Source organism: Drosophila ananassae, chromosome 3R (genome assembly GCF_017639315.1).
Source record: "Drosophila ananassae strain 14024-0371.13 chromosome 3R, ASM1763931v2, whole genome shotgun sequence".
In the NCBI taxonomy this organism is placed as follows: domain Eukaryota; kingdom Metazoa; phylum Arthropoda; class Insecta; order Diptera; family Drosophilidae; genus Drosophila; species Drosophila ananassae.
This window is the reverse complement of record NC_057930.1, coordinates 4,744,469-4,876,188: the sequence shown is the minus strand read 5'-3', so window position 1 is coordinate 4,876,188 and position 131,720 is coordinate 4,744,469. Positions and strand designations below refer to the sequence as shown.

At 40.4% G+C, this 131,720-nt stretch overlaps 3 protein-coding genes and 1 long non-coding RNA gene across 11 annotated transcripts; 2 read left to right on the top strand and 2 right to left on the bottom strand.

The window, feature by feature from the left end:
* Positions 1-8,856: 8,856 nt before the first annotated feature.
* On the bottom strand, positions 8,857-9,906 carry LOC116655396. Its single transcript, XR_004310494.2, has 2 exons — positions 9,226-9,906; positions 8,857-9,145 (listed from the first exon to the last, which is right to left on the bottom strand). It is a non-coding gene; the product is annotated as an uncharacterized LOC116655396 (long non-coding RNA).
* A 61,173-nt stretch (positions 9,907-71,079) lies between these two features.
* LOC123257367 lies at positions 71,080-72,106 on the top strand. The gene is made up of 2 exons (XM_044716184.1): positions 71,080-71,170; positions 71,262-72,106. The coding sequence occupies exons 1-2, from the start codon at positions 71,080-71,082 to the stop codon at positions 72,104-72,106; spliced, it is 936 nt and encodes a 311-aa protein (XP_044572119.1).
* Positions 72,107-72,694: 588 nt separating this feature from the next.
* Positions 72,695-81,519, top strand: LOC26514318 (protein FAM210B, mitochondrial). Of its 7 annotated transcripts, none has more exons than XM_032453234.1 (5): positions 72,695-72,734; positions 75,409-75,555; positions 75,838-76,281; positions 80,872-81,094; positions 81,210-81,519. In XM_032453234.1, the coding sequence occupies exons 1-5, from the start codon at positions 72,710-72,712 to the stop codon at positions 81,421-81,423; spliced, it is 1,053 nt and encodes a 350-aa protein (XP_032309125.1). In that variant the 5' UTR covers positions 72,695-72,709; the 3' UTR covers positions 81,424-81,519. The 7 variants fall into 7 exon arrangements, with proteins under 7 accessions (XP_032309125.1, XP_032309127.2, XP_032309124.1 ...); XM_032453233.2 differs by lacking the exon at positions 72,695-72,734 and adding an exon at positions 74,310-74,486 and having other exon boundaries at positions 75,412-75,555; XM_032453232.2 differs by lacking the exon at positions 72,695-72,734 and adding an exon at positions 74,310-74,486.
* Positions 81,520-81,564: 45 nt separating this feature from the next.
* Positions 81,565-117,236, bottom strand: LOC6505386 (monocarboxylate transporter 13). Of its 2 annotated transcripts, XM_032453231.2 has the most exons (6): positions 116,813-117,236; positions 109,729-109,856; positions 92,102-92,204; positions 83,577-83,801; positions 83,390-83,516; positions 81,565-83,328 (listed from the first exon to the last, which is right to left on the bottom strand). In XM_032453231.2, the coding sequence occupies exons 3-6, from the start codon at positions 92,199-92,201 to the stop codon at positions 81,807-81,809; spliced, it is 1,974 nt and encodes a 657-aa protein (XP_032309122.1). In that variant the 5' UTR covers positions 92,202-92,204; positions 109,729-109,856; positions 116,813-117,236; the 3' UTR covers positions 81,565-81,806. The 2 variants fall into 2 exon arrangements, with proteins under 2 accessions (XP_032309122.1, XP_014759538.1); XM_014904052.3 differs by lacking the exon at positions 109,729-109,856.
* Positions 117,237-131,720: the final 14,484 nt, after the last annotated feature.

The window sequence follows — 131,720 nt, the reverse complement described above, 5'->3', positions numbered from 1 at the left end:
TTTAACGTTGGAATAGCAGTCAAAGACATTGCCAATGAGTATAATGTGTCGCGTCAAACTGTGCACTACCAAATCAAAAAGTTTAAAAAGCATAATGACATGCGTAATTTAAGAAGATCAGGCGCTAATCGTAAAACAGATCTCAGTGAAGACCGAGTCCTCTTACGGGAATTAAAAAAAATGTTTTACTAAAGCCCCAATCCGCGGCAGATCAATTTAATTTGTCAGCTAAGACACCAATTAGTGAGCGCACAGTCCGTCGACGATTAAAAGAATATGATTTTAAGACTTATAAAGTCAAGGAAGTACCATATATAACAAAAGCAAATAAGTTCAAAAGACTATCATTTGCCAAGGAATATGTCAATAAGCCAAAGGAGTTTTGGAGGAGCGTTCTATGGACAGATGAAAGCTCCTTTGAGAATAATTCAAAAAAATTGTTGTAAGATTTCCAAGGGCACAAAGGCAGAAAATGCGGCCGGTTTGCCAAAAAGTAAGCCATGGTGGAGGCTCTGTGATGTTCTGGGGATGTGTTGCGTATAATGGACTGGGTGACTTCGTACCTGTCACTGTCTCGATGAACCAAGGCCAATATTTACGGGTTTTAAATGATAATGCATTTACTTCTGGAGACAGGCTAATTGGACAATCGTTCATTCTGCAGCAGGATAATGCCCCATGCCACAAAGCCAAGATGATTACACAATTTTTGAAGGATGTTGGTGTTACCATTTTGGACTGGCCACCTCAAAGTCCAGATTTAAATATAATTGAAAACGTCTGGTCTCTTATAAAACGTAAAAGAAGAGTATCGTTAAATAAAACCAGAGAGGAGACAATTTCTGAGGTCACTTCCCTTTGGGAAGAAATATCTCCAGAGATCATCCAAAATTTAATTGATTCAGTACCGGAACGGCTGCAAAAAGTTATTGAAACTAAAGGAAAATATATATTTTACTAAATTCCTTTTTTCGTTTAGTTTTGTTTAAGTTTAAACTTTGCTATTCGTATTAAAATAAACTTGTCAAAATACTTATGCCACCACTTGAAAATTACATAAGCCTATATTTTTTTAAGTTAATATGATAAAATGTTGAATTCATTATTTTTAAGTTTGTATTAGCACTAAGTAAAACAGCAAAAAAATTCATTAAGTTATATTAAACCATTGCAAAGTAATTTAAAAACTTGAACCATTTGTATTTCGTCAAAATAATTATGCCGACTAGTGTATTACATACATTCATTTCCATGTGGTACATGGAAAGAATAAACTGTCAACATGGAAAGAATAACTCGTCAAAAATTTTTTTACGAGTACTAGGGTGTTTAAAAAAACAAATTCCATCTAATATATAAAATTCTCGTGTCACAGTTTTCGTTACCATACTCTTCCGAAACGTCTTGACCGATTTTGATGAAATTTTTTGTACTTATCCGGTATCTATGAGAATCGGCCAACATCTATTTTTCATCCCCCTAAATGTTAGGGGTAGTCCACCCCTAAATTTTTATTTTTATTTTTTGGACAAAATTTTTAATTTCTCTTTTTTCTACAATAATAGTAGGCGCAGGTATGTGATACATTGTTTGACAGCTACTCATTGTTCTCTGCTCAGTTAATTTTATGTGAAAAACCGATATTATGTTCACTGAAAAATTGTGAAAAAAATTGAAAAAAAATTTTATTTGAAATTTTATTACTTCTCAAATTTCGCGGGAAATTTTCTCAATTTGATTAATTACAATTTACGATGCCGAGGAGAAGACTTAGGTCGTCGTAGTCAATTAAATGTGCGAAGAGCTACCTCACGTGCTAGCCGCGCTGATGACCAGAGACAGACAGAAGAAAATAGTCGTATTGCTATGTCAGAACTGCGTTCTTTAGTGAGTGACAATGTACGAGATATGCTTAGAATGCAACGAGTTCGTGTACATCAAACACAACAACAGCAAGCTAGACATAATGAAAATGAGCGAATCCGCAGACGCAGTGCTTCTGTGATTCTTGAACGAGCTGCATTCCACTATGATCCGGCAATTGATTATTGTGCCGACAAAACAGTAACAATTGCGGAAATGAAAACACTTTGTAAATATTGTAAGGCGTTAAAGTACACTGGTGAATTTACTGGATTATGTTGTGCTAAAGGCAAAATAAAATTGCCACAAATGGTCCCACCACCAGCTCCTTTACGCTCTTTAGTTTCTGGGATTAAAAATGATTATTATTTATCTATTGCTATTCAATACAGTTCATATTAAATTATAATCAGTCAATGTGATTATAATTTAAAGCAATTTAGGTGTGTTTCTAACGAAAAAGGGTCAATTTTAAATTTTTTCCCGCTCCACAAAGTTCAAATCCAATCAGATTATTCGCGTCGCGTGCGCTTTGGGGGATCTAATGTCGCGTTTCGAAATTAAACAAAAGTGAATCGCGATCGCGAAAAAATTTCAGACTCACAAATTGTAATTAGTACTGTATTTTAATTTATTTGGTCAGCTCCATGAAACTTTACTTTAGCTATCTTCAGTTCTTACTGTATCAGATAATATTTTTAAGTTTGAAAAATTTTAAATTTTATCACAAAAGAAGTTTCAAGAAAAAGTCACAAAAGAAGTTTTGTTAAGAAAAGAAGAAACAAACAACAGCTGGCAGTGCGAAGTCTGCCGGGTCAGCTAGTAATCTCTATAAAATACTCTACAATAATCTTTAATAACACAGGCCGACACCAAAAAATCTCGACTCATAATTTCACCTGCTCCAAAACCAGGCTCTCCTGAACCGAAGTTTTCGCGGAACACCTAAGAGAAGAAATTAACCAAATTTTACCATATATTGAATTATGTAAGCCGTGTCTATCATTGTTGTTAGTACATATCGTTTGTTGTAACCCATTTGCAACAATTTCAATATATGGAAAAACGATATTCATCCGCATTGAACTGCTTGATCCTGCAGTTTATGACCCGGACGTACTAAATTGCCGCACTAAGTTGGCGCAACGAGACCACGCCAACAATAATGATTTCATGCGTGAACACACTTTTTGGCAGTGGCACAATGTAAATAAAAGACATTAATATATAAGTGTGGCATTTTTATGGAGCATTTTTAATAAAATTTCAACCGCATGACCTACAATCAAAAACCATGAAATGTTTCAACGTATTCTTGCAGGGCTCTATTAAATTTGTTTAACTTCAATTTTATTGTTTTACATTTTTTCATAGTGGATACTAAAATGTTAAAGTTCAATGTCAAACAGGTACAAAAGTTTTCCTATAAACATTTCAATTTCGCAGGTTCATTAATTTTGATTTGTTCATCAACAGCAAAAGCATCCAGAACTGCATATTCTATTATATTGGATTCTATATGGAAACAAAATTTTCCACCTTTATAATTATATCAAATAAACAAAGCTCTTGATGTGGTAAAATACCGAGGACGAAGCGGCATCCAATCCGGAAAGTGTTTTGTTTTTTAAACCCTGTCATGGGCTTGCAGAGGTTAGTGTAGTTTTGGTCAAAAGTGTGCAACGCAGTGAAGCAGACATCTCCCACCCTATAAAGATTATATATACAAGTCCATCAGTTTTAATGCTATCGACTTGAAACTTTGTACACATCCTTCTTTTATTTGCAGGCAGTATATATGTATATATATAGCTTCCATATAACTGATTGATCGGAAATGCTATAACTTTGATATTTTTATCTACAATATGGCCGACTTACCATATAGCTTCCTCGATTGGAAATGGCGTAAATTTGCTATTTTTTAAGATACTTGGCTGTTTCCAACGTATGTATGTACATATTTGGTATACAAATTTTTTTTGGTGAAATTCTTATAAGGATCGGCCAACTATTTACGATCCGATATATATATTTAATATAAGTTGCTTTTTTTTGGTGTGACGAAAATATGCTATATTGCTAAAATTGATATCAGATATTTTGGGTTTCGCATGCAGGTTCGTCACCGGTACTTTACCTCGTCAAGAGGTTTTTTTATATGATATCAGTTGTTTTTTTGTATATATTGATCTTCAATTATTTAAAATAGAACGCATAACATATAGAATATATATACATATATGGAAGTAACCTCTGGACAGGCGATTTACAAAGTTAGCAATACTTTAATTGTAAGGAAAAACCTCAAAACTGTTTTTTTTTTTAACTCTATAGATTTTGACATTTAAGAAGGTGGAATAATTAAAAACCTTTCCAAAGGCGTAAAGAATTTTTCGATAGCTTCAGTGGCTCTGAATTATTTTTAATTTACAAAGGTTTTGGAATTTGGTTAGTTTAAAAATTTTAATTAAAAATTTGCCTAAAAATGTATTTAAAATCCAAAATTGTTTCGTAGTTGTGGGAAACCAAATTGTTTTAACAAATTAATAGATGAGAGGCCTATTCTTATGAGAGTTCCACTATATAATTAATTATAAAAAAAAAAACAAGAAAGGAAAGCTAACTTCAAGCGGAGCCGAAGTTGATATACCCTTGCAGTTTAGCAGAAGCTTATATTATTATTATATATATCGGATCCTATATAGTTGTCCGATCCTTATGAGAATTTCACCATCAACAAAATTTCTAATAAAAATATTGGAAACAGCCCCAAGCATCTTTAAAAATAGAAAGGTTGTGCCATTTCTGATCGTTCAGTTATATGGCAAGTATAGGATATAGTTGGCCGATTCTTATGAAACATAGGATTAGATTGCCCGAAACGGAAACCATAGATAGTCCCATCCTTCTAACTTGAAAAGCAACAAAATTACGTTAGTCGACCACGCAACGGAAATTACGTTTTTCCAGTTTTTCTAGTTAAACCAATGTGACAATTTATTTTGGGTGTGCGATATAAAATAATAAATATTAGAAAAGTATTGGCGGAATTGGTTTGCCTGGTTTTTTTTAACTTTTAATCCATGATTTGGCCCAAAACGGTGGTGACTGCATTTATTTATATGCATTATATGCTCAGTGGGGGCATATGCATATAAAGCGTTCTACTCATAAAATTTTGCATTCTTCTCATCAAGACATGAGACACTGAAACACAAAGCAGAATTACATCAAAATTTGGCATCAAGCAACAAAGTTCGAGATTAGCAGAGTGGAGAGCGTTGTGGTTTCTAACACGGGAGGGGCCTGAGTTCTAATCCTAGTTGAGTCAATGTTTATGTTTTACTTTTTAAGCCCTTTTTTATTTGGATTTTATTTTTGAAATATTTGAAAATATCTTATGTACAAACTTCAATAAGGATGGGCCGACTATATCCTATAGCTGTCATAGAACGATCGGAATTGGCATAACTTTGGTGTTTTTTAAGTTAGAAAGATTGGACTTGGTACAGATTCCATAATCTTATTGGCCAAATTTCATAGGGATCGGCCAACTATATCCAATAGCCGCCATATAACTGAACGATCGGAAATGGCACAACTGCAAGGGTATATCAACTTCGGTTTCGCCCGAAGTTAGCTTTCTTTTCCTGTTTTTCTTTGGGACCTCAAGATTGGTACCTCAACCGACCCGTCCGACATTTCTTTCAGAAGTTATTCAAGAAATTAGATTTTTACAGCTTTTTCAAAAAGTTGTAGAACAATAATTGCTCATATGACAATAACAAAAATCTCCAATTTTATTCAGTATTGCAAAGAAAAAAATATAGACAAACAGACCCACTGGCTTCATTTTGAAAAAACTGTAAAAATCGAATTTCATGAATAACTTCCGAAAGAAATGTCGGACCGGTTGAAGTACCAATCTTCTGAGTCTTCTCATTAAGACATGAGACACTGAAACACAAAGCAGAATTACATCAAAAGTTTCCATCAAGCAACAAAGTTCGAGGTTAGCCGAGTTGAGAGCGTCGTGGTTGTTAACACGGAGGGCCTGGGTTCGAGTCCAAGTTGATTTTATTTTTAAATAAATAAACTAAAATCTGAAAAGATATACTCCATATTTCTTAGGGTATTGACCAAATATATGCATACTTCAAAAAGCAAAGTTGCCAATCAAATACACACACATGTATAAGTAAATGCAAGCTTCACAGGAGGCTGCACAAAATGGGTAGCTGCACTTACAGAACTATATCTTGAGTTAACGGATTTTGCCAGATATGAGCGATATATCAAAAGTTGCGTCATCTCAAAAGCTATCTCCACGTGCAATATAAAAAGGATCAGTCGACCAAATTTTGAATTATAATTTTTTTCTTAAAAAAAGTTTATTTTCAGTGTATTTTTTTTGTGTACTATATAGACGTTTGGTCTCAAAGAAAGTGAAATTGATATTTAAAAAACCATTTCAACGGTGTAAAGCTCTTTTTAATATCTTTCTTAATTATAAGGTATTTCAAAAAGTTGAGAACAATAGTTGCTCATATGATAGTAACAAACATTTTCCAATTTTTTTCAGGATTTTTAAGAAAAAAATAGTGCAAACAGACAAACCGACGCAAACTGGCTTCATTTTGAAGAAGAAGAAAAAATCGAATTTTTCGAATAACTTCTGAATGAAATGTCGGATCGGGTCGACCAATCGACGCGTATTTAGCTCTAGAATGCGAATATATATTCTATCTGCGGACTAAAATGTGTCCTCCAGCCCCACTTTAGTTTCGATAAAAATTATCTAATTGAAACAATACCTTTCGATTGGTATATCATTCATTTAAATCGGTTACCTACAGAAAATTTAAATTTCTTCGGCTATATACAGTCAGCGCCACAAAAAAAGCCGCACTTTGAAGGCTTACGAATTTTTATCTTTCAGGTCCCGAGGTTTCATTATATGATTGCGGATTCGCCCAATTTTTTTTAACAAGTTAACTGATGGTATGTTAATAAAAGTGCATACCAATTTTTATTTTAAATTTGTTTTTAATATTAAAAAAATTTTGTTTTTTGGGTTGACCCTAGTTTTAACGACTTATCACTGTTATGGCAAACTTAAGAAAAAAATCATAAAAGTTATAATAATGAAAAAATTCAACGAAAACTATTTTTTTCAATTGAACACCTTATTAACTATAAAAAAAAATTTAAATCTAGGCAATTTAACAATAGACATATTTTTTAATTTAGCTTAATACTTAGTAACGCCGCCTTTGGCCTTAATTACAGCTTTTACCCTCTCGGCCATAGAATCGTAAATGAAACACAAATATTCCTTCGTTATATCGTGTATCCATACATTTTCTATAATTTGTTTTAGCTCTTTCATAGTTTTGGGCTTTCGCTTTCTTATTTTGGCACCCATATAGGCCCAAACATTCTCGATTGGATTAAGGTCTGGGCTGTTTCCTGGCCAATCTAAGGACTTAATGCCCAATTTTTCCTTCAAATGTATTATCTTTAGATAGAAAAATGTTAAATTTAACTGAATAAGTTATTTTGATAACAATCGGACACTGAATAACTCAGAGATCGCGCTCAATAGCATGGTGCAGTATCATCCTGAAAAATGGGTTTTTCTTCTTCTTCACTTATGGACTCAATGCTAGGCCCAACTCTACTTAAAATTATTTTTTTTATTTTTCTGCATTGACCATACCCTGAACCATTAAAATTGATTCAGTTTTATATTTGGATATGCATCCCCATACCATAAAATACGGTGAGTGCTTTACTGTGGCTATGCAGCAATTTCCAGAATAACGTTCCCCACGTTTACGGATCACCTTGAGGATTCCATCAGATCCAATGAGATTAAATTTGGACTCATCTGAAAATAGTACTCTTGACCAATCAGAAGCAGTCCAATTTTCCTTGTCCTTGGCCCAGTTTAGACGATTTTTTTCATTCGCGGATTCAAAAGTTCAAAAGTATTTGCCGGTTTGACACATTTTGTTCAGCCAATAAAATAATTTTTTCTTTATCGCGATCAGTGAACTGCTTTTGCTTCGGCATGATTTTATAGGTGTCTTTACAAAAAAAATTCTACCAAAAGCAACTTAAGCAACAGCGCTCTTCAAATGACGAAATTATTTCGAAAATAGTCAAGGGATACCCCCTAAAAAAATAAGGCCCAGGCCAAATTTTTTTTAAGTGCGGCTTTTTTGTGGCGCTGACTGTATAGAGTTTCCTCGCGCACGCCTAGGCATGCATGTCGTCACCTCGTGGACTTCCGTCCACAGTGATATGCGTGTATATATATATGTACTAGCTGTCCCGGCAGACTTCGTACTGCCAGCTGTTGTTTTTTTTGTTGCGTTCAGAATCTTCTTTTGTGACAAAACTTAAAAGTTTTCAAACTTAAAAAAATTATCTAATACAGTAAGAACTGAAGATAGCTAAAATTAAGTTTCGCGGAGCTATCATTTTAATCATTTTCAATCCCAAAAATTAAAGAGTACCCTCTTATTTTATTCAACTTCATTTATTGAATAAAACCATAAAGTTTTATAATTATTTTCGATACATCATGTTGCTTACTTATAAAGAGTTTTCCTGAAATACTGGCTATTTATAAAATTTAAATTTGATATTCACAGACACACACTGTTAAAATACAGTGTGTTAATAAATTAAAAGCTTTCTCATAAACTATATTTTTTGTTTTATTTTGTGGTGCGTAAATAAACAAAGAAGACGGTTTTCCGACGCCCGAACACGCGACGTCTAATTGTCCATGCGCGAAATAGGGAAACTCCAAGTTGATTCCACAAACTTCTAACGATTGTCCTTCCGATTTATTTATAGTCATCGCAAAATCCAGACGTACTGGAAATTGTAAGCGTTTAAAATCGAATGGTGTGTCCGTTGGAATCATTGGTATCCGCGGGATCAAGACATCCTCTCCTTTGTATTTTCCTTTTATGATTGTTGTCTCAATGACGTTATTCATCAGTCTTTTCACAGCCAGTCTTCCAGTATTATGGCTATCAGATGGCATCCGATCCAATGCTATTTTGATCATGTTTACTAAATTGTTATTCTGATGAAGAAACATTTGTAATTGTTGGACAATGGTTCTCTTTACTGTTGGTTTGTGAGCACAACGAATATTAATTTCCGCATCTGAATTGCCCATAAAATAAATTTGTAAAAATTGATGATCTGCATCAGGTAGTGGTATCAGAGCTCCCAGTAAGTGATAAAATTGTCCATGTATCTGTGATTTTTCAAAATTTGGCCATTAATTATTTCCTATATATATATTTGAATACAAACTTGAATATTTTTATATAATACCTTAAAAGTGGGCATGAAATTGGCTTGTATAATATGTGTAGCACCAAATGATGGCATCTGAACACAGTTGTTATATTTCTGAATGTTGGTCAAGAAGTGCTTCGAATCATTTCCAATCCCAGAAACTAAGGAGCGTAAAGGATCTGGTGGTGGGACCAATTGTGGCAATTTTACTTTGCCTTCAGCGCAACATAATCCAGTAGATTTACCAGTGTACTTTAACGCCTTACAATATTTACAAATTGTTTTCATATCCCCAATTTTTACTGATTTGTCGGCACAATAATCAATTGCCGGATCATAGTGGAATGCAGCTCGTTCAAGAATCACAGGAGCACTGCGTCTGCGGATTCGCTTAGTTTCATTATGTCTAGCTTGCTGTTGATGTGTTTAATGTGCACGAACTCGTTGCATTCTAAGCCTATCTCCTACATTGCCACTCACTAAAGAACGCAATTCTGACATAGCAATACGATTATTTTCTTGATCTGTGCGGTTAGCACTTGAGGTAGCTCTTCGCACATTTAATTGACTACGACGACCTAAGTCAGGCTCGTCGGTTCTCCTCGGCATCGTAAATTGTAATTAATCAAAGTGAGAAAATTTCCAGCAAAATTTGAGAAGTGAGAAAATTTCAAATTAACATTTTTTCCAATTTTTTTCACAATTTTTCAGTAAACACAATATCGGTTTGTCACATAAAATTAACTGAGCAGAGAACAATGAGTAGCTGTCAAACAATGTATCACGTACCGGCGCCTACTATTATTGTAGAAAAAAGAGAAATTAAAAATTTTGTCTAAAAAATAAAAATAAAAATTTAGGGGTGGACTACCACTAACATTTAGGGGGATGAAAAATAGATGTTGGCCGATTCTCATAGATACCGGATAAGCTCAAAAAATTTCATCAAAATCGGTCAAGCCGTTTCGGAGGAGTATGGTAACGAAAACTGTTATCCTAACGCGGGCTCTTCTGACCATCCGTTCCAGCAAAGGTCTCCTCCACGACGCCTTTCCGCCAGTCTCGATGCGGAACGGCTGGGTCGCAAACGAAGGCGATGTCTTCCAACCAACACCACTACCAACACCGGATGCTTCGTTTAATACAGATCCCCTTTATTGTGTTAAATTTACAAAAAGGTTAATCTCACCGGCTGCTTGGCTCAGCCGACCAACCGCTCGTCCTCCCGCTCCGGGTTGGTGCCAATATAAACGCCCTCCCAAAGCTTGCGCCCAGCAGGTCGTGTGGTCTTGCTGCCTGGCGCCGAAACGGCTCACGGTTCCCTTCGTTTGGACTCACGAACCCAGGTTGCGGGGCCTGTGTTGTTGCTGTTGTCTTCTTCCCTGCTCTTCTGCTGCCGCTGCTCCCTCGTAGTTGCTGCTCTTCTGAAGTCGCTGCTCTTCTGACGTCGCTGCTCCCTCGTAGTCGCTGTTCCCTCTGTTGCTGCTTCCTTCGCTGATCTTGTCGCTGCTTCTTCTTTGTGGGTGCCGTGTACCTTCGGTATCCTTGGCTCACTGGGAATGCCCTTTCGCCGTGGCCGGCACCTCATCCGTGTTAGCATACCGATAGGCTCACCTTCCAGGCATACGCCAGGCAGGATGCGCTTCTCGGTGCCTGGCGGCCGGATCAGGGCACGAAGGGCCTACCTACCCCGCAGGACACACCCCCGGTCGCGGTCGTCACTCGCCTCCAAACACCTGCGTGCATACGCTCCACAGGATTTATGGCAGACCAGAGGTTTTGGCGTCGCGTCTCCTTTAACTCCAGGTGATACGCTGTGCATACGCCCCAGCGCCTGGATCAGGATTCTAATGACTTTCCCGGGGTGTCCCTGCTTGGTTTCAATTTTGGGCTTGAGTTCCCGAGCTGGCTATCCCTTGCTTTACAGGATCACACCTGGTCTTAATGGTCAGAAACCGATAAGGCGTTCGCCAGGCCGATCCGTCGCTATCGCCAGGATACCTGTCGTGTCCGGGAATAACCTAACCCGACTCGTTTTACCCTTGGGCTTAAGTTCCGCCGAGGATTCCGGATCCTTTTCCCTCTTGCTCCTGACTTCTACTAGGCTGATCGCGTACCTCCGCCGGACTTACACACAGGGGGTCCTTAAGCTACTGATCGCAGATACTTGCGCACTCGCTCTAAATCCCGCACTTGAGACTGTCGGACTTACCCACAGGGGGTCCTTCAGCCTATACTCCTAATTCCTCCAAGGAAACTTTCTCGCTTGAATGTTAGACTTACCCACTTCCCTAGAAGACTCGGTTCCGATTTTCTCCAGAGGCCCTCCTTATATAGTGCCTGAGGCGCCCGTTACTTCTTGCAACTCTCGCTTCCTGCCGTTAATCCTTTTTTCCTCCGTTTCTCGACGTTAACTTTCTCCAATCCCGCCGCCTTTCTATCGGCGGGTTTTCTTTCTTCCCCCCGTTTGTCCCGCTTGGGCCACGGATCCGCATTGTTATTGTGCCGGTCATTGGACTTTGTCCAGATACCCCCGCGCCCCCTCCTGGCCATTTCCTGCTGTCTGCCTCAAAAATGCGGGACCGCTTAGCCACCGGGATTCCGGGCTAAGGTCCACCTTGCTCTGCGACCGTGTCGCATCATCCGCTGCATTGTCAGCTGTAGGCACCCATCTCCACTGGGAAACCTTTGACCGCTCCAAAATATCCGCCACTCGGTTGCCAACAAACTGCTTGTACCGGCGGTGGGTGCTGCCGATCCATTTCAGCACCGTTTTTAAGTCCGTCCATAACACCGTCTTACTGATGTCCACACTGTGTTCGTCCTTGGCCTGCAGCTCCAGCCGTGGGATCGACATCGTTCTCATCGGCGCACACTTCGTCTTTGCGCACACGAAGCTAACCAACACGTTGCCATCCTCGTACGTGGCCCTCCAATAGGCCACGAACAAGTGCTACTCGATATTCCGAACTGCTCCACGCCTAAAATAGTGGCGCCAGGCTCTTCCTATCTCCTCCGGCAGTGGTCCCACTGGATCTTCTGCCTCCAGATCTCCCGCAGTAACAGCTTCGCTGTAATCATCAGGCAGCACAGGAACCCCAATGGGTCGAACGTTGACATCAGCAGGCTCAAATACTCCCTCTTGGTAGGGACTCGATCTCCACTTAGAACGCTTTTTGGCACTCGATGATACTCCACGTTGAATCTGAAGTCATCCGTTGCTACCTGCTAACGCATTTCAAGGATCTTCTGCTTAGCTTCACCCCATCCGACGCTCTTGACTTGTCCAGGTGGTTCCAACGCCGCTTCCACGATGGGTGAGCTGGATGCAAACTGGCATAATCCGAATCCGGCCTCCGCATGTATCTCCTTCACTCGGGTAAATACCTCAATAGCTTCGCTCTCCGTAGCGAAACTGTCAACTTAGTCATAGACGCAATGGTGGTCGATGATGGCCTTGACTGCCCTCGCATCTGAATCGCGAAACTTCAGGGCATTTAGTCGGCGAGCAAGCTGCTCCAAACGTCACTACGTTCATCTCGTACACATCCGGATCTCGATCGTCGTTACCATTTCTCCAAAGGAATCGTTGAGAACATCGATCCTCGGGTCGGATCAGCACTTGGTGGAACATGATGTCACCGCATACTTCGACTGCTCCTTCCTTGAAGTGGAAGAGCACGGCTGGCAAGGGCTTGTAGTGCTGAGTCCTAGTGCTGAATCCTAAAAGCCCATGGTCCAATCCAATAAGCAGGCACTGCATTTTCGTAGGGCTTCATTGGTAATCAAGCGTCCTTGTTCACGCTCCTAACATCTCTTCTTCTCCTAACATCTCTTCAGGCTCTGCATCGAATTCGAAATGGCATACACATTTCTCAGCACATGTCGGGAAGACTTGCCTGCTCCACTAATCGTACCACGTTAGTAGGCTCTCTTGTGGCCCTTCCTCCCAACCATTGAATATTCAGCTGAAGACTTACTCCTTGTACCCCTAGCTCTATAACCAGTTCGTTTTCGACCATCGTCACCAAAGAACCTTCATCCAAGAGGGCGTTAGTATCCACCTGCTTCCCACCCCGTATAGCGTCACCGGCAATACACGGAACAGAAGTCATTCTCGATCCTCGTCGACACAGCTCAAATTCCTATCCGGCGTCGCAGGCGCATCTACGGATGACGCTGCTCCATCATTTAATCGGACGCCTTCCCTCAGTCCGACTGCCTGTCGGACCCGGTTGCAGCTTCTCCAATTGCCGCCTCGCTGTGGCGGTCTCCTGAAGCCTTTATTGCTTGCCTCATGAAGAAGACACTTCCTCCTGCATCCATGCACGGGGCACTCTCTTGACGCAGCACAGGATCCAGTCATGAGCCCGCTTTGCAAGCACACAAAGCATAAGCGATGTCTTTTTGCGAGCCTCCACCTCTCTGTAGGTGTGGCTCCAATAAATCGTTGGCAGTCCCAAACCGCATGTTGTCCAAGACCTCCACATATTGGACAATTTCTGAGGCAGCTCTCCTGTTGCTCGTCCTGCTCACGGTCCGTCAACCACGAACCCTCTCCACTCGTTTACTTATCGGGAGCTTGGCCACAAGGTCTTCCATCAGGGTAAGGTTTCCCAGATGCTGCTCTTCATTCGCTGACTGCAAGAAGGCCTTGAGGTTACTCACATGTGTGGCGAATGCGACGAGCTTTCCAAGATTGTGTTTCGTGATTGCGGGCACATCTCGAACGCTGTTGAGCTGGCTGCGTATTAGTTTCTCCTGTCGGCCATATCTGAAACGCAGCTGCTCCATCACTGCATTCGCATTGCTGGGGTGAATCAACAACGACTTCACCGTCTCACGCGCGTCATCCTTTAACGCCTTCAGTAACCTTTGGTTGTTCTCCAAGTCCGTACAACCATACGCTTGCGTTGTTTCCGTAACCGCGAAATAGAAGATGGGCCAATCCTCAGGCTTCCCACCGAACGTAGGCAGCTCAGGAAGCTTTCGTGGCGCCCAGCTTGTAGTTCCTTCAATACTCGTCGCCCAAGAGCCGTCTCCAGGAGAAGGCTCTCGTACCGATGTTCCGCCGGCCACTTCATTGCGTAGCCCGAAACCATGCGCTGGAACCGTAGTGCCGGTAGCGCAAAATGGCGATGCGTGAGTATTCCTCGTGGTACAGTTCTGCGAAACTGTATACAGTACCGTTTGAGATCCGCTCCAAGGTGGCAGTCTCCCTCACGCCGCATGACACACACTTGTTGAGTTAGGTACGGTCAGGCCGATTGCAAATGGCGGTTGACCTACCCCAACCTCACTCGACATAACGGGGTAAGTGCGCTCCATGTTAGCGCTGCGAGCGCATTCCAAATCCTTCTTCAGCTCGGCGATCCTCTCCAAGAAGTCAGCCACCTTCGGTTTCTTGGCGGCTTCGGATGCTGCCGGCTGAGCAGATGACACCGGGGCTTCACTGCTTCGGCCGCCGTCTTACGACGTCCCTGCAATACGCTGCCATCTACTTGCGTCACAATATTCTGTCCCTCGTTTAGCCGAAGAATTCTTCTAGGCGAATGCAGCATCAAGTCATCCAGGCACTTTGTGCTGCCTGCATAAGATCGACCCTCTCACCAGTGTGCAATTCCAAATCAATATCGCCAGTCGCCTGACTGCGAATAAAAGCTTCTGTCGTCACTCGAGTGGGAGTTGCCTTTAACATACGGCGGCAATGGGGCGACCCGCCTCTAGTACACAAGCAAAAAGTGTATATGCGTGTATATATGTATGTTTTATTCTGGTGGGAGTACAAATTAGAGACAAAAGGGAGATCCTAATAAAGATATCTTAACGCAGTATAACCTTCCACACTCCATGGTATTCGACGAAAAACTCACCACGAGCGCGCCATAATTATCTAGTGTGCCCAATCTCTTCATGAGGCACATTACCAAATTCCAATATCAAATACTAAATACTAAACTATCGATAATCGATTCGCGACCAAGACCTTCCAACAAAGAAAAGCATGTTTAACAGCTTCATTGGGTTTGAAATAATGAATTATTTAATTTACTGTTTTAAAAATTTGTTTTTTCTTTTTCGACGTAAACATTAGGTATTTTAAAAAATTTTTAGAACAAGTTAAAGTTGCGAACGCCTTGAAAATGTTTCTTCTTATAATTAGTTTCTTCTAATTATCTCAAATTGCCCATAATCAACCCTAGCACCAATAACAGTGCTAATCAAATAATGCTAATCAAAAGCTGAAGGATTCGGAACTAATTTCTAATCCAATTTCTAATTTCTTCCAATTAGTAAGAGCAAATCTAAAAATGCATAAGAAGCCAAACACGGCCTCAACAGTTAGTACAACATACCAAAATTATCAAATTATAGTGCAAGTAACACAACTCGACTGCATTCGTTTTTTTGTAAAAGATTAATTTCATTATCAAATTATAGAACAGGCAAAAATCCAAGTTAAAAAGACCACTCCTTAATACACGTCCATCGCCAAACTCAATAGCTTCAGACATCAGGTCTATCGCCAATCGCATGACTTCGCGCATATCTTCCATCGCCAAACTCACGCTTCACGCTTTCCATTAAACATATTAATCAAGTAAAATTTTTTCATCGCCAAACATGCATTCACATGATTCAAGAGACATCTTGTGACAAACTTAATACTTCATTTACAATAAGCTGTTGTGCTATTGCATATAAGTGCTATTATTCTGTGTAGACTTTAAAAGATATCGGCCTTCTTTCAATACCTCAGTAACCATGAAAGGCTCTCTAAACTCTGTGTCCAATTTTGTTTGTTGTCTTATAACGTTTTTAAGAAAAACAACAAGTCCACCCACACAGAACCTAATCTCGAGAGATTTTACAGAGGGATTCCTAGCAGTACAAAAAATTAACTTTGCTCCATTCCATTTTGCAATTGGAATGCCCAAAGGGGGAGCGCCGGCATATCCAGACAAAGTCCGGTGACCTGCATAATAACAAAATGAATTGGAGGCCCAAGCTAGGCAAAAGGAGGGTGCAACAAAGAGAGCCTGCCAATAGAAATGCGACGGGAATTGGAGAAAGTTAACGGCGAGAACAGAGGAACGAAGGATTAACGGCAGGAAGCGAAATTTGCAAGGATTAACGGGCGCCTCAGGCGCTATATAAGAAGGGCCCCTGGAGCAAATCCAGACCGAGTCTTCTAGGAAAGCTGGAAGAGTTGAGCGAAAGACCCCCGTGGGTAAGTCTGACATTCAAGCGAGAAAGTTTCCTTGGAGCAATTAGGAGTATAGGCTGAAGGACCCCCGGTGGATAAGTCCGACAGTCTCAAGAGCGAGATTTAGAGCGAGGGCGCAAGGATCTGTGATCCGTGGCTCAAGGACCCCCTGTGGGTAAGTCGGGCGGCTGTACGTGAGTCTTCGAACAAGGAGAAATCAAGGAGCAAGTGGGAAAAGGATTAAGGATCCGCGGCGGAACTGAAGCCCAAGGGTAAATCGAGTCGGGTTGGGTTATTCCCGGACACGAAATGTATCCTGCTGTCATAGCGATAGCGACGGATCGGCCAGACGTTCGCCATCAATTCGCGACCGTTAAAACCAGGTGTGATCCTGTAAAGCGAGGGGTAGCTAGCTCGGGAATTTACGCCCAACAGTAAAACCTAGCAGGGACCCCCCGGTGAAGTCAATAGAATCCTGATCCAGGCGCTGGGGCGTACGCACATCGCATCACCTGGAGTTTAAGGAGATGCGACGCCAAAACCTGCCATAGATCCTGCGGAGCGTAGGTGTTTGGAGGCGAGTGGCAAACGCAACCGAAGGAGTGTCTTGTGGGGTAGGTAGGTCCTTCGTGCCGTGATCCGACCGTCAGGTACCAAAAAGCGTATCCTATTGGTTTGCTAACACGGATTAGGTGCCGGCCACGGCGAAAGGGCATTCTCAGTGAGGCAAGGATACCGAAAATCCACGGCGCCTACAGAAGAGGAGCAGCGACGATGACAGGATCAGCGACAGGAGCAGCGAAAGGAGCAGCGACATGAGCAGCAACACGAGCAGCGACAGGATCAGTGACAGGAGCAGCGACAGGAGCAGCGACGGGAGCAGCGACAGGATCAGCGATAGGAGGGAGAAACGACAGGATCAGCAACAGGATTAGCGACGACGACATGAGCAGCGGCGACAGGGAGCAGCGACAGGATTAGCGACAGGAGGGAGAAACGACAGGATCAGCGACGACGACATGAGCAGCGGCGACGACAGGAGGGCAGCGACGACAAAACCAGCGACAGCGGCAGGACAGGGTCAGCACAGGCCCCGCAACTGCAGCACGTGAGTCCAAACGGAGGGAACCGTGAGCCGAACCGGCAACAGGCATCAAGACCACTCGTCCTATTGAGCGCAAGGTTTTAGAGAGCGGAACGGTGATCGGGGAAGGACGAGCGGTCGATCGGCTGAGCCGAGCAGCGGGTGAGATTCACCATTTTGTATCATTGTCAAAATAAAGGGAATATTTATAAAACGAAGCACCCTGTGTTATTTCTGGGCTCGAGCAATCACGTCGAATATATAAATTCGGTGGAACGATCCTTCAAACTCTGTGAGCTAGCCTTGGCATTTGTTGCGAGCAACATTTAGCAAAAACAGTTCGTTACACCTGGCGCCCAACGTGCGTGATTGACTTCGAGTCTAGAAGTAACTCAGTTTCAAGATGGGGAGAAAGAATTGGATATACGCGCTTCGCAAGGAGGAGTCGAGCGAAGTTTGCAGAGAGCTCGCAGAAGGAACAGTAGAAAACATGAGGGCGCTTGTTGCAAGGTGGGTCGGCGAGACAAAGGACAATGAAGTGATCCTTCCGGTCACGCTTGGATTTGAGGAAAATTACACACAGAGATCCACGCCAAGACAAAGAGCGGTGAGTGAAAGTCTGACGGTACCAGAAATGAAGAGCATAAGGAGCATGGAGCAACAAGAGCGGAAGCCAGTCCCGGTGCAGGTTGACTATGCAAAAGTGTCCAAACAAGTCCGGGAGTGGTCATTCCGATTCGACGGAACGGGAGATCCTCTAGAGTTCCAAAAGGGTATTTCGAAAAATTGGCAGACCAGGTTCGGCAGCGGAAACAGCAACGAGGAGAACTATTCAAGGAATATATGGTGGACCTTCAGACGCTAATGAAGCCACTAGGATAATCCACGAAGGTGGTAATTGAAAGGCTGGTGGAGAACTGCATGCCGCGCATAAAAATGTTTATGAGGCCATACGCATGCGCATCGCTCGAAGAAGTGATGGGTCTAGCCGAGGAATTTGAGGATCTAGTCTTGAAGGAAGAGATCTTTAATAGGCAAGCCTCCGCGGTAGACAGGAGGTGACCGAAAGAGGAACTGCACCAGAACCCACCAGAGCAACAGGGGCCCCCAAGACAGGGATGGAGGCAGAGATGGCAGCTGAGGATCGACGCCAAATGCGGCAGCAACATCCGAACCAAAATTGGGTCCATGGCACGGATGGAGGATAGGCTGCTCATTGCTGTAACTGGATCCTCGGAGGAATGGGAGAGCGAGCGGTACAAAAGGTTTATCGAGGAGGAGCTAGTGGCGTTCACAAACCAGAAGGGTTGTTCGAACGTAACGCAGCATAGGATCACGATAAATGACGACATCCCAATAAAGCAAAGATTTTATCCAAAGAACCCCAAAATACAGGGGGCAAAAGTGAAAGAGCTGCTGGAAAAGGGATGCATTGAGCCTTCAAATAACGCCTGTCTCACCCATCGTCATGGTAAAGAAAAAGACGGAGACGGAAAGAATGGAGAATGTGCGTGGACTTCCGACAAATAAATGCAAAGTCAGTAAAGGATGCGTACCCGATGCCACGGATAAACTTTATACTGGAACAGTTGAGGGAGGCAAAATTTTTTAGCAGCCTCGATCTTAAAGACGGCTATTGGCAAATCCCACTGGAGGAAGGTAGCAGAAAATACTCGGCCTTTACGGTACCAGGGAAAGGTCTGTATCAGTGGAAGGTGATGCCATTCGGGTTGCACTCAGCCTTGGCAACGTTCCAAAGGGCTTTAGACCAGGTCATAGCCACACTCCGCACGCATTTACATTTCAGGATGACATCATCGTGATCGGACGCACTAGGGAGGAGCATATGGCGAATTTGAAGGGTGTATTTCGTAAACTGAAGGCGGTAAACTTAAGGATAAACACAGAAAAGTGTCATTTCTTCAGTTAAGAGCCATTGTACCTGGGCCACCGGATAACGAATCAGGGAATTGGTATGGATCCCGAAAAGATTGCAGAGATTACTGAATTCCAACCCCCAACAAACGTGAAGAGGGTACGTGAGTTCATTGAGATGGCGTCGTGGTATCGGCGATTCGTCCTAGACTTCGCAGGGGTCGCAAAACCATAAAACGATATCCTACGAAAAGGAACAAAGTACGACGGGCCGTACACGGTGGTGAACTTTGTGTTGCCAGTGATTGCTGTGCTACGTCACGCTGGCACAAAGAAGGAAAAGAGGGACCACCTGAGTGAGCTAAAAGCCCAAGCACAGGAGTCGGTGTAGGTATAAACCATAATTAATAAACATAAACAAAACAAAAAATATTTGAAATCAAAGGTTAAAAAAAATATGTAAACAAGAAACACACTGGAAAAAAAGAGAGAAAATATGGGAAAAAAAATACAACGAAAAAATATAAAGGAAACAAAACTAATGTCACCCGAAGAAGGGGGAGGTGGATAGGGATATCCACACAGAAAAGAAAGGAAAAAAGAGGAAGAGAAAAAAAATAAGAAAAAAAAAAACAAGAAGCTGAAACCTTGACGCTTCTGTCGTTCCCGAAGAATGGAGGAAGTGTGAGGAGATTAGATCTCCCACACGCCAAGACAGGTGGCAAGGGGAGCAACAGCGGGGGGACAGGCAAGCTTGCACGGCTGCGCGCACGGAAGAGGGAGAAAGAGGAATCACCGTGGAACGTAACGGTTCCGGGCGGGTCTCTGCGGCCGCGCTCGAATGTCATAGGAGGAAGCGGGGACGGCGGGGAACGAAGCGGCCCACTGCACCGCAGCTGTGTTTAGAAAATGCAATTGGAATGCCCAAAGGGGGAGGGCGGGCATATCCAGACAAAGTCTGGTGACCTGCATAATAACAATATGAATTGGAGCCGCAAGCGAGCCAAAAGGAGGGGGCAACAAAGAGATCCCGTCAATAGAAATGCGAAGGGAATTGGAGAAAGTTAACGGCGAGAACAGAGGAACGAAGAATTAACGGCAGGACTCAAGATTTGCAAGGATTAACGGGCGCCTCAGGCGCTATATAAGGAGGGCCACTGGAGCAAATCGAGGCCGAATCTTCTAGGGAAGCTGGAAGAGTTGAGTGAAACACCCCACGTGGGTAAGTCTAACATTCAAGCGAGAAAGTTTCCTTGAAGGAATTAGAAGTACACGCTGAAGGACCTCCCGTGGTTAAGTCTGACAGTCTCAAGTGCCAAAACCTCTGGTCTGCCATAGATCCTGCGGAGCGTAGGCACGAAGGTGTTTGGAGGCGAGTGGCGAACGCAACCGAGGCGTGTCCTGTGAAGTAGGTAGGCCCTTCGTGCCCTGATCCGGCCGCCAGCCACCTAGAAGCACATCCTGCCCGGCGTATGCCTGGGAGGTGAGTCTATCGGTCTTCTAACACGGATTCGGTGCCGGCCACGACGAAAGTGCATTTCCAGTGAGCCAAGGATACCGAAGAGGGACCCAGAGAGGGACCGCAACAGCATTATGATGGGTTTGTTTTCAAGCCGACGAGACACGCCATCACCGAGGTCTTATCTGCTAGCCACGTCGTTGGATGATAATGTGGAACGGATCGTCGAGGACACTACGGTGCGAGTTGGCCGCCGATACCAGAAGGGATTGTTTGGTCATTGAGCCTTTTCAATGACTTTTTCCCTTTTTTCCAAAATAACAAAAAAGGGACTTATTTGTTATAAGTTATAAGTAAATTATTGTTATAAAGTGTTTATTTATTTTCATATGAAATGGAGTGCCAGAAAGCTCCGATTTAGAATGCGTATGCACTGATATAGCGAGTACAAGTGGGCCCGCCTTTTAGCATAGGACGGGCAAAAGCTCGTTAACTTAATGAGAAAGATAAAATAAAGCCGAGCGGCCGAGAAGAGTCGGCTTGCGGCTAACAACAGCGATGAGAAAAATGATTATATGCTAAGCTATAATTATAACATTTATATATAAGTTAAGGTGTCCTTCCATTGATCACCTGATGATTAGAAGTCCGTTCATATTCGTTGGTTAGATACAATTTATTGTTCAAGTCTTAAGCAACAATTCATTCGTCAAGTCCTTAATTAGTGATTGGAAATAGTAGTTAAATTTAACAATTGGAAAGTAATTTTAGGAATATTTGGATTCGGCTTCGTGGTTCTGTGGTCCGGAGAAGACTGACAACCCAGAGTTGTGACCCTCCGATCGTCAGTTCGATATCGGCCGATCTCCCACTCCAACTCTATGGTGTCAGCGGGTGTGGAGTCAGCTATCCGGTGTCAAGAGTCAGCGTAACACTTAGAGTGTGTGTCAGCTCTCCCGCAACATTCTAGTCAGCGTACATAGTTGCACACTTGTGACATAGTTGCACTCTTGCGACATACCCGGATGTACTTGAACCCACAGCACTTGAATATTGGGAATTGCTTATGCTGTGGATTGGGGTTTAAGAGTCTGGGGTCGAGTTCGAGGCGTAGTCGTAGCAGGGGGCGAATAGTGCTGAGCAAGAGGAGGGCGAGAGTGCCGGGTGTTAACTCCTCCCCTCTAAAAGTCTGCGTCCCGCAGATCAATTAACAGAATGGTGGGCTGTTGTCGACGTCCTCGTGGTTGGTATTCCTTCGGTGGAGGTCAGCTTCCTCCAGATGATGAACAGGATCAAGAAGACTACTAGTGTTAGTGAAGCCTCCAAGACGTAGGAAAAGGTTACGCCTCGTGAAACGCCAGATACGCCTGTGTGTTTTGAGTGTTGACGTCATCAACGTAACCAAGGGAAGGTCTATAGCCAGCTACCGTAATGTTGGTCAGTACTGGTGGTAAGGCCATAGGGTGATTTGCGGAATAGGCGGTGAAGTTTTGGTTCCGGACTGTGATGACTTCGTTGTTGAACTGGACTATGTACGTCCCTTCCAGTTGGTAGTCCCTTTCGAGTGTTGCAAGCGATCCATTATAATTGGAGAGGAATAATGTCCCATCCTCAACTAACTGCACGACTTCTTCGTTGCTCCGAAGGTATGAGCAAGATGCATGGCCACCCTTCAGGAGCCGTGGAATGCATGAGTTCTCCTCCAAGGCTATTAAATTCTCTTCTGGGCAGACTGTTATGTTGCCGATGGAGGAACAGCTGCCCACTACTGCATATGTTTCCTCTCCATTTAGTGCGAGCTTGTGGTGCTCGAGCACTATTTGTCTTCCGCCTGATACTGTTGGATACAAGCGTACAAGTTCGTATCTCCTGTTTGATACTTTGGGGAGAGCCAGGATGTATAGTAGCGTCGTGCCATTGGAGAGTACGGTTGGCCGGGAAAATTCCACTGCCTCCACAGCGTTTTGGTACGGGAGATCGTTGACTTCCGTGAGTATAGTTTCAATTTCTTCATGATCCAGGAGGTTCGAATTTGTCACTCCCGTTTTGGCAAGATGGCAGTATATGCGCGCGGCTGATGTGAGACCGACGATTGTGATGCTTGTAGGGCATTGATCGAGAAGGAAAGAAAAGCTTGTGTATATACTATTCATACTTATAATATCTTATTCTACGTTTAATGTTGTGTGAGAGTGTTAAAATAAAAAAATGTTTTGTATGTTTTTTTAAAAAAAGAGAGTGTCGTAAAGCGCTCTTCAATTCCTCAAGTTTGCTTTTTTCCCTGATTTAGTTTTTATCGTCACTCCGCGATTCTCTTGGACCTCCTCTGGTCTGAAACGTTGTTTCTCTTTAGTTTTAATTTGCTTATTAGCGACGAAAACCTTATCCCCCGACTCGTACTGTTTAGGTTCGGTCCTATTTTTATTATGTCCTATATTGGCCATAGTCTGGTTTCGCTCGATCAGGCCTCTAACGTGTTCAAGTGTTTTTTCCTTGAAGTTTAATAATCCCTGATAATTGATGCGCGATGCGCGGTTTATAAATAGGTCGACGGGCTTTTTGGTAGTTACTGAATGGATAGTGTAGTTTTATCTGTCTACAGCGATCAGTGCTAACAAACACCGGAAAATTTCCAAGAAGGTTGAATGAAATCTTTCCACTTGGCCGTTGACTTCGCTCTTCTGAGTAGGGGTATAATATAATTCGATCTCCAATGTTCGGAGATAGTTTAATACCGTCGGACAAAGGAGACCCCTTTCGTTGTCTGACACTATCATTCGAGGCACCGTAAAGTAATGAAGGGCCTCTAACAGTGTTTCGCGGAGGTGAATTGATGCCTTGGATTGTAGGGGAAAAAGTTTGGCGAATTTTGTAAATTTGTCGATACAACTTAGATAAACCCGTTTTTCTAAAGTGAACACGTCGATATGCAATATTTCGCATGGGTAGTTTGGGATGGGTGTCGGTTGCAATTCTGGTTTATTGGGATGACGCTCATATTTGAATCGTTTACAGCAGTCGCACGATGACAACTGAGCACGAATCTTGTCATTCTGGGAAAATAGAATTTCTCAAGAATTTTGATGGTGACTTCTTTTGGACCTCTGTGGGCCCTGCGATGTTCGTTTTCTATTGCCTCAGAAATCTGCTCTGAATCGGACAAATCCGTTACCAATCTCTGCGTTATTCGAATTTTATACAGCTTAAAATTCTCAAAGCATATGGATTGGAAGGATGGGAGGTAAGTTTCGGCAATCTTTACTCCATTAATTATGGAGGGTTTTGAATATTTTTCGAGAATGTTTACTAAATCGGACATAGTCTCGTCGTTAAGTGGAATTAAGTGACGGACATAACCAACATGTGGGTGCTCGCATGAGTACTCAAGCTGGTTTTCATCAAAAACCAGTTGATTCCTAAACGCATTGATTGGTGCTTCTACATGAGGTATCGCTATCGTTAAAGGTTGCGCCCACTGGTGCCCTCACTGGTGGTTGGAACGAAGGCGAAAACCGTGGGGCTATTGGAGGCGCATAGCGTGACGCGTTTGTTGGGTAGCGGGGTTGAAAAAATGGGGTGAACCTATTTGTGTGTTCCATACGTGCATTTCCTCTGACCGGTACATTTTGCAGCTCCAGGCAAAAGGAATATGCCTCAGGCAAATTTTTCGGACCCCGGATGATCAGTAATTTAGAGGCATCGCCGTTGAGCCCTCTTAAAAAAACATCTAGTGCTTTGTCCCTATACATCTCAATTAGGGTGCTGGCCACGTTAGGCGCGTGCTCTGATTGTTTTAATTTGTTTAGGATCAAGGAAATGTGATTATTGACATCATTGTAGAATTGATCTAGAGTTCTACCTGCCTGTGTCAATTGGCTTAATTGATACTCAAGGGTTCGGACGTCTCGCTTGTCGGCGTAGTGAAGCGAGAGGACCCGCTTATTTTCCGACCAATTATTGTCTTCTACATTGTAAGAAGGAAGCGCCAAATCGGCATCACCTCTTATTTTTTGTCTAATATAAAGAATGATGGTCCTATACAAGGGCTTGCCTATAATGATTTCATAATCATTGACAATGGCTTGCGCCCTGTTAATCCAGGACACATATTTCCCGGGCTCCCCCTCAAAAGTCTGAAGTTCCTTAATGCAATCTGGCAAAGTAGACGTTTCTTTTAATTCATATTCGGTGCGCGGACGGACCAAGGGAACGGCTTGGATCACCGCGGGATTACTTTTTTCATGGTCTTGTTCGAGTGTGGCTACCCTCGTCCCGACTTTCCTAATATCCTCCTTAACTGCTACAACCTGATCTAAGAGGGTCTTAAGGCTCTCGTCGAATTTTTGCAGGGTGGCCTTGATTTCTTCCATTTCAAGAGGGAGGGGAAAATGTTTTATTCAGAAAAAATACTATAGACCTATGCCAAGGGGCCCCAAGAGAATGACGTATAAGTATATATGTATGACGTATATAATGACGTATATAAGTCGTATAAGTAAGTAAGCAATTTAATTCTTTGAATTCTTGAAATATAATTTTTAGTATTCGTAAATGGTGCTTGAATTTTTTAATGATTATGTTTATGTCAAAGGGAATATTCAATCTTTGTCTGAATTTATTATCTTTGAGGAGGAAGGAAGGAAGCGCTTTACTCACCCTTTACAAGTATTTGTGTATCAATATTGGAGTGCTCGTGTTCGTCTTCAAGTTCTTCTGATGATGAGAAAAAGAAATTTTTTTTAATATGAGGAATAACAGAACATAATATTATTTAGTTGTAATAGGGTGTAGAGTGAGCGTGCATTACGGGTGCTGTTTTGTTACGTATATTGTATACTTTTAGTTTTCCTTTTTTGTTGCATACTTTAAGTTTCATTTTTTTGTTGCATACTTTAAATTTTGGTTTTGGGTTTGTCTTGTGTTTTTTTATTTTCTTGGTACTGGGCGCGGTGGTCCGTATTGTTCCGTTTTAGCCCGCAGGCCTACTCAGGTACGGTTGCACACACAACCCACTGGGCAGCTTTTTTTGGGTGCATTCCACACCTCTTTGCGTTTCCAGTAGGTTGCCACACACCATTTTTTATCTTTATTTTTTGGTTTATATTTCTTGCCACTCGCGAATATGCTCACGGTGGTTCTCTTTATTTTTTTACGCACGGCAATATTTTAAAACTCGCGGATATGCCAGGGGCAAACCGCCGCAGTGGGTAATTCCGTTTCTTTACTTTTATAACACAACACAACCCTTTTTATATTACTTTTGGTTATAGTTCTTGCCACTCGCGAATGTCTTCGCGGTGGTTCTCTTATCACTTTATATGAAGCAATATTTTAGCGAATTGCTATGGTAGCAAACCGCCGCGGTGGGTAATTGCTTCATTATTTTATCACAACACATATTTTTCTTCTTTTTCTTTTAATTTGTTTCTCATTTTGTTCTTACATTCCCCCTCTTTTCCCTTCCTTTTCCTATATATTTCTTTTCTTGTATTAATACTCTCTTTCCATACCTTTATATTTTTACTTTTACTTTGACTACTGTATTCTTTATTTCTCCTATTTTCTTTTTTTAATCTTGAGAAAATCCTCTATCTCTCTTAAATTCCTCTATCTATTTTAATTTTTTTTTTATTCTTTTATATTTTTTTATTTTGAGGAAATACTTTACTTTATCTTTTCATTTTTTTTCCTTTTATTTTGGGAAAGATTTCTACACTTTTACACTTTTTCTATCATTTTTCCTTTTTTTTATTTTTGTTTTGGAAAAAGAATTTTGTTTGGGAAAGAATTTGTTTGGGGAAAGAACGAAGAATTTTTTCTTTTTTTTTTTATTTAAACTACGGGAAAAATCTTCTGCACTTCCATACTTTTCTCTACTTATTTTCCCCATTTTTTCTGAGAAAATCTTCATTTACTCTTTTCTTTTCTTCTTTTTTTTTTTTGTAACAATTGGAAAGTCATTTAGGAATATTTGGATTCGGCGTCGTGGTTCTGTGGTCTGGAGAAGACGGACAACCCAGAGTTGTGACCCCTCCGATCGTCAGTTCGATATCGGCGATCTCCCACTCCAACTCTATATGTGGTGTCAGAGTGTGTGGTGTCGGCGTGTGTGGTAGTCAGGGGTGTGGAGTCAGCTATCCGGTGTCAAGAGTCAGCGTAAACCTTAGAGTGTGTGTCAGCTCTCCCGCAACATCTAGTCAGCGTACATAGTTGCACACTTGTGACATAGTTGCACTCTTGCGACATACCCGGATGTACTTGAACCCACAGCACTTGAATATTGGGAATTGCTTATGCTGTGGATTGGGGTTTAAGAGTCTGGGGTCGAGTTCGAGGCGTAGTCGTAGTAGGGGGCGAATAGTGCTGAGCACGGGGAGGGCGAGAGTGCCGGGTGTTCACTTATATATGTTACATTTATATTGAATTTATGCAGTGGCTACTGCCGGACCCGACATACTCCCCCAGTTGAGGCCTGTCCTTCAACTTCATCCTTAGGGGCAATAGGCAAAGCTTGGTCACTGCGCGCTTGGTAGTTCCAGAAGCGGTTCTAGCCACCGCCACTCGAGGCACTCCATCCCGACCAGGGACTAGATCCAGAATTCTAGTCAACGGCCACTTCATGGGGGTAGGTTCTCGTCCTTGCCAAGCAGGGCCGGACGCACGCTCATTTGGAGCGCTGCTGAAGAAGGCTTAAATAGTCCTCATTCCATCGGGCCAGGAAAGACTACTGCAGGAAAGACACACGCTGCCAGATGTCCATACGGTTGAAATTCAGCTTTGTGACATCAGGCTCGATAAAACTGACTGACGGACCACAGTTAAAAAATGGGATGGCGTTAGAACATCAAGGTGTGCAGGATCTCTGAAAGAGACAATAAAGGCCGTGAGTTTATGACAGCACCAATGTGACAAAGCAGAGTTCGCAGCTCGTCAAATCCAAGAACTGAGGATCCAACAGCCCTGTAAAAATGATGCTTTGCGGTTTTGACAGAGTCCACCAAAATGCGGAGATCGAGGAGGAATAAATTGACACTCGATGAACTCAATCGCGCAAAACTCCACGGCTTTAGTAGCAAGCAAATGAAAACACTCACGTAACATTTTACGGGAGCTTTACAGCGAACTTCTGGCTTATAGTAAAATGGGCCGCAAAAATCCACACCAGTCACTCCGAAGACCTGGCAACCGCTGACTCTTTGCTCCGGGAGATCAGCCATACTGTGCTCCAGCAACCAAGACTTGGTGCGGTAGCATCGGATACCCTTGTGCAATGCCTTTGTTACCGTTTTCCTCCCCCGATCGGCCAGTATTGGGATCGAATAATAGCCAGCAGAGCACGAGGCCAAGTGTGTAGATTACGCTCATGGAAATCAACAATTATAGCCCGAGTACCTGGATGGCTTCTAGGCAATATATTGGATAACGCTATCAAATCCAATGTAGAATTTCTTAACGACCGTCCACACGCAACAGGCCAAACTTGTCTAAAAAAGGAGACGATGTGGCAAGTATGCTGGCTGACGAAATTTCCTTTCCATTCTGAAGCGCCTTTATGTCATCCCAAAATACACACGCTGCACCAAACGCAATAGTAGGTGGGTTCAGCCTTGATGTCGCTAGCAGTGACACCCTTGTGACGGACTCGCTGTGAGAACTTGTGCACATAAGCGAACACACCGCTGCAGTGCTGGAAAAGAGTTGGCGTACTTGGAAACAGCTGTCACGTCAACGTACGGGGATTTGATTAGCAGAACCCTTGCCCCTACCTCCAGAGTGGGTTTTTCAGATAGAACCGCTGCTGGTCACTGGTCTTGAAGTCCAAGAAGAAACGCAGGACCATGGGACCACAGGTTGTCAGTAACTAACTCCTTGGGAAGAGCACACGCGAGAGGATATCTGCCGGGTTCACAGATGTAGGAACATAACGCCATTCCATCGTTCTGGTCAATTCCTGGATTGTTAAACCTCGATTGGCGACGAAAACATTAAAACGAGCGGGGCTCCAGACTCTGCTCCAGATAACTCAGTTTCGGTACCGTAATGTTTTTAGAGGAGCGACTCGGGACTTTGAGCAGAGTAAATGACTTTCTGACCTTGTACCCTTCGTCACAAAATCCGTCACAATCTCCACTTCAGACTGTGATGGGACTTCCTAGTGACCATCAAAGCAACAAAGAGATCCCGCAATAGAATGCGAAGGGAATTGAAGAAAGTTAACGGCGAGAACAGAGGAACGAAGAATTAACGGCAGGAATCGAGATTTGCAAGGATTAACGGGCGCCTCAGGCGCTATATAAGGAGGGCCACTGGAGCAAATCGAGGCAAACCTTCTAGGAAGCTGAAAGAGTTGAGTGTGAAACACCCCACGTCAAAGCGAGAAAGTTGTTTTGCAGGAATTAGAAGTACACTCTGAAGGGATACCAGAAGGGATTGTTTGGTCATTGAGCCTTTTCAATGACTTTTTCCCTTTTTTCCAAAATAACAAAAAAGGACTTATATGTTTGAAAACGTTATAAAGTTTTATTTATTTTCATATGAAATGGTAGTGCAGAAGCTCCGATTTAGAATGCGTATGCACTGAGATAGAGACTACAAGTGGGCCCGCCTTTTAGCATAGGACGGGCGAAAGCTCGTTAACTTAATGAGAAAGATTCATTACACCGTAAAGTAATGAAGGGCCTCTAACAGTGTTTCGCGGAGGTGAATTGATGCCTTGGATTGTAGGGGAAAAAGTTTGGCGAATTTTGTAAATTTGTCGATACAACTTAGATAAACCCGTTTTTCTAAAGTGAACACGTCGATATGCAATATTTCGCATGGGTAGTTTGGGATGGGTGTCGGTTGCAATTCTGGTTTATTGGGATGACGCTCATATTTGAATCGTTTACAGCAGTCGCACGATGACAACTGAGCACGAATCTTGTCATTCTGGGAAAATAGAATTTCTCAAGAATTTTGATGGTGACTTCTTTTGGACCTCTGTGGGCCCTGCGATGTTCGTTTTCTATTGCCTCAGAAATCTGCTCTGAATCGGGACAAATCCGTTACCATCTCTGCGTTATTCGAATTTTATACAGCTTAAAATTCTCAAAGCATATGGATTGGAAGGATGGGAGGTAAGTTTCGGCAATCTTTACTCCATTAATTATGGAGGGTTTTGAATATTTTTCGAGAATGTTTACTAAATCGGACATAGTCTCGTCGTTAAGTGGAATTAAGTGACGGACATAACCAACATGTGGGTGCTCGCATGAGTACTCAAGCTGGTTTTCATCAAAAACCAGTTGATTCCTAAACGCATTGATTGGTGCTTCTACATGAGGTATCGCTATCGTTAAAGGTTGCGCCCACTGGTGCCCTCACTGGTGGTTGGAACGAGGGCGAAAACCGTGGGGCTATTGGAGGCGCATAGCGTGACGCGTTTGTTGGGTAGCGGGGTTGAAAAAATGGGGTGAACCTATTTGTGTGTTCCATACGTGCATTTCCTCTGACCGGTACATTTTGCAGCTCCAGGCAAAAGGAATATGCCTAATTTAGAGGCATCGCCGTTGAGCCCTCTTACAAAAACATCTAGTGCTTTGTCCCTATACATCTCAATTAGGGTGCTGGCCACGTTAGGCGCGTGCTCTGATTGTTTTAATTTGTTTAGGATCAAGGAAATGTGATTATTGACATCATTGTAGAATTGATCTAGAGTTCTACCTGCCTGTGTCAATTGGCTTAATTGATACTCAAGGGTTCGGACGTCTCGCTTGTCGGCGTAGTGAAGCGAGAGGACCCGCTTATTTTCCGACCAATTATTGTCTTCTACATTGTAAGAAGGAAGCGCCAAATCGGCATCACCTCTTATTTTTTGTCTAATATAAAGAATGATGGTCCTATACAAGGGCTTGCCTATAATGATTTCATAATCATTGACAATGGCTTGCGCCCTGTTAATCCAGGACACATATTTCCCGGGCTCCCCCTCAAAAGTCTGGAGTTCCTTAATGCAATCTGGCAAAGTAGACGTTTCTTTTAATTCATATTCGGTGCGCGGACGGACCAAGGGAACGGCTTGGATCACCGCGGGATTACTTTTTTCATGGTCTTGTTCGAGTGTGGCTACCCTCGTCCCGACTTTCCTAATATCCTCCTTAACTGCTACAACCTGATCTAAGAGGGTCTTAAGGCTCTCGTCGAATTCGTCGAGAGGGAGGGGAAAATGTTTTATTCAGAAAAAATACTATAGACCTATGCCAAGGGGCCCCAAGAGAATGACGTATAAGTATATATGTATGACGTATATAATGACGTATATAAGTCGTATAAGTAAGTAAGCAATTTAATTCTTTGAATTCTTGAAATATAATTTTTAGTATTCGTAAATGGTGCTTGAATTTTTTAATGATTATGTTTACGTCAAAGGGAATATTCAATCTTTGTCTGAATTTATTATCTTTGAGGAGGAAGGAAGGAAGCGCTTTACTCACCCTTTACAAGTATTTGTGTATCAATATTGGAGTGCTCGTGTTCGTCTTCAAGTTCTTCTGATGATGAGAAAAAGAAATTTTTTTTTAATATGAGGAATAACAGAACATAATATTATTTAGTTGTAATAGGGTGTAGAGTGAGCGTGCATTACGGGTGCTGTTTTGTTACGTATATTGTATACTTTTAGTTTTCCTTTTTTGTTGCATACTTTAAGTTTCATTTTTTTGTTGCATACTTTTAGTTTTTCTTTTTCGTTTCGTACTTTTAGGTTTTCTTTTTTTTTTTATGTGTTGTAAATTTTGGTTTTGGGTTTGTCTTGTGTTTTTTTATTTTCTTGGTACTGGGCGCGGTGGTCCGTATTGTTCCGTTTTAGCCCGCAGGCCTACTCAGGTACGGTTGCACACACAACCCACTGGGCAGCTTTTTTTGGGTGCATTCCACACCTCTTTGCGTTTCCAGTAGGTTGCCACACACCATTTTTTATCTTTATTTTTTGGTTTATATTTCTTGCCACTCGCGAATATGCTCACGGTGGTTCTCTTTATTTTTTTACGCACGGCAATATTTTAAAACTCGCGGATATGCCAGGGGCAAACCGCCGCAGTGGGTAATTCCGTTTCTTTACTTTTATAACACAACACAACCCTTTTTATATTAATTTTGGTTATAGTTCTTGCCACTCGCGAATGTCTTCGCGGTGGTTCTCTTATCACTTTATATGAAGCAATATTTTAGCGAATATGCTATGGTAGCAAACCGCCGCGGTGGGTAATTGCTTCATTATTTTATCACAACACATATTTTTCTTCTTTTTCTTTTAATTTTGTTTCTCATTTTGTTCTTACATTCCCCACTCTTTTCCCTTCCTTTTCCTATATATTTCTTTTCTTGTATTAATACTCTCTTTCCATACCTTTATATTTTTACTTTTACTTTGACTACTGTATTCTTTATTTCTCCTATTTTCTTTTTTTAAATCTTGAGAAAAATCCTCTATCTCTCTTAAATTCCTCTATCTATTTTAATTTTTTTTTTATTCTTTTATATTTTTTTATTTTGAGGAAATACTTTACTTTATCTTTTCATTTTTTTTCCCTTTTATTTTGGGAAAGATTTCTACACTTTTACACTTTTTCTATTCATTTTTCCTTTTTTTTATTTTTGTTTTGGGAAAAGAATTTTGTTTGGGGAAAGAATTTGTTTGGGGAAAGAACGAAGAATTTTTTCTTTTTTTTTTTTTTAAACTACGGGAAAAATCTTCTGCACTTCCATACTTTTCTCTACTTATTTTCCCCATTTTTTCCTGAGAAAATCTTCATTTACTCTTTTCTTTTCTTCTTTTTTTTTTTGTAACAATTGGAAAGTCATTTTAGGAATATTTGGATTCGGCGTCGTGGTTCTGTGGTCTGGAGAAGACTGACAACCCAGAGTTGTGACCCTCCGATCGTCATTTCGATATCGGCCGATCTCCCACTCCAACTCTATATGTGGTGTCAGCGTGTGTGGTGTCGGCGTGTGTGGTGTCAGCGGGTGTGGAGTCAGCTATCCGGTGTCAAGAGTCAGCGTAACACTTAGAGTGTGTGTCAGCTCTCCCGCAACATTCTAGTCAGCGTACATAGTTGCACACTTGTGACATAGTTGCACTCTTGCGACATACCCGGATGTACTTGAACCCACAGCACTTGAATATTGGGAATTGCTTATGCTGTGGATTGGGGTTTAAGAGTCTGGGGTCGAGTTCGAGGCGTAGTCGTAGTAGGGGGCGAATAGTGCTGAGCACGGGGAGGGCGAGAGTGCCGGGTGTTCACTTATATATGTTACATTTATATTGAATTTATGCAGTGGCTACTGCCGGACCCGACATACTCCCCCCAGTTGAGGCCTGTCCTTCAACTTCATCCTTAAGGGGCAATAGGCAAAGCTTGGTCACTGCGCGCTTGGTAGTTCCAGAAGCGGTTCTAGCCACCGCCACTCGAGGCACTCCATCCCGACCAGGGACTAGATCCAGAATTCTAGTCAACGGCCACTTCATGGGGGGTAGGTTCTCGTCCTTGCCAAGGCAGGGCCGGACGCACGCCATTCGGAGCGCTGCTGAAGAAGGCTTAAATAGTCCTCATTCCATCGGGCCAGGAAAGACTACTGCAGGAAAGACACACGCTGCCAGATGTCCATACGGTTGAAATTCAGCTTTGTGACATCAGGCTCGATAAAACTGACTGACGGACCACCAGTTAAAAAATGGGATGGCGTTAGAACATCAAGGTGTGCAGGATCCTCTGAAAGAGACAATAAAGGCCGTGAGTTTATGACAGCACCAATGTGACAAAGCAGAGTTCGCAGCTCGTCAAATCCAAGAACTGAGGATCCAACAGCCCTGTAAAAATGATGCTTTGCGGTTTTGACAGAGTCCACCAAAATGCGGAGATCGAGGAGGAATAAATTGACACTCGATGAACTCAATCGCGCAAAACTCCACGGCTTTAGTAGCAAAGCAAATGAAAACACTCACGTAACATTTTACGGGAGCTTTACAGCGAACTTCTGGCTTATAGTAAAATGGGCCGCAAAAATCCACACCAGTCACTCCGAAGACCTGGCAACCGCTGACTCTTTGCTCCGGGAGATCAGCCATACTGTGCTCCAGCAACCAAGACTTGGTGCGGTAGCATCGGATACCCTTGTGCAATGCCTTTGCTACCGTTTTCCTCCCCCCGATCGGCCAGTATTGGGATCGAATAATAGCCAGCAGAGCACGAGGCCAAGTGTGTAGATTACGCTCATGGAAATCAACAATTATAGCCCGAGTACCTGGATGGCTTCTAGGCAATATAATTGGATAACGGCTATCAAAATCCAATGTAGAATTTCTTAAACGACCGTCCACACGCAACAGGCCAAACTTGTCTAAAAAAGGAGACGATGTGGCAAGTATGCTGGCTGACGAAATTTCCTTTCCATTCTGAAGCGCCTTTATGTCATCCCAAAAATACACACGCTGCACCAAACGCAATAGTAGGTGGGTTCCAGCCTTGATGTCGCTAGCAGTGACACCCTTGTGACGGACTCGCTGTGAGAACTTGTGCACATAAGCGAACACACGCTGCAGTGCTGGAAAAGAGTTGGCGTACTTGGAAACAGCTGTCACGCCAACGTACGGGGATTTGATTAGCAGAACCCTTGCCCCTACCTCCAGAGTGGGTTTTTCAGATAGAACCGCTGCTGGTCACTGGTCTTGAAGTCCAAGAAGAAACGCAGGACCATGGGACCACAGGTTGTCAGTAACTAACTCCTTGGGAAGAGCACCACGCGAGAGGATATCTGCCGGGTTCACAGATGTAGGAACATAACGCCATTCCATCGTTCTGGTCAATTCCTGGATTGTTGAAACTCGATTGGCGACGAAAACATTAAAACGAGCGGGCTCCAGACTCTGCTCCAGATAACTCCAGTTTCGGTACCGTAACTGTTTTTAGAGGAGCGACTCGGGACTTTGAGCAGAGTAAATGACTTTCTGACCTTGTACCCTTCGTCACAAAATCCGTCACAATCTCCACTTCAGACTGTGATGGGACTTCCTAGTGACCATCAAAGCAACAAAGAGATCCCGCCAATAGAAATGCGAAGGGAATTGAAGAAAGTTAACGGCGAGAACAGAGGAACGAAGAATTAACGGCAGGAATCGAGATTTGCAAGGATTAACGGGCGCCTCAGGCGCTATATAAGGAGGGCCACTGGAGCAAATCGAGGCCAAACCTTCTAGGGAAGCTGGAAGAGTTGAGTGAAACACCCCACGTCAAGCGAGAAAGTTGTTTTGCAGGAATTAGAAGTACACTCTGAAGGGATACCAGAAGGGATTGTTTGGTCATTAAGCCTTTTCAATGACTTTTTCCCTTTTTTCCAAAATAACAAAAAAGGGACTTATATGTTTGAAAACGTTATAAAGTTTTATTTATTTTCATATGAAATGGAGTGCCAGAAAGCTCCGATTTAGAATGCGTATGCACTGAGATAGAGACTACAAGTGGGCCCGCCTTTTAGCATAGGACGGGCGAAAGCTCGTTAACTTAATGAGAAAGATAAAATAAAGCCGAGCGGCCGAGAAGAGTCGGCTTGCGACTAACAACAGCGATGAGAAAAATGATTATGTGCTAAGCTATAATTATTACATTTATATAAGTTCAGGTGTCCTTCATTGGTCACCTGATAATCAGAACTCCGTTCATGCTTGCTTGAGTTGATACAATTTTATTCCTTGATTCTTAATCTAACAATTGGTTCGATATTTAATGGAAATAATGTTTAAAGGATACAATTTGGAATTGAGTAAAAGAATATTAGGTTCAGCTGCCAGGTTCTGAGGTCCGGAGAAGACTGACTACGCAGAGTCGTGACCCTCCGATCGTCAGTTCGGAGTTGGCCGATTTCCCACTCCAACTCTATGTGTGGTGTCAGCGTGTGTGGTGTCGGCGTGTGTGGTGTCAGCGGGTGTGGAGTCAGCGGGTGTGGAGTCAGCTTTCCGGTCAAGAGTTGGCGTACACTTAGTGTCAAGAGTTAGTGTCAGCTCTCCCACAACATTTGAGTCAGCGTACATAGTTGCACACTTGTGACTTAGTTGCACTCTTGCGACATAGCCGGATGTACTTGAACCCACAGCACTTGAATATTGGGAATTGTGCTTATGTTGTGGATTCGGGTTTAAGAGTCTGGGTCGAGTTCAGGGCGTAGTGGTAGGGGGCGAATAATGCTGAGCAAAGGGAGGGGCTCGAATGTGCCGGGTGATAACTCCTCCCCCTCTAAAAGTCTACGTCCCGCAGATCAATTAACAGAATGGTGGGCTGTTGTCGATGTCCTCTTTGGGTTCTCCAGGTCTTCGGTTATAACCCTCGTGGTTGGTATTCCTTCGTTGGAGGTCAGCTTCCTCCAGATGATGAACAGGATCAAGAAGACTACTAGTGTTAGTGAAGCCTCTAAGACGTAAGAAAAGGTTACGCCTCGTGAAACGCCAGACATCGCCTGTGTGTTTTGAGTGTTGACGTCATCAACGTAACCAAGGGAAGGTCTATAGCCAGCTACCGTAATGTTGGTCAGTACTGGTGGTAAGGCCATAGGGTGATTTGCGGAATAGGCGGTGAAGTTTTGGTTCCGGACTGTGATGACTTCGTTGTTGAACTGGACTATGTACGTCCCTTCCAGTTGGTAGTCCCTTTCGAGTGTTGCAAGCGATCCATTATAATTGGAGAGGAATAATGTCCCATCCTCAACTAACTGCACGACTTCTTCGTTGCTCCGAAGGTATGAGCAAGATGCATGGCCACCCTTCAGGAGCCGTGGAATGCATGAGTTCTCCTCCAAGGCTATTAAATTCTCTTCTGGGCAGACTGTTATGTTGCCGATGGAGGAACAGCTGTAACCCACTACTGCATATGTTTCCTCTCCATTTAGTGCGAGCTTGTGGTGCTCGAGCTTCCGCCTGATACTGTTGGATACAAGCGTACAAGTTCGTAGATACTTTGGGGAGTGTATAGTAGCGTCGTGCCATTGGAGAGTAGGAAAATTCCACTGCCTCCACAGCGTTTTGGTACGGGAGATCGTTGACTTCCGTGAGTATAGTTTCAATTTCTTCATGATCCAGGAGGTTCGAATTCGTCACTCCCGTTTTGGCAAGATGGCAGTATATGCGCGCGGCTGATGTGAGACCGACGATTGTGATGCTTGTAGGTCTTCCTCAAGTCTGCTTTGTGTAAGATTTTCCCTGTTTTAGTTTTTATCGTCACTCCGCGATTCTCTTGGACCTCCTCTGGTCTGAAACGTTGTTTCTCTTTAGTTTTAATTTGCTTATTAGCGACGAAAACCTTATCCCCCGACTCGTACTGTTTAGGTTCGGTCCTATTTTTATTATGTCCTATATTGGCCATAGTCTGGTTTCGCTCGATCAGGCCTCTAACGTGTTCAAGTGTTTTTTCCTTGAAGTTTAATAATCCCTGATAATTGATGCGCGATGTGCGGTTTAAAAATAGGTCGACGGGCTTTTTGTTAGTTACTGAATGGACAGTGTTGTTGTATCTGTCTACAGCGATCAGTGCTAACTGTGCACTTGTGAATTTGGGATGTTCGAATTTTAAACACCGGAAAATTTCCAAGAAGGTTGAATGAAATCTTTCCACTTGGCCGTTGACTTCGTTCTTCTGAGTAGGGGTATAATATAATTCGATCTCCAATGTTCGGAGATAGTTTAATACCGTCGGACAAAGGAGACCCCTTTCGTTGTCTGACACTATCATTCGAGGCACCGTAAAGTAATGAAGGGCCTCTAACAGTGTTTCGCGGAGGTGAATTGATGCCTTGGATTGTAGGGGAAAAAGTTTGGCGAATTTTGTAAATTTGTCGATACAACTTAGATAAACCCGTTTTTCTAAAGTGAACACGTCGATATGCAATATTTCGCATGGGTAGTTTGGGATGGGTGTCGGTTGCAATTCTGGTTTATTGGGATGACGCTCATATTTGAATCGTTTACAGCAGTCGCACGATGACAACTGAGCACGAACCGTCTTGTCATTCTGGGAAAATAGAATTTCTCAAGAATTTTGATGGTGACTTCTTTTGGACCTCTGTGGGCCCTGCGATGTTCGTTTTCTATTGCCTCAGAAATCTGCTCTGAATCGGACAAATCCGTTACCAATCTCTGCGTTATTCGAATTTTATACAGCTTAAAATTCTCAAAGCATATGGATTGGAAGGATGGGAGGTAAGTTTCGGCAATCTTTACTCCATTAATTATGGAGGGTTTTGAATATTTTTCGAGAATGTTTACTAAATCGGACATAGTCTCGTCGTTAAGTGGAATTAAGTGACGGACATAACCAACATGTGGGTGCCCGCATGAGTACTCAAGCTGGTTTTCATCAAGAACCAGTTGATTCCTAAACGCATTGATTGGTGCTTCTACATGAGGTATCGCTATCGTTAAAGGTTGCGCCCACTGGTGCCCTCACTGGTGGTTGGAACGAAGGCGAAAACCGTGGGGCTATTGGAGGCGCATAGCGTGACGCGTTTGTTGGGTAGCGGGGTTGAAAAAATGGGGTGAACCTATTTGTGTGTTCCATACGTGCATTTCCTCTGACCGGTACATTTTGCAGCTCCAGGCAAAAGGAATATGCCTCAGGCAAATTTTTCGGACCCCGGATGATCAGTAATTTAGAGGCATCGCCGTTGAGCCCTCTTACAAAAACATCCAGTACTTTGTCCCTATACATCTCAATTAGGGCGCTGGCCACGTTAGGCGCGTGCTCTGATTGTTTTAATTTGTTTAGGATCAAGGAAAAGTGATTATTGACATCATTGTAGAATTGATCTAGAGTTCTACCTGCCTGTGTCAATTGGCTTAATTGATACTCAAGGGTTCGGACGTCTCGCTTGTCGGCGTAGTGAAGCGAGAGGACCCGCTTATTTTCCGACCAATTATTGTCTTCTACATTGTAAGAAGGAAGCGCCAAATCGGCATCACCTCTTATTTTTTGTCTAATATAAAGAATGATGGTCCTATACAAGGGCTTGCCTATAATGATTTCATAATCATTGACAATGGCTTGCGCCCTGTTAATCCAGGACACATATTTCCCGGGCTCCCCCTCAAAAGTCTGGAGTTCCTTAACGCAATCTGGCAAAGTAGACGTTTCTTTTAATTCATATTCGGTGCGCGGACGGACCAAAGGAACGGGTTGGATCACCGCGGGATTACTTTTTTCATGGTCTTGTTCGAGTGTGGCTACCCTCGTCCCGACTTTCCTAATATCCTCCTTAACTGCTACAACCTGATCTAAGAGGGTCTTAAGGCTCTCGTCGAATTTTTGCAGGGTGGCCTTGATTTCTTCCATTTCAAGAGGGAGGGGAAAATGTTTTATTCAGAAAAAATACTATAGACCTATGCCAAGGGGCCCCAAGAGAATGACGTATAAGTCGTATAAGTAAATAAGCAATTTAATTCTTTGAATTCTTGAAATATAATTTTTAGTATTCGTAAATGGTGGTTGTAATTTTTTGTTTTTTTCTTGCAATATAATTTTTAATATTTGTTTTTTCCTTGCAATATAATTTTTAGTATTCGTAAATGGTGCTTGAATTTTTTAATGATTATGTTTATGTCAAAGGGAATATTTAATCTTTGTCTGAATTTATTATCTTTGAGGAGGAAGGAAGGAAGCGCTTTACTCACCCTTTACAAGTATTTGTGTATCAATATTGGAGTGCTCGTGTTCGTCTTCAAATTCTTCTGATGATGAGAAAAAGAAATTTTTTTTAAAGATGAGGAATAGCAGAACATAATATTATTTAATTGTAATAGGGTGTAGAGTGAGCGTGCATTACGGGTGCTGTTTTGTTACGTATATTGTATACTTTTAGTTTTCCTTTTTTGTTGCATACTTTAATTTTATTTTTTGTTGCATACTTTCAGTTTTTCTTTTTCGTTTCGTTTTAGTTTTTTCTTTTGTTTCGTTTTAGTTTTTCTTTTTTGTTTCGTGCTTTTAGGTTTTCTTTTGTTTTGTGTGTTGTAAATTCTGGTTTCGGGTTTGTCTTGTGTTTTGTATTTTTTTGGCACTGGGCGCGGTGGTCCGGTTGCTCACACAACCCACTGGGCAGCTTTTTTTGGGTGCATTCCACACCTCTTAGCGTTTCCTGCAGGTTGCCACACACCATTCTTATCTTTATTTGTTGGTTTATTTTTCTTGCCACACGCGAATATGCTCACGGTGGTTCTCTTATTTTTTTATACACGGCAATATTTTAACACTCGCGGATATGCCAGTGGCAAACCGCCGCAGTGGGTAATTCCTTTTCTTTTATTTTTATAACACAACACAACCCTTTTTTTATATTTTTTTTTATTATAATTCTTGCCACTCGCGAATGTCTTCGCGGTGGTTCTCTTTTTTTTTACATGAAGCAATATTTTAGCACCCGCGAATATGCTGTGGTAGCAAACCGCCGCGGTGGGTAATTACTTCATTATTTTATTACAACACATATTTTTCTTCTTTTTCTTTTTAATTTTGTTTCATATTTCGTAATTCTTCGATTTCATTTTCATTTTTAAATTTCATTCTCATTTTTGTTCTTACATTACCCGCTCTTTTCCCATACCTTAATGTTTTACTTTTACTTTGACTACTGTGTTCTTATATTTTTCCTATTTTCTTTTTTCTTTATACCTTGAGGAAAAAAATCCTCTACCTCTCTAAAAATTCCCCTATCTAAAAAAAAATTTTATTCTTTTATACTTTTTATTTTGAGGAAATGCGTTTTATTCTCATCTTCCCCTATCTAAATTTTTTCTTTTTTATTATTATTATTATTTTTTTTTTTTTTTTTTTAAAAAAAAACTACGTTTTTCCTACTGCTTGTTTTTACACTTTTCCCTAACCATTTTCCTCTCTTTTTGTTCTACTCTGAAAAACTTTACTTTATTTTTTATTCTTGATTTTATTCTTTTATTTTCTTGAAAGAAAAAACAAAAACTCCTCGTTACTTCACTTCTATACTTTTCCTTTTTTTTTCCCTTTAATTTTCGAAAAGATTTCTACACTTTAAAACTTTTTCCTATTCACTTTCCCTTTCTTTTTTATTTTATTTTGGGAAAAATTTCTACACTTTTAAACTTTTCACTATTCATTTTCCCCTTTTTTTTATTTCATTTTGGGAAAGATTTCTACACCTTTAAATTTTTCACTATTCATTTTTCCCCTTTTTTTATTTCATTTTGGGAAAGATTTCTACACTTTTAAATTTTCCACTATTCCCCTTTTTTTATTTCATTTTGGGAAAGATTTCTACACTTTTAAATTTTTTACCATTCATTTTTCCCCTTTTTTTTATTTTATTTTATTTTGGGAAAAATTTCTACACCTTTAAATTTTTCACTATTCATTTTTCCCCTTTTTTTTTGAAAAATTTCTACACTTTTTAAATTTTTTACCATTCATTTTTCCCTTTTTTTTTATTTTATTTTGGGAAAAATTTCTACACTTTTAAGTTTTTCACTATTCATTTTTCCTTTTTTTTTTTATTTCATTTTGGGAAACTTTTTTCCTATTCATTCTTCATTTTATTTTATTTTGGGGAAAGAATTTTGTTTGGGGACAAAACGAAGAATATTTTCCTTTTTTTCTTTTTTTTTTTTTCGAGAAGGATTTCTATGTTTGTACATTTCGATTGATTTTTTCTTGGGAAAACACTTTTCAGCACTCGCAATACACTCACTCTACTTACCCGCTCGGGCGCCAGTTAAGGTGTCCAATGGTTGGTCACCTGATAATGAGTACTCCATTCATGGTTCGATGTGTAGTTACAATTTATTATTCGCTTCTTAGTTTAACAATTTGGTTGATAGTAGATCGAGAGTAGGATGTTAAGGGTACAATCTGTAGATTAGGTTCAGGATGTTCAGGTTCAGCTTCGATGCTCAGAGGTCCGGAGAAGACTGACTACGCAGAGTTGAGGCCCTCCGGTCGTCGGTTCGGAATTGGCTGATCTCCCACTCCAATTCTATACGCGGTGTCAGCGTGTGTGGCGTCGGCGTGTGTGGGGTCGGCGGATGTGGAGTCAGCTATCCGGTGTCAAGAGTCAGCGTAACACTTATAGTTTTGTGTCAGCTCTCCCGCAACATTTTAGTCAGCGTACATAGTTGCACACTTGTGACTTAGTTGAACTCTTGCGACATAGCCGGATGTACTTGAACCCACAGCACTTGAATATTGGGAATTGCTTATGCTGTGGATTGGGGTTTAAGAGTCTGGGGTCGAGTTCGAGGCGTAGTCGTAGTAGGGGGCGAATAGTGCTGAGCACGGGGAGGGCGAGAGTGCCGGGTGTTCACTTATATATGTTACATTTATATTGAATTTATGCAGTGGCTACTGCCGGACCCGACATACTCCCCCCAGTTGAGGCCTGTCCTTCAACTTCATCCTTAAGGGGCAATAGGCAAAGCTTGGTCACTGCGCGCTTGGTATTTCCAGAAGCGGTTCTAGCCACCGCCACTCGAGGCACTCCATCCCGACCAGGGACTAGATCCAGAATTCTAGTCAACGGCCACTTCATGGGGGGTAGGTTCTCGTCCTTGCCAAGGCAGGGCCGGACGCACGCCATTTGGAGCGCTGCTGAAGAAGGCTTAAATAGTCCTCATTCCATCGGGCCAGGAAAGACTACTGCAGGAAAGACACACGCTGCCAGATGTCCATACGGTTGAAATTCAGCTTTGTGACATCAGGCTCGATAAAACTGACTGACGGACCACCAGTTAAAAAATGGGATGGCGTTAGAACATCAAGGTGTGCAGGATCCTCTGAAAGAGACAATAAAGGCCGTGAGTTTATGACAGCACCAATGTGACAAAGCAGAGTTCGCAGCTCGTCAAATCCAAGAACTGAGGATCCAACAGCCCTGTAAAAATGATGCTTTGCGGTTTTGACAGAGTCCACCAAAATGCGGAGATCGAGTAGGAATAAATTGACACTCGATGAACTCAATCGCGCAAAACTCCACGGCTTTAGTAGCAAAGCAAATGAAAACACTCACGTAACATTTTACGGGAGCTTTACAGCGAACTTCTGGCTTATAGTAAAATGGGCCGCAAAAATCCACACCAGTCACTCCGAAGACCTGGCAACCGCTGACTCTTTGCTCCGGGAGATCAGCCATAATGTGCTCCAGCAACCGAGGCTTGGTGCGGAAGCATCGGATACACTTGTGCAATGCCTTCGTCACCGTTTTCCTCCCCCCGATCGGCCAGTATTGGGATCGAATCATAGCCAGCAGAGCGCGAGGCCATATGTGTAGATTACGCTTATGGAAATCAACAATTATGGCCCGAGTAACTGGATGGCTTCTAGGCAATATAATTGGATAACGGCTATCAAAATCCAATGTAGAATTTCTTAAACGACCGTCCACACGCAACAGGCCAAACTTGTCTAAAAAAGGAGACGATGTGGCAAGTATGCTGGCTGACGAAATTTCCTTTCCATTCTGAAGCGCCTTTATGTCATCCCAAAAATACACACGCTGCACCAAACGCAATAGTAGGTGGGTTCCAGCCTTGTTGTCGCTAGCAGTGACACCCTTGTGACGGACTCGCTGTGAGAACTTGTGCACATAAGCGAACACACGCTGCAGTGCTGGAAAAGAGTTGGCGTACTTGGAAACAGCTGTCACGCCAACGTACGGGGATTTGATTAGCAGAACCCTTGCCCCTACCTCCAGAGTGGGTTTTTCAGATAGAACCGCTGCTGGTCACTGGTCTTGAAGTCCAAGAAGAAACGCAGGACCATGGGACCACAGGTTGTCAGTAACTAACTCCTTGGGAAGAGCACCACGCGAGAGGATATCTGCCGGGTTCACAGATGTAGGAACATAACGCCATTCCATCGTTCTGGTCAATTCCTGGATTGTTGAAACTCGATTGGCGACGAAAACATTAAAACGAGCGGGCTCCAGACTCTGCTCCAGATAACTCCAGTTTCGGTACCGTAACTGTTTTTAGAGGAGCGACTCGGGACTTTGAGCAGAGTAAATGACTTTCTGACCTTGTACCCTTCGTCACAAAATCCGTCACAATCTCCACTTCAGACTGTGATGGGACTTCCTAGTGACCATCAAAGCAACAAAGAGATCCCGCCAATAGAAATGCGACGGGAATTGGAGAAAGTTAACGGCGAGAACAGAGGAACGAAGAATTAACGGCAGGAATCGAGATTTTCAAGGATTAACGGGCACCTCAGGCGCTATATAAGGAGGGCCACTGGAGCAAATCGAGGCCAAATCTTCTAGGGAAGCTGAAAGAGTTGAGTGAAACACCCCACGTGGGTAAGTCTAACATTTAAGCGAGAAATTCGCCTTGAAGGAAATAGAAGTACACGCTGAAGGACCTCCCCTGGTTAAGTCTGACAGGCTCAAGTGCCAAAACCTCTGGTCTGCCATAGATCCTGCGGAGCGTAGGCACGAAGGTGTTTGGAGGCGAGTGGCGAACGCAACCGGGGCGTGTCCTGTGAGGTAGGTAGGCCCTTCGTGCCCTGATCCGGCCACCAGCCACCGAGAAGCACATCCTGCCGGGCGTATGCCTGGGAGGTGAGTTTATCGCTTTCCTAACACGGATTCGGTGCCGGCCACGACGAAAGTGCATTTCCAGTGAGCCAAGGATACCGAAGAGGGACCCAGAAAGGGACCGTAAGCGGCCGCATCAGCATTATGATGGGTTGTTTTTAAGCCGACGAGACACGCCATCACCGAGGTCTTATCTGCTAACCACGTCGTTGGATGATAATGTGGAACGGATCGTCGAGGACACTACGGTGCGAGTTGGCCGCCGATACCAGAAGGGATATCGGTTTGGTCATTAAGCCTTTTCAATGACTTTTTCCCTTTTTTCCAAAATAACAAAAAAGGGACTTATTTGTTTGAAAACGTTATAAAGTGATTATTTATTTTCATATGAAATGGAGTGCCAGAAAGCTCCGATTTAGAATGCGTATGCACTGAGATAGAGAGTACAAGTGGGCCTTTTAGCATAGGACGGGCGAAAGCTCGTTAACTTAATGAGAAAGATAAAATAAAGCCGAGCGGCCGAGAAGAGTCGGCTTGCGACTAACAACAGCGATGAGAAAAATGATTATATGCTAAGCTATAATTATTACATTTATATATATAAGTTAAGGTGTCCTTTATTGGTCACCTGATAGTGAGAAGTCCGTTCATGCTTGCTTGGGTTGATACAATTTATTCCTTGATTCTTAATCTAACAATTGGTTCGATATTTAATGGAAATAATGTTTAAAGGATACAATTTGGAATTGAGTAAAAGAATATTAGGTTCAGCTGCCAGGTTCTGAGGTCCGGAGAAGACTGACTACGCAGAGTCGTGACCCTCCGATCGTCAGTTCGGAGTTGGCCGATTTCCCACTCCAACTCTATATGTGGTGTCAGCGTGTGTGGTGTCGGCGTGTGGTGTCAGCGGGTGTGGAGTCAGCGGGTGTGGAGTCAGCTTTCCGGTCAAGAGTCGGCGTACACTTAGTGTCAAGAGTTAGTGTCAGCTCTCCCGCAACATTTGAGTCAGCGTACATAGTTGCACACTTGTGACTTAGTTGCACTCTTGCGACATAGCCGGATGTACTTGAACCCACAGCACTTGAATATTGGGAATTGTGCTTATGTTGTGGATTCGGGTTTAAGAGTCTGGGTCGAGTTCAGGGCGTAGTGGTAGGGGGCGAATAATGCTGAGCAAAGGGAGGGGCTCGAATGTGCCGGGTGATAACTCCTCCCCCTCTAAAAGTCTGCGTCCCGCAGATCAATTAACAGAATGGTGGGCTGTTGTCGAATAGTCGAGCGTTGATCCAAACTTTTGCTGGTCAACGCTTTCGGTGATCATCTTCTCCGAGTTGAGTACCGCATTCCAGTCCTCTGCATCCAGTGATCCTGCTATCCATTTCCAGGCTGAACCCAGCCAGTTTACCACTCCAGCTGTGCGTGATGATGGCCTCATCACTCTGTTCATCCCTTCCGCTGCCTGCTCCAGGTAATGCCTCGTTATAGTGTTGATACGTTGATCCGGCAGGGTTGCCGCATCCCGGCTAGTTTCGTCCACTAGCTGCATCATCCTCGATATGTCGATGACGTGAACCAGTTTGAACATTCCGTTGATGCGCCATACTCCTCCTTGTTGCAGGGGTACGACGGGTGCGTCGTATTGGTATATGCGCGCGGCTGATGTGAGACCGACGATTGTGAGGCTTGTAGGGCATTGATCGAGAAGGAAAGGAAAGCTTGTGTATATACTATCCGCGCTTATAATATTTGTGTATTCATGCTTAAATTATTTGTGTGTATAATATTTGTGTATTCATGCTTAAATTAGTTGTGTTTTTTGTGTGTATGTTAAAATAGAGAAATGTTTTGTGTGTGTGTTAAAATGTTTTGTGTTAAAAATAGAAAAATATTCTATGTGCATGTTAAAAAATAGATAGGTTCATAAAGCGCTCTTCAATTCCTCAAGTCTGATTTATGCAAAATTTTTCCTCATCTAGTTTTAATTGTGACTCCGAGATTCTCTTGTACCTCCTCCGGTCTGAAACGTTGTTTTTCTTTAGTTTTAATTTGCTTATTAGCGACGAAAACCTTATCCCCCGACTCATATTGTCTAGGTTCAGTCCTATTGTTATTATGCCCTATATTGACCATAGTCTGGTTTCGCTCTTTTAAGTAGGGGTATGTTATAGTTCTATCTCCAATGTTCGGAGGTAGTTTAGTATTTTATGCCATTCTTCGCGACGTATTCTATGTATGGCACGCTGGATAGGCGTCCGTCATAAAATTTACCTCATCGCTAACGTTCTCGTCGTCAGCCTTATGGTATGGGACATCGTACTCGAGGCTCGTGTCGTGGGCGCTCACCGCTTCGTCTTCGAAGGTAGTCTGACAAGCGGAATTTTGCGTGTCGTCTTCAGGCATTGTCACCACGCTAGATGGAACCGCCGTCATGTGGTACAATCGTTGTGCCTTCTTGAAGGGATTCGGGCCGGATGAAGTATTTTGGGACCCATACACGGAGTCGTTTCCACGGCGTATGCCAAAGCCGGACTGATACGACTGACCAGACCGATTTGATTCCATCTTAATGGCTGGTCGTGGTCCCTGGAATCTATTAAAGCCCCGTGAATTACCGGATGAACCATCATTAAAGGTTGCGCCCACCGGTGCCCTCACTGGTGATTGGAACGAAGGCGAAAACCGTGGGGCTATTGGAGGCGCATAGCGTGATGCGTTTGTTGGGTAGCGGGGTTGGAAAAATGGGGTGAACCTATTTGTGTGTTCCTTTCGTGCATTACCCCTGACCGATACATTTTGCAGCTCTAGGCAAAAGGAATATGCCTCAGGCAAATTTTTCGGACCCCGGATGATCAGTAATTTAGAGGCATCGCCGTTGAGCCCTCTTACAAAAACATCCAGTGCCTTGTCCCTATACATCTCAATTAGGGCACTGGCCACGTTAGGCGCGTGCTCTGATTGTTTTAATTTGTTTAGTATCAAGGAAAAGTGATTATTGACATCATTATAGAATTGATCTAGGGTTCTACCTGCCTGTGTCAATTGGCTTAATTGATACCCAAGGGTTCGGACGTCTCGCTTGTCGGCGTAGTGAAGCGAGAGGACCCGCTTAATTTCCGACCAATCATCGTCTTCTACATTGTAAGAAGAGAGCGCCAAATCGGCGTCACCTCTTATTTTCTGTCTAATATAAAGAATGATGGTCCTATACAAGGGCTTGCCTATAATGATTTCATAATCATTGACAATGGCTTGCGCCCTGTTAATCCAGGACACATATTTCCCGGGCTCCCCCTCAAAAGTCTGGAGTTCCTTAACGCAATCTGGCAAAGTAGACGTTTCTTTTAATTCATATTCGGTGCGCGGACGGACCAAAGGAACGGGTTGGATCACCGCGGGATTACTTTTTTCATGGTCTTGTTCGAGTGTGGCTACCCTCGTCCCGACTTTCCTAATATCCTCCTTAACTGCTACAACCTGATCTAAGAGGGTCTTAAGGCTCTCGTCGAATTTTTGCAGGGTGGCCTTGATTTCTTCCATTTCAAGAGGGAGGGGAAAATGTTTTATTCAGAAAAAATACTATAGACCTATGCCAAGGGGCCCCAAGAGAATGACGTATAAGTCGTATAAGTAAATAAGCAATTTAATTCTTTGAATTCTTGAAATATAATTTTTAGTATTCGTAAATGGTGGTTGTAATTTTTTGTTTTTTTCTTGCAATATAATTTTTAATATTTGTTTTTTCCTTGCAATATAATTTTTAGTATTCGTAAATGGTGCTTGAATTTTTTAATGATTATGTTTATGTCAAAGGGAATATTTAATCTTTGTCTGAATTTATTATCTTTGAGGAGGAAGGAAGGAAGCGCTTTACTCACCCTTTACAAGTATTTGTGTATCAATATTGGAGGGCTCGTGTTCGTCTTCAAATTCTGCTGATAATTAGAAAAGGAAATTTTTTTAAATATGAGGAATAGCAGAATATAATATTATCTAATTGTAATAGGGTGTAGAGTGAGTGTGTATTACGGGTGCTGTTTTGTTGCGTATATTGCATACTTTTAGTTTTCCTTTTTTGTTGCATACTTTAATTTTATTTTTTGTTGCATACTTTCAGTTTTTCTTTTTGTTTCGTTTTAGTTTTTCTTTTTTTTTCGTTTTAGTTTTTCTTTTTGTTTCGTGCTTTTAGGTTTTCTTTTGTTTTGTGTGTTGTAAATTCTGGTCTCGGGTTTGTCTTGTGTTTTGTATTTTTTTGGCAATGGGAGCGGTGGTCCGTATTGTTCCGTTTTAGCCCGCAGGCCTACTCAGGTACGGTTGCTCACACAACCCACTGGGCAGCTTTTTTTGGGTGCATTCCACACCTCTTAGCGTTTCCAGCAGGTTGCCACACACCATTTTTATCTTTATTTGTTTGTTTATTTTTCTTGCCTCACGCGAATGTGCTCACGGTGGTTCTCTTATTTTTTTATACATGGCAATATTTTAACACTCGCGGATATGCCAGTGGCAAACCGCCGCAGTGGGTAATTCCGTTTCTTTTATTTTTGTAACACAACACAACCCTTTTTTTATATTTTTTTTTATTATAATTCTTGCCACTCGCGAATGTCTTCGCGGTGGTTCTCTTATTTCTTTATATGAAGCAATATTTTAGCACCCGCGAATATGCTATGGTAGCAAACCGCCGCGGTGGGTAATTACTTCATTATTTTATTACAACATATATTTTTCTTCTTTTTCTTTTTAATTTTGTTTCATATTTCGTAATTCTTTGATTTCATTTTCATTTTTAAATTTCATTCTTTATTTCGTTCTTAAATTACCCGCTCTTTTCCCATACCTTAATGTTTTAATTTTACTTTCTTTTACTTCTTTATACCTTAAAGAAAAAATCCTCTACCTCTCTAAAAATTCCCCTATCTAAAAAAAAAAATTTTATTCTTTTATATTTTTTTATTTAGAGGAAATGCTTTTTATTCTCGTCTTCCCCTATCTAAATTTTCATTTTTTCTTTATTATTTTTTTTCTTTTTTTTTTTTTTTAAAAACTACGTTTTTCCTAACGTTTGTTTTTACACTTTTCCCAACCATTTTCCTCACTTTTTGTTCTACTCTGAAAAACTTTACGTTATTTTTTATTCTTGATTTTATTCTTTTATTTTTTTGAAAGAAAAAACAAAAACCGTTTTTCGTTACTTCACTTCTATACTTTTCCTTCTTTTTTTTCTTTAATTTTCGGAAAGATTTCTACACTTTAAAACTTTTTCCTATTCACTTTCCCTTTTTTTTTATTTTATTTTGGGAAAAATTTCTACACTTTTAAACTTTTCACTATTCATTTTCCCCTTTTTTTTATTTCATTTTGGGAAAGATTTCTACACCTTTAAATTTTTCACTATTCATTTTTCCCCTTTTTTTGGAAAAATTTCTACACTTTTTAAATTTTTTACCATTCATTTTTCCCCTTTTTTATACCCTTGCAGAGGGTATTATAATTTTGGTCAAAAGTGTGCAACGCAGTGAAGGAGACATCTCCGACCCTATAAAGTATATATATTCTTGATCAGGATCACCTCCTGAGTCGATATGAGCATGTCCGTCTGTCCGTCTGTCCGTTTCTACGCAAACTAGTCTCTCAGTTTTAAAGCTATCGAGTTGAAACTTTGCACACACCCTTCTTTCCTTTGCAGGCAGTATATAAGTCGGAACGGCCGGGATCGGTCGACTATATCCTATAGCTGCCATATAACTGATTGATCGGAAATGCCATAACTTTGGTGTTTTTTAAGTTAGAGGGTTGGGACTTTCCACACATGTTATATTTGACCAAAAAATCTTGTGTGCAAAATTTCATAAGGATCGGCCGACTATATCCTATAGCTGTCATAGAACGATCGAAATTGGCATAACTTTGGTTTTTTTAAAGTTAGAAAGATGGGACTTGGTACAGATTACTCTTTGGGCAAAATAATTCAATATGTCAAATTTCATAAGGATCGGCCGACTATATACGATCCGCTATATATCTAATAATATAAGATGCGTAGCGCCACCTAGCGGACTGCGACTGAACTGCAAGGGTATATTAACTTCGGCTCCGCTCGAAGTTAGCTTTCCTTTCTTGTTTTATTTTATTTTGGGAAACTTTTTTTCCTATTCATTCTTCATTTTATTTTATTTTGGGGAAAGAATTTTGTTTGGGGACAAAACGAAGAATATTTTTCTTTTTTTTTTTTTTCGAGAAGGATTTCTATGTTTGTACATTTCGATTGATTTTTTCTTGGGAAAACACTTTTCAGCACTCGCAATACACTTTCACTCTACTTACCCGCTCGGGCGCCAGTTAAGGTGTCCTTTATTGGTCACCTGATAGTGAGAAGTCCGTTCATGCTTACTTGGGTTGATACAATTTATTCCTTGATTCTTAATCTAACAATTGGTTCGATATTTAATGGAAATAATGTTTAAAGGATACAATTTGGAATTGAGTAAAAAAATATTAGGTTGAGCTGCCAGGTTCTGAGGTCCGGAGAAGACTGACTACGCAGAGTCGTGACCCTCCGATCGTCAGTTCGGAGTTGGCCGATTTCCCACTCCAACTCTATATGTGGTGTCAGCGTGTGTGGTGTCGGCGTGTGTGGTGTCAGCGGGTGTGGAGTCAGCGGGTGTGGAGTCAGCTTTCCGGTCAAGAGTCGGCGTACACTTAGTTGTCAAGAGTTAGTGTCAGCTCTCCCGCAACATTTGAGTCAGCGTACATAGTTGCACACTTGTGACTTAGTTGCACTCTTGCGCCATAGCCGGATGTACTTGAACCCACAGCACTTGAATATTGGGAATTGTGCTTATGTTGTGGATTCGGGTTTAAGAGTCTGGGTCGAGTTCAGGGCGTAGTGGTAGGGGGCGAATAATGCTGAGCAAAGGGAGGGGCTCGAATGTGCCGGGTGATAACTTATATGTTACTGCATATTGAATTTATGCAGTGGCTACTGCCTGACCCAACATACTCTCCCCAGTTGAGGCCTGTCCTTCAACTTCATCCGTAAGGGGCAATAGGCAAAGCTTGGTCACTGCGCGCTTGGTAGTTCCAGAAGCGGTTCTAGCCACCGCCACTCGAGGCACTCCATCCCGACCAGGGACTAGATCCAGAATTCTAGTCAACGGCCACTTCATGGGGGTAGGTTCTCGTCCTTGACTAGCACCACATCGTTAATCGCCAACGCAGGGCCGGCCGCACGCCATTTGGAGCGCTGCTGAAGAAGGCTTAAATACTCCTCATTCCATCGGGCCCAGAAAGACTACTGCAGGAAAGACACACGCTTCCAGATGTCCATACGGTTGAAATTCAGCTTTGTGACATCAGGCTCGATAAAACTGACTGACGGACCACCAGTTAAAAAATGGGATGGCGTTAGAACATCAAGGTCTGCAGGATCCTCTGAAAGAGACAATAAAGGCCGTGAGTTTATGACAGCACCAATGTGACAAAGCAGAGTTCGCTGCTCGTCAAATCCAAGAACTGAGGATCCAACAGCCCTGTAAAAATGATGCTTTGCGGTTTTGACAGAGTCCACCAAAATGCGGAGATCGAGGAGGAATAAAATGCCACTCGATGGACTCAATCGCGCAAAACTCCAGAAGCGCTCGTTGGTGCTCATCGCTTATGAAAAGTTGGAGCAGCTCCTTTAGCTGCGTAAAAGAGTTGGCGTACTTGGAAACAGCTGTCACGTCAACGTACGGGGATTTGATTAGCAGAACCCTTGCCCCTAGCTCCAGAGTGGGGTTTTCAGATAGAACCGCTGCTGGTCTTGAAGTCCAAGAAAAATCGCAGGACCATGGGACCACAGGTTGTCAGTAACTAACTTCTTGGGAAGAGCACCACGCGAGAGGATGTCTGCCGTGTTCAAAGATGCAGGAACATAACCCCATTCCATCGTTCTGGTCAATTCCTGGATTGTTGAAACTCCATTGGCGACGAAAACATTAAAACGAGCGGGCTCCAGACTGTGCTCCAGATAACTCCAGTTTCGGTACCGTAACTGTTTTTAGAGGAGCAACTCGGGACTTTAAGCAGAGTAAATGACTTTCTGACCTTGTACCCTTCGATACGACATAAATGCAAGCACCATAAGCCTCTGTGATGGGACTTCCTAGTGACCATCAAAGCAACAAAGAGATCCCGCCAATAGAAATGCGACGGGAATTGGAGAAAGTTAACGGCGAGAACAGAGGAACGAAGAATTAACGGCAGGAATCGAGATTTTCAAGGATTAACGGGCACCTCAGGCGCTATATAAGGAGGGCCACTGGAGCAAATCGAGGCCAAATCTTCTAGGGAAGCTGAAAGAGTTGAGTGAAACACCCCACGTGGGTAAGTCTAACATTTAAGCGAGAAATTCGCCTTGAAGGAAATAGAAGTACACGCTGAAGGACCTCCCCTGGTTAAGTCTGACAGTCTCAAGTGCCAAAACCTCTGGTCTGCCATAGATCCTGCGGAGCGTAGGCACGAAGGTGTTTGGAGGCGAGTGGCGAACGCAACTGGGGCGTGTCCTGTGAGGTAGGTATGCCCTTCGTGCCCTGATCCGGCCACCAGCCACCGAGAAGCACATCCTGCCCGGCGTATGCCTGGGAGGTGAGTTTATCGCTCTCCTAACACGGATTCGGTGCCGGCCACGACGAAAGTGCATTTCCAGTGAGCCAAGGATACCGAAGAGGGACCCAGAAAGGGGCCGTAAAAGCGGAAAGCGGCCGCAACAGCATTATGATGGGTTGTTTTTAAGCTGACGAGACACGCCATCACCGAGGTCTTATCTGCTAACCACGTCGTTGGATGATAATGTGGAACGGATCGTCGAGGACACTACGGTGCGAGTTGGCCGCCGATACCAGAAGGGATTGTTTGGTCATTGAGCCTTTTCAATGACTTTTTCCCTTTTTTCCAAAATAACAAAAAAGGGACTTATTTGTTTGAAAACGTTATAAAGTGATTATTTATTTTCATATGAAATGGAGTGCCAGAAAGCTCCGATTTAGAATGCGTATGCACTGAGATAGAGAGTACAAGTGGGCCTTTTAGCATAGAATGGGCGAAAGCTCGTTAACTTAATGAGAAAGATAAAATAAAGCCGAGCGGCCGAGAAGAGTCGGCTTGCGACTAACAACAGCGATGAGAAAAATGATTATGTGCTAAGCTATAATTATTAAATTTATATATATATGTTACTGCATATTGAATTTATGCAGTGGCTACAGCCTGACCCGACATACTCCCCCCAGTTGTGGCCTGTCCTTCAACTTCATCCTTAAGGGGCAATAGGCAAAGCTTGGTCACTGCGCGCTTGGTAGTTCCAGAAGCGGTTCTAACCAAAGCCACTCGAGGCACTCCATCACAACCAGGGACGAGATCCAGAATTCTAGCCAACGGTCTGCAGGATCATCAAGGTCTGCAGGATCCTCTGAAAGAGACAATAAAGGCCGTGAGTTTATGACAGCACCAATGTGACAAAGCAGAGTTCGCAGCTCGTCAAATCCAAGAACTGAGGATCCAACAGCCCTGTAGAAATGATGCTTTGCGGTTTTGACAGAGTCCAACAAAATGCGGAGATCGAGGAGGAATAAAATGCCACTCGATGGACTCAATCGCGCAAAACTCCAGAAGCGCTCGTTGATGCTGATCGCTTATGAAGAGTTGGAGCAGCTCCTTTAGCTCGTTTTTAGCAAAACAAAATTGGTCGCATTGTCAGACCAAATGTCCTGAGGCATTCGGCGAGTGCACATAAACCGTTTTAAAGCATGTAAAAACGCAGATGTGGATAGATCCTTTACAAGCTCTAAGTGCACGGCTTTAGTAGCAAAGCAAATGAAAACACTCACGTAACATTTTACGGGAGCTTTACAGCGAACTTCTGGCTTATAGTAAAATGGGCCGCAAAAATCCACACCAGTCACTCCGAAGACCTGGCAACCGCTGACTCTTTGCTCCGGGAGATCAGCCATAATGTGCTCCAGCAACCGAGGCTTGGTGCGGAAGCATCGGATACACTTGTGCAATGCCTTCGTCACCGTTTTCCTCCCCCGATCGGCCAGTATTGGGATCGAATCATAGCCAGCAGAGCGCGAGGCCATGTGTGTAGATTACGCTTATGGAAATCAACAATTATGGCCCGAGTAACTGGATGGCTTCTAGGCAATATAATTGGATGACGGCTATCAAAATCCAATGTAGAATTTCTTAAACGACCGTCCACACGCAACAGGCCAAACTTGTCTAAAAAAGGAGACGATGTGGCAAGTATGCTGGCTGACGAAATTTCGTTTCCATTCTGTAGCGCCTTTATGTCATCCCAAAAATACACACGCTGCACCAAACGCAATAGTAGGTGATGCCGCTAGCAGTGACTCCCTTGTGACGGACTCGCTGTGAGAACTTGTTCACATAAGCGAACACACGCTGCAGTGCTGGAAAAGAGTTGGCGTACTTGGAACCAGGTGTCACGTCAACGTACGGGGATTTGATTAGCAGAACCCTTGCCCTTAGCTCCAGAGTGGGTTTTTCAGATAGAACCGCGGCCACTGGTCTTGAAGTCCAAGAAAAAACGCAGGACCATGGGACCACATGTTGTCAGTAACTAACTCCTTGGGAAGAGCACCAAGCGAGAGGATGTCTGCCGGGTTTAAAGATGCAGGAACATAACGCCATTCCATCGTTCTGGTCAATTCCTGGATTGTTGAAACTCCATTGGCGACGAAAACATTAAAACGAGCGGGCTCCAGACTCTGCTCCAGATAACTCCAGTTTCGGTACCGTAACTGTTTATAGAGGAGCAACTCGGGACTTTGAGCAGAGTAAATGACTTTCTGACCTTGTACCCTTCGATACGACATAAATGCAAGCACCATAAGCCTCGATGCTGGCGTCACAAAATCCATGAATCTCCACTTCAGACTGTGATGGGACATCCTAGTGACCATCTAGGGAATTCAGCACGCTGTGCCATGGCGAAGCTGGAACAAATCATGTCCCAATCGGAGCTTGAGGTAGACTTTCATCCCAGGACAACTTCTCACGGCATAGCTGCTGAAGAAAAATCTTCGCCTTCGTAATGACAGGTCCAACAAACCCTATCGGATCATAAAGCCGGGCGACTGAGCAGAGGATGATGCGCCTAGTTGGCTTCGAGGGTGACTGGAGCCCTTCAAACGAAAATAGCAAGCGATCAGTAGAAGGATCCCAAGCTAGGCCAAGAGTCTTCGTAAAGTTGCTGCCATTATCAAACGGCAGCTTCCCCGAGTAGGCGCCTGACTCGAGCCGAGCAGAATTCTGCACGAAATGCGTCTCGCAATCCGATTCCTCTTTCGTCCACTTCACAATAGGCTCGGAGCAGTCTTCGATTTCCCAAAATATACGGGGCAGACACTCTAAGCGCTCATTCAGCTGGCATGAGCTCTTCACAACGTTCTTGCGGGCTGTGGCTACGAACAACTTTCTCTCCAGATGTGAACCACCGCCACACACAACCCATCCAAGCCGGGTTTTCTGCAGCACCGGTAGGCCAGCTGAGAGCTGGATTTGACCAACACACAGCAGATCATAGAATAGACTGGTTCCGATAAGTAAATCGATCCGCTGCGGTTGAAAGAACTGGGGATCAGCCAAAGTGAGGTTTGACGGAATATTCCAGCTGGAGACATCCAAGCTAAAACTAGGCTGGAGGTCCGTGAAGTTGGTGGCGATTACAGCGCTGACGAGGTCCGAATATTCAGAGCAATTGGATCGTAGGAGCACATCAACAGAGAATCCGTCTGTCGCGAAGCCAGTGTCGCCAATGCCCGACACTGCCACGTACGATTTGCGTCTGCGAAGCTGCAGCTGACTAGCCAGTCGGGACGTAATCACGTGCACCTGCGATCCAGAATCCAAAAGAGCCCGGCATGGAACAAAAACCCCAGAACGACTCCGAATGAGAATGTTCGCTGTGGCCAGTAAGGCTATCTCACCGCTGCGACCCTGGAAAACTAGTGTATTAGCTGTCGATGGTGAAGTGCCTATTGGCTCGGCGCACTCGGCTGCGGCTGATGTAGACGACACAGCAGAAGGCTGACTGCTTCAACAAAAAATGCAACAGACTGTGATGCCTCCTCCCACAACTGCGACAATTATCAGCGAGGCACTCACGCAGGTGATGGCCAGTTTGGAGACATTTCCGACATAGACCTAGTCGCCTAGCCTCGCCAAGGCGGCTCTCAGGGGGCAATGGCAAAATCTTGGGCATACAGAGACTACATGGGACCACCCACCGCATAATATACAAGCAGAGGCAGGTGAATAAGTAATAATAAAGGATGCTCTACTGTTATTTGCGACTCTACGTCTTCCCACCTGAATGCCCGGCGCGTAAGTGGCCAAGGCCACATCCATAGCCTCCAAAGTCCTGCAACGCTGTTCCAAAAACTCTGCCATCGGCTCGCAAGTAGGGATGAGATCCGAGTTCGAGGCATTTTGACCTTCCTCCCACTTGGCCTGAGTAGCTGGATCCTACCTTTGACGAAGTACCTGGACAATGATGCAGCCGGCGATCTGAACTGTCGTCCCCAAATTTTTTAAGGCTCGCATATGGGCATTGAACTTATCGGACAGCCCTCGAAGCGCTGCCACTGAGTCACCTTCCAATAGATTGAGGCCCAGAATCTCGTTCACATGAGCCTGAAATATCAACCGACGGTTATTAAATCGATTCTCCAAAAGCTGCACTGCGACATCATAATTCTCCTCGATGATTTCCAAGGAACGGACTGCCTCTAAAGCGGAGTCCCGAAGACAAGATCGCAACCTCTGAAACTTTTCCCTCTTACTTATATAAGGATTGCAGCCTACGATCGTCGAAAAGGCCTCCGCTGAAAGTTGGAAGAGGAAGAGGAGGCAAGGCTTGAAAACTCCGACTGAGCGCTAGTTCCATCTGGACTCTGGAAACTCCGCTGGCAAGGGTGGAATGGGCAGCAATTCGAGCGGAGCGCAACGACATCTCGTGCTCGATTTCGGCATGCATCGTAGCTACAAGCTCAGACACTGTCCATCGCAAGTCGCTGCTTATTTCAGCAATGTCTGCTGCTTATTTCAATCTCCCCGTGGATGGCCTTAAAATCCTCGTACATGGCGACCAACTGGCCGTGACGCACATGGAGCATAGCATCCTCCACCTTTGGCATTGGCTGCAGGGCGCCTTGGATCCTCTTCAAATCCTGGAGGATACCCTTTGCTTTGCATTTTAAAATCGCACTCCGAGATGGAATGGATTCTCCTGTAACGGCGCCGCTGGAGTTCATCGCCACTATAATTGAGATACGCTCAATTTAGGTAAAAAACACCAACAAATTAATTTGGGCGCCAAAATTATAGTTCTTGTTATTTTTTTATATTTAATTATATTTGAGTGCAGCGAACACGATTTATCCCACTGTGCGCTCAGAACCGTACACTGAGTTGTGGAATGTATATATATATGAACGCTTGTGTGAATTGAATGCACTTACAAGTGGAACGTATGAATGTATGTATGTATGTTGGCTGACCGGATAACAATTGTATGTATTGTATTTATTTATATTATTAAATGATTTATGTATAAATTCAAAATAATTGTTTCACTGATGCACTGTGAGCCGTTTACGTTCAAAAATGCACATATGTACATATGTTAATACACCGCAAAAATTGAAACGGGTATGTTTGCACTGTTTTATGCTGGTGGAATTGTTTTATTTTTTTTTATTAATTATAATTTATATTAATTAAATCACGTCAGGGTCACCAATGTTTGGTTATTGAGCCTTTTCAATGACTTTTTCTCTTTTTTCCAAAATAACAAAAAAGGGACTTATTTGTTTGAAAAAGTTATAAAGTGTTTATTTATTTGCATATGAAATGGAGTGCCAGAAAGCTCCGATTTAGAATGCGTATGCACTGAGATAGAGAGTACAAGTGGGCCCGCCTTTTAGCATAGGACGGGCGAAAGCTCGTTAACTTAATGAGAAAGATAAATAAAGCCGAGCGGCCGAGAAGAGTCGGCTTGCGACTAAAAACAGCGATGAGAAAAATGATTATATGCTAAGCTATAATTATTACATTTATATATATATGTTACAATTATATTGAATTTATGCAGTGGCTACTGCCTGACCCGACAGGGATTATTGTGGAAAACAGATGATATGTAGTTATGATATGTAAATATAAATATAAATAATTTAAATAGAAGGATTATAACGAAAACGAGGAAGAATTGGTATGCTCTTGAAGGTAATTAAAAATGGAGGTTTTCATATTTGACAGGGATGAAAGAGAAATAATATGATACAGACCTACAATACGATCTCAAGGGCTTAAGAATAAAGGACTAAAGTTTCTGGTCCTTCTATTCGGAACGTTAAACTGTAAGCGTGTTAGTAAGTGCTGGCTATCTACATCACCATTAATATGGTTGTGTAGGAAAACGACACCCAGCATTGTTCTATTTGTCGATTTGTTAAGGAGGGTAAGTTCCCTTCACCTTCCTCTCTTTATCTTAAAGCGGACGGACGTGTTTTTTTGTGCGCACTACGTTTTTGTAAAATTTGTAATAAGCTTTCTATAAACAACCGGTGTTTATTTCTTTACATATATAAAAACCAATTGCAATTTCTTAGATCCGTATCGCTTCGCTTGTGCAGTGATATATTTGGAGGTAAAATAATAATTTGTTTAATTTTCCTTCCAAACATAGCCCTGCTCTGCTTCTTCATCTCCTACGGTGTTGTTGCTATTCTTTTGCTTCTACTCTCGCTCAATAGAGATTCTTATCTCTATTTCATTGAATCTTACTAACTTGCACTAACTGCTCTCCTTAATCTCCCCCTTTCGTTTCCTTGGTACAGTGGTTCAAGGTTCCTCATTAATAAAATCAAATAATATTATTAAATTAATTATTAATTTTTTTAATAATTTTTAGTAAATTAATTATTTAATTTTTAATAATTTTTAATAAATTAATTATTTAATTTTAAATAATTTTTAATAAATTAATTATTTAAATTTTTAATAATTATGGATTTTAAATTGGTCTGTGCGTTGAAGTCTTGTAATAAGACAATCTCGTCTTCCCAGCCTACCATTCATTGCTGGCTCTGTAAAAACGTTTTACACGCTAAGTCGTGCTGTTCAGGACGAAATGAGGTCGTTCATGAGGCAGACTAAAAGCGGTTTCAAGGAGTTGATTAGTGATTTTCGAAAAATCAATGACCAACGCTGTGCGCTCGATACACAGTTTAGTAGTCTTCAACTACTAAATGGGTCTCCAAAGCGTAAGAAATCCGCTTTTAGTGATGTGCTTGGGTCGAATAATCTTCAGCCTGCTCAGCCGACAACTATGCAGCCGCTTATATCTCTGGAACCCCAAGGGCCGGACCTGAGAAAAATTCGGCTTCCGAATGTCCCGGAATCAATGAGTAATTGTCCGATATGTCCTCTGTGGCATCGCTTCAAGTGATCCCAGACCCAATAATTCAAACCCCTGTAACAGTCACCAAACAGGGCAATAAACCGTCCGGACCCCCGGTACGTACTGATGCCGCAGTATTAGTGACGGCGGCACCAAAACCCTTGCAGGTGATCCCATCATCGAAACACATTTTTGTTTCCCGGCTTGCCCCTGATACTTTGGAGATTGATATCTCGGCTTACATAAAAGCCAAAGCAAAAGCCGTCATAAAGGTGGTGGATATTACAAAATTCCAATATTCTTACACCAGCCATATTTCATCTTTCAATATACGTGTGCCCTTGCAGATGTTGAAGACGATCTGTTCCGCCAGCTTTTGGCCAGAGAACATTATCGTCCAAGAACATCAGCCAAGTACGGTGAAAAAAAGATAACCAAACCTGTGGGTGTAAAACTCCCACATGTTAAGGCCACTGATCAACTTTCCACCTCATCTTTCTTAATTTCAAAAAACTAATGTCTTCATTAACACTTTACTAACACTTAACATCAGAATACAAGAGGGTTACGTAGTAAACTTCCCAAACTGTATTCTGATAGTTTTTTTTTTTGCATCTTACATTATTGTATTTACAGAAACTTGGTTAAAGCCGGAGATCTTAAGCTTCGAAGTTTTTGCTAGTAGGTACACCACTTTTAGATGTGATAGAACTTTGCGAAGGGGAGGTGGACTGCTAATTTCTGTAGACTCCAAATTCGCTTCTGAAGAGGTAAAATCACAACAGTTTGGTGACATTGAATTTCTTTGCATCAAAATCACTTTGTCCGATCAATCTTTGTATGTTACCTGTTCGTACATACCACCTTCGTCCGAGCCGTCAAATACTGGCAACATTTGTCCGCTATTCGTTTGGTTTTCGATCGTCTGTCTGATGGTGACCAGCTGATAGCTCTGGGTGACTTTAATATCCAAGAACTTATGTGGTCAAATGTTGATAATTCACCATCTTTACAGCTTAACTTTGGTCTTTACAGCCACCATGACTTTCCTGAGGGCATGTTCGACATGTCACTCAGGCAAATTAACCACGTTAGAAATTCTTTAGGTCGGCTGTTGGACTTATGTTTCGTTTCTGATCCTGATGGAATTACTCTTTCCAGAACTTTGCCCCTTTTTAACCCTGAGGATCCATTTCATCCCCTCGCCAATGCCCGACACTGCCACGTACGATTTGCGTCTGCGAAGCTGCAGCTGACTAGCCAGTCGGGACGTAATCACGTGCACCTGCGATCCAGAATCCAAACGAGCCCGGCATGAAACAAAAACCCCAGAACGACTCCGAATGAGAATGTTCGCTGTGGCCAGTAAGGCTATCTCACCGCTGCGACCCTGGAAAACTAGTGTATTAGCTGTCGATGGTGAAGTGCCTATTGGCTCGGCGCACTCGGCTGCGGCTGATGTAGACGACACAGCAGAAGGCTGACTGCTTCAACAAAAAATGCAACAGACTGTGATGCCTCCTCCCACAACTGCGACAATTATCAGCGAGGCACTCACGCAGGTGATGGCCAGTTTGGAGACATTTCCGACATAGACCTAGTCGCCTAGCCTCGCCAAGGCGGCTCTCAGGGGGCAATGGCAAAATCTTGGGCATACAGAGACTACATGGGACCACCCACCGCATAATATACAAGCAGAGGCAGGTGAATAAGTAATAATAAAGGATGCTCTACTGTTATTTGCGACTCTACGTCTTCCCACCTGAATGCCCGGCGCGTAAGTGGCCAAGGCCACATCCATAGCCTCCAAAGTCCTGCAACGCTGTTCCGAAAACTCTGCCATCGACTCGCAAGTAGGGATGAGATCCGAGTTCGAGGCATTTTGACCTTCCTCCCACTTGGCCTGAGTAGCTGGATCCTACCTTTGACGAAGTACCTGGACAATGATGCAGCCGGCGATCTGAACTGTCGTCCCCAAATTTTTTAAGGCTCGCATATGGGCATTGAACTTATCGGACAGCCCTCGAAGCGCTGCCACTGAGTCACCTTCCAATAGATTGAGGCCCAGAATCTCGTTCACATGAGCCTGAAATATCAACCGACGGTTATTAAATCGATTCTCCAAAAGCTGCACAGCGACATCATAATTCTCCTCGATGATTTCCAAGGAACGGACTGCCTCTAAAGCGGAGTCCCGAAGACAAGATCGCAACCTCTGAAACTTTTCCCCCTTACTTATATAAGGATTGCAGCCTACGATCGTCGAAAAGGCCTCCGCTGAAAGTAGGAAGAGGAAGAGGAGGCAAGGCTTGAAAACTCCGACTGAGCGCTAGTTCCATCTGGACACTGGAAACTCCGCTGGCAAGGGTGGAATGGGCAGCAATTCGAGCGGAGCGCAACGACATCTCGTGCTCGATTTCGGCATGCATCGTAGCTACAAGCTCAGACACTGTCCATCGTAAGTCGCTGCTTATTTCAGCAATGTCTGCTGCTTATTTCAATCTCCCCGTGGATGGCCTTAAAATCCTCGTACATGGCGACCAACTGGCCGTGACGCACATGGAGCATAGCATCCTCCACCTTTGGCATTGGCTGCAGGGCGCCTTGGATCCTCTTCAAATCCTGGAGGATACCCTTTGCTTTGCATTTTAAAATCGCACTCCGAGATGGAATGGATTCTCCTGTAACGGCGCCGCTGGAGTTCATCGCCACTATAATTGAGATACGCTCAATTTAGGTAAAAAACACCAACAAATTAATTTGGGCGCCAAAATTATAGTTCTTGTTATTTTTTTATATTTAATTATATTTGAGCGCAGCGAACACGATTTATCCCACTGTGCGCTCAGAACCGTACACTGAGTTGTGGAATGTATATATATATGAACGCTCGTGTGAGATCGAATGCACTTGCAAGTGGAATGTATGTATGTAAGTATGTATGTATGTATGCTGGCGGACACGGATAACAATTGTATGTATTGTATTTATTTATATTATTAAAATGATTTATGTATAAATACAAATTAATTGTTTCACTGATGCACTGTGTGCCGTTTAGGTTCAAAAGGCAACATACCCTATGTTAATACACGCGCAAAAACTTAAACAGGTATGTCGCACTGTTTTATGCTCGTGGAATTGTTTTATTTATTTAATTAATTATAATTTATATTATTTAAATCACGTCGGGGTCACCAATGTTTGGTCATTGAGCCTTTTCAATGACTTTTTCTCTTTTTTCCAAAATAACAAAAAAGGGACTTATTTGTTTGAAAACGTTATAAAGTGTTTATTTATTTGCATATGAAATGGAGTGCCAGAAAGCTCCGATTTAGAATGCGTATGCACTGAGGTAAAGAGTACAAGTGAGGCCGCCTTTTAGCATAGGGCGGGCGAAAGCTCTTTAACTTAATGAGAAAGATAAATTAAAGCCGAGCGGCCGAGAAGAGTCGGCTTGCGACTAAAAACAGCGATGAGAAAAATGATTATATGCTAAGCTATAATTATTACATTTATATATATATGTTACAATTATATTGAATTTATGCAGTGGCTACTGCCTGACCCGACAGGGATTATTGTGGAAAACAGATGATATGTAGTTATGATATGTAAATATAAATATAAATAATTTAAATAGAAGGATTATAACGAAAACGAGGAAGAATTGGTATGCTCTTGAAGGTAATTAAAAATGGAGGTTTTCATATTTGACAGGGATGAAAGAGAAATAATATGATACAGACCTACAATACGATCTCAAGGGCTTAAGAATAAAGGACTAAAGTTTCTGGTCCTTCTATTCGGAACGTTAAACTGTAAGCGTGTTAGTAAGTGCTGGCTATCTACATCACCATTAATATGGTTGTGTAGGAAAACGACACCCAGCATTGTTCTATTTGTCGATTTGTTAAGGAGGGTAAGTTCCCTTCACCTTCCTCTATTTATCTTAAAGCGAACGGACGTGTTTTTTTTGTGCGCACTACGTTTTTGTAAAATTTGCAATAAGCTTTCTATAAACAATCGGTGTTAATTTCTTTACATATATAAAAACAAATTGCAATTTCTTAGATCCGTATAGCTTCGCGTGTGCAGTGATATATTTGGAGGTAAAATAATAATTTGTTTAATTTACTTTCCAAACATAGCCCTGCTCTGCTTCTTCATCTTCTACGGTGTTGTTGCTATTCTTTTGCTTCTACTCTCGCTCAATAGAGATTCTTATCTCTATTTCTTTAAATCTTACTAACTTGCACTAACTGCTCTCTTTAATCTCCCCCTTTCGTTTCCTTGGTACAGTGGTTCAAGGTTCCTCATTAATAAAATCAAATAATATTTTTAAATTAATTATTAATTTTTTTAATAATTTTTAATAAATTAATTATTTAATTTATAATAATTTTTAATAAATTAATTATTTAATTTTAAATAATTTTTAATAAATTAATTATTTAAATTTTTAATAATTATGGATTTTAAATTTGTCTGTGCATTAAATCCTTGCAATAAGACAATCTCGTCTTCCCAGCCTACCATCCATTGCTGGCTCTGTGAAAACGTTTTACACGCTAAGTGTGCCGGGTTCACGGCCTCAGTTTCGGATGCAATCTCGCGTAGGTATGGTCTCCACTTTTGCTGGGACGGTTGTCGTGCTGTTCAGGACGAAATGAGGTCGTTCATGAGGCAGACTAAAAGCGGTTTCAAGGAGTTGATTAGTGGTTTTCGAAAAATCAATGACCAACTCTGTGCGCTTGATTCACAGTTTAGTAGTCTTCAACTTCTAAATGAGTCTCCAAAGCGTAAGAAATACGCTTTTAGTGATGTGCTCGGGTCGAATAATCTTCAGCCTGCTCAGCCAACAACTATGCAGCCGCTTATATCTCTGGGCACCCCAAGGGCCGGACCTGAGAAAAATTCGGCTTCCGAATATCTCGGAATCAATGAGCAATTGTCCGATATGTCCTCTGTGGCATCCCAGACCCAATAATTCAAACTCCTGTAACAGTCACCAAACAGGGTAATCAACCGTCCGGACCGCTGGTACGCACTGATGCCGCAGTAATAGTTACGGCGGCACCAAAACCCTTGCAGGTGATCACACCATCGAAACACATTTTTGTTTCCCGGCTTGCCCCTGATACTTCGGAGATTGATATCCCGGCTTACATCAAAGCCAAAGCAAAAGCCGACATAAAGGTGGTGGATATTACAAAATTCAGATATTCTTACACCAGGCACACGTCATCTTTCACGTGTGCCCTTGCAGATGTTCAAGACGATCTGTTCCGCCAGCTTTTGGCCAGAGAACATTTTCGTCCAAGAACATCAGCCAAGTACGGTGAAAAAAAGATAACCAAACCTGTGGGTGTAAAACTCCCACATGTTAAGGCCACTGATCAACCTTATCTTCCTCTCTTTATCTTAAAGCGGACGGACGTGTTTTTTTGTGCGCACTACGTTTTTGTAAAATTTGCAAGCTTTCTATAAACAATCGGTGTTTATTTCTTTACTGATATAAAAACAAATTGCAATTTTTTAGATCCGTATCGCTTCGCGTGTGCAGTGATATATTTGGAGGTAAAATAATAATTTATTTAACTTACTTTCCAAACATAGCCCTGCTCTGCTTCTTCATCTTCTACGGTGTTGTTGCTATTCTTTTGCTTCTACTCTCGCTCAATAGAGATTCTTATCTCTATTTCTTTAAATCTTACTAACTTGCTCTAACTGCTCTGTTTAATCTCCCCTTCTCTTTTCCTTGGTACAGTGGTTCAAGGTTCCTCATTAATAAAATCAAATAATATTTTTAAATTAATTATTAATTTTTTTAATAATTTTTAATAAATTAATTATTTAATTTTTAATAATTTTTAATAAATTAATTATTTAATTTTAAATAATTTTTAATAAATTAATTATTTAAATTTTTAATAATTATGGATTTTAAATTGGTCTGTGCATTAAAGTCTTGCAATAAGACAATCTCGTCTTCCCAGCCTACCATCCATTGCTGGCTCTGTGAAAACGTTTTACACGCTAAGTGTGCCGGGTTCACGGCCTCAGTTTCGGATGCAATCTCGCGTAGGTCTGGTCTCCACTTTTGCTGGGACGGTTGTCGTGCTGTTCAGGACGAAATGAGGTCGTTCATGAGGCAGACTAAAAGCGGTTTCAAGGAGTTGATTAGTGGTTTTCGAAAAATCAATGACCAACTCTGTGCGCTTGATTCACAGTTTAGTAGTCTTCAACTACTAAATGAGTCTCCAAAGCGTAAGAAATCCGCTTTTAGTGATGTGCTCGGGTCGAATAATCTTCAGCCTGCTCAGCCAACAACTATGCAGCCGCTTATATCTCTGGGCACCCCAAGGGCCGGACCTGACAAAAATTCGGCTTCCGAATATCTCGGAATCAATGAGCAATTGTCCGATATGTCCTCTGTGGCATCCCAGACCCAATAATTCAAACTCCTGTAACAGTCACCAAACAGGGTAATAAACCGTCCGGACCCCCGGTACGCACTGATGCCGCAGTATTAGTTACGGCGGCACCAAAACCCTTGCAGGTGATCCCACCATCAAAACACATTTTTGTTTCCCGGCTTGCCCCTGATACTTCGGAGATTGATATCTCGGCTTACATCAAAGCCAAAGCAAAAGCCGACATAAAGGTGGTGGATATTACAAAATTCAAATATTCTTACACCAGGCACACGTCATCTTTCAAAATACGTGTGCCCTTGCAGATGTTCAAGACGATCTGTTCCGCCAGCTTTTGGCCAGAGAACATTTTCGTCCAAGAACATCAGCCAAGTACGGAGAAAAAAAGATAACCAAACCTGTGGGTGTAAAACTCCCACATGTTAAGGCCACTGATCAACCTTCCACCTCATCTTCCTCAATTTCAAAAAACTAATGTCTTCATTAACACTTACCTATCAGAATACAAGAGGGTTACGTAGTAAACTTCCCAAACTGTATTCTGATAGTTCTTCTTTTGCATCCCACATTATTGTATTTACAGAAACTTGGTTAAAGCCGGAGATCTTAAGCTCCGAAGTTTTTCCTAGTAGGTACACCACTTTTAGATGTGATAGAACTTTGCGAAGGGGAGGAGGAGTGCTAATTTCTGTAGACTCCAAATTCGCTTCTGAAGAAGTAAAATCACAAGAGTTTGGTGACATTGAATTTCTTTGCATCAAAATCACTTTGTCCGATCAATCTTTGTATGTTACCTGTTCGTACATACCACCTTCGTCTGAACCGCCAACATACTGGCAACATTTGTCCGCTATTCGTTTGGTTTTCGATCGTCTGTCTGATGGTGACCAGCTGATAGCTCTGGGTGACTTTAATATCCCAGAACTTATGTGGTCAAATGTTGATAATTCACTTTTACAGCTTACATGTCTTTACAGCTTAACTCCCACCATGACTTCCCTGAGGGCATGTTCGACATGTCACTCGGGCAAATTAACCACGTTAGAAATTCTTTAGGTCGGCTGTTGGACTTATGTTTCGTTTCTGATCCTGTTGGAATTACTCTTTCCACAACTTTGCCACTTTCTAACCCTGAGGATCCATATCATCCCACTCTTGAGGTTTCAATCGAAAATAATTACTTTTTTGACCTTAAGTCTACAGTTAAATCTCAGAAAGTTCGTTTCTTTCGTAAGGCTGACTTTATGAAATTAAACAAGTTAATTTTGGAATTTGATTGGTCTGATTTACTGGCATGCGAGGATATAAACATCGCATTACAAAAATTTTATTACACTTTGAACATATTTTTCGACGCTTGCGTGCCGTGGAAATATCCGTCCGCTTCAACGAATCCGCCTTGGTATTCAAGGCACCTTATAAATTTAAAGAATAGTATGAGTAGACTTTTAAACAAACATAGATTATCTGGCTGTACAGTTAGTTATTCAAGATACTTAGTACACTTTTCGGTCCAATTTCACCGTGCATAACGCAGAATGTTAAAAGCAGTTTTATAACTTTGTAAACACTAAGCGTAAACATGTATCTTTTCCCCCACTGCTTACGTTTGGGAACTCTTATGCGAACACCGATCAGGCAATGGCCGATCTCTTTGCACAGTTTTTTCAAACTACCTATTCACCTAGCAGCAGTTTAGCTCAGCCTTACACTTATAATATCCAATCAGCCAACCTTATATTTTGCCCATCTTTCGATCAAAGTGGTGTGTTATCGGATCTTCTTAAGGTTAAGCCCGTGTATTCGCCAGGCCCTGATGGAGTACCAGGCTGTATTCTGAAGTACTGCGCCGAGGCACTGTGCAAACCGCTTGTTAAACTCTTTAATCTATCGCTGGAAACTTCGATCTTTCCCCTTATGTGGAAGGAATCCTTCATTATTCCGCTGCATAAAAAAGGGAAAAAACCCGACGCTGCTAATTATAGAGGCATCTCTAAATTGTCATCAATTCTAAAGCTTTTTGAAAAACTTATCACTCCACATTTGCAACACCTATGTAGTTCAATAATAACTCCGTGCCAGCATGGCTTCATGAAGCGCCGCTCCACCACTACCAACTTATTGGAGCTAACATCTTTTATCACGGATGGCTTCCGGAATGGCTTACAAACAGACATAATTTACAATGACTTCAGTAAAGCATTTGACTCTGTTAACCATTCGCTTCTTATAAGTAAACTCAGTCTTTTGGGATTCCCAACTGATCTTCTTATGTGGATTTCGAGCTACTTATCAGGGAGAACCCAACGTGTTTTCTTTAAAGATGTTACCTCGCGTGTAGTCCGCGCCACATCGGGGGTGCCCCAAGGAAGCCATCTTGGACCCCTACTTTTTACTCTGTTTATTAACGACTTGCCCCTTGCCTTAACTAATTCACTTGTACTTATGTACGCTGATGACGTTAAGCTATGCCTTCAGTATAAATTCACTAGCGCCCAGTCTAGACTTCAATCCGATTTGGATAAACTTCAAAATTGGTGTTTAGCAAATAACCTAAAGCTTAATGGATCGAAATGTAAACTTATGTCTTTTTACTGATCTAGTCCTCACCAGGCTATGTACTTTCTCTATGGGAACGCCTTAGAACGATTAACTCAGGTTAACGATCTAGGTGTCCTATTAGATTTGAAACTTAAATTTACCGACCATGTATCTACCATGTATCATGGTTAATAAAGCTATGGGTGTGCTTGGTTTTATTAAAAGATGGTCAAAAGAATTTAATGACCCGTACATAACTAAAACGTTATATACATCACTAGTCCGTCTGATTCTTGAGTATGGATCGTGTGTCTGGAGTCCTCAATATGGAGTACACCAAGATCACATTGAATCTGTACAAAAAAACTTCCTTACTTTTGCTCTTAGGGGACTTAATTGGGATGCAAATCTTTACCTCCCCTCTTATCATAGTAGACTTTTACTAATCAACTTACCATCATTAACAAATCGTAGAACGATGCTGGGTGTCATGTTTCTATATAATCTTATTTATGGAAATATAGACAGCCAGCATTTACTAACACGCTTAAATTTTCACATTCCTAGTAGAAGGACCAGAAACTTTCGTCCTATACCCCTCAGCCATTGTAGTTCGACATATGCCCAACACGATCCGTTCAGGGTATTATGTTCGGACTACAATGGTCTCTACCACATCTTGTCACTTTACTCTACTAACAATCTTAAATCACTTATATTAACCGCCTTATCTGTGCAACACTCTTCCTCGTAATATCTTTCTCCTAATCCTCGCTTATCTATCTCGGATCTATTCCCGCGATTCGAGCCGTGCGTTACGCGGCAGCGTCCCTCGGTCGGTTGGACGGGAGGTGGGCTGTACGTATGCAGTGGGAGCCGCGCAAGAAAAATTTTATTAGAAGGAGTCTACTATTATACGAAGGTAAGTGAAGATTTGCTTCCCAGTTAAGTTCTCTAAAAGCAAATTATAAGAACTTCTTTTGAACGAATTCTATGCGGTCTTGATGAACAACGTATTGGGGACACCAGACACATGAACCGTACTCCAGTATCGGACGGACCAGGATATAAATAAGCTTTTAGTAATATAAGGGTCGTTAAATTCTTTAGCCCATCTTTTAATAAAACCGAAAACACCTTTAGCCTTATTAACTATTAAAGAAATATGGCCGGAAAATTTAAGTTTTATGTATAAAAGTACACCTAGATCATTAACCTGAGTTAATTTTTCTAAGGCAATCCCAGAGAGATAGTACGAAACCTGGTGGGGACTAGTTCGATAAAAAGACATAAGTTTGCATTTTGATCCATTAAGTATAAAGTCATTAGCTAAACACCATTTTTGAAAATGATCGAGATCGGACTGGAGTCTGTTTTGGGCAGACGGAAACTTATATTGCAGACAAAAATATGGCGTACAATAGGTTAATCAATATCAAGAAGAAAATAAAACGAGACGGGCAGTTCGCCCATAATTCACGGATGAAGGATTATGTCGTCAAGGGATATGGGAAGCAATAGGACATGGTACTTGCCACATTTTGGAGTGGAGAATCCCAATAAACCAGGGAAGATACGATTGGTATTCGATGCAGCGGCACGAGTTGGAGAAGTATCGCTGAATTCTGCGCTGAGCAAGGGGCCGCCTCACTATATGGCCTTGGCATCTATCCTCTTCCATTTGAGGGAATGTGCTGTCGGAGTCAAGGAGATGTTTAACCAGGTGCTGATCCGACCCGAAGATAGATGTGCGCAACGATTTCTATGGAGAGATGAGGATGACCAACGGGACCCCGACGTTTATGAGATGTGCGTGATGACGTTTGGAGCTGCATGCTCACCGGAGTATCATGTGAAGACAGTGAATTCCAAGCGTCTCCTTGATTCGGATCCCAGAGCAGTCAAGGCCATCGTGGACTACCACTACGTGGATGACTATGTGGACAGCTTCGCCACAGAGAGCGAAGCTATCGAAGTATCTACCAGAGTGAAGGAGATACTTGCAAAAGGCGGTTTTGAGTTTTGCAAGTTTTGAGGACGATCAAAAGATTTTGGCAATGCGGTGGCAGCCAGCTACGGAAGACTTCAGGCCAGCTACGGAAGAGAATTGCCACAAAAAGGGAATTCTTAAGTATAGTCATGTCAACGTTTGACCCCTTGGAATTTCTGTGTTACCTGATGATAACAGCGAAGTTATTATTGCGAAAGGTCTGGAAAAGGAGGATCCCATGGGATGAGCCACTACCGGCTGAGATGAACAACGTCTTTATGGATAGGCGTAAGGAAATGGATAAAGTGCCTATTCCAGAGATTGTGCTATGGACGGACTCGAAGTCCGTGCTGCGTTGGATTGACAGCACACACAGGCGCTACAAGCATTTCGTAGGGAACAGAGTAGCCGAGATTATGGAGATAGCGAAGGTGGCCCAATGGAGATGGCTACCGGCCATCGGATGATGCGACTCGTGCGCAACGCAGCGTATATCTGAGCGAGAAGTCACGCTGGTTAAGCGGACCGGCATTCCTGAGGAGACTAGCGGGCAGCTGGCCGGGAACTGCACCCGCCGACGAAGCGGATACAGAAGATGAAGAGGAGATGCCGAGAGAGTTTGTGCTCGTTGGCTCGAGGGACACGTTTATATCGCTACAAAGATTCTTAAGCAACAGGCGATTGTTGAGGACTGCGGCCTGGGTCCTAAGGTTCATACGTCGATGCAGTGATATGAACGATATGAGCAAGAGAACTACGGCCTCAATAGCTGAGTGTGAAGCAGATGAAGACTTGTTAGTCCGTAGATCACAACGTGAGGCGTTCCCCGACGAGATGCAGGCCGCAGAGAATGGCCTGGACGTCGCTAAAGGAAGCGACATCTGTGGACTGGCACCATACCTAGATGGCAATGGAGTCCTGCGAGCGTATGGCAGGATTGATGCGGCGCTATGTTTACCGTACAGCGCCAGGAGGCCAGTGATCCTCTCCCACCGCCACGGTCTCACGGAGATGATTGTGCGCGATGCCCATTTAAGGATGAAGCATCAAAACATAGATGCTACGATGACGGAAATCCGGACCAGGTTCTGGATTACGAGACTGCGGAGAGTGCTTTGCAGTGTGATCTCGGGATGCAGCAAGTGTAATCTGCACAGCGCACGGCCGATGCCACCGATTATGGGACCCCTGCCAGAGGATCGTTTGGAGGCCAATGGCTGGCCGTTTAAGAGCATGGGCCTCGACTACTTTGGACTACTGCTAGTGACCGTTGCTCGGCACCAAGAGTAACGGTGGGTGGCCTTGTTTACGTGCCTGACGACCAGGGCGATTCATTTGGAACTGGCACTTGACCTGTCCACGGATTCCTGCTTAATTGTAATCAGGAATTTCCCCTCTTACGCCAAATGATCTACTCAAGGGAGCAGCTTGCCCGGCCTAGATGGAGGCCTCGTGAAAGAAGGAGCTACGCGGAAGCAGTGGCGCCTGCAAGAATGTACCTACGCACGCTGACACGGAGAGAGAAGTGGTGCCGCAGAGAGAAGCCAATTCATCGAGGAGACATCGTCTTCGTTTGCGATCCAGCCGTTCCACGTCGAGACTGGCGGGGAGGCGTCGTGGAGGAGACCTTTGCTGGAACGGATGGTGAGGTCAGACGAGCCCGCGTTAGGATCATGGATGGAGATCGGACTCGCTGGATAATGCGCCCCGCTTCAAAGTTCGCGGCTTTGGATTTGAAGGAGTTCTTCACGGACGTGGGGATGTCGCGGATCGATTATCGATAGTTTAGAATTTAGTATTTAATATTGGAATTTGGTATTGTGCCCTCATAAAGAGATTGGGCACACTAGATAGATAATTATGGCGCGCTCATGGTGGGTGTCGTCAAAAGCCATGGAGTGTGGGAGGTTATACTGCGGTAAGATATCTTAAAAACATACATACATACGCATATACACTGTTGGATTGTTTACTAAAGGCGGGTCGCCCCATCGCCGACGTATGGCGCCGAGTGACGACATAAATAACACAGTGTTACAAAAATGACAAAAGTGAATGAACTTTTGAAGTGACATAGTAGGAATTGTTCATTGGGTCGAGTATATCACAAAACCATTTTTGAAATATTTCTAACACCCTCAAAATCTTGATTTATGGTTAAAAAACCGTTTTTCGGGACTTGTTTGCGCTTAAAAATTCCTAAACGCGTTTTTTTCAAACGATTTCAAAATTTTTGGTGTTATTTAATAGTGAAATGTTGTAGCTTTTGAAAAAAAAATATATCTTCGATTTTGTTAAACAAAAAGAACAATATTTTTACATCTGAAACTGAAGTTTTCGACTTTCGTTCGTGTTTTTCGGATTTTGATGCCAGTTTTTCGGTACAACTTACAAAAATTCTGTCATTTTTGCCACATATCAATGTTGTCTCATTAATTCTGAATAAAATGAGACAAATTTCACCAAAAAATAATGCAAATTGGTGAAGTTATAACGCTTTTCCCAAAAAAGTCAACTCAACCTAGCGAGCGCTTCGGAGAAACAATGTGTATAAAAATAAGAGTATATTGCTTTCTTCTGACAAAAATTCTGTCATTTATGCCACATATTAATATTGTCTCATTAATACTGAATAAAACGAGACAAATTTCATTAAATGATAATAAAAATTGTTGAAGTTATAACGCTTTTCCCAAAAAAAGTCAATAAAACCATGGGAGCACTATAAGAAGAAGAGCATATTCCTGTCTTATACACACAGTTACTCCGGAGCGCACGCAAGGTTGAATTGACTTTTTTTGGGAAAAGCGTTATAACTTCACCAATTTGCATTATTTTTTGGTGAAATTTGTCTCATTTTATTCAGAATTAATGAGACAACATTGATATGTGGCAAAAATGACAGAATTTTTGTAAGTTGTACCGAAAAACTGGCATCAAAATCCGAAAAACACGAACGAAAGTCGAAAACTTCAGTTTCAGATGTAAAAATTTTGTTCTTTTTGTTTAACAAAATCGAAGATATATTTTTTTTCAAAAGCTACAACATTTCACTATTAAAAAACACCAAATATTTTGAAATCGTTTGAAAAAAACGCGTTTAGGAATTTTTAAGCGCAAACAAGTCCCGAAAAACGGGTTTTTAACCATAAATCAAGATTTTGAGGGTGTTAGAAATATTTCAAAAATGGTTTTGTGATATACTCGACCCAATGAACAATTCCTACTATGTCACTTCAAAAGTTCAGAATCACTGTTACACTGTGTAATAGATATTAAACTTGCCTAAACGCTTATAACGGTAAAAAAAATACTTTCCCAATATGTGATATTCAGGCTGTGAAATATGCAAAAACGCCCGTTTTTTCTCATAAAAAAGAAATCTTATAACTTGAAAGGTGACTTAAACAAAGATTTTGTTTAATTTTGTCGCACAGTGTAATTGCTTGTGCATTTATGGTATATTGAAAATATGAAATAGTATTAGTTGGTATATTTTGGATGAAATATCGGGATGTTTTATCGAAACTGCTTATTGTTTTGTATTGTTTTAGCAAGATTCTATTCATTTAAAAAATGTTTATAAATTCGAGAAAAACGCTTTTACGCCTTGGAAACCGTTTACCTTTTTCCTTAAACTTTTTCGATACCCATTTTCAAAAGTACCCTGGTAAATATATAGTTGAACTTAAGATCTAAAATACATATTAATGGTTTAAGATACATAAACTTAAAATCTAAATTGCGTTGTATTACGGTTCAAAGGTTGATAATATTTTCGTATATTAAAACAATTTTTTTTAAGGTTTCTAATGACTGAGCAAGTACCAAGAAATTTGAAGACCATACACAACGAATAACGAATATATATGTGTGCCTCAACGGCCGCGATCTGTCGACTATATACCATTGCTGCCATATAACTGATTGATTGGCATTGAATTGCGGTAATTTTAACAAATACGGCAATGGCAGCAATATTTTTGAAGGTTCTAAAAATAAAAGTGATTTCCGGTAGCCTTCAAACATTGATGTTAGATCATCAGAAATTTAACAATCAACGTTATATTGTTAGATAATCGTTTATCCCAGGCACCGCTGGGTGGTTTCTCAAAATTTCAATTTTTCTATTTTTGCGAAAATTTTTTGCTTTAACTTCGGGCTTATTTAATTATATACATATATTTACGTATATACATAGTAGGCCTTATGAGATCCTTATGAGAATTTTACCATCTAATAATCATATTACCCTCTGTAAGGGTATAAAAATGTCCATATCTCTGGAATACTCATCCAAAATTGAAATCTCAGATTTTCTACATTTATTTATTTTATTATATTTATGCATCTATTTTTTTCATAGTCTATCTTGAAAGAAATATCATCTAGAAAGGAGATATCATTGCAATATCATTGAATTTCAATCAATTCCTATTTTGGCGGAAATTGAGTTTGTTTGATTTGCTTCTAATTTTGATCACTTAGAGGAGCGGTTAATGCAAAGACTTTAGCTCACTTAAACAGCAAAAAAAATTGTATCATGGGTTATTTTAAGAAGGCAATCCACTAAAATTTTTATAAAAATTTAGCAGCAAATCGCGCCTCCTTCAATCCAGGAGGTCATTGTACATACGCCCCAGCGAGCCTGGATCAGGAGTCTCCTGATTGGACCTTGGTGTCCCCGATCGGTTTCTTTGACCACCCCTCGCTTTGCAGGATCACTCCTGTTCGTTGGGGTAAGGACGCGTTAAGGCATACGGGATTTGCAAGATGTTATAAGGCATACGCCAAAACGGTCCATTACTACGCTTCGATAAAAAGTTACCTGCTATGTTTGGGAAATAATCCAACCCGACACTTTTCTGTTGCGCCACGGATCCTTCTCACGGTATTCTAAAACAGTTGAACGTCAAACTATAAAAAAAATATAATCTGAACAAATTTTTTTAATTTATTAACGTATCCTTATTTTATAATATACTTCTATTTCCTATTCTATATTTTATATACGAAAATAGCTTCCCAACTGCTTCACAAAAGTTCACCGCTAGAAACTTACGCTGCTGCTGCTCCAATTCCTATTCCGATGAACGTCGATGCTGCTGAAACTACTCGATTCTCTCCACAACGGTCGAGAGATATTTCTTCCAATCTTACACAGGCATCTTCGTCACAAAACATCACCCCTAATTGTGCCACTAAGTGTCTCTCTGGATTAGTTAATACTAATTTTGACGCAGACTTTCATGTACAATCATATGATTGCTATGGGTCCATCAGTCTATACTCAGTTATGCAAAGCAATGTGCCAACTCCATTCGCAGGAATTCATAAGATTTCACATTTGCATATGCCTGGTGGCCAGTGGTCGCAAGAATACAAGTTCACGTCGCTAAGTATGCAAAATTTTCACTATACCTGCCTTCGCGATAACACCCGCGCTGACTGGGCGGATTCCCAAGGTAAGCAGCAAATATCTTATAAAAATTTATCCAAGGTATCAAAATATTAAATTATAAAAAATAAAGTAGACAGCTTAAATTCAAAATTTCAATGAAAAAATTTGAAAATGGAGGAGTGGTGCGCAATCTTGTCGAGGTCTGCACTCTTTAGATTTTTTTGTATACAAAAAAAATTTCGCCATGAAAGCCACTACCACTCAGCCATGCAAGCTTCAGTAAGCTCTATGAAATTTAAGAAAAACTGCAAAGCTTCGTTTAGTTTTATTGTAGCTATAGTTTTATTGCACCCCAATTTTTTCTGATTGTTCAGTTATATTTCAACTGTAGGATATCAACTATAGGGATCATCGGATCCCGGCTGTTAGGATGCGTTAAAAGTGGTTATTCGATAACTTTCAATCAGTGGTGGGCAAACTCTCATTTTCCATAACTCGCGAGTATAGAGCCAGAAATTCTGCCGCAGCGCTGACGGAACACGCAACGTGAAAGCGATCTCACATTTGGCCATGCTTAAGAAAACCAAGAAAGGAAATCTAACTTCATACGGAGCCGAAGTTTATATATCCTTGCAGTTAGGTAGCAGCTTATAAAGTTGCCCAAAATAAAATCTGTACCAAGTCTTATGTTTGTAACTTAAAAAAACACCAAGGTTATGACATTTCCGATCAATCAGTAATATGACAGCTATAGGATATAATCGACCGATCCCGGCCGTTCCGACATATATACTGCCTGCAAGGAAAAGAAGGATGTGTCCAAAGTTTCAACTCGATAGCTACAAAACTGAGAGACTATTTTGCGTAGAAACAGACAGACAGACGGACCGACGAACAAACATGCTTATATCGACTCAGGAGGTGATCCTGATCAAGAATATATATACTTTATAGGGTCGGAGATGTCTCCTTCACTGCGTTGCAAAAATAATAATAAAAATGAAATTTTTTTTTATAGTAGTGTTAAGCATTTGTTTAAGAACTGTTGCTAGCTAGTTCTCTTTAATTTTGAAAGGCCCTATATTAGTGCCCACTCGAATATTGAAATAACAATAACATTGTTTTATTGTATTTTTTGGACAAGCAAATATTTTATTTGCTCACAAAAAAGTTTACTACCCCTGAATTCTTGTGTCATTTATTTGTCAGGAAGTAGTCATAAATTGGCATAGAGGTCCAGAAAAATATGTACATATGTATGTATCTAACGATTCATGCTAATAAAAACTTCTGTACCAATTATTGTGTATATAAAGAGATAATAATATTGTGTATATAAAGAGACCGATTTAAGTCTGCCTTAGTAGTGCCCATTCAAATTTTGAAATAACACACAACGTTTTTTCGCTCCGTGAATGGCTTACTCTCTTTGTTTTTCGCTACTTACGCACACATTTAAATGTTTACATGTGTTAATTTTGCCCACCACTGCTTTAAATCAAAGACACCAGCGGCAGCAATATTCTAGACACCAAAGGCATTGGTAGGGGAAAAGTTTGTACAGTATATTAAAATTGCTTTATTCGACATTCCATAGTTGATTTGACAGGACGATTATTATACCCTTGCAGAGGGTATTATAATTTTGGTCAAAAGTGTGCAACGCAGTGAAGGAGACATCTCCGACCCTATAAAGTATATATATTCTTGATCAGGATCACCTCCTGAGTCGATATGAGCATGTCCGTCTGTCCGTCGGTCCGTCTGTCCGTCTGTCTGTCGGTTTCTACGCAAACTAGTCTCTCAGTTTTAGAGCTATCGAGTTGAAACTTTGCACACATCCTTCTTTTCCTTGCAGGTAGTATATAAGTCGGAGCGGCCGGGATCGGTCGACTATATCCTATAGCTGCCATATAACTGATTGATCGGAAATGCCATAACTTCGTTGTTTTTTAAGATAGAGGGTTGGGACTTTCCACACATGTTATATTTGACCAACATATCTTATGTAAAAAATTTCATAAGGATCGGCCGACTATATCCTATAGCAGTCATAGAACGATCGGAATTGGCATAACTTTGGTGTTTTTTAAGTTAGAAAGATGAGACTTGGTACAGATTCTGGACAAAATATTCTGATTTGCCAAATTTTATAAGGATCGGCCGACTATATACGATCTTCTATATATCTAATAATATAAGATGCGTGGCGCCACCTAGCGGACTGCGACTAAACTGCAAGGGTATATCAACTTCGGCTCCGCCCGAAGTTAGCTTTCCTTTCTTGTTTCAAACATAAATTGTACGTAGCGATCTTAAAGTTGAGGCAACGGACTTCGAATTTTTGATAATTCCAAACCTCGCTGAAGAAACATATCAAAAGAGCGGAAGAGTGTGTCTATTAAAAGACCCTTCATATGTAGTTTTCCCATTTCAACCGCAATAGCTTTCCTTTACTATTCTGCCGTTTCTGCAGTTGCAATTGTCCGTCGGGCCTTGGTGCCTCTATCTGCCATCTTGGTTTCCATCCCCGATCTTGCTGCCTGTTCGAAATGGGCGATTAATGGAATTCTTCGGGTTGCAATGGTGCCCATGTTACGGGTCGAGCCTTGGCGACTCGACTTATTGCGGCTCCTCTCTGTGCCTCTTTCGTCTACGGCCGGCTGTCTGTGGCCTCAGCGTTGTTCTGTAGAGGCTAATTCCTCGAATTATTCGGCTAGACTCATCACTTCTTCAAGTGAGGCATGCAGTTCTTCCCCAAGGGCTTCATCAGTGACTAAACCAATTCCGCACTTTTCTTGCCATCTTCGCATTATTCTGCCTTGGGCTGGGCTTCAGCGTCTAATTTATTATTTTTAAAACGAGCGTGTGTTATTTCTAAACTCAAAGAATCGCATAGTTTCACAAAATATTATTTTTGGTGTATATTTCCTCGCAACAATGCTGTTGCTCCTGCTCCTGTTGACTCCTCTCCAGGTTCAGTGAGTTCGCCCTTACGTTATGGCTAAACACTTGGCACGTCTTGGTGCCTGGCAGCCGGACAAGAGCACGTATGGCCTTTCTACTCTTGAGGACACACACACTGTTGCGTTCGCCACTACTCGCCTCACACCGGCATTCATACGCTCTGCAGAATAAGGGACGTACTAGAGATTAGACGTCGTACCTCCTTCACACTAGGTGATCACTGTGCATACGCCCCAGTGACCTTGGATCAGGAGTCTCCTGACTGTTTCGTGGTGTCCCCGATCGGTTAATTAGACTTTGCAGGATCAGGCCTGTTTGTTGCATTAAGGATTCGATAAGGCGTACGCCTGAACACTACACTAAAGAACACACACACTTTCAACACCATCACTTTTGCTTTTTCTTTTTTTTATAAATATAAAAATATTTTAACCAAAATTGATTTCAACAATCCTGTTTCTAGAATATAATCTGCTGTGCATAAAGTTGTAATACAAAGAAGAAGCTGTTAAAATATTAATGTTACCATATTAACGGCGCCATTGAAACAAATCAAAGTAGTAGCTCCAAAAATTATATTCCATCCCTTATAATTATATATAAAAATATATTACTACAACATATTTTTATGGAACAAAATTAGGGATACTCCATTGTCAGATCATTCAACACTAAAAAACTTTGGTTTCATTTGTATACATTTTGCTTCCGACCGGCTTGATAAATAAAGATTACTAATCCTCTCAATGATCCCTATTAACCAAAAATTGTTTACATTAATTTGGTCCGGGAAATACTTGAGCATTGATCTGAAGTGTTCAGTAAATCTTAAAATTAAAATTATCCATTTTCACCTTCAGAGGACTTTTTGAAAATCTTACTGTGTCGGTGGGGTACATTCTTTTTAGATTCTCCATGAGGAACTGGGAAAACTTTCAATAAATTATGTCTAGCAGAGGTCCGTGATTATAGCCGTAAAATGTTTTATCCCTCACTTCGCCCGGAATACCTAAAACATTGTTACCGGGTGGAACGATCTTCCATTCTGCTTAACGTTGGCCTTGAATATTCAAATAATGAAGATTCTGTTAAGTCAAGGAAGGAAAAAAAGTTTCTTCGATCATGATCGCCTAGTTCTTCCATTGTGAAATCGCCCTACGATTGTTCCTCCAGGATCCCATCAAAGATCCTGCTATAAAGCACTCCGTTCACCTTCCTTTGGGAACTCATTGTGATCCAATTTTCCCGAACCTAATCACAAATTCTATATTGTTATGATCAGAAAAAGACTATATTTGTTTGCTAATGACTGCATCAGGTAGTAAGTCCAAAAAGGGAATAATTTCAAAGACCTCTCTCCTGTTTTTGATGATAAAGGTAAACTGTTATACATCTGGAGCTTAAGGATTACATTATAGATTGATTCTCCCTACTTGTTGGTATCAGTGCTACCGAAATAATAAGCTTTGGATTTGTAATTTATATTTGACCGTTTTTTCGCTCGCTATCTTTCACCTGCTTTAAACAAAAAGACAAGTTTGCGTACAAAACGAACAGACGACATCGACATCTATATCGACATCCTCATAGGGTCAAAGAAGTCTCTTTACCAAAATTATAGCAAGTGTATAACGACCTTCTACATTAAGGCTAAAAAATCTAATCTAAAGAAATTACCACTTTACAGGATTTTCGTGTGGATCTGCGCGGCGAAGCTATACTACACGATCGACGCCTCCTTCTACTTCATTACCTACTTCAAACTTACCGATCCAGAAAACAGCACCAGTAAAATTTTCTAAAAAAGAACAACTCCGGAAAGCATTTAAGGAGTATGGTTCTACTATAGTGGTCTTCCATGTATGCATTTCATTGATTTCGGTTCTTAGCTTTTATGCACTCGTATCTAGGTAAGATATTATTTATAGTAATAATATTTATTTTTCCCATTTATTTATATAAATAAATATAATAATTCTAAAAATATTAATACTAAAAAATTATTTTATTTCTTGTATTTTTCAGTGGTGTTAACATGATTTCCATTTTAGAGTTTCTTGGAGTTCCTCCTTCCGCGACAGCTGAAAAAATATCTACTGGAAGCTCTTTTGTCATAGCCTATGCTGTTCATAAAGTTTTTGCACCAATTAGAATAAGCATAACTCTGGCTGCGACTCCGTTTATCGTTCGTTACCTGCGATTGAAAGGATTCTTAAAAAACAGTCAAAAAAACACCTAAACTTTTTTTTCGAATCGAATTTTCTTTCCTAGTAACTTAACTTGCGCAACTATTTATTGTAGCCGCAATAATGAATAAAGACAAGGAAGAAATTAATTTTTTTATTTGAATTTCTTTTAAAAAAAAATAAACATTTTAAAATATTGATATTAGATTAAGAATAAATTTATTAATTAGACAATTTTACAATTAGAAAATAACAAAAAGACCTTTGGCTGAAAAAATAAACATTTTATATAACATGACTTATTTCCTCTCACAGTAAAGGCCATTTATACTGCACTCACACATGACTCAATTACAATTTGTACGCCATACGAAGTCTATAATCTTATAATAATTGTACTCTATCTCATACTAGAGATTTTAGCATTATTTTCTTATTAGTAGCTATCGGCAGCCTCTTCGTCCATTTCGGCATTTCGTTTTTCTTCTTTACCTTTTCGTCGATTAATCCATGGCATGAAACACCAAAGGCTGGCGCCGCCTAAAAGCGTTAATCCCAAAGCGTGGAAAAGTGGATTGTAGTCATTGACCGCCTCGAACCAGAAATTACAAAGCGGTGGGCCAACTAACTGAAGTATGCCATTAACAAACAAACTGATACCGTAAGACGATGTCAACCGTTCAGTTCCAAGCATGTCTGCCATGATAACAGCTGTTATTCCAACATATATTCCAGACGCGAGCCCAAACAACGCACACCAAAAACAGACTGAACTGTATGACCACGCAAATGGTAAAAGAGCAAGGGAAAGACCTGATATTGATAAACCGCCAACGAAATACCAAGTCTTTGGTATATATCCCATATCTGAAAGGGCTGAACCTCCTATACGACCAATGAGGTCTGTTGCTGACACAACAGATAATAGATAGGCAGCTAGTGTTTTATCAAATCCTCTGGCTTCGCCAAAACTGGGAAGTAATATGATAAAATTTGTATAGCTAATGGCATTTGTTGAATTGGATATTAGTATAACCAAATACATTGGATCCGTCAACAGGCTAAGGTCGAAAAATTTAGAGCGTTCGCTCGCTTGCACTTTTCCTCGTGTTTCGTCATTGTCTTGGAGTCCATCAGCGGCGACAAGATCGTTGCTGGGTCCTGCCCCACTACTGCCCAAAGACCGAAGGGATAAATGTGATGAGAATTCCTTTGGCTGAAATGACAAAGTGCTGCCGTGATATGGTGTGCTGACATATAAAAAGCTGCTAGTGGATGGGGAACGCTTGGATAATCTTGACTTTGACGTATTTCGTAAAGTAAGTTTGCCTGAACTGGAACGACCTTCAGGAACGGCATATAGGGAAGACTGAGAGTTCAATTGACCAGGCGTAAATGTTTGATTTCTTTGGGGCAATCTTACTGGTGTACTTATTTTACGAGTTCGCTGTTGGAAATCATCCCCATGTTTTGTATAGTTTTGAACAACAGCCGCTGATGCGCTTCGGACGAAATGCTGATTTTCATTATTGTGCAAATACATTGGTGAAGGAGGTGAATTGCAGTGCAACAAATGCTTGTCATTTGTCTCATTAGAAGGCGTACTATCTTCAACATTTTCAAACTTCATTACAATTCCCATATCTTCTTCTTCAGGTATATCTTCCAATGCCTGGCTTGCCCTTGGAACTCGAATCATGTGCTGTTCAACCGGCTCGTAAAAAAGGGCAGCCACAAAAACGTTTAATGTAATTCCACCCATAATTAAACAAGAGCCATGGTATCCGTAAGTCTCCAGCAGCCACCGCAAAAGAGGTGGAAGAAAAATGCTCCCTAGAGCACTACCTGAAATACAAAGCCCGTTGGCTAGTCCTCGTAGTTTCGTAAAATACGACGTTACGATGTATACTGTGGGTGGAAAAGAAAGACCCGCGCCAATTCCGACCAAAACGCCATAGCTTTACAAAAAATGAGTACTATTGTTAATTTAAAGTTAAACTAAGTAAATAAATATATTACCTAATGTACAAGTATCCTATTGAAGAAGCCCAGAAGGATAGTATCATTCCTAATGATGCGGAGGCTCCACCCAGAAGTGTGACGGTTCGATACGAATATTTCACGGAAAGAATACTTGATACAGGACCTGAAAGTTTTAATTGAAATAAATGTTTTTCAATTTATTTTATAACAGTTAAATACTCACCTAAAGAACTGTAGAGAAAGTAACAAAGTGCTGGTATCCAAGCTGCTTTTGTTGGAGAGGATTTGAAAGCCGCAGTGAATTCAACAAAAAGAACTCCAAAACTTTTGATTGTCCCAGGAATGAGGATATTGGTCAAGCACGATCCTAACAATACTAGCCAACCCCACCCACCATCAGGAGGAACCAAATCATATTCACAGTCATCTTTCTTGCTGATTAATTTACCTGTGTAACAATAAAGGTAATATCATTAGGTAATTATGTGTTTAAATGGTTTACGGGAAAGTACAAAACAAAGTGCTAATAACCAAGAATAATATTTTTCCTATTTTCTGACATGTTTAAACCGTATCTGAATTATAGTTAATTATATAGTGAACAGCACATGCCTTAATATTTTCTTCTACATACGATTTTTGACATACACAAATACCAAACAAAATTTAAACAAATTAAAAACTCATCCAAAAATGAAATATTGCGTTATACCACTAACCATACAAAATATAGACTACTCATTTCATACAATGAAAATGGACGCCAAAAGAGAGCATCTTACTCTCTTTCTAACGCTCATAATCTCATTGCGTTGTTCTGTCGCAGAGAAGCGCATCATCAAGAAGGTTGCTCCGCGGTTAAATTGATCTTTATATGCATGCCTGCTCACACATTCACAACACGGTTTCATGAGTGTGCTTTCGATTTCGTCTTGAAGCCAGCCAAAATTTTTTGATTTTTGAAACTTTTCAGACTTGCTACCCTAAGAAAATGGGGGTATTCATTATTGGGGTAAAATTTTCGTTAATGATTTGTCTAATTTATTATAGAATAATTTTTATTTTTAATATTAATAATAAAAATCCATATATTTTTTTTTATTTTGATGTTTAAAAATAAATAGTATATTTGATTTTTCTTAGAATAATCCAATAATTTTTATTATTCTTATTATAACTAAAATAAATAAATTGAATACTACAGGGTTGCCCATATTCGACGGACCCATCTGACGACGCCATAACTTTTGACAGAGATGGCAGATCGCTTAATGACATACCGCGTTTGAAGCGTCAGTCCAAGCAGATTTTTGCTTACGGACAAGCTTCGTCGATTGGAATGGGCCCAAAGAGTCATCGAAATGGCCGAAGATGACGATTATTATCATTATTATTATCAAAATTATCATGTCCGATGAAGCCCATTTCACATTGAATGGGACCGTAAATAAGGAAAATTGCCGTATTTACGCCACTGAAAATCCTGAGAAGATTCAAGAAGTGCCTCTTCACGACGAAAAAGTCGCAGTTTGGTGCGGCGTTAGTTCGAAAACGGTCATTGGGCCGTTTTTCTTCCAAAATAAAAATGGCCATGCTGTTACCATCAACCAGAAGCGTTATCGCGATATGATGACCAATTTTGTGATGCCAATTATTCGTCGAAAGCGTATGAGGCGCTCCACCGCACACAAGTCGCATAACAATCGATTTTCTGAAGAAATTGTTTTCGGGCCGTTTCATGTCGAAAAGTGGTGATTTGGACTGGCCACCGCGTTCGCCCGATTTGACGCCGCCTGACTTCTTCTTGTGGGGATATTTGAAGTCAAAGGTTTACGTTAACATGCCAAGGACCCTAGAAGAGCTCAAGGACAACATTCGTGAAGAAATAGCCGCTATTCCGGCCGAAATGTTGGCGAAAACGATGGAAAATGCTGCAAAAAGGGCACAATACGCCATCAACGCCAGAGGCGGCCATTTGAAAGATATCATATTCAAAAATTGATGTAAATAAATCTACTTGGAACAAATTAAATGATTAAGATTGCCAACCGCCAAATTTGTATTTTTTTCTTTGATTTAAAAAAAAAAAACATGGGTCCGTCGAATATGGGCAACCCTGTATGTACTTGCTAAGGTTTAATTTAACTAAGAGATCTTTAACTTCCTTTAAAAACTTTTAGGACAGATATACCTCATATGGATTGTGCTAATTATGTTCAAATTAATCACTGCTGACGGCAGACCACGAGGTGACGACCTGCTCGCCTTGGCGTTTTGAATCTTTTTCGCAGTGTAACAACCAACAGTGCTGGCAGTGCCAGAAGGCTCCCAGCCCGTGACGTTTGACGACACGTTTGATGGATGAAAAAGCCATTCATGTTACCAGCTGGGGCGCAAAGGTTACTTGTCTGTGTGTGTGACTGGTTAGTAGCCACCTTGCACGGTATGCAAAGATGGCACAATAGACGACTACGACTACGACGAACGAAGTGAAGTAACCGCCTCCTGTGGCGGAACTAAATCCTTTGGATTTGGCCAACAGTTTTGAGCTTAGTGGGTTTAATGCGCATTTTATGAGTGTGAGGAGGCTGGAATGGAAATCAGGAGCAGAAGCAGGGGCAGGGCCAGAGATATTTCAGGGCTTTAAAGTGCAAATGGGCGTGTTAAAGTTCGTGGCTCTTTTCACTTGGGGCCAGAGGCCTTGCCTGATAACTACATGTTGTTGCCAAAAACCGTTAACATTTGTAAAATTATTCCCGGTCCCGGTCCCCAGTGACTTGCGGGGCACCCATCTGGCATTTTCGTTTCCATCTTGTTCAAAACTATTATTTATATGTCACCAAAATATTAGGATATTGCGGCTTTTTATAATGCCAACGATTATCATTTCAGATCACAATGCATATTTGGCTTATTTTATGTAGACTTTAATATAGGTCAAATAAAATAGAATACAAAATATTAACAACTTATTTAAATAATTTTTTCTTTTATAGTAAAAATAAAGAAGGTTATTGCAATTAAGAAATAACATTGGTGACAAACAACACGTATCCAAATGTGCTTGCCTAAATATATGGTTCAAAATTGTAAGTTCTATTTAAAAAAAATACCATAAAAAAGATTAAAAAAATAATTTTTAAAAACATGACCCCCTTTAAATGACATTATTGTTTAGTTCGCTCCATAACAATATCAAACATTTATTTAATGCTATTCGGAAACATCCCTTTTTTTTATATAATAGAATTTTTACGGATAAAACTTAATTAATTAGTTAAATAAAAGTGTATTTATTATTGCTATTATTATTTTTTTTTTTTTAGTTTTGTATCGCGTCTTACATCTTTCTATAATTCGGTTTAAATATATAATTTTATAATTCAATTTAAAAAAAATTTATCTTTTTTGTCTTGAATTATATCACATCTCTAACTATTCAACCAATATTAATGAAATTTTACCCAGGTCTTCGAGATATCATTTACAAAGTATTAACCGAAGGATTTTTTTAAATACAACTATTCAAAAAAAAAATCTCGAAAAATTTTTAAAAGTTTCATTCAAAGGTTGTTTGGTAATGACATACCGGTTTCCTTATTGATTTTTGACGACGATTTTAACATAGTTAGCATTGTCCGATTTAATTGCTATATGTACCGTTGTCTTTGATGATTGTCTTCCATTTTGATGGTAACTTGTATATGCCTTTCCTAAAGAAGTCCTTGTCCCTACTGGCAAAAAACTCGGCAATTCGATTTTCACAATCCTCCCTTGAACTCACTTTTTGTCCATCGAAAAAATTTTGCATGGCCAAAAACAGATGGTAATCGCTTGGGGCAATGTCCGGACTATAAGGCATTAACACTTCCCAACCAAGCTCCCGTAGCTTATGACGCGTCACCAAAGATGTATGGGACCTGGCGAGGTGGGGCCTCCAGTTGTTCACAATAGAGGTCAGAATTGATGGTTTGGCCATAGGGCAACACTTTATAATGGATAGTTCCTCTGATATCGCACCATACACTCAGCAACACCTTCTGAGCCGTCAGTCCTGGCTTTGCCACCGTTTGAGACGACTTACCGTGCTTCGACCAGAATCTTTTACGCTTTATGTTGTCATATGTGATCCATTTTTCATTACCAGTGACTAACCGATCCAGAAATGAGTCGAGTTTATTACGGTGCAACAAAGATTCGCAGATTGATACACAGTCGAAAAAGTTTTTTGGGATAATTCATGACTTAAATGCCTGCGGATTGATAATGGCGGAGAATTTGTTAATAATCAGTTATGGGCCCAGGCACTGGAATTCAAGTTCTTCGGTGTGTGACTCGATATTAAGAACAATGAGTGCTCTTTATAAAATTGATAAGTAAGAGGAGACGAACTATGACACATGGAAAATACAGATGCTATCTGTATTGGTGTATTCCGGTTTGTGGAGTGTTCTGAAACGAATGTTCCTTAAGGACACGAAATGTCTGAGGCAGCATGGAATCGACAGACAGCTAACAATAGCTGCAAAAAACTCCCCAGCAAAATGGAGTTGCGGAACGGGCAAATCGTACGCTAGTGGACTGGGAGATCATTTTTGGGCAGAAGCTGTCAACACTTCGGTGGTTATTTGATGAACATCATGACGTGGCATCCAATGGTGATGCTGTGACGATCAAGCTGGAGGAACTGGAGGAGGCCCGCCAGCAGCAGGGGCCCGAAGATGCAGAAATCTTTTCTGACTTATTCATCGACGCCGGCAGCTCCGATAAGAGCACAGATCAGAGCGAGAGTGCCGAAGAAAAGGGGGAGCATGTCGTGGAGGAGGCACGCAGGGGCTCCGGTCGTCCTAAGATCATCCCTACTGGAAAACCTGGTCGTCCAAAGAAGCAGTACAATATTCTATTCGCCCTTGTTTCGGAAAATGTTCCGATTCCGTTAACTTGCAAAGAGGCGCTGGAGAATAAACATCCAAAGGAGTGGCCTGAAGCCGTGGAAAGAGAATATGATTCTCTGGTTGCCAACCAGACTTGGCAAATCACTGATTTACCCAAAAATCAGCGAGCAATTGGATGCAAGTGGGTGTTCAACGTGAAGCGTGATAAAGATGGCCAAATATAGAACGCCTCAAGGCTCGACTGGTAGCAAAAGGATTCTCCCAGCAGTTTGGCGTAAATTACCAAGAAAAATTTTCGCCGGTATGCCGATTGGAGAGAGTGCGATTTATTATAGCACTGGCGGCGGAGCTCAAGCTACATCTTCATAAAATGGCTGTATGCACCGGGTATCTCAACAGCGATCTGAGTAAGACGGTCTACATAAAGCAGCCGGAAGTTTACTCAGATGAAACAAATCCTGACAAGGTATTCCTTCTGAAAAAAGCAATATATGGCTTGAAGCAATCAGGAAGGGCCTGATTGCATGTCGGCGAAGACACCTTTGGATGCTGGATTTGAAATGGATTGCAAAAGCCCCCAAAGCAAAACGTGGATCCTACTTCTTATCAGTCCGTAGTAGTAGAGCTTATGTGGCTAGCACTTACAACAAGGCCAGACATATTGCATTCGGTGCCAAAATTGGCACAACGGAATCAAAACCCTCATGCTGAACACATGGCTGGCATAAAGCACATCTTTAGATATCTCTCATCTACGATTGACATGAAACTACACTACCGGCAATGTGGTCAATCGTTCTTTGGATACGTGGACACGGATTGGGCAGGTGATAGGCTTCACAGGAAGTTCTATACTGGATATATCTACCTGTTAGCAGGTGGTCCGATTTCTTGGCGTTCGGAAAAGCAGCGAATTGAGCAGTACCGAGGCAGAGTACATGACACTATCGGCGGCTTTTAAAGAGGCGATAATCATGCAAAGGCTGATTATGGAGATAGGTTGCGGAGACAAGGACCTCGAACGTCGTTTATGGGGAAAATATAAGTGCGCAGGGGCTAACCAAGAATCCCGTTCATCATTCCAGAACAAAGCACATTGATATACGTTATCATTTTGTTAGAGAAGTTGTTAAGGAAGGGAAAGTTTTGTTGAAATACAAATGTACAACTGAAATTATAGCAGATATTTTGACAAAAAAAACTTCCTAAAACGCAACACGAAGAGCTTACAAAAATGTTTAATTTGTTTTAATATTTATTTTTGTAAACAAGCTTGCATTGAGGAAGGGTGTAGAAAATAAGGTACCGTGTATATTTTAATATGTTAAAATGCACGCTTTTATAGTTATAGGAAGGAGAAAGAGATCTTGAAGTAGTTATAATTGTCCCGCTCTAAGAAATAGAGAATAAGAAATTATGTATATACATATGTATATACATATACATATACCCACAGCCCAACTACAAATGTTATAAAAAATGCATGTAAATACAGTGAAAATGAGTTATACTTTTTTGGAATTGTTCCGTTTCAATTAAATTTTTTTTTTTTTGTAAACAATGCATAAAGTTTTTTTTATATATTTAATATGATTTCATTATTTCTTTTTTTTTTTAATTGATAAACAGTCTTAGCAGATATCATTTTCTGTTAAGATCCTGTTCTTCTTAATTATACCAAAATCAAATTAAATTAAATTAAACAATTTTTTGATGCAGCATTTTCACCAAGCCATATGGAAAAAAGTGTTTACGGACATTTCACTTAAAAAATGCAACTGACTTAATCGTTGGACGTAGTAGTTGCGTTTCATTTTGGACATATTTTTAAATTAGCTTGAATACGATTGAATTACGTTAGTTATAGTCAAATTAAGTTAGTAATCTGCTCAAAAGTAATTCGTACAAAAGCAACTTACATATATATATATATATACATTAGGGTGGGTCGATTGAAAAATCGCTTAGTGGGTCGTTCATACATTTGGACTCGATTGGGGCACTCTAAATGGGACAAAACAGGATTTTTCCTACACGTTAAAACAAGGGACATCAGAATTCATTTTAGAGGTATGGTTTCTTGAGCAAATTTTCTTATTTTGATCCCTAGAATCCGAAAATCATATGTGCCTAGGCGATTTTTTGACCCCCTACGAATCGAACCGCCCTAATATACATGTATTTTATTTTTATTTTTATTTATTTATTGAACTAACAATTATCTGTTATTTATATATACAATTTTTAAAATTAATTAATTATAATTAAGAATTAGGAAAATTATTCAAAAGAAAAACAAACAATTTAGATTTCATCAAGGGATAATTCAGGGGAAAATAAATGGGACAATAGATTATAATTTTTACAAATAACACGAAAAGGATCATGGTCCGCAAAATTTGATCTACAAATTGGTAACCAAAGGGGTCGGAAGGACCTGGTTGACCTATTTGAAACAGAAAATTTGATTTTTTCAAGTAAAAGATGAGAGTCAACTTGACCAAGAATGAGTTTATGAAGGAGCATGGCCCCAGCACAAGTACGACGTACCTGCAATGGTGGCAGGTCTAATAACTTTAGCCGACAACTATATGGTGGAAGAAGACCATCTGAGTCCCAGTTTAAATATTTTAAGGCAAATAAAAGAAACTGCTTTTGCACTGATTCAATACTTCTTTGATGAACCATATACTGCGGACTCCAAACGCATGAACAGTATTCAAGGATCGGACGAACCAAAGAGATATATGTACAACGTTTTAGTGGTAAAGGGATCATCAAACTCTTTTGACCAGCGCTTGATAAATGCAAGTACTCCTCTGGCTTTATTAACTGTTAGAGAAATATGTTCATTAAACGACAGCTTGTGATCGAAAAGAACTCCATGATCATTCATTATACTCCATTCATCATTCATTGTATATATAATATAACACATTTATTAGCTGCACATGGAAAGACAGGTCACGAACACACAATTTATATTAAGCACATACCTTATTTTAAAGGAAACAAAAGTTATTTTTATTAATATAAAATATATTCCTATATCTGATGCTTAAGGATGGATCAAAAACAGTCTCAAATCTTTGTATGCCGTGCTCAAAACAGGTTAAGTTTTTAAGCTCGCAGCCGATCAGGGTTGCACTTTAACTCATTTAAAAGATTTTAACTTTTTGAAGTGTTACCTATTAAATGAAAACAATACCTAACGTATTTTTTAAAAGTTAAAAATTAACTTTTATTCCGCTAGATTTTATTTTAACTTTATTTTCATTGGATCCACTGTGTCTCGCCCTTTCGCTAATCTCTTGTAAAACGTTGAGCGATTTAATATTATTCGTACCAGGTCTCTCTCTTGCTAGATCGTTCACGAGATTATATGAGACATAAAATAATCAGGAAAATATCTCTTATTATTTTCCAGCTACCCAAAACGCACGGTAACTTAACATATTCTTAACTTATTCTCTACAATACAAAAAATCACTAAAATTGTTCTTCTTGTCAAGTAAAGAGATAGCCTTCATGCGTACACTACACTATTGTGCGGGTCGTCAACAACTGGAGTGCCGTCCACAATAAAAGCTATCAATGATGGCAAGTAGATTCGTCCAAAATATTAAATTATGATAGTTGCATTAGGTTTTTTTTTTCAAAAAACACAAAAATATGCAAAATAGTTTGAAGACCTTTACTTTGAAACTATATTAGGTTAAAAATGGATAAACAATATTTCTATATTCGACTATAGACGTTCATTCTTATTGTATGGATTATTTTGTAGCAATGCAAATGTTTAATTGGCATGTATGTTCACATCATGAAGGTGGATGATTTTAGTTTTACTGACCTGCTTTATTACTATTTGTATTTGAAGTCACAATTATATTATGATCTTTAATGTTTGTTTTATTAGATGTTTTTGTACCAATAACTTTTCCCTTATGCATGGTCTGAAAAATAGATAGAAATTTAAAAATTAGGTTGAAAAAAAACGATCAAATAAAGTCCAACCTCCAATTTCTTACAAAATATTATCTTTAACAATTTTATGATTAAGTTTAAGGATTTTTAAGGGAAATTAATAATGCGTTGCCCCTCCCTTGTATACAAGGACTTCGCAAACTCGATTGGGGAGAGAGTCATACAAGTTTTTGAGATAGTCCAACGTTATTGTTGACCAGGCCTGTGGTTGACTGTAAATTAAATCCTCCTTGGTAGCATATTGCTTGCCACCCTCGTACACCTTCCTAGCTAACCATCCCAAGAAGTTTTCTATTACGTTCAAGTCTGGGGAGTATGGGGGGCACTCCAGGACCCTGACATTTTCCTTTTGAATCCATGCGTTTACGGTCCTGGCTGTGTGGATTGGGGCATTGTCGTGCTTAAAATGCCATTTGAGATTCTCAAATAAGTTTTTAAAAACGGAAAATGCAGTTTTTAGAACGCAATTGTAATTTTTCGCGTTCATCTTTGGGGTTAAAAACTGCAATTCGCAGTTGCCATAAAAGGATATGGCTTCCGATACCATTACTCCTCCAACCCGGCTATATAAACGATCCAGATGATGCTCTTCCTTGTGTAAATCGTGGAAATAATAATTATATCCGTCAGGATCCTCTAGGTTAAAATTTGTTCGTCTTTTTTGTTTTTTAGTTTTAGCCTCTTTAAATGGTCAGCTTTCTTGATGACCCTTAAAACAGTCGATTTGCTTGCCTTAGCACTAGTTTTTTCTATTATTTTGGCGGTCGAGTCGTGGGAGTTGGACGCCTCTCGGAGTATAGCCCTGCGATCTGCTGAACTAATAACACTGTTATTACCTCCTTTGTAATTTTTTCCATAGCTTTCCTTATTTTGAAGAAAATTTGTATTGGTTTTGCGATGTCTTTTGTGAATAGAAAGTCCACATTCATTGAACGCTTCGATTTTCGATTTTTTCTCCGAAGATAAGATTGTTCCTCTGCCCATATTGAATGTCAAATTAAAGAAAAATGTTTTATTTAACAGCAAAACAAAAATGGTTGCTGTGCACAACAAGTTAAGAACGATATTTAAATTTATATTTGGAGGCCGCTAATCTGATATCGCAGTTTTTTCTTCCAAATAAACCTGTTTCTTTAGTTTTTAATTTAATAAAAATCTATGCAAATACCAACTGCGTTTTAAAATAGTTTTTTATCATAAAAATTTACCATAAAAGAAGAAATCTTATCACTTAAAAGGTGGCATAGATATTTTTGTGCATAATTTATGCACCTTAACCGAAAACAATCAAAAAAGAATCTGAAAAAAAGATTTTTTTAAATTTTGTCACGCAGTGAAATATAAGCACTGTTAGTTCCCTTCCCTGTCTCTGTCCCTTCATGTCCCTTCATCACAAATGGCAATTATCTGTGTTGCCATACTTTAACTACTTTAATGCTTAATTGATATATAACAAGAAAGGAAAGCTAACTTCGGGCGGAGCCGAAGTTGATATACCCTTGCAGTTGAGTCGCAGTCCGCTAGGTGGCGCCACGCATCTTATATTATTAGATATATAGCGGATCGTATATAGTCGGCCGATCCTTATGAAATTTGACATATTGAATTATTTTGCCCAAAGAGTAATCTGTACCAAGTCCCATCTTTCTAACTTTAAAAAAACCAAAGTTATGCCAATTCCGATCGTTCTGTGACTGCTATAGGATATAGTCGGCCGATCCTTATGAAATTTTTTACATAAGATATTTTGGTCAAATATAACATGTGTGGAAAGTCCCAACCCTCTAACTTAAAAAACCAAAGTTATGGCATTTCCGATCAATCAGTTATATGGCAGCTGTAGGATATAGTCGACCGATCCCGGCCGTTCCGACTTATATACTACCTGCAAGGAAAAAAGGATGTGTGCAAAGTTTCAACTCGATAGCTCCAAAACTGAGAGACTAGTTTGCGTAGAAACCGACAGACAGGCAGACGGACTCAGGAGGTGATCCTGATCAAGAATATATATACTTTATAGGGTCGGAGATGTCTCCTTCACTGCGTTGCACACTTTTGACCAAAATTATAATACCCTCTGCAAGGGTATAAAAACAAAATTCAGCCATAGTCTATGTGTTATATAATCGAAAAACATGTCAACAGCTGTCTTTCTAGTTTATTATATTTGACCAAAATATCTTATGTATAAAATTTCATAAGGATCGGCCGACTGTATCCTATAGCTGTCATAGAACGATCGAAATTGGCATAACTTTGGTTTTTTTTAAGTTAGAAAGATGGGACTTGGTACAGATTACTCTTTGGGCAAAATAATTCAATATGCCAAATTTCATAAGGATCGGCCGACTATATACGATCCGCTATATATCTAATAATATAAGATGCGTGGCGCCACCTAGCGGACTGCGACTGAACTGCAAGGGTATATCAACTTCGGCTCCGCCCGAAGTTAGCTTTCCTTTCTTGTTTTTTATAAAATATTAAAAACTTGTTTGTTTATATTTTATCATGGTAAGATGGTAAGGTGTAAAAAACCCAAATCTGACTCTCACACGTCGTTCTCAAGCTTTGGAAATCTCTGGGAGGTCGTTGTGGCGAATTTTGGGAAAAGATCTTTGCCTACATCCGATTAAATTAATGCAAGAACTAGAGCCGAAACCACCAGAATCGTCGTATGTTCGTATATTGGGCTAAGAAAAAACTTCAAAATAATTTGGTTTGTCATCGAAAAATATGTTTCATCGTTAAAGATGAAACGATGAAACTTTTTTTGCTAAGTCTTCAACGATAAAACTTATTTTAGGCTAAATAGCTTCGACAATAACTTATTGACAATAATTTTGCATATTTGCTTTTGCGTTTAAGGACGCATGGATCCACGGTTGAGTCGCCATTGCTTTCCGAAAAAATGACGGTTTGGTAAGGTGTAAGGGCCTGCGCCATCGGTGGGCTGTACCTTATGAAATTTGGCATACTGAATTATTTTGCCCAAATAGTAATCTGTACCAAGTCCCATCTTTGGGCTTGTGGGCTGTATCTCTTCCGTGATTATCAAAACCGACACGTTACTGTGAATAGGAATCAATGCCGCTCAATAATAACTGATTATTTTTTACCCAAATGATGATGCAGAAAACCCTAGTTGAAAACGCTAGTTTTTTCCGGCTTATCCACAAATGAACACCTCATTCATTTGCGCTTTCTCAGCAGGAACCTAACTTTGTGTTGTTTTCCAGTTTTTTGTATCTTATATTGGGTGTACAAGTAGAAAACAGCCATTTTTTTCATAATTTTAGGCTTTATTGCATATATGAGCGCTACAAACCACACCCTGAGTCACACCCAAGGAATCCGCGAGTTCTTGTTGTGTTTGACAAGAATCTTCATCCAGTAGAGCCTCCAAATCCGCGTCTTCAAACTTTTTCACAGGACCCGGTCGATCCTTGTCCACGTCATACTCGCCATTTTTAAACTTTGCAAACCATTCTCGACATGTTCTTTCACTTATACACGACTCATCATAAGTTTCTTCGATCATTCGACGAGCTTCAGCTGCCGATTTTTTCGAATTGAACGCGAAAAGCAAAATCTCCCGCAAATGACGCTTATTCGGTTCGAATTTCGACATTTTCGTGCACCAACAAAATGATAGACAATAAGAATACACGAACGAGACAATGTAGAGTTGTTAACCGATACTTTAGCTCGGCATTTGGCGTTCCCGATCAAAATTTCTCACCGTTTTGTGAAGATGGCACCACCTAGTCGAAAACGGCGGTTTTCTACTTGTACACCCAATACTTTTTTTAACCTGTTCTTTTGGCCTTCTGCATATTAGCAATACACATTTCTAATATCAAAGACCATCCGCAGAATTTTGGATTGCATAATTTTTGTATTTGTGAATGGCCGGATATCTTCAGTCCATATCGCCAAGAGGAAGCAATTACAGCTTGTTCAGTCTGCTAAGGTCTTGAACTCTAGAGCTAAAGAAAGACTTTAGCGATGGAAATTACGTGGGTCGTGAAAATGAGCATCATGGTTCGTGGAATTGTTCTCATATCCTCTTGAAAGAAGATTAATATGTTTCCTCAGTGGGTCCTGCTGGGTGCCCTGGTACAGAAGCAGCACGATAAGGACAGCAGGTTTATTGAGAAATGCTCTTGTACTGAGTGTTGTATATTCTAGAAGTGTTGTTTTTTTATAGTTTCTTACACAGCATTTAGTAAGTCCGTGTAAAATGTTAGTGTCAGGTCAGGAAAATTCGGTCCTGACGCCAAAGATGAGGTGAGAGCAGACTTTTCATGTTACGAAACATCCCAGAATGACAAACTCTATTTTAATGACAACCGCTTAATGTCGAAGTAAGCAAGTTTTGTGATTTTGCCAAATTTTTAAATTAGATTTGTATAATATATTACATAAAAAAATTAATTCTAAAAAAAAAATAAGTATTCTAACCTCAGCACGGCATTAAACATGGGCACTATGCAGACGACAGTTTTAAAAAGAACCACTTTCAATGTGTAGTCTACTTCATCTCCCGCATTTTTCGAAAATCGAAATTTTCTTTGCAGTATCCATAACTCTGCTCTATCCATAACTGACGTACCTTGACAACATCCCAAAAAATGTTGCAATTTTTTTGGATTAAAAAATTCTTTTTACCCTTTCTTTGGTTCATATTATATTTATTATTGTTAATATTGAGCTGCACAACAATGTATTTCTACTTTATATTAGTGTAAAGTGAATCGGGATGTTTCTAGTGTTCATCAAAACGAAGAGCATTTTAACACCATTGAAGAAAGAGTAAATACTAAAAAAAAATGTACAACATTATTAACATTCCTAATACATGGACGGAATCTTTTACAAACTTTACGATTATCTTAAAGGAGTAGAATCCGTTAAAAACCAAACATTTTTTTTTGAAAAAAATATTTAATTATTTTTTCTACCAACTTCTACCAATTTAATATGAATTTTGAAAAAAGTCCGAAGCTTCTATCTGTACAATCATGTAATTTATGGCATTCGTTCAATTACATATATTGCAGCAATAGAACATAGTCAGCCGAAGTTTGGTCAGCTGTAGTCAGAAAGTTATCAACAGTTGGTACCACTCCAAGTACGGCAAAGACAACGCTGTAGCCAACCATGTTCTTTGTAGTTTTGAATGATGATAGACCAAAAATCTAAGCACAGCCATTAGAGAATCACGAGGCAGACTTGAATTAAGAAAAATTCTTCTTATAAGCAAGCATTCCAAATTACTGTTCACAGAATTTCATACTGCAACCGATAATAAATACCCAGTACCCCCAGTCTGGTGAAAAAATTATACCAGAGCCATTCCATCCAGCAATTTTCACAAGAATATGCACTTTTTGCAGCGAGCAGAACAGAACTCAAAACATACGGCAACATTCTTATATTTGGAACTTCGTCGATGCAGATAGCAATACTGCAATACTCGTTTTAACGCTGCATACAGCATTCAGAGATTTAGACTTTGTTCACTTGCAATTCATCCAGACTTAGGCAAAAAGAGGACCTATTCAACATATTGGCTGCATCATCTGACCAGTTTATTCTACATATATAAATATCTAAATACCTAACCTCTAAAACATTAAAATTTCAAATAATAAATTGATTTTTTAAAACATTTTATTAACGGAAATTCGATTTTGGGTACCTTTTTTTCAAAAGTCCAGCATTTAAAAATTTTTTTACTTTTATGTATATTATTGGTTAGCTCATTAAAATAGCGTATATAAATATACGCTAATATAAATATAAATTTCTTTGATTTTTTTATTTCAGATGTCTACGAAAGGTTGTGTGCTTTCTTGAAACAGCTCACCATTCTTTCGTGAACTCTGCTTGAACAGAAAATACTGTTAATAATTTAAAGTAAAATTGAGTCAAAAAATTTTTTTCCAAATTTCGGCCGTTACATTGCTCTACTACCTTTAGACAGTCAATTATCTCTTATATTTGTAGAACAATTAGCAAATCAAAAAACAAAACTATGTCAGTAGTTACCCAAATTACCCCCTAGGGTATAACGCTGGGACTTTGCATTTTGACCCGGTTAAAATTTCCCAAACTTTTCTCCGCTTGCAGTTGGCGCTGACCCTATCGTATCTCTTCGCTACAAGGCAAAACTCTTGATACAATATTTACCTAATTATATGAGTGGAAGACAAAGAAGTATAAGTGTCTACTCACGTCATCAATCAAGATGTGTGCGCGAAAATCTGTTCGCCCCGAAAGAGAAAATAATCGTACAAAAACATCAGCCGCGTACGTTTAAAAAAACATACACTGTAGGAGTCAAACACCTCCAATCGTCCAATCTGTCTTAAGAAAGTAACCAATTCTGTAACTCTTACCCATCATCAGAAGTTTAGAGGCTTTCGAAGTATGCTTCCTTTAATCTATTCTGAAAATTCTTTTAGCTTCGTTTTTTCAGACAGGAACACTATTTTTAGACGTGGCCGAAGAGGAAGACGCGTCTTAATCCTTATTGAATACAATTTCGATCCTTAAAAGGTAAAGATAGTTTCAAATTTCTCTGCGTTAAAAAAATAACTAACTTAACTCATACACCTAATTATTCCGATCTTCTGGGGTGCACTAAAATAATAATCGTCTTAGAGAAATTTTAAAAATCTTCAAATATATTTTTTGAGTCATGTGTCGTGGAAATATTTGTCCGCTTAATAAGAGTTTATTATATAAGACATGAAATGAATGCTAACTTCTGGCGGCACCGAAGTTGAAATACCCTTCATATATACATATATATACATATCAGAACGTATATAATAAATTTTCTAATAAAAAAGTTGAAAGCAGTCCAAGAATCTTTAAATATAGCAAGGTTATGCCATTTTCGATCGTACAGTTATATGGCAGATATAGGATATAGTCCGCCGATCCTTATGAAATTTGCCAGATCGGATTATATTGCCCAAAATGCATCTGTACCAAGTCCCATCTTTCTAACCATCGTTATGCATATGGCAGCTATAGGATGTAGACGACCGATCCAGGCCGTTCCGACTTAAGGTGTGCGAAAGAAATAAATTGGGCAGTAGACTTTTGTGTACAAAAACTAAACCATTTGGTATTTTTTAACATTTTTTTTTATGAACATAAACATAAACTGTTTATGTAAAAACATTACCAAACAATTATATTATATCAGTACAATTATATTATATAAAAAACATTACCAAAATAATATAAACATATATATTTTTTTTAAACGAAAAATTCCCTTATTACCTTAGTACCTCATTATTAAGGGGGCATGCGCACTTGTAATTTTCAAAAAATCGAATTTTTTTTTTGCATTTTCTTAAAGTATATACATTTAGAAATGTGTCCACAAAATTTTGAAATGATCCGGTGAAAATTCAGTGAGATACACATGTTCAAAGGGAGGGGCGTCCGGTAAGCGTAAGAGTGAGTTGAAACTTTAAACAAGTTTTTCTCAAAACTACGTTTTTGAAGTCGGTAACCACTCTTACTCGAAAACGAGTGACCCGATTGTCTTGAAATTTAGCATGCTCTTTTAATACATAATAATCTAGTACTTAATCGAAGGATTGATTTTTTTATGCATAACTTTTTTTTTTACAGCTGAAAAACTACCGCTTTTTTTAACGAAAAACGATTTTTCAACTTTGAAAGGTCACCATTTTGTCAAATATTTTTTTTTTTTAATATCCTTCGATTAAGTACTAGATAAACTTTTAATAAATGTAAATCCGTTTCATTTTTGGATTTCAGACGATCCAGATTTTCACAGTGTCGGTCACCGCAATTCGTCTTTTTCGGGCGGACCTCACTTCGACGGGGCATAACTTTGAAACCCCTAAATATTTTCTACTTTTTTTTTTTAATTTAAGTTAAAATAATGTACTTTCACATAATAAAACGATATTTCAAAAAAAATTTAATAGTTTAAGAGAAAAAAATTCGGAAAAAATGCCTTTTTTTGGCCCTCCAACTGCGCATGCCCCCTTAAAGCCTTTTTGTATGCGTCCTGGCTTTGATAAAATGAATGAATGAAGGATGGAATCATCCAATTTAGCTCATTTAGCCACTTTTAATTCTAATGGACTTTTGAATTGTCTTCCATTGGCATAAACCTTTTGGCTAAGGATTCCCCAAAGGTTCTCAATTGAATTTAAATCTAGGCTCTTAGCAGGCCATTTCAACAATGGTATATTTTTGGTATCAAAAAATGCTTTTTTGACTTGGGTGCGCCTTCTTGAGCTTCGGTATGAAAATATTGAATAACTTTGCAAAGCTTTGGTGTTAAATTATTCATAATTGTACTGAATTTACATTTTCAAAACGTACCTCCACAAGCCTGTAGCTTCACAACCCAGCAGTACCAATCGCCCCGGAATCACCCTGGATCCGCCCGGATCACCCCGGAATCCAACCGGAAAGCTAGAACAAGCGGCCCGGAATTTTGTACTGAAATTTTTGAAAATGTCCTCTCGGCCCGGAATTCGATTTCAGGCATGAATCAGCCTTGAATCCGCCCGGATTTCGAATCCGGATTCCGGCGTGAAAATTGTCTCGAAATCGCCCCTGATTCAGACCTGAATTTCAGAGCGGAATCGAGCCCGAAAAGAAAGCATGATTCCGCGGTGAAAATCGTGGCTAAATCAGGTCGCATTCATGACCCAAAATTAAAGAAAAAAATTTCCCCTTACATTCTTCTAATTTGATAATCATTATTTTTTATGAATTCCTTAAAAATTGCTGTTAATTTATGTTGTAAACTAAATTAATATGTTAAATAACATTACATTATTAATATTGAATACTATATTTAATAATTACTCACCCTGGGATTCGAACCTTAGTGCTTTTGTATACTGGACCGACATGCACGCCTCTAAGCTATCAAGGAATCGCGCGTACTTTGTGACTGACTATAATATACCTCTACAAATTTGCATGTTTAAAACAATCTCAATTATTAAGAATCCCCATTTAAAAAAAATATTGAATATAACAGTTTATTTTGAGACTGCGATATTAAAAAAAAATTAAAGTAAACAAAAATCAACTCATAATAAAGTCTTTCCCGCTTGAAATCGAACCCACGACCTTACGATTAACAGGCAGATACCTTAATCATTGAACCATGGGGTGAAAGTTTTCCGGGCCAAATATTTACAATGACTAGAAAATATTAGTGATTAATAACTAATATCGAATATGCATAATTTCGAACTCTAGCAGCAGCAGAGGGCCGGCAGAATTAGTTCGCCTACTGTGTTTTGACGTCCGAAGAGCAAACCTTATTGAATTTTTTTTGTTTTTCGATCGAAATTTGACATTCGGGCCGGAAAAGTCGGGGCCAGGAATTTCAGTACTGCTGGGAAACGTCAAAGCTATTCAGTATTTCTATACCGAAGCTTCAGATGGCGCACCCTGTACTTTTCCGAGTTCATAGTTTGATTTATAAAACACATTGGAGTCTTTCCATTGAAAAAAAATGCAGCCCATATCATTACTTACCCTCCATGAAAATATCGAGAGAGGTGAATTTTTTTTTGACGACGTAAATCCCGATAATAGTACCGGTATCCATCTTGACCATCTAAATTAAATTTTTTCTCATCACTTGCCTTTTTATGCCTCGGAAGCAACTCAGGTTTCATAAGTTTGTTATCATATGAAACGTTTTCTGACGATTTTAAAATTTCCCTAAATCTTCTTGTGGATATCGGAAGATCCAATTGATACCGAATTTGGGAGGATCTGATGTTTTCATTGACTGCTAAATGACTACTTCTCCGCACATCCCGTGAGTTAATGAGTGACGACCGCCTAGGAATGGCCTTTTTTCCATAACTTTGGCGGTCTTTAAGGAATTTTTCAATAGTTTTTTTTGTTTCCATTAATGTTAACTCCAATTTGCGTTTATACAGCCTCTGTTCGCGGAGGACCAGTATTTTAAAAGCTCGCTGAGATACCGATTTTCTAGTTACTTTCTCTCCATATACTTTCAATTGCTTTTAAAACTTTTGACGCGTTTTTCTCAAAATAACTTTTTCAAGTCGGTGCGTAACGTAACTCAAAAAGTAATACTCGGATCTAAATAAAATTTTTCACACATCTTTAATACAATAAATACATGCGGATGAACGAACTTTTTAAAAAAAAAATTTTTTTTTTTACCATTTTTACGGGCAATAATGCGCTGATTTTTATGTAAAAATGGTACCTCCGACTTTACAACCGCGCCAAAAATTCAAAATCGCATATTTTTCAAAATGGTTTCGTTCATTCGCTCAAGAAACTAATATTTTAAGTAAATCAATTTTTCGCGCGGTTCCCGTCCAACCGACGAAGGGACGCTGTCGCGTAACGTACGGCTAGAATCGCGGGAATAGATCCGAGATAGTTTAAGCGAGGAGTAGGAGAAAGATATCACGAGGAAGAGTGTTGCACAAATAAGGCGTTTAATATAAGCGATTTAAGGTTAAGGCAAGGGGCAAGTCGTTAATAAACAATGTAAAAAGTAGGGGTCCTAGATGGCTTCCTAGGGGCACCCCAGATGTTGCGCGGACTAAACGCGATATAACATCTTTAAAGAAGATAAGTAGCTCGAAATCCGGATAAGAAGATCAGTTGGGAATCCCAAAAGACTGAGTTTACTTATAAGAAGCGAATGGTTAACAGAGTCAAATGCTTTACTGAAGTCAGTGAAAATGACGTCTGTTTGTAAACCATTCCGGAACCCATCCGTGTTAAAGATGTTAGCTCTAATAAGTTGGTAGTGGTGTAGCGGCGCTTCATGAAGCCATACTGGTACGGAGTTATTATTGAACTACATAGGTGTCGCAAATGTGGAGTGATAAGTTTTTCAAAAAGCTTAGGAATTGCTGACAATTTAGAGATGCTTCTATAATTTGCAGCGTCGGATTTTTTCCCTTTTTTATGCAGCAGAATAATGAAAGATCGGAGTTTCCAGCGATAGATTAAAACGTTAAACAAGCGGATTGCACAGAGCCTCGGCGCAGTTTTTCAGAACACAGCCTGGTACTCCATCACCATAGGGTTGGCTGATTCGATATTATAAGTGTAAGGCTGAGCTGGACTGCTGCTAGGTGAATACGTTATTTGAAAAAAACTGTGCAAAGAGATCGGCCATTGCCTGATCCGTGTTTGCATAAGAGTTCTCAAACGTAAGCAGTGGGGGAAAAGATACATGTTTACGCTTAGTGTTTACAAAGTTATATAACTGCTTCGGATCCTGAGTAAACTGAATCCGGCCGCGGCGAATATAACTCCTATAACATTCTGCGTTATGCACGGTGAAATTGGACCGAGCTACTAAGTATCTAGAATAACTAACTGTACATCCAGATTATCTATGTTTATTCAAAAGTCTACTCATACTATTCTTTAAGTTGTTAAGATGCCTCGTATACCAAGGCGGATTCGTTGAAGCGGACGGATATTTCCACGGCACACAAACGTCAAAAAATGAGTTTACAGTGAAATAAAATTTTTGTAATGCTAAGTTTATTTCATCGCATGCCAGTAAATCAGACCAATCAAATTCCGAAATTAACTTATTTAATTTCATAAAGTCAGCCTTACGAAAGAAACTAACTTTCTGAGATTTAACTGTTGACTTAAGATCAATTAAGCAATTGATTTCGATTGAAACCTCAAGAGTGGGATGATATGTATCCTCAGGGATAGAAAGGGGCAAAGATCTGGATAGAGTAATTTCATTAGGATCAGAAACAAAACATAAGTCCAACAGCCCACCTAAAGAATTTCTAAAGTGGTTAATTTGCCCGAGTCACTTGTCGAACATGCCCGCAGGGAAGTCGTGGTGGGAGTTAAGCTGTAAAGACGGTGAATTATCAACATTTGACCACATAAGTTCTGGGATATTAAAGTCACTCAGAGCTATCAGCTGGTCACCATCATACAAAGATTGATCGGACAAAGTGATTTTTATGCAAAGAAATTCAATGTCACCAAACTCTTGTGATTTTACCTCTTCAGAAGCGAATTTGGAGTCTACAGAAATTAACACTCCTCCTCCCCTTCGCAGAGTTCTATCACATCTCTAGGAAAAACTTCGGAGCTTAAGATCTTCGGCTATAACCAAGATTCTGTAAATACAATAATGTGAGATGCAAATAAAAAACTATCAGAATATAGTTTGGGAAGTTTACTACGTAACCCTCCAGTATTCTGATAGGTAAGTGTTAGTGAAGACATTAGTTTTTTGAAACTGAGGAAGATGAGGTGGAAGGGCGATCAGTGGCCGTAACATGTGAGAGTTTTATACCCACAGGTTTGGTTTAATTTTTTTGTCACCGAACTTGGCTCATGTTCTTGGAAGAAAATGTTCTCTGGCCAAAAGATGGCCGAACAAATTGTTTTGAACATCTGCAAGGGCACACGAAAGGTGACGTGTGCCTGGTGTATGAATATTTGAATTTTGTAATATCCACCACCTTTATTATGTCGACTTTTGTTTTGGCTTCGATCAAGGGTTTTGGTGCCGCCGTAACTAATACTGCGGCATCAGTACGTACCGGGGGTCCGGACGGTTGATTACCCTGTTTGGTAACTGTTACAGGGGTTTGAATTATTGGGTCTGGGATCACTTGAAGCGATCCCACAGAGGACATATCGGACAATTGCTCATTAATTCCGATATTTTCCGAAGGCGAATTTTTCTCAGGTACGGCCCTTGAGGTGGCCAGAGATATAAGCGGCTGCATAGTTGTCGGCTGAGCCAGTTGAAGATTATTCGCCACAAGCACATCTCTAAAAGAGGATTTCTTACGCTTTGGAGACTCATTTAGTAGTTGAAGACTACTAAACTGTGTATCAAGAGCACAGAGTTGGTCATTGATTTTTCGAAAACCACTAATCAAATCCTTGAAACCGCTTTTAGTCTGCCTCATGAACGACCTCATTTCGTCCTGAACAGCACGACAACCGTCCCAGCAAAAGTTGAGACCAGACCTACGTGAACTCCGAAACTGAGGCCGTGAACCCGGCACACTTAGCGTGTAAAAATTTTTCACAAAGCCAGCAGTGAATGGTAGGCTGGGAAGGCGAGATTGTCTTATTACAAGACTTCAGTGCACAGACAAGTTTAAATTCCATAATTATTAAAAATTAAATAATTAATTTATTAATATTATTTGTTTTAATTATTAAGGAACCTTGAACCACTGTACCAGGAAAACGAAAGGGCGAGATTTAAGAGAGCAGTTAGTGCGTGTTAGTAAGATGCAAAGAATAGAGATAAGAATCTCTATTGAGCGAAAGTAGAATCAATAGAATAGAAGCAAGAATTTAATTTTTTTATTTCCGATAACACTGTAAGGCCAGACTCCACGCACCGCAAGATAACAATTTTTTGAAGCGACTCCGGCCGACTGCCAGTCACGGGATAAATAATAATTATTTCTTAAAAATAAAAATTCCTAGATAATCTCCAAATATAGCCATTTATCGTGTAAAAAAAATTGAATAATTATATTCACTCAGACATAAAAACAAAAAATCGCAAAAATCTGATTTTTTTCAGAAACCATCCTGTCCCTTAAAAAATCACTTAAACTCAAAATAACAAAAAAAACTTACTCTATGTAATTTAATAAAATTATTTTCAATGATTTAAATCAACATTTTTTCTAAACACGTACTTCCCCATCAAAATGTAAAATATTTTAGTTTGTCCCATTTACTTATTTCGTTTGCAAGCCTCAAAGGGATTACAACAAAATCTAACGGTGCATTTCAAAGATTGTTGTTGTTTTCAGCTAAGATATCATGAACAAAGTAACGCATAAAGAAAAAATGAACAAAAACGGTACAGCACGATAAAATGTATTTGCGATGAAAATGTATTTAAAAAATAAAAACCTTTTTCCTTATAGCAACTACGCAATCTTTTTTAATTTTCAATGTTCGGTTTTGTTTCAGAATAAATTCTCTTCTGCCACTTAAATTAATCGCCCATATTTCCACAATGGTTAATATAGATATGGGTGTATTTGGCTTAATTAAAAGATGGTCAAATAAATGTAAAGGCCCCTATTTAACTAAAAGCTTATATACATTTTCCATCCCTCTCTCAAGCGTAGCTATCGGTATTGGTGCTATTTCTTGTTCAATGTTATTTTGATTACGATCTTTTTGAAATGACGCATCTAATATGGCATGAGGTTAGTCGATTTGACAACATATGTTATATCGATTTGACAACATATTGTTAAAGATAAAAAGATATGTGACATGGGTCACATGAAGATGGCCCACCCTATATACTATTGGTACGCCCGATAATCCGCTCTTAGGTGACTCAACTGAGATGAAAATTGTGACCTTCCTTCTTATCATAATAGACTCTTATTAATTAACTTACCACCCCTAACAAATAGTAAAAGTATGCTGGGATTCGTTACCTCGTTAATCTAACCTCATCGCTCAAAAAAATAAAATTAATGTGAATTTTGCAGAGCTTGTCAAAAAGAGTTTCACTCTTGCTCGTTAAAACCTCTCATTAACTGACCCTATATGAAACGGTCTAACAAAAGCCTCTCAAATTTGCTGCGCTGTTGACTCAACTGTCAACCCATTGTCTAGACATGTCAGGTCATAGGTTCCCAAGACCGATTGGTTATTTTTTGTTTGTTTAGTTGTTAGTCTAAAATAAATATTTCAGTAGTTAACTTACATTATATAGGATTACATAATAAGGGATAAAAATCCCTTACTTACGATGACTTATTTAAGGCAGTCAATAAGAGACCGACCTGTAAGTTATACTCAACTCAAGACCCAAAACCTGATAATGTAAAAAATATGGTTGTTTGTTAGACCTTGAGTGATTTTTTAAATCTTGACGGTCTTGCTCTCAATCAGACAGAACGAATAAATTCGGTTTTCTGTATTTTCTGATTTTAAGTGAAATTTTTTTATACGAGAAATAGCTCGTCCAGCTATTCAGCCCTTCAAAATATTCATGCCCGAAGGCAACTAAGCTTTTACGATATTTTTCTTCTTACGTTAGGTTAATGTTAAGGTTAATTCAAATATTGTGCCAAATTAACCATGAATGGCTAACCATGATCCAAATCAAACGAAAGTTGTTCGTGGAAGAAGCACTTCGAAGCAATTGGTGGCTTGTTTCTTCGGTAAAACAGGTCATGTGGCGACTGTTCCGCTTAAGCAATGTAGGACGGTCAATTCTGAATTGTACACCACAATTTGTTTGCTTGAAATCTTCGGAAAATTCGAAAAACGAACAAGGGAAGACGGATCATTCTGCACCATGACAATGCGAGCTCTCATACATCACTCAAACCAGCGCCTTTTTGACCGCCCAAAATGTCGAATTGATGAGACATCTGCCATACAGCCCTGTCTTGGCACCCAATGACTTCTTTTTATTTCCGCACATCAAGAGAAAAATGCGATTCATCGATTTTCGACGCCAGAAGATGCTGTTGAATGAACGCTTCAACAGCATCTTCTGGTACCTTCTGTTTTGGAGGTGCCTCAATAGGACTTGACAAAGTGCATCGACAATTGGTTTGAGCGCATGGAAAATTGTGTAAGTCTTGGTGGAGAATACTTTGAAAAACAATAAAACCATTTTTAATCATAAATATTCGCATTTTCATTATTAGGCCAGAAATATATATAGCAACCCTCTTGCATTAGGCAAAAACACACAGAGTTTTGAAGCGGATTTAATAAGTTTAATATAGAAATTATGTCGAGGTTAGTCGTCACAAAACACAAAACATTTTTCCGTGGTTTCACTTGAAAAATTTCAACACTTGTGATTTTTTGTGGCTAAAACACTCTTTTCATGTCAAATTCGAAAGCGACAGCTTCACCAACACGAGCCTCGTTTATCCACAAAAACAGAAGAACCTTATAAAAGCGCCTTTCCTTGAAAATCACCGCCTACGTCGCGGCACCTTTATCCTCGCAAAGCGTTTTATTCCTATTAGAAATCGACGAAATAAAGATGGCAACAACTCATTGAGAAATGTTTTCTGACCAGGTTAAATCCCTTCATAATTTGTAACCATTGTAAAGGTATATCGCATGACAGAATATATTCCAAGAAAATTTTCTGATCAATAATATTTCTGTTTGACGCTAAATGTGAGTTTTTAAATTGTGCAGGTCAACAAACTATCACTTAAAATGCACACAGTCTCCAAGAATTTCCTTAATACGACAAAAAATTGGCAGTGAAATATAATTCTTTTATACGACAATAGGATTGGGACGCTAGGTAACGAACCAATAATATAACATATAACAGGTTGGCTGATAAGTCCCCGGTCTGACACATAAATGGCGTCGCTAGTATTGAATGCATATTATTTTTATATAGTTCTAACCTTTAAATGATTCGTGTCAAAATATGACGTCTGTCAGTCAATTCGTTTGTGAGATAGAGCGTCTTTTGTGCAGCAACTTTTGTTATTGTGAAAAAAATGGAAAAAAAGGAATTTCGTGTTTTGATAAACTACTGTTTTCTGAAGGGAAAAAATACAGTGGAAGCGAAAACTTGGCTGGATAAAGAGTTTCCGGAGTCTGCCCCAGGGAAATCAACAATAATTGATTGGTATGCAAACGTGTTGATGATTCTGAGCGGTGTTTGCAGCTGTTAACTCGTAATACACCCGAGTTTTGGCGTCGATATGTGACAATGGATGAAACATTTCTCCATCACTACACTCCTGAGTCCAACCGACAGTCGGCTGAGTGGACAGCGACCGGTGAACCGACTCCGAAGCGTGGAAAGACTCAAAAGTCCCCTGGCAAAGTAATGGCCTCTGTTTTTTGGGATGCGCGTGGAATAATTTTTATCGATTATCTTCAGAAGGGAAAAACCATCAACAGTGACTATTATATGGCATTATTGGAGCGTTTGAAGGTCGAAATCGCGGCAAAACGGCCCCATATGAAGAAGAAAAAAGTGTTGTTCCACCAAGACAACGCTTCGTGCCACAAGTCATTGAGAACGATGGCAAAAATTCATGAATTGGGCTTCGAATGGCTTCCCCACCCACCGTATTCTCCAGATCTGGCCCCCAGTGACTTTTTCTTGTTCTCAGACCTCAAAAGGATGCTCGCAGGGAAAAAATTTGGTTGCAATGAAGAGGCCGAAACGGAGGCCTATTTTGAGGCAAAACCGAAAGAGTACTACCAAAATGGTATCAAAAAATTGGAAGGTCGTTATTATCGATGTATCGCTCTTGAAGGGAACTATGTTGAATAATAAAAAAGAATTTTACCAAAAAATTGTGTTTTTCTTTGTTAGACCGGGGACTTATCAGCCAACCTGTTACTCTCTACCCATCTGACAAACAAACTTCTATTTGCAGCATCACTAATGGACAACTCTAATCAAATTTTTTGGATTATACTTCTACTCACTTTCTGTAGATGCCACACAAAATTAGCAGTTCAATGATCCTTGACAGGTTCCACAGAAATTTTTGTGCTCGCTCACCGACAGTGTATTCGTACACAAAATGCATGGTAATGTATTTGCGAGGGTAACCCTGGTTTAAATAGATAATAAATATAAATTTAACATATTTTTACACATGTATTTCTGCGTGTACTCTTCTTGGCCAGCACTGCATTAAACAAACATATCTAAAAATCGAACAAGATCCTCAAGGGTATAGGGTATAAAAAAGGTCTCTAAATCACTGGAAATGTGAAAAACTCTTTTTTACGTGTGTTTTACTCATGATGAAACGATGAGCTATTTTATGTCAGACTTATTTTAATACCTGTTAAACTGCCGACAAACTCTTACAATTGTATAGTAACATGTGGTAAAAACTTTTGATCTAATAAAAATCAAGCAATTTCATAACTGTTACTTTATATTATATAAAGTCTCAATCAATTGATCTTAATTGATCTGAATTGCTCTCATATCATTTCGCTAATGAATGAAAATACGCTTCAATAACAGAATAACACTTCAAACACTCTAACTTTTGTTTTCTTCTCTTCACCCCTGATCGAAAGATCTGGATTGAAATGTCTGAAAACACTTCAAGGAAAATATTAATAATATTGTATTACATATGCCGAGAGCAACAAACATATCTCTATACATAATTTCACTTGTTCCATAATCTTTGATATCCCCTGAAACACAGTCCAGAACAAATGTAGGTTTCAACAGTTTTTCTGGTACACATAATAGAAAAAATTTATCAAATTTTACCAAATATTGAATTATGTAGACAGTGCAATTGCGTATACCAAAATATTTTTTAGTTCTAAACAAGTTTAACATACATCAATATCCGCAATGGTCTATCGCATCGAGTATTCGATGAATTTTAATTTTTTAATTATTTACTCCATAGCCCAAAATATACATCTTATGCTTATTTCCTATGTTTCTTATGTTTAACTTAACCTAAATTTAAATACCTATGTATACGTACTTACATTATTTGGCTTATAAAAGAAATGAGGAAATAGTAAAGCATCGACAGAATTACCTGTTATATATTCAGAATTGACTTAACAAAAATTTCAATTTTTCCAAAACAATTGTTTCAGTCGCTCTTTGCCCATGGTTCAGGGGAGCCTAAAGGTTATGGAGGAGGTAAAATTATGCGTGGAGAAAAAAAAGTTGGAAATTGTCGGCCCGTGTAATTTGGCACTCCTTTTCAAAATCCTACACTCCCAAAAAAGTGCGTTTCACGTAATTATTAGTCTTTAAATCTAAAGTAAGCTGAGCTAAAGACACCACCCTAGCTCACCATATTTGTTGAGCTATTAATGGTTTTTAATAGCGGCCAAACGAATTAAATTCCACAGTTCAATTTTCAAGGCAATTTCAATATTTTTATTTCTCGAGGGTTCAACTCTAACCCAACTTGCAGCTGTTCCAATCAATACAATAATACAAGTACCCAAGCTTAGCAATACGAACTTAGCAATACGAACGCACACAAATGCACGATTTGCTGGTGTGCAGCAGCTCTCCAAAAAAGCTCCCCAAAGCGCATGCGCTACAAATACCAGCAAAGCGCATGCGAACGGGGAGATGTAAACAAAAACTAGAACTGCCGATAACCCGCCGCTGCTACTCAGATTTATAACATATGTGACTTATTTAGCAGCTTCGCCCTTGTCTGCTTGGCTCAACATCCTCCCCCGTTGAAGGCTGAATCTTCAACCGAATCCTTGACAGGCAGCAGACACAGCCGTGACACCGCGCGCTTAGTCACTCCCACCGCTGTTTTGAGAATGGCCACACGGTGCACTCCGTCACGCCCAGGAACCAGCTCCAGTATCCTGGCCAGAGGCCACTTCATTGGGGGTAGATTTTCATCCTTCACCAGGACTATGTCTCCAACAGCAATTACAGGGCCAGGGGTGCGCCATTTGGAACGCTGCTGCAACAGCGTAAGGTACTCCTCCTTCCAACGAGCCCAGAAAACCTGCTGCAGGAAGGAGACTCTCTGCCACCCATCCAGCCGATTAAAGTTTAGCGCAGTAAGGTCCGGCTCGATGAATGTTGAAGGCGGTCCGCCATTTAAAAAATGAGCCGGAGTCAGGACATCTAGATCCGCAGGATTCTCTCGCAATTCCTGCGGCACCAGAGACATGTGACCCAGATCCAAGTATTCCTTGATGAAAGACAAATATTGGGTCCTTAAATTCGGATGACGATCCAGCTTGCGCTCAAGTGAATGGAACCGCCGCAAAGCCTGTGCGTAGGATTCCCCTAACAGATCCACACTGTGCTTGATTGGCAGGCGAACGGAATAGGCACCTGATTCAAGGCGGACGTGGTGCATGACGAAGTGGGCCTCGCAATCGAGCTCCTCCTTAGTGGCCTGAACGATAGGCGCAGTGCAGGCATCCACTTCCCAGAATTGGCGGAGAAGATAATCGAGGCGATCGTCAAACGAGGTTGCTGAGTCAGCAGAAATCATCTTGCATGATGCGGCCAAGCGAGGGTTTCCCGGGGTGCAACCTCCTCCAGAAACTACCCATCCAAAACGTGTCTTCTGCAACAGAGGCAGACCGTCTCCTAGCTGGATTTGCCCGACTGAGAGCAGATCAAAAAACAGGCTTGCTCCAATCAGCAGATCCACACGCTGAGCTCTGTGGAAATCCGGGTCAGCTAGCACCACATTGGCGGGAACCTTCCAATTGGACACATCTAAGTTCAGGCCAGGTTGACGCTCTATGATGTGAGACGCCACAATTGCCTCAATGTAAACGGAATACGTGGATAGGCGAGACTTCAGGCAAACGTTAACCGATGCCCGATCCGTAATAAACTCAGCGTCTCCAAGGCCAGTCACTGCTACAGAGCATTTGGACCGATGAAGCTGAAGTTGGCTGGCCAGCCGGGATGTGATGAGATGAACTTGGGAGCCGGAGTCAAGTAGCGCTCGACAAGGAAGAAAGGCTCCTGATCTGCCGCGGACGAGAATGTTGGCGGTGGGCAAGAACACTATTTCAGCGCTGCGATCCTGTGCAATAAGAGCATTAGCAGGAGGAGCCTGAGAGGTCGCAACCCCTGCTACATTGGCCGGATTCGATCCAGAAGCAGGAACGGAAGTGGCGCTGGCTAAACGCTCGCAAGGATGCAATAGCGCATGGTGTCGGCGATGGCAAGTTGGGCAGCGGGAGGATGAGCATCCGCGGGCTAAATGATCAGACTTGAGGCACACAAAGCAGAGGGCAAGACGTCGAACCTCATCGTATCGTTCCTCAACTGACAAGGCGAGAAACCTTGGGCAAGAAGGCACAGCGTGTGCCAGGTTGCCGCACAGGGCACACGAAGCAGGCGGAGCATTCAGGAGCATGCAGGATCGGTTGTTAAATGGCCTACGACGGCCCGCTTGATTCGCTGACAAATGCGGAGCTAAGGCCAAATCCACCGTCTCCAGGGTACGGCACCTTTGCTCCAGAAACCGAGCCATAGATTCCCAAGTTGGCAGGCTATCATCAGTGTTTCCTGCCAGCGAGTCTTCCCATTTGGCCTTTGTGGCAGGGTCCAGCTTTTGAAAGATGATCTGGATGAGGAGGCACCCTTGAATTTCAGCCGACGTCCCGGAACTCATAAGGGCCCGCATATGTCCATTAAATCGGTCGGATAATTCTCGAAGAGTAGCAACGGATCCTGGCTCAACCGCCCTTAACTGCAAGATCTCGTTGATGTGAGACTGGAAGATTAAGCGACGGTTGCTGAAACGGTTGCGCAAAAGGTCGAGGGCAACCTCATAGTTCGCGTCGGTAATCTCAAGCGCCCTCACAGTCTCCAGGGCTGAGTCCCGCAGGCAGGAAATGAGCCACCTGAGCTTCTCCATGTTGGTCAAGTGCGGGTGGCTGTCAATTGTTGTCCTAAATAGGGCGCAGAAATCCGGCCACTCAGCATAGCCGCCGCTAAATGTTGGCATTGGCAACGGGGGCAATGAGGGAGCAGGCCTATATGGAGCGTTTGAAATCCCAGCACCATTGGTAGCATCTAACAGCGTAGAGTGAGCAGCAACCCGCATAGAACGCTTGGCCACCTCCACCTGGATGTCAACGTGCACGTCTGTAGCCAGCTGAGAGAATCGCCAATATAAATCGCTCCCGATCTCGCTGTAATTTAGCTCCTCCAATTCCTCCTGCAGCGTGGTGAAACGGTCGCGCAGACGCTTCTCCATAGACTCGAGGGTCAGAATGGTTGAATCTTCAGTTTGCATCGCAGCCTTGACCTTCCGATGCAGTACCTCCATTTCCTGGCATGTTACCTCTGCGCGTCTCCGCAGCATCCTTTCACGGCTTGACGCAGCAGATGCAGTGGCTTCAGCTCCAGATTCCATTGAATTATTCCAATTAAGATGCCAATTAAATTAAAATGCGACAACAAAACCAACAACGGCGTTTTAGTGGCACTTTTAATGCTGATCGCGTTAATTGAACGGATGATAATCACGTCGGGGTCACCAAAATGTTGAGCTATTAATGGTTTTTAATAGCGGCCAAACGAATTAAATTCCACAGTTCAATTTTCAAGGCAATTTCAATATTTTTATTTCTCGAGGGTTCAACTCTAACCCAACTTGCAGCTGTTCCAATCAATACAATAATACAAGTACCCAAGCTTAGCAATACGAACTTAGCAATACGAACGCACACAAATGCACGATTTGCTGGTGTGCAGCAGCTCTCCAAAAAAGCTCCCCAAAGCGCATGCGCTACAAATACCAGCAAAGCGCATGCGAACGGGGAGATGTAAACAAAAACTAGAACTGCCGATAACCCGCCGCTGCTACTCAGATTTATAACATATGTGACTTATTTAGCAGCTTCGCCCTTGTCTGCTTGGCTCAACAATATTCTTTAACCCATTTCTAAGTTCAATTAGTTTCTAAGCTTCTTTTTGACATTTACGGGGAGGAAATCGACAAATTTTAATGACACACTGACTGAAGAAAAGGGGCGATCCTCAATAATTCATCTGGAAAGAGCTGCCACGTATCCAGCTTGTCAACAGTACTCTTAGGGCGAGGGCTTCAGCGACTTTATTGTTAAAAATGACTTGCAAAACCGAATAAATGAACCTTTGTCAAACAGATCATTTTTAGAGGAGTCATTAAAAGAACAAAAAATTAATACATCAACGCGGTCGGTTTATACATATATGTATGTATATATTTTGTCTGGTGACACCCTCTATATTCAATATAGTGAATTAAAAGTTTACGCAAATTTCTCCCAAACCAAAGTACTTTTGGCAAATTTTTGGATAAAACCCGTCTAATGAAAATTCCTTTCAATTGGTTTTAATTCTTCGGCTATATATAGTGTTTTCACGCGCTAGCTACAAGCTAATGCATGCGTGTCGCCACCTAGCGGACTGCCGACCGCTGCAATTTCGGGTTTTGCATGCGCTCAAACCAATTGTCGAAGCACTTTGTCCATCCCGATTGAGACACCTACAAATCATGGTTTTTGAACGCTTCAACAGCATCTTCTGGCGTCAAAAATCGTTGAATCGCATCCAACGAGGCGCTAGTTTGAGCTGATGTGTGAGTGCTCGCATTGTCATGGTGCAAAATTATGACCTCTTGTTCGTTTTTCGAATTTCTCCGAAGATTTCAGGCAAATATGTAAATTGTGGTGTATCACTCAGAATTGCTATAGCGGAACAGTCGCTACATGGCCTGTTTTACCGAAAAAACAAGCCAACATTTGCTTCGAAGTGCTTCTTCCACGAACAACTTTCGTTGGATTTGTCTCGTCTTCGAAGACCCACACGGTCGATTGCTGTTTTGTTTCGGGCTCATAAGCATAGATCCATGAATCCATGACCTGTGACGATCTTATAAACGTCTTTTAAAACACCGCGATTGAATTTTTTCAAATAATTGGTCCACCAATCCACACGAGCCTTGTTTTGGCGATTGTCAAATTGGGCGGGATCCAAAAAGAACAAATTTTTTTTAAGGTCAAGTGTTCATGCAATATCGAATGTTTGCTGGTGGAAGAAATGCCCAAGGAAGGAATGGTCTATGGAACAACGACTGTTTTTGGACGACTTTCGTCTTCGAGCGAGCGTCGGCCACGATTGAATTCATTATACCGGTTTTTCACAGTGCTATAAGATGGTGCTCCATCGCCATACAAAGATTTAAGTTCATTGATGCACTCTTGTCGTGTTAATTCACGTCGAAAGCCGTGAAAAATGATTGCGCGAAAATGTTCACCAGTTATTTCCATTTTCTACCAAATTGATTTTTTCAAGTCACTGTAAACAACACAAAAAGACAAAGAAATAGATCGACGGACATACTGTAGTCGACTTAGAAGGTTGATCTTCTCAAATTATAATCTCTGCAGGATACACAAATATGGTAAGGACTTACTTTAGCAGAAGATACATCAAACTTTAAAATGTAAAACTGGATAAAATAGAATGGAACAGCTGTGAAGGATATTAACCTGTACAAAAACATTTGCGTAGTTACATAAAATGTTTCTGTTCATTAATATGAAAAAATTTACGTTAATAAACTGAATAATACAAATTATTACTTTAATTTTGATTTTTTCAAAAAATTTAAAATATGTATCAGAAACGTATTAAAAATTTCAATGATTTTTTTTCTACCCATTATATATACATATACTAAAAATAAAATAATTATGAACTTTATGCATATTTTATTTAACTGTCAGAAATTTTTTCAATTTAGGAATTTTTGCGTAAACAAAGGCTTGAAATGTTACTGTGATACATATGCACCTGTTTTTAAATTTTTAATGAAGATTAAAACAAATTTTGACAGTGCAGAGACTAAAATTTTATAAATTAAAACAGAGGTGCAGTGTGGTACTATATACATACATACATGTTTTTACATACATGTATGTTTATGTACAATAGATAAGAATTTTAGTATGGGATCGACAGCATCTCTTTTATTGACAATGCGTCAGCTGCTTCTGTTGTTCTCATATTTACACGTTTACTTACGCAAAATTTTATTATTTAGCTACTGTAAATTCGTCTGTCGAAATGACTATAGTAGTATAAGACGGAAACCACGTTTTTGTTCAATTTATTGTATTTTATCGATGAAGTGAGTTACATGGCAAATACAGTTTTTCCACAACATTTCTTAAGTGTACAATACGGGTAAAATTTTTTAAGGAAATTTATTTATTTACAATGACAGGCACGTCTTGTTAATATTTGCAAATATCATTCAAAATATATACAAAACAAAGGGTGAAAAATAAAGGCCGTTCGATAATTTAGTGTGCCAAACTATCGCACTATCGCAGCAACCATCAAAATTAGCTAACGCTGTTGTCATGCAGTATTTATTATTCCAATAGTGTTGACGGGCTTAAATTATTGAGCTAAGAAAAACAGCTACATAAAAGTCGGCTTTACTGTGTCGGCACGAGATTATTAATTGGGTTTATTAAGGGAGCCTGCTAGTCTTGAAGTTTAAGGAAATGTTAAACAAATGTTTTCCCAAAAAAAAATTTTTTTTAATTTAAATAAATTTCGGAGGTATAACCGATTTAGTTTTATGAAAAGTGGATCCGTTGAGCGGGCGACTGGAATTTTGGACGCGTTTTCTTGAAACTTTCCAATACAGTTAAAACGATATTTAAAGTTCTAAACAGCCAAATTACTTGCATTTTCAGTAAATATTTATATCTTTTAATGGCACAAACCTACAAAAACTAAAAATGTTCCATTTCTTCCACTTCGAATAGATTGGGGTTTTAAATGTTGCGTTAATGTTTTCCCATTTACTTAATTTGTATTACCATGCTTATGTTATTCCGAATAAAGTGGGGCTTAGCTTGCAAGGCGCCTTCCCAAATTAACCCTCTAAGACTACTTTCCAAAATAATTGAAAAAAACTATGCAAATAATTTTTTTTTAAGTAAATGAATGCTTCTAAGCTCAATTATGTGCTTAAAAATATCGTAGAATATTCGGTTCACCTGTAAGGTGAGTAGAAAGGTAAGCGGGCCTGAAGACACGCTTGGGGCTTTGAGGGAAAAAAAACATTTTCAAGTAATGAATTTTTTTTTTATTTTTTCTTATGCTATTCTTCAAAACAGTTTTTATTCGCTGTGCAGCATAAATAAAGACTGCATTCCCTGCATATGCATTGCATTTTTGAAGTTTTACAGGGATTGCAACTTCTTTTCCACTGTTTCGATCCAACCAATGTGGGAAATGGTTTAGGTATAATATCAATTAGGTGATAAAAAAATACGTGTTGCGGCATCCCTAGTTTTTGCTCTGATATGATAGAGTCCCATTAAGCCGTGCATGAGATCTACGTCGCCCATGTGAGCATTATACTCATGCACAATTTGGGGACAATAAATTGAAATGTGTCGTTTAGCCTTTCTGTCAAAGCGAGAAGCCTTTGCATCTCCTTCACGAGGGTTTGTTTTTTCGAATGTAACTCCAGAGTACATTGGTTCATCATATGAGGACCCAACGTACTCAGCCGAAAAACTCCTTGCAGTTTGTTGATGGCAATATCGTTTGATAGTTTGCAATAGGGGATACGGTTTCCTCGCACCGTGCCAAGGCTATGAATACCTATCGCTCTTAGATAAACCATCAATGGCAAAGATGTATAAAAATTATCAAAGTTAGTTATGCGATTCTTAAATCTTTATACGTTTTTTTTTTAAGCGCGATACAATGTTGGGTGAAGCACCAAGATTTGGGTGACCAGGTAAGACCACATTATCACCTGCACCGCTGTAGATCTCAAAGCGGTATGCGTATACGAATGAATCGCACAATACAAATAGTTATACCGAACCCGGTTTGCCATTTTCTATAATATTTTTAATTCTTTTAAGTAGAATCCTTCCATAAACAGACACAAACACATAAGTTGCAATGAATTGTGAGGTTATCAGCTGGCAACAAAAGTTGTCTTGAATCCCCAAACGGGCCTCAAGGCACGTATCGCTCTTTCGCTGTCACAACGCGTGCTTTTTATATATTTGTAAATCTTCAACTTAATTTTAAAAGTAAATAAACTTACTTCTCAAGAAAAAAATTATAAGCTGGATAGGTTTTATACATTTGCTACTATTCGAACAGCAACACACAACATACCGCCGACCAAATTTTACGCGGGAAAAAACATATGCTTTATGTATTCCTAAGCATAAGTTCCGTTAAGAGCTTCAAAGATCTTTAAAGCTGAGATTTATAATTCAATATGCTTTTTATCAACCGCCAAAAATTATTTAATCGATTAAAAAGCTATTAGTTTATTTTTTAGGGCCAAAAACGTAATACGTGCCTTCAGGCATGCTTACGTCTTAGAGGGTTAAAAAATTATGCCTTTAAATGAAGATAAAAATACCGACGCATATCGCAGAATGTTATAGGAGTTATTTTTCCCGCTGCCGGACCTAGTTTACTCAGCATCCGAAGTAGTTTTATACCTTTATAAATTATAAACGTAATCAAGACGTAATAAACGTAAGACCATCGTCGATCTATTCGCAAAATTTTTTTAAACAAAATATTCGAATGGTCCCGATAGAGCACAATTCTGTCTGTTAAAGAACTGCATCAGGGCGCTAACCTATTTTCTGTTTGTCTGAGGTAACAGTGAAATTTCCCCTTAAGGGGGGAAACCAGTTTAGGAGGCCGAAATTCGAGTGTTTTATGTGATTTTTTTTTAATGAGAAAAAATAATTCAAATTTGTTCAAACTTGGATAGTAGTTTATTTCTATTTTGAACTACTCTTTTGAATTTTGACAAGTTATTTCCGCCAGAATTGGGGCAGTTAGAGGCTGGTGTCCATTGACGATCGCCATCAGAGTTGACTCCTTGCGGGACACATGGAGGTTGCAGTTTTGATCTGAAATCATTAATTTTATTTTTCTTTTATTTCTAATATATTTTCTAAGAATATGAACCAAACTTTGAATGATAAAGTTGAAAATTGAATGTTTTGGAGGTGTTTGAACAAAATGTCATATTTTGATATCATTTTTCTCACCTTTCTTACATAAAAAAATATATAAAAAACCTAATAATATCAATCCAGAGTTTGGTTCATATTTTTCGTACTTGAATAAGGAATATTCACATAAATTTTCAGTTCGATTCGTCAATAACTTTTCGAGCTAAAATTCCCGCAAGTTGAAAAAAAGTCGTTTCGAGTAAAATGCGATTGAAAAACCGCGCGCTTCGGCACTGAATCGACCGGTGTTTACTCAAATGCTCATATCATCAGAACTAATTGGAATTTTGTTTTGAAATTCAAGCAACATATTCTTGAATAGTTGTACTAATAATTTATGCAATTAAAAAAAATCGATTTTTTGAACCATCTAAACTGGTTTCCCCCCTTAAGTGGAGGGAATATTTAAAAATTTCTTTAAAAAAAAAGGAAAATCATTAATTGAGAAATGAATCACTCCGTTAACGTTTTTTAAGGGGGCAGGATGGTTTCAGAGGCTGAAAAAAAGATTTTTGCGATTTTTTTTTCATTTCTGAGTGAAGATTCAGTTTTTTTACACGATAAAAGGCTATATTTCGAGAATATCTAGGAATTTTTATTTCTAATAAATAACACAGCCACACAAAAAAAAATATTTTTTCGGGTCTGGAGGTCAGACCATGTTTACTATATGTTTTCGGGGTCGCTGAATCCGAATCCGAGGTCCAAAAAACCACAGCACGTCAGGGTTCTGACATAACCTCAAAAAACCTCAAACAAAATTATATTCGAGTCCGTGGGTCAGACCATGTTTACCATATGTTTTGGGGTCGCTGAATCCGAATCCGTTGTCTAAAAAACTCCAGCATGTCAGGTTTTTAACGTAACCTTTAAAATATCCCGTTTTTTGAACGACGGATTCGGATTCAGTGACTCCAAAAACATATGGTAAGCATGATCTGAGCCCAGAACTCGGAAAATACAAATTTTATCAAGTTTTTGAGGTTATGTCGTAACTCTGACATTCTGGAGTTTTTTAGACCTCGGATTCGGATTCAGCGACCCTGAAAACATATAATAAACATGGTCTGACCCACGGACTCGAATATAATTTTGTATGAGATTTTTGAGGTTATGTCAGAACCCTGACGTGCTGGGGTTTTTTGGACCTCGGATTCGGATTCAGCGACCCCAAAAACATATAGTAAACATGGTCTGACCTCCAGACCCGAAAAAATATTTTTTTTTGTGTGGCTGTGTAATTATTATTCATCCCGTGACGGGCAGTCGGCCGGAGTCGCTTCAAAAAATTATTATCTTGCGGTGCGGTGCGTAAAGTCTGTAAAAAAAATGAATTGATTTACTTAAAATATTAGTTTCATGTGCGGATGAACGAAACCATTTTGAAAAGTATGCGATTTTAAATTTTTGGCGCGTTTCTAAAGTCGGAGGTACCATTTTTACGCAAATTAGCCCATTATTGCCCACAAAAACGGTAAAAAAAATTTTTTTTTTAAAAGCGTTCGTTTATCCGCAAGTATTTATTGTATTTATTTAAAAAATGTGTGAAAAATTGTATTTAGATCCGAGCATTACTTTTTGAGTTATGTTACGCACCGACTTGAAAAAGTTATTTTAAGAAAAACGCGTCTAAAGTTCTAAAAGCAATTGAAAGTATATGGAGAGAAACAAACTAGAAAATCGGTATTTCAGCGAGCTTTAGTCCGATCGACATGAAACTTTCACAGGATATTCCTGAGATAATGTTCTATTGTAAATTTGAATTTTTGAATTCTCAAACCATCCTGCTCCCTTAACAAATAGTCGGTAGAAATCTTGGATGATTAATGGATCATCATAGTGTTTCTAGATGCCGACTCAGCACACCCGCCCACTGAGCTGAAGGCCAGGGATAAAGGGGGGCAGACACCCTCCCACAGAAAGTCTCAATTGACACATCAGAACCCAACCAGTGCTACATCATCGGTGGCTAGCTACCAACCCCTTAGACTGCAGCCACCCAGCACCCTACCATTACCATGGTAGTCATCGCCCGTCCAGGAACAGCACCGACACCTGGCCATCAAACTTAATATAACTTGCGCCCAACAATTAAATTAAACTGACGACCCTCACAATTTTCAAGGAAAACATGTAAGTGCGCTGATTAATTAAGTTACGGCTTTAGGCAAACACAAAATTGCATAAGTTAAAAGTGAGCCCTATAATATAATATAGCTAGAAATATATAATTATAAAAAAAATTAATATAGATTGCTCAGGTTAAAAAAAAGGATAAAAATAATAATAGCTGCTGTTTTGACGGGCAGCTCATATAACATTTTTTATTTTTGAAAATAGAATTGAATAAAACATAACTTATAAATATATATGTTATGGAAAAAAAAAAAGTTATTACTTAAAAGATTACTTAAACTTAAAAGTTTGCCAAATGTATTGAACCTCGTATGTATTAGGTGGTTTAGGTTCAAGTTTTTAATGAGCTATCCGTATAGGGAAATTAAAAAGGAACTTAAAAAGGAGCGATCGTTGAGAAGAAGATGCCCGAGGGTTTATGCTAAGACAAGTTCAATCCGAAGAGAAAGAAGACCCAATAAACGCGAACGAATTGAAAAAACATTATCCAGGGTGCCTTAGCGCAATAGGAAGCTAGGCTCCGAGGAGAATTTGAAGCTCAAATAAGCTCAGTTAATATACATTTTACGGTACGATTTTAACGAAGAGCAAGACAAGTATGAAGCGTGGAGGCAATCTGCCACAAACGCCTACGAACTCTGTAAGCTTTACCAGGGCAACAGTGCCTTTTATCAAGCCGTTAACATAATCAGGAATAAAATTAGGGGCCCAGCGCGAGCGTTGGTATCGTTCAGCCATACCAAATGCTCTAAATATGTTTATCTCAGGCCTAAAGCATCGAAAGAAGCCTGGGGACGTCGACACGTCAGCCAGCAGAGCCCATGGACTGGAATCCATCGTCATCCAGGTCCAGGCAATATCCACAATTTTAACAAAACCAAAATGTAGCACAGCATCAAAGTTCGCAGGCAAACAATCCAAAAGGACCAAACTCCTCAGATAGGATATCTGATTAAAGGCACCAGCGGCTTGACAACATCGAGCAAACCGCCAGTGCTACAGACCAAGAATATGATAACACTGCGGTAGCCGCTCTGAGCGTAATCGAAGACGACAGCGAATTACTCGATTCTCATGATCTTCTCAATTTTTTAGAGAACGGTCCCGGCTACTGTTCATCGAACGACGGTTGGCTGGGAGAACTTTAAAGATTCTTATTGACACAGGTGCAGCTAAAAGTTATATAAAGCCCGTAAAGGAGCTTAAATATATAAAGCCAGTAGCCTCTCCATTTCGCGTGAATTCAATTCACGGATCTAACGGCATAGATAAAAAGTGCCTAATAAACGTCTTGGGAATAACTTCCCGATTTTTTATATTAGATTCTTTTCACATTTTTACGGGATCATAGGCTTTAACTTTCTAACGCAGTTGGGAGCTACCCTTAATATGTAGACTAAAAAAATTGTGTATGGTTCTTTGTCTGAGGACCTGCAGTTCCTTGACAGCGAAAACGTAATTTTTAACAACGTAAAGGACATAGTTGTTCCAGAGACAGTAAAAAAGGATGATGAAATTATGAAATCGAGATCTAAAGTCTTATCCGACGCAACTCAAACCTTGCCGTACAAGACAAATGCTGAGAAAATGCCCACTGAGGATAACCACCCAGTGTATTCTAAAACGTTACCACACCCAATGGGTGTCGCAGAGGTTGTAATTAACGAAAAAAAAGTCATACTAAAGGCTAATATTATTACCCCGTCAAGATCACCGTACAACAATCGACTTGGGGGGTTAATAAAAAAGGATTAGATGAGACAGGTATTAGGAAAAAGCGTTTGGTAGACTTTAGAAAACTGAACGAAAAAACCATTCCCGATAAATATCACTTGCCAAGTATCGAGTTAATTCTGGCTAACCTTACTTTACTTTACTTTACATCCCTAGACCTAAAAACAGGCTATCAGAAAATTCTCCTCGCGAAGCAAGATTAGGATTAAAAAATGCCGGTAGTCTTTTTCAAAGGGCAATCGAAGATGTCTTGAGAGAGCAGATAGGGAAATTATGTTACGTGAACGACGCTGACTTTGTGAACGATGTCATTATCTGTTTGGAAAACGAAAAAGAGCATGTCATGAATGGGTCCTGAAAAAAATTAAACAAAGCCTGCATGACCATCTCACAAGCTAAAACCCATTTTTTGAAAGAAATTTTTGCAATACATCGGCTTTGTAGTGATCCGAAACGGGGACACAACTGACCCTGGAAAGGTAACACCCAATAAGGAACATTCTGAACCGACAAGCTTATTCTCACTAAGATCATTCTTTGGACTTGCCACCTATTATAGGTGTTTCATAAAAGATTTCACTACAATAGCCCGGCCAATTACCAACCTCCTTAAGGGAGAAAACGGTTCCGTAAGTAAACACATGTCTAGGAAAATATCAATAAATTTTAACGATAAACAAAAAGGCACATTCAATAGACTTCGGAAAATTTCGGTATCAGAAGATGTCACTCTTAGATACCCAGACTTTAAAAAACCATTCGATCTGACAACCGATGCGTCAGATTACGGCATTCAGTCGCAAGACAAAAAACCCATAACGATGATATCCAGAACCCTTAAAGACTGCGAGACCCATTACTCAACTAACGAAAGAGAGTTGCTCGCTATAGTCTGGGCTTTTGGAAAATTAAGGCAGTATTTGTATGGCACTCGTGACATAAGAGATTATGTCACTGAATTTAATCCGTAACGGTCGCTGTCTCGGACAAGAACCCAAATGACAAACCAAAGCGTTGGAAGGCATTTATAGATGACTACGGCGCAAAAGTCATGTACAGGGTTGCCCATATTCGACGGACCCATCTGACGACGCCATAACTTTTGACAGAGATGGCAGGTCGCTTAATGACATACCGCGTTTGAAGCGTCAGTCCAAGCAGATTTTTACCATGGAACAATACACGCCAATACACGACATGGGCCCAAAGAGTCATCGAAATGGCCGAAGATGACGATCAATTTTGGAACAAAATTATCATGTCCGATGAAGCCCATTTCACGATTTGACGCCGCCTGACTTCTTCTTGTGGGGATATTTGAAGTCAAAGGTTTACGTTAACAAGCCAAGGACCCTAGAAGAGCTCAAGGACAACATTTGTGAAGAAATAGCCGCTATTCCGGCCGAAATGTTGGCGAAAACGATGGAAAATTCTGCAAAAAGGGCACAATACGCCATCAACGCCAGAGGCGGCCATTTGAAAGATATCATATTCAAAAATTGATGTAAACAAATCTACTTGGAACAAATTAAATGATTAAAATTGCCAACCGCCAAATTTTTATTTTTTTCTTTGATTTTTTAAAAAAAAACATGGGTCCGTCGAATATGGGCAACCCTGTACACTCCAGGCAAAGAAAATGTCGCCTTCGCCCTTTCGCGACAAAACATCAATGCCCTCCAAAACGAACCCGAATCTAATAATAGCACACAGAGCTGCTCAAGAAAATATTAAACAAATCCTTCACGACTATTACTTTCCCAAAATGTCCAAATTAGCAACCGAGGTAGTGACAAAAATATGCACTACAGCAAAATATGACAGAAACCCCAAGAAACAAGAACTTAGAGTAACACAGACATTCGAGCAATTTGACGGAGTTCTCAATCATGATAGACGAGACAACTAAATTGTCCGCGATATTTCCATAATCACACATGCGAAAATTTTTTTACGTTGATACTGATCATATTAGAAACATTTTGTCCGTGTTGAAGGTGCACCACCGGATCGCCATAAGCCTAGACTTTTTCGGAACCGCGTTAAAAGTGGTAGCGGGCACTCCTGATGCAACTAACCTCGAAATGTAAAAAAAGTCCGAGTCCCGGTTAATTAAATCAAACAATAGACAAGTAGTTATTAACACCAAAACGCAAAGGCAGATCAACAAATTAACCGATGGTGTTAACGAAATCATTAACGCAAAAAATCATTTTGGCCAGAAATAGAGTGCTAAATACCATTTCTAACCATGAAGATTCACCCCACAGAGGTCCCCATTATTAGCCTAATAGAGGCATCTAATATTAAAGTCCTTCAGTCCGATAATATTATTCACGTGCTCATTGCGTACTCTAAGATAAAATTTACATATAAGAAGGTAACCGTATTTTCCGTTTCTCACCAACACACCATTTTTCAACTACGGGAAAACGGGATAGGTATGGTATAATCATAATCAATGAGTGTCCAGCAATAGTCAGCACGGATGACGGCCCCAATATCGATAAAAATAAGACGCATCTAATAACATTTGAGTAACTAGCCTTTGTAAATGGCACCAAATACTTGAACCAGCGTAAAAGCATAAGAAAGACTGCTGGCGTGACGGCCCTGCTAAACATTACCGGGCATAGCTACGCGCGTAGTATGCCAATGCTTCAGAGGATGAACAACTAAAACCTGGAAATAATCCAAACCCTCAAAAATTTGGCTGAATCAACGGTCGGCGTGGGAGAAAGATTTCTAATCAGCAGTTTCATCCTGCTGCATCTCGTGTGGAGGAGAAGACGAGACAGAAATACGACAGGTTGCCGAAACATTCAAGGCAACCGAGGAGAGTCTTACTTCTAAGGGGGGAGTAGTCGGTCTACCGACCAAGCTAGCGTTTTCGTTCTGTTAAGTCCCTTAGTTCTGTTTTAAATTTATTTGAATAAAGAGCACTTAACTTAAAAACTTTACTCCGGCCATCGAAGCTATTTTATATGCATTCGCCCACTGAGCTTAAGGCCAGGGGTAAAGTTGACCGCCCCACCCGCCACCGCATATCTCTATTGACACATCACCACCCTACGAGTGCCCCATCATCAGTGACCAGCTAGGAGCAGCACTGTTACCAGACGCCAATTGCCAACCAACCACTTGGCCAGCAGCCAGCCAGCGGCTACCACAATACCTAGCTAGTACCCTACCAGAGTACTCTACCACGTCGTCATCGGCCCGTCCAGGAACGGCACCGACACCGGGCCACCAAACTTAATATAACTTGTATGTACTTAGGCGTTGTAAAATCTATGTCTTCCGTATAAATCTTCTGTCCAGTATAATTTTTGGTCTGTTTTAAGCAAATTTAAAAATTATGTTTGGTGGTGTAATGAGTTAACTTTAAATGGAGCAAACTTGCAAACTTTGCCTTACGAGGCTACATACTTTTTGTATGGGACTGCTTTGAGAAGACTCAGTTTAATGATTTTGGCTTTCTATAAGACATAAAAGTCAAATTTGATGACCATATCTTCTTAATAGTTAATAAAGCTAAGTGTGTTCTTGGCTTTATTTAAATATTTGTATTTAAAAAATTTTGTTTTTAAATAAAAAGAATTTAATAATATCTATGCAACTAAATGTTTATAAAGTGCCATGTCCACAGTAGCAATTAAGCCTATGTATATGCCTACTTCCACACACATTAAACATGCATGCAAAATACACATTTACAAGTAGCCAATTTCCTAACAACTTTCTAGAACAATTGTAAAATCTCCTCTCCTACTGCACATGCTGTTGGCTTTGCCATATTTTTGTGCATATTAAATGTGCGTGTGGTGGTCCCAATGGTCGTATAAACGATCGCAACACCAAAAACATTGGTGTGAAATAGAGTCGGAGATGCACACTATCATGAAGCAAGCTGGGCCCCAGGAACCATATGTTCTCGGAATTCCGCCAATGGTTCCTCTTATACGTGAACCCTAATCAAGTAGCGTTGCAACTGTTCCGGATGCATGCATGCCTTCACATGGGTCCGCACGATTATCAGAGAATATTTCCTTCCCAATCGACCCGTTTCTGGATGGTTTCCTTCGACTCCATGGACCAACACGTAAGCTGCCTGCTCCAACGGCTTATCTGTTGACCTGGTTTCTGCCAACTCGTCTCCTAAACCGCTTTAAGGTTGCACTGGTGGTATTAAAGGTATTGAACCTCGGAAAGTGCTGTTTGTTTGTTCAAATCGTGCTCAACTTCATAAAATTGATAAACTTTATAAATCTACAACTTCTGTAAAGCTTTACTAAACAAGCTAAGCCTGCAATAGATACGTTTTGAACAAAGAAACAGTTTTAGATAGCCATGACTTTTTGAAAATATGAGATTAAAAACTCCAATTTAATTGAAGAAAATATTGTTTAACCACCTGTATTAAATTCATTAAAATTATTTCGAGTTTTTCCTTAAATCCAAAATTAAAACATAGTATGATCTATTGATTTCAATAAGAAAATAAAAATCTTCCATAGAAAAATGTTTGGGGAAAAATCATAGAAGACCAAAAATTAATGTAGAAAATCGGAGATTTCATCTTTGGATGAGAATTCCAAAGATATGGTAACTGCTAGATACCATTTTTTAATTTAAGTTGGTACACATACATTTCAAAAATGATATGTACTAAAAACAATGATGGTCATAGACATTCCACGACCTACATAATTCAATATGTATATGGCAAAATTTGATCAATTTCTTCTCTAAGGTGTACCGAGGAAACTGTGGGTGATAGAACCTATGTTTCTTCTGGACTTTGGTTCAGGGAAGCTTAAAGGTTATGGAGCAGTTGAAATTATGCGTGGAGATTTTTGGCTGTTGGCTTGTGTTATATGTTCGTTACCATTTAATTAACTTAAACAACCTGTGCTTCAAATTCTATGTGTCTCAATGTAAGCAAAATTTTCTTTTAGCTGCTGCCTAACCGCATATCCTGTTTACCCACAATTATCATGTGCACAATTAAACTTCATACCGCGACATTAGATTCACGCTCGATGTGTGTAAGCTAAATTAAGTTAGGTTGTAGTAGTAGTTGTTGGTCCTTTGCTGATACCGATGTCTTCAGATGCGGGTAATGTGGTTGTCCCTCGCGGTTGCCTAGGGGGTTCTATCTTCTTGCTGGAAGTTATGGCGGGAGTTACTAACTCCGTTGCTACTGCCCTTAAGGCTAAGTAACCACATTTGTAACCATTTGACAAATGAATTGACTATTACGGCTGTGCCGGAGTATTAATAAAAAACTTCTTTATTGTATGCAGCTCAAGTAAACTATAAACTATAACTTAAAGCTAACAAAATATATTTCACGCAAATATGCAGTGTTCACCGGCTATGCATGGGCATCCGGCCAGACGCTGTGTCAGCAGTTTGGCCAGAGCGAGCTCTTAAGTAATCGGACACTGCCGTTGCGGGGTTAACTTCAGTTAACTACTCCCCCTTCAAGAATGAGGCCGCCCTTGGCCGACCCTATTTGGGCGATCATCTATTTTAGTTGGGCCGGGTTCTTCGGGCCTGAGTGGCCCGCCGATAGGCCAAGCCGATGCAAATCAAAGCGCAGCATATTGCTCCTGATATGAACACCATCTGATATATTTGATGATGGTTGATCTTCTCCCCGAACTCCTTAATGTGTTCCAAGTTACGTTCACTCAACCGGTGAAGGTAAGGAAGAATGAGGACGTTGCGTTCCATAGTGACGTTCAGGGAAGGCCACTCCTGGAGCCCTTTTCTAAGCTGTGTCGTAATTGATCAATCGGGTTTCCTTGACGATGGCACCTTCTGCAAAGGTGACGAGATATGTGCCCCTTACATGGGCACAGGTGCCATTATCCACACACACGCAAGCCGTGCTATCATTTATAATTACAATCCCCTCATCAACGTAAGTGATGGGATGTACATCGCTTTGCTGGATCTCGCAATGCGCCGCACCTCCAGCGTATGAGGAGCGCTTGAGCGCATGATCTTTTTCGCGCCAGCCGGCAAAATGTAGCCCCTGATGTCGACGATCAGTTTTCTACCGTGCGGTTATTGCCGTCGCATTCAGCAATAACGGACTTACCCACAGGGGGTCCTTGAGCTTCGGATTGCAGATCCTTGCGCACTCGCTCTAAATCCCGCACTTGAGACTGTCGGACATACCCACGGAAGGTCCTTCAGCGTATACTTGTAATTCCTTCAAGGCAATTTTCTCGCTTGAATGTTAGACTTACCCACGGGGGTCTTTCACTCAACTCTTCCAGCTTCCCTAAAAGACTCGGCCTCGATTTGCTCCAGTGGCCCTTCTTATATAGCGCCTGAGGCGCCTGTTAATCCTTGCAAATCTCGCTTTCTGCCGTTAATCCTTCGTTCCTCTATTCTGGCCGTTAACGTTCTCCAAATCTCTTTGTTGCCCCCCTCTTTTGCCTGGCTTGGGCCTCCAATTCATATTGTTAATATGCAGGTCACCGGACTTTGTGTGGATGTGCCCGCACTCCCCCGTTTGGGTATTCAATTGCATTTTCTAAACACAGCTGCGCTGTCGGGGGCCACTTTGTTCCAATTTGTTTTCTCTTCCTCTTTTTTTCCTTTCTTTTCTGTGTGGATATCCCTATCCACCTCCCCCCTTCTTCGGGAGTTGTGTTTCCCCTTATATTTTTTATTTGTATTGTATCTATATTTTTTTTTTATTACTGTCTCTTTAAACAATGTCTTTTTCATTACGGTCTCTTTTAACATTCTCTGTTTAAATTTTTTCATTAAATCCTTATTACAACTTTCTCATTCAACTGGTATTTGTCCATCTGGCATTTTTCTTATGTTATCATGAGCTTATTTATATTTTCTATTATTTGTCAAAAACCTGAGCATATATCTATCCCCCTCTAACAATTCAGTTATTTGAAAAGGCCCACTTAACTTTGTTTCATTCCTCTCTTTATTATTTAACAATACGAAATCTCCAGCCTTGCATCCAACAACTTTATCGTTGTTTTTATCAAATTGTTATATGCTGCTGCAGCTAAATTATTTTGACCTTCTAGTGCTCTCACTTCTGCCTAGTCGACCTCTTCCACCATATCGCAGGGTGGAAGCAATCCCAACGGGCGGGCAGCTCGACTAACCCTACAGTTCAAAGCTAATTAAACTTCTCCTAAGGCATTTTGCCAAGATCGATTGCTAGTTTCAACGGCAGTAAAAAAGTTCTTTAAGGTACTCATAATGCAATTTAATTTTTTGTTGTGAACAAAACTCACTAAATCTTGTGCTGGCGAAACATCCAAAACACTCCAAACAGAGAAATAGCCGACGTTTTCAGCATCAATTTTAAGCGTGTGGGTTGAATAAACAAATTTAGTAAAGCCATCATCCTGGACAATGATATACTCTTTTTGATCAGACTTGCCACTCAACTTCCCAGTTATGTCGGTGTGAATGGTGTGCCAAGGTGTATTTGCTTTTGGTATTGGATGAAGACTTACTTGAACTTTACCGAAGAAGCCTTTGAAATTTTACCCGTAATACAGTTTTCAACGAACTTCCGAATGTACTTGGGCATGTTATCGAACCAGTAAAAGTCATAGGCCTTATCTAAGGTCTTCTCCTATCCCAAATGCATGATGGACTCATGGATTTGATTTATTACGGGCCAAATAAATGATCGAGGAACAATTGATAGTTACGGACCAAATAAATTTTCGAGGAACAATTGATAGACAACTACATCTTGTAAGTTTTAGCAATGTCCTCAGAAATAGAATTTTCTTTCAATTTATTTACAATATTAACAATTTGACGCTGTTCGGCCAAAAACCCATTCTGAAATTTTGCAAGTCAACTCTTCTGAAGTCAGATTTCTTGAAAAGAAGTCAACATGAGACATTCGTTTACCTTCTTTATATTGTATGTAAAATGTAAAAGACTGTTAATACGCCCAACCATCTTTGCACTTTGGGACATATATGTTTAGTTCTTGCGAGTTACAACCAGTGAAGACAACAAAATTTTTACCCAAT

What these genes read in the sequence shown, in the direction of transcription:
- LOC26514318 (XM_032453232.2), top strand. Translation starts at nt 74,393, where the DNA reads ATGTTTATAAATTCGAGAAAAACGCTTTTACGCCTTGGAAACCGTTTA. An exon ending in GATCACTCCTGTTCGTTGGG is followed by an intron (nt 75,556 to 75,837) that starts GTAAGGACGCGT and finishes ATACGAAAATAG; the next exon opens with CTTCCCAACTGCTTCACAAA. An exon ending in TTTTATGCACTCGTATCTAG is followed by an intron (nt 81,095 to 81,209) that starts GTAAGATATTAT and finishes TGTATTTTTCAG; the next exon opens with TGGTGTTAACATGATTTCCA.
- LOC123257367 (XM_044716184.1), top strand. Translation starts at nt 71,080, where the DNA reads ATGAACAACGTCTTTATGGATAGGCGTAAGGAAATGGATAAAGTGCCT. An exon ending in GGACTCGAAGTCCGTGCTGC is followed by an intron (nt 71,171 to 71,261) that starts GTTGGATTGACA and finishes GGCCCAATGGAG; the next exon opens with ATGGCTACCGGCCATCGGAT.
- LOC6505386 (XM_032453231.2), bottom strand. Translation starts at nt 92,201, where the DNA reads ATGCATAAGGGAAAAGTTATTGGTACAAAAACATCTAATAAAACAAAC. An exon ending in CTTTCTCTACAGTTCTTTAG is followed by an intron (nt 83,517 to 83,576) that starts GTGAGTATTTAA and finishes TAAAACTTTCAG; the next exon opens with GTCCTGTATCAAGTATTCTT. An exon ending in ATAGGATACTTGTACATTAG is followed by an intron (nt 83,329 to 83,389) that starts GTAATATATTTA and finishes TTTTTTGTAAAG; the next exon opens with CTATGGCGTTTTGGTCGGAA.